This window comes from Biomphalaria glabrata, chromosome 6 (genome assembly GCF_947242115.1).
Source record: "Biomphalaria glabrata chromosome 6, xgBioGlab47.1, whole genome shotgun sequence".
In the NCBI taxonomy this organism is placed as follows: Eukaryota; Metazoa; Mollusca; class Gastropoda; family Planorbidae; genus Biomphalaria; species Biomphalaria glabrata.
The window spans coordinates 12,029,647-12,156,149 of record NC_074716.1 but is presented as its reverse complement, the minus strand read 5'-3'; the positions used below and the strand labels follow the sequence as shown (position 1 = coordinate 12,156,149).

Sequence of the window (126,503 nt, the reverse complement as noted above, 5' to 3'; positions counted from 1 at the left end):
TTTAAATGTTTTTTTTTCTTTCTTTCTTGGCAATGTTTTATCAGTTGCCAGATAATTCAGCATTTTTCTTACAAAACAATGTCTGCCTGGATTACTGTGACTGGTTTATCATTGTTGTTGACAATTTTTTCTCCAGCCAGTATTCTCATGCCGTTCAGGGCGTCCTCTTCTGTTGTACCATCCTTGACCTTTCGGACATCAGGAAGGGCAAAGAAAAGCTTCTCCCAGAACCAAGGATCTCCAAATTTCAAGTATGTTTTCGATTTGAGTTGGACCTAAGAGAAAGAAAAGATAAAGTAACTATAAATTCATGAAACATAAAAAGAGACCAAAACATTTTTTTTAGCAAGAGAGTTCAAGAAGTTCCAGGGTGAACATTTGCTCGTTCACCTTCACCACCTTCACCTATTCCTTACTCTGTTAAACTGTTGGGGCACCACACAAGATTTGTCCACCGTCTTTCTCCATTCCTCTCTGTCTTTTGCCTTGGACAGAACCTCTTTCATACTTTTATATTGTCTTCCCATCGCTTTCTCTGCCTCTTCTTCTTTTTCTTGGTACTGTTCCCTGAAGGAAGGTCTTTGGAAGCCCCGACACGTAATATGGCCATAGAGTTTTAGTTTCTGTTGTTTTTTTTTTTTTTTTTTTTTTTTTTTATAATAGCAGGTCATCGTGGGTACAACCCCCGTAGCAGCCCTGTCTCTAATCTCTTGGTTTGTGATGCGGGCTATAAATGTGATATCTAAGATCCTTCTGTAGCATCTCAGTTCCATTGCTAGGATCCACTGCTCTAGCTCTGCAGTCAGCGTCCAAGACTGGCAAGCATATAAGAATGTGGCCATGCCCAGGGAACATCAGTCTGATGTCGAGGGCTATGTCTTTGTTTTTCCAGATTGTTTTGAGTTTAATAAATACTCAGAAAGACACAAGGATAAAAGGCACATTTCTTGTTCCATATGCTAGGAAAAATTTGTACAAATACTCCTTCTTGCCTAGTGCTATTACATCATGAATGGGTTGCCTGTATCAGCCAAGAAAACCAACGAATTTTTCATTGATTAACATGCATGACAATATTGACCTATGGACACGAGATACTTTTCCCATTATTTCTATAGATACCATGATGAAAAATGTTATTTTGGGAAAATGATAATTAACAAATAAGTTTTTTTTGTAAAATTCGAATTATCTTGTTACATTAGAGTTTTGTTACGATTTGTTATAAAGGTGGAGGGGGTAAAAAAACGTGATTTTGGTTGTACGTAATAACCAATGTTTTCTAAGACTAGATCAATACAAACTGAAGAAAATGTTGGCTCGTAGTTTGCCCAATCTTTGTTTAATGAAGTCAATGTCGCTTTATTTCAGTTTTGTTCTCACCTTAAGATCCGGGTCCAGCTCATCGTCTGAGAGGTCATCTAACAGAATAAAAACCAGTCTGTGAGAACCTTCTTTCAATATATGGTAATGAGCAGTCTAGAAGGGAGTATACAATAAAAAACAACTAAGACTCAACAATGTTTTTATAGACATAATTTCACATTTCTGTCGTGAGAACATTTTTTTATCTGATACTCCATCAGTTTTCTCTTTACAAGTCATTGTGTTTTTACAAAGCTTATATCAACTCTGTGACGTCTGTCTGATACACATTTTGAACACGTTATTTCTCCCATCTCTCATTCTAAGATCAACACATGAATCAATTTTAAAAATAACCATATAGTTAATTAAATAGTGATAATTGATTAATTCTTTGATATATAAAAAGGAAAAAATCGTACAGTATTTAGAATATTAGATATATATGCGCAGAAACAAAATGTAGTTTAGCTTACTTGAGACAAGGAAAGAAAAGACAACTCTAGGCTTACTTGAAACTCAAAGCGACACCATTCACTCTCCACAAAGTGGCGTGACAGAAGCATGATTGTCCTGCTGCTCTCTTCTATGGCCCGGAAGATTGTATCCGTGATATTCTGGCCAACTGGGAAGTCCCTATAGTGAACACACAGTCGATACCTAAAGAGAAAATGAAACAAGGAAATTGCATTTCCGGTAAAAGTGTAAAACTAGGTCTACATTATTAATGAAAAGAATAGTTTCCATTGTAACCCTGTCTTTCTTGGCGTGGGGAAGCATGTAGAGAGAGGGGTACAAAATATAATGGCATGAATTTTTTTTGGAAGGGGAGGGGACTAAATGGAATGAACTGCTTGACTACCTAACAGAGATTTGAATTTTTTTAATAGGTTTCGGAAAGTTCTTTCAATGGGATGTCAACGACCATGCAAATGTGTAGTGCTAGCGTTGAGGGAATTTGTGTTTACTGGTTTACACACACTTGTATACAAATAAGATTGAACTATAACGCAATGAATATGCTATTAGCATTAGGAAGACGCGCTATTTAAAAAGCAATAATACTGTTAATTATTTGTTATTAATTTGAGAAACTCCCTTCTAAAAGCAGCTAATTTTTGCCTATGTTGTTATTGGTTTTGACGGCCTTTAGAAATAGGGACAGGGAATCTTCTGCGCCCTCGGTTGTTGTTTTATTGAAAACTTTATTGGTACTGGCTAGGTTGAACATATATACATTTAAATTAACAACGTGACCACACATAAGTTGTCTTATCTTCTCTTATAAAATACAGACTTTTCTAAATAAAAAGAAGACAACTACGTCCTACGCGTGTCCATGTGTCAATCTAGTCATGCATGTTACTGAAAAACTATGTTGGTTTTCCTGGCTGATTCAGGCAACCCATTTATGCTCTAATAGCACTAGGGAAGGAGGAGCATTTGTATAAGTGTGTCCTAGCATATGGAACGAGAAATGTGGCTTTTATCTTTGTGTCTTTCTGAGTATTTTATTAGGTTTTTCTTTTGTATTTGGATATTATGTTTTAGTGTTTTCTGTTTATAGGTACTTAACTTTTTAATCCTCTGTCCTGAATAGTCTCTACATTTAATAATTGTATTACTGCTGTTACCCTAATCAAATCCGAATATTCTTTTGTTATGAATCTCACTGCTCTATTTTGTGTCTATTCTAGTTTATTAATGATTTCTTAAGAGCTACATTTATTTGGATGTAACCAGCCATTGAATTTGTCTGGATTTGATGTTTTCACTCGCCTAATTGAGCTCTCGCTTAATGTCCTAGTTGTCCACTTGTCTTTCACTCCATGTGCAATAATATTAATACTGTCTTCGAGTCCTAAGATTACAGAAGAGTGCATGGTTTCATGTACCTACATAGACCCAGCTGTGACCTGAATTCAATGGCGTCGCTAGATTGGTTCCAAATTTTTAAAATCTCCCCGGGCCCCGACTTGAGGGGGCCCCCAAATGAGTGTCCGAAATTTGTTTTTGCATTTAATATTACCTTATTATTTTATTTCATGATGTCGAATGTCAATATGCAGGGGCCCCTAAAGAGGTCAAGCCCCCCTGACCCCAAATCCCTAGCTACGCTATGCCTAAATTGTTTATTGCATCTGGCGCAGTAACCTTAGAATGACCAGGCATTCAAGATTGAGAAACGTACCCCTTCTCGTCCAGTGCTGGAACCAGGACCTTGCTGACAAACTCGCTGTCCTTGTTGCTGTAAGAGATGAAGGCGTCGAAGTATTTATTTCCAGCATCGGTCTTGTCAATCACAGCCTGGTGACAATAAGAATGTGGAATAATAAGCCATACTACATTCAAGACGAACTCCTCATTAGATTATAAACACAGCAAATATACAGAGCTAGGGGAACTGGAAAAAATGTCTTGGCATTGACGCAGTGGGTGATAATTTAAACTAATATGGCATTGTTGTAAACATATTTATTATCATCTTGTATGTTGCCTGTGGGTTACAAGTTACTATGTAAAAAAAAAAATTTGAATAAATGATCCAATATTTTTTATCTTAAGTTCTATTTCATATTTTAAAGAACATAAGGCTCTACTTGATTAAACCGCTATCGACTTATTGACCAGTCATGACTCACACTTTCTTTTTTGTGTGACATGTTTCGGATGTTCCTTCAAAACTGAAGTCTAATACATCTTAGCCCTAGCCTCCAAAGGACTGCGGGGGGGGGGGGGGGGGGGGGGGGGCTAGAAGGAGGGCAGGGTTAAAACCCGGGATCTAACGAGACGACAGTCCAGAGCGCATTCCTTACGACCAGGTATATCAAGTACATTCTTACTTCAAGATGCTTTTTGGAACATTCTTGTTTTCTATTAAAAGTGAAATATTTTGTTGCATTATCTGGCCTACACAACACTTCTAAATTAAAATTTCTACATAAATATCTCTACAAAAACAACACTTCTAAATTAAAACATCTCTATAAATATCTATACAAAAACAACACTTCTAAATTAAAACATCTATATAAATATCTACACAAAGGAAGCTCCATCTCATCCATTCCACTACTGACCTTCTTATCGTAAACCCGCACTCCCAAGTTCACGTAGACCCAGGCTTGAACTTCCCGACCTTTGAAGATGATCACCAGAACCACGACGGCGATGAGCAGCAAAACGAACATGGCGACAACTAGGCAGACGAGGAGCGTCAGGGACTCAGCGGGGCTGCTGTGGGTGGCATAGCTCCCAGTCACGTTGTCTGCGCGTAAGACACACAAGTCCTCGTACGGGAATATCATTAGGTTGTAACAAGTTCTGTCGGAGAGCTCTGACAGTTTCGTCAAAAGCTGAACGGTAGCTGCGCTGACTTCATCCTCAGCTCTTGCAGTCCCGACATAGTAGCAGCACATGTTGCCTCTGTCAACAATGATGTCGTTGAGTGCGTGCAGCACCCGGAGGACATCGGTGCTGGTGTTACACTGACATTGCCAAGGATTTCCGGATAGAGTCAAGGACTTCAAAGAAGAGATTCCATAGACTGCATCCAACATGATTAATCGATTTTTGTCAAGGGTAATGATCTCTACAGAGTTCAGATTAGCAAATGCTTCTTTGGCTATAAAGTTAATTAAATTATCATTTAAATATAACGAACGTAACTCAATTAGTTTATCAAACAATGATTTTGAAATACTGCTAAGGTAATTATAATCAAGTCTCAAATGCAGGAGTGAAGTACAATTATCAAACAGACCATCTCCTAGATTTTCAATCTTGCTTCTATTCAGAAACAAAATCTCTACTTTGCTGAGATGTGCCAACTCGTATTGAGTCAATTTATTTAAACTATTACCGTCCAGATAGACACTTGTGGCACGAGACGGAATTTTCTGGGGGACTTTTTCTAACCCCTTATCATTGCAGTGTATGTGGAAGAATGTTTTCTTAAACCCACTGCCTGCCTGGTAGCACTTGCAAGATTCCGGACAGGTGAGCGCACAAGGACACTCTTCTAAAGGAGAATCACAGCACTGACAAAGAATGTCACAGAAGGTCTCGTTATACTGACAAGCAAAGTGACTTAAAGGCACATCGGCAATGGGCCTTTCCGTGTAGTTCTCGTAGGGAGTCAAACAGAACGTTGTATCAAGGCCCAGAAACTTGGGATAATAATCACTGAACACATTGTTAGAGTATCCGTCCTCAATGATCACCTTGAGGTAGGCCATGTCGCACGTACACCAGAAGGTGTTGTGACTGACTTCAAACACTGGTTTGGGCGAGTTCACCTTGAAAGTATTCACTGAGTATGAAGGCATCAAAAAAGCGAATTTGTTTCCCACCAAATTCACCGTAGTCAAATTCGGCAAGTTTTTAAAGCTGGTCGAAAAAAACTCTGTAATCACATTCTCGCCAAGCGTGATGGAAACAGTCGATACCGGAAACCAGTTGGGTCTGAGAGTTACTAGCTTGTTCCCGTCTATAAAGAGATATTTTAAGTTCAGCATGTTGATAAAGGGAGAGGCCGACTCGAAGTCAGTTATGGAGTTGTTGTCAAGTCTAATCATCTGGAGATTCGGGTGAAACCCAAAAGTTCCAACTTTGGAGATGAAGTTATTCTGGAGATTGAGCATGAGCAGGCTGGTACAATCACTCACCATGTGAGGCACTACAAATGTAAGCATGTTATTGCTGGCGTCGACAATTTCTAGCTGCTTAAGCATGCCCATTTCTCCATCCACGATCTGGGATATGTAATTGTAACTCACATTCAGTGTGTTTAGTTCGAGCATATGGTTTATTGTAGGCAATGCTAACAGTTTGTTTCCTTGAAGGTACATGAACCTCATAGAAACTAGGTCCCTGAAGACGTCCAGGTCTATGATGGATATCTCATTATAACTGAGGTCTAAATAAAACAACTGGGTGACGAAGCTAAATGTTTCTCTATCCAGACGCTTTATTTTGTTGTGATCGAGCATCAAAGCTTGGAGGTTGGGGTTTCCTTGAAAGATTTTCTTCGGCAGCACCGACACGTCATTGAATGACATGTTCAAGAGCAGAAGGCCGAGCTGCCGGTCGAAAGTTCCTTCCGCTATCTCTGCGATGTTGTTTTCGCCAAGCCGCATGACTCTCAGAGAAGGCAGCTGCCAGATGTGAACTGTTGTTAAGTTATTGTTGGTTAGGTCAAGTCTGGTGAGTTCGGTGGAATTGAGTTCGGACCATATAGAGTCTGTTATTCCGAATTCATTAAGCGAGAGTTCAACTAGGCGAGTGAAAACATCAAATCCAGACAAATTCAATGGCTGGTTACATCCAAATAAATGTAGCTCTTGCAACTGAGTGGCTGTTTCCAAACTAGATAAATTAGAAATAGTATTATTAAATCAATAGAAATAGAATACTTTGAATATTAATTTATCGAAACAATAAGTAAAATTGTAATAGTTTTGGACTTGAAAATCTTTGTAAATGATAATAAAAACTTCTTAAATAAACAAATAGTGATGGCAATAAAATAAAAAAAAAATATGGCAATTGTAATTTCTCCAATAGACCTCATTCACCAATCTTAAACAAACAACGGTTAACCACGTGATTTTATATATCTTCCATACAAATTATGTAATCCATAAAGGCTTTCACGTGATACGTATTTTTCAATGTTTTATCAATATTATGACGTGGTTAAATGTGTTTATTTACGATTGGTGATTGAGGTCCATTAAAACAAAATTTAGCGCGAAAATTGTTTTAGAATATTTGTACACTCTATTAACAATAATTGGCTGTCCATTTAGTCTGCCCGATTCTTAGGTTTGTCGAATTTAGTTTGTTTTGAGGGAAAAAAATAAGATTTAAGATTCAAACTCGCACTAAGAAAAAGCCTGGTGAATACAAGGAATGGTGGTAGCTAGACAGAAAGGATCAGACGATTTTTGCACAGTTTCGTATGGGACACTGTCAGATAGAAGCCTACTTCGCTAGGATCCGAGAGAATCACGATCCCTGATGTCGAAACAGTCACACGGAAGATGTGACAGTAGAACACATCCTCAATGTCTGCAGGGTGCTCAGGAAACACAATCGAAGATACGACTAGTCTTGAAACAGAACTGGTGTATGCGGGGGCCTTGCACAGTACGGAGGTAGGCTATTTTGTTAAGTATATATAAGAATACAATAAGGCAAATTAAAAAGAAGTTGTCATACGAAAAAAGTAACAAAATATTCTTCAAAATGGCTGCCTGGTCGTGTGGTTTGCGCGCTGGACTGTCGTTGGGATTTATCGACGGTCGATGGTTCAAACCTTGCCCGCTCCCATCCCCCGTCGTCCTGCGGGAGGTTTGGACTAGGAAGTAAACTATCTTCAACTCCAAAACATGTAAAACATTTTACAAAATTGCGTAATTTTTTGTTCCTTATTTCTATTTACGCTTTATATAGAATTCGGTCTTTTGGATAAGTCCAAATAGAAATAGACTCGAGACAAAAATACACCTTCTCAACACAATCGTCATTCCAACTGCAACATATGCATGTGAGACATGGAAGTCATCTGTCAAAATTGAGAAAAGACTAAATGTGGCTCAACAAAAATGGCTGAGACGGATTTTGGGAGACAGATCGGGTCTCAAACAAGGAAATCCTTTGCCGAACTGGGAGTCGAACACTTAGTGAGGTTGTGACAGAGCATCGAATGAGGTTTGCGGGACATATTCTACGTCAAAATGAATTACGCACACCAAGAGTTGCGATGACATGGAAGCCAATACGAGGAAAGAGCAAACAGGGACGTCCTCGTATTACTTGGCGACACACCTTCATGGAGGACCTCAGAACAGTGGACACCAGGTGGGAGGGGGCTTCAGACATTGCCAGTGACAGATCTTTATGGAGACAGCTTGCCGCCCAATGCGCCGAACGGCGCGGGAGGACCTAAGTCTAAGTAAGTCTTTTGGATAAATACCAAAAATTAAATACAAAGGTTTAATAGAAAACTTGCGTTATTTTTTTTTTGTTGTTGTTGTTGTTGTGGTTTTGCGAATTGCAGGGTCCAGGAATGCGAAACTGTCAAAACCTTGCCTTAGTGAGCACCCAAGGGGTAAAAGGAACATTTGTACGAAATTTCACGTGAATCCGAACGGCAGTTGATTAGAATTCTTGATTATTACATATAGGAAGTACACGGGAGTCAGTGGTGTTATGCGCTTTTAATATCGATTAGTGTATTTCTTTTATTGTTTTTGTTCTAACAAATATTCTTAATTAATAAATTCTTTGTATTTGGAAGTTCGATAAAGATCTACACACATCTCAATTTTGTAATGTATTGTATACATAATTTTTAAAAAATAGAATTTGTTTTTGCTGTTTGTGGAGATTTTTAAAAAATCTTTTGGTTCAGACGACTAATAGTGTTTGTTAGGAAGTTCTTCCGTATCACCTGACTGGCTGTAATCAGAGTTGGTTTGCATGTCATTCCTTTCTTCATTTGAATTAGTTGATTGTGAGACTAAGTAACATTGACTGATAGAAGGTGGTCAACTCAGTTGTCGCAAAAAAGATCCAGAAATAGAATGTTTTTTTTTAGCTTTGTTATACTTTAGACAGATGGTTTCAAAGGCGACGTCTAGATTACACAATTTATAAACTCAGTAAATAAAAGTTCTTGTTGAAACATATTCATGTACAATGTCTCCCTTAAAAGTACATTTGGTTGTAACAGTTTAATTGGCTGCTTTAACTGACCAGTCATGTATGTCATGGTATGTGAAGACTCCCTTACAGTAAAGTCCACTTACAGACCTTGCAGATGATATGTAGGTGTGGTGACTATTTGTTTATGTTTGTGTAACGTCGTGAACTCACAACATTGATTCAGTGTGCTACTGTCCAAGTCTCTTTCGTCCGTTCATGTGTCGTTCTAGTTGACTAAAGCCTTGTGTTAGGTTACTCTTCAGTGTTCCATTATTTATTACAATTTACTAATGGGGAGGTGGAGCCAAGTGGAGATGTTGTACGCCGTGACATGGTTGTGTGAGTATTCTAGTTGCCTTGCCTCTGCACAGGAGCACTGGAGAGTATTAGTAATTTTCTTGACGACCTGACTTAGTAAATGTCTCAAAACATGACTGCCGATACTTTCGAAACGTTGATTGGTACGAGATGTTTGTTACAAAATTACACGTATGTATAGATAGATATAAATTTGTGTGGCTCTAATGATTCTTTATTCTCCATGTGAAGATGATTTCAATTTTTTAACGACACATGACATCCATTAAAACATTGGGGGGGGGGGGGGGAAGAATGAAAAATACAATTAAAAATTGCATTAAAGTTATTCGTTGCTACATAAAACGAGTTTATCTGTGCATTAGGAATAAGATTTATTTTTTTAAGCCAGAACTTTCAGCAAAGATTGTAAAAATCTTATTGAGTAATATATCGTAATACAATGCTACTATATTAAGTACTAAATAATTTATCGTTTGGATGTAATATTATATACTGGAATGTGATTGACCGATCTATTTTCTATTCTATATGAACATATGTACAGTAAATAAACGAGGTTGACAACTTTGAATAAAGCTGAAAAAAAAATATTATTTTACCTAGACATTTCCACAGATTTCAAATGTGTGTTGTCAGCATGAAGAACGAGCATGTTCTTGAGATTCACGTCTTTAGGGAACGTGATCTCAGTCACAGAAGGAAGACCCTTCAAATAAATGCTTTCCAGGCTAGAACCACCTCGAATAACCTCCCATGGGAGAGAGGTGAAGTTGTTATAACTCAGATCTATCAAAGTCAAGCTAGAGCGGGAATCCGAGGAGCTCAGATTGGTGACAGTGGATGCCACTTCACGGAGATCATTGTGGGAAATGTTCAGATGCCTTAACGATGTCATATGAGAAATGTCTGGCAGTCTCGGCGTCTTGGTCTCTACGATAACGAGAACCTCTAGAGACACAAGGTGTTCGAACGTGTTGCTGGCCAGCTCGGGGACGATGCTGTTGAAGATCAACAACTCCTGCAGACCTGAAAGTCCCCGAAAGGAAGAGGAAGTCACCAATGAGATGTTGCACACCTCAATCGTCAGGGACTTCAGCGAAGTGAACCGACTGAAGACACCCGGGGACATGATGCTGGTTCTGGCGAAGTTGTCGCATACAAGAGCCAAGGCAGGAACGTCTTCCGGTATAGACTTCAAGGTCGTGTCGTAAGCAGAAATGGATGTGACGTAACATATGGGATAGTTAACATACTTAGGGTGCCTCAACGGGTAACAGTTGCTATAGTAGTTAGTCATGCAGAAGGGGAGGCAACACAGGAAACAATATGTAATTATTAACGCAAGGCCTGTCATGTTGGTCAATGGATAGTTCTGTAAAATTAAGGGGAAAAATATGAGTAGGCATTATGTCAAAAAATACATGAATTCATGCATACATACATATTGAAAATTACTTTTAAAAAAATAGTTCTTTTATTTACACTGCATAGTAGAATCTATTTTGAAACAAATACAAAACTATAGCGATGGCCACTACATAAGACATACGTCAGGACAGATGGAGTTATGTATTCGATGACAATAGGAAGTTAAATCTACTTGCAGACACAGACACACAGACACATGCAGACACATTGTCTTGGTTGTTTTTAACAACGCTTACCCTGCAGCGAGATGGCCCGAGATATACTGTTGACATACAAATACACAGAGGTCACATGATCAGTATTATGGAGTGTGTGTGTGTGTGTGAGAGAGAGAGAGAGAGAGAGAGTTTCTGATGTTACCATTAGAAAAGGGGCACCGAATGCATTTATTTGTATAGGTTGAAAAGATTCTGATGAAATCACGAGGTGGTCTGGTGTTACGTTAGATACTTGAATAGAAACAAACTTGAAATAAGAACACTTTCAGATCATAACAAATAACTTCAATCAGCCATCTTGGCTGCTAGAGTAGTGTCCCCTATGCATGAGCACCATATAACATTCCATCAACATCTGTCATAATTGGAGTGAATAAATACCTGTGTGAACGTTGAACAAGGGGAGAACAATAGTAAACGTGAGACAGAACAGACATGCGTTTGAAGTGAGTTCTCTGTCTTGTTTAAATTATCATTTCACATGCACCTTCTCTTAAGTCGAATCTTGTGTATTAAAGTTATAATGTTTTTTTTTTAAATATGCTGGTTTATGTTTACATTATGAATTGAAAACGCCTACATCGGTTTAGTTGTACTAACTATTTGAAGCTACAAACAAACGACCGGGCATTAACAATCAAGTTACAATGAGTTTGACATAAATATGTTCAATTGCCCTTAATTGAAACATAATAACTAAACACAATCTAGATCGCGATATGAACTTGTTTTTAGTTTTTATTGACACCCTCTACAGCAACGGTAGTACCCTCTATGTTAAATTCTGTGCAAGCCTGAGTGTTGGTTTTGCATGTATGACATAATGATGTACCCACAGTGCTCTCTCAAATCTCTAAGTGTTTCCGGACTTCAGAGAGTGCGCTAAAGAAAAACAAGAAAACACTTGAATGTGGTGTAATATTATACTTAACATACTCAGCCCCAAGGATCACAGTAAATGGACATTCCCTTAACGTGATAGACCACTTCACTTATCTGTGAAGCATAGTGTCTAATGGCGCATCGCTTTCAAGGCAAGTTGATAACTGTCTTGTCGAGGCCAATAGTGCTCTATGACGCCTCCAGGCGAGAGTTTGACGGAATAAATAGCTCAGCTTGCCCAATTTAAACCGGTGTCTACCAGGCAGTGATTCTCTCAACCCTTTCTTTATGGATGTGAGACATGGGTACTATACAGAAAGCAACGAAGACTTCTTGAGCGCTTTCACCAAAGATGTTTTCGCTGCTTCATGGACATACGGTAGCAGGACCTCACTACAAGCAGAGATGTCCTTGCGAACGCCGGTATGAACAAAATAGAGGGACTTCTTATAGCTGGGCAGGGCATGTATCATGTATGGGAAACGAACGTATGCCAAAAGCAGTTTTTTTTTTGAGAGCTGACGTAACAGAGGTGTCTCACGGAAACCAGGTTAGACGTCATCTTGCCTTAACTGACATAAAGGAAATCATGTGAATGTACACTACTTCGAAACGAGACAGCTGGAGATCACTTACAAGGGCCGCAAGATACACATTTGAGGTCACCGGGAAATGAAATTCCGATTACAAGCAGTACCGAGTGCTTTATATTTTTTTTTTTTTACCATTGAACAGTTTCTAGATTCTCATTTAAATACTTCCATATTCTCTCCCATTAGTATTTCGAAATAGTGATATCTAGACAACTGTTGTATTCTCTCCCTTGAATTATTTCTAGAGTCTCTCATTTACACAAGATTCTATATTCTCTCCTTTAAGTTATATCTAAATTGTCTCATTTAAACAACCACTATACGGAATTGTTTTACTTTAACTGTTTCTATTATTATTTAAACTTTCACATAATGAGTGTATAGACTTTCCAAATGCTGCTAATGTAAACATTGTGTCGGTCTGTCGGCCTGACCCCGAACACTATGTGCCTCCCATAAAGTTTACGTTGCCTTGCTGACTAGATTCCTAGGGTGCGACTTGTTTCATTTTTCAAGGAGCAGAACCCAGGCCATGACTAACAGAACATTGTAATCTTGTTTATACATGCAAGTGCAGGCCAGAGAACATGTACACACGAACTAACACGCACCCATGTGGGTGTGACTAGTGCAGGTGCTGCCTTCTAGCCTTTTGAGTATCGACATTGAAATAGAAACAGAGCACACTTTCATTGGTTATGTTCATAATTGACGCTAGTGTTACTTTTTACAAAGCTTTTATATTAACTCACTCTGTCTGGTACAAATTGTGAACACGTTATTTCTCCCACTTCCCATTCTTGAACCAAGATGAAACTTTGCACAATTATCCATTGTTCCTAACTAAAACAATCAAACTAATTTCCAATTATAAAATTACATAGTGGTAATTATATAATTTTGTTTCATATCGAAAAGAGAACTCGCACAGTATCAAAAGTTATTCCCCTTAGATAAGCTTTTTTTTTTATTTTGTTTTCATTCTATGGCCTCCTTCAGTCGCGAAGCGACTATGGATCATCTCATGGAAATACAGTTTGGGGTCAGCGGCGTCGCAAGTTCTGCCAGACTGTAGCACTGGGTGCCAGCTCCTGATTTTTCCTCAGGGTTGACTCCCGAAACTTTTCCCATGATTGGGTTTAGCTGCAAGGCAACAGAGGTTTGAATTCAAGAGTTTTCCTTCTCCTAGGTGGGTAGCCAGCCAATGCTAAAGAGCTCCTCCTGCCCGAAGCTTACTGGTTAAGGTGCCAGTTACTCGCCTTTGCCCCTTCTCCTGTTAGTGAGAACAGTTCCGCCGGACTCAATATTTGAGCCACACGTATTATTTGTGTTGCTAATAACAATAAAAAATTGTTTTAAATAAACTAAAGAGTGTATCAATAACAATCTCATTCATATCCTCGAAACTAAAAACATTTTTTTCGTCAAGTTTTCAACAAACTGGGTTTAAATAGTTTGTGCCCTGTGACTTAATGAATTGGGGCCATGCTAATACCCAGTCGATACTATCTTGCATGCGCGAAGATGCGTAACTTTGCAGCTGAATTTAATGCATTGATAAAAATCATTGAAAGATTAGTGCTGATGCTCAATGGGGTGGGCAGGGAGAGCAGCCCCACCCTTCCTCACCGGGGGTCAATGCGTAAGGACGTAAGGAGTGCCAAAATGAGTAAACAAAAACTATTTTAAATATGTAGATTTTTTTTTTCTGTCGCTCGTTCGTGAACTTCATGTCCACTTTACACTTTGTATGTTTTGTATGCTGGTGACTGATGCTAATATAGAATACGTGCACTATTGGGGGGAGGGGAGGCCTGAGAGGCATTAATGTCTCGGGCGCCTCCAGCCCTACGAACGCCATTGCTTGGAGCAGAAATGTAACTTGAACGAATGAACATAAAATTATGGGATGTTTTACAGTTTCCCTCTCTACTCTTTTAGAAAGTTGTAAGTCATTTTGTTTGCCGCTCCCATTCCTTTCACTATAATATATATGTCATGGCAAGAATTTACTTCAGTGGCAACCATGAAAAATAAAGGAAAAAAAAAGAATTAAAAAGTCAAAAAGTCCAATGGGGATTTAGCATTTGGAAGGTAGGTTCCATTGCCACGGCTTAGACTTCAGTACTTAATAAATAGTTTGATATTCTGTTTATTTAACAGCTTTTCGTTTTTTTTAAGTTATTTGTTTCTTTTTTTTTCAAATCGCATTCAAGAACAACATTTTAAACATACTTTTTTAAAAGAAACAACATATATTAAGTTTAATTATATCAATTAGTTTGGGTCAGTCTTTTAATTATGTGTATGGTTGAGCAAGATATAATAAATCTGGGCGATCAAAAATATTTTTACCAATTATTTTTATTTAGCTTTTGGCTATCACAATGCTATCATCCTATCAATTGTCTGGGCCGGTTATGAAAGGGGAAGGGAAGAAGGGGGTACCTTGTGAATGTTTACATGATCGTTGTTTTTTTTATGCATACAAAAATGTTCACTCCGAGCTCGAGTCATCAAGGGGACTGCTTCAACTTATGCCACCACATCTGTCAAGTATGATTTCTTTCCTTTGTTCAAGATACCAAACGAAAAAAATTAATTACTAATAGTTAATTAACTAATGAGTAAAATTTGTTTTATTAATTCTTGTTTTGTCAGGTAAAAGAAATAATTGTGCAAAATTTCAGCTCAATTGGGTGTGGAAGAAATAACGTGTTCGAACTTTTTACCAGACGGACAGAGAGACAGAGTGAGTTGCAATAAGCTTTGTAAAATAACCTCTTCCTCGCTTCTACACATACACACACACAAAACTTCTAAGTCTACAGTTTAAAATTAAATCGTATTTAATTATAAACGTTTTGGTTCAACGATAATCTTTTTTTAGCACAAGTATCTAATAACATTGAACTTACCAAAATAAAGTCACTCTCCGTCCTACTTGAATCAATAAACAAGGAGGTACAAGTTATAATGGAATTGCAAGAGCAGCTTTGATCTCAAGCTCTCTGAGAACACAAAAACTTCCTAACTTCCTGCATCTGGTGCATCTCATAGTTCGACCAGAAATAGGTAAATGCATAGATTTCGTATCAGGTCTACTTAGCTTTTCATCTTGCAGACGTGATGCATAGACTACACGCGTCACGCACGTTTTGATTTTGTAAGATATCTTGATACTATATTTTGAGACATTTTAATATTTTCCTATTTAGTCAAACTATATCACAATGTAGAGCTCTAGTTGTACTATTTGTATGCAACGATCAAGAAAAGATCACCGTGGTTTTAAATGCAAGTGACAGTTATCGTTCTTTTGATTATTTAGCAATCTTTTTATAGATGACTTTTTTCTTTTTCATCTCTCAATTTTTTTTTTATGTGACAGATGGCGGGAGATAATCCTTTTTATTCTGTATTCCTTTTTTTTAAACTGAGCAATACACTAAAACCGTTTTTAATATTTTTTATGTTTTTTTTTTAACTCACCAATGTATATGTTAATAATTAGCTATAAAGTAAATCTAAATATATTTAATTCTATAAAGTGTTTCCGCTTTCTTGCTAAGTGTGTTGATTTAAATAAATGTATTTTATTACCTGATAAACTAACACCATGACATTATTGTCCTTAGCGTGGGAGAGCTCATTGACTGCTCAGAAAGGAAGTTCTGCTCTGGATTAGATCTAGATCTCTTGGTGTAATAACGTTCGAAGTGTGTGTGTGTGTGAGGATTATATTTGTTTAAACGTATCAGCAAAACTTCTGAATGTCGGGTTTTACATTCAATTTTTGTTTATGAATGACAGTGGTACATGGAAGTGGCAGAATATTTCTCGCAAAAAATTGTGTTTGTGAGGGTTAAATATTGACCTTATGACAATTATGAGAGTGTTATATATAAGCGTATTAATAAATATAACATAAATATTAAGTAAATATAACATAAATATAAAATAAATATAACATAAATATAAAATAAATAAAAAATAAATATAAATAATTTCCAATGGCGGAGGGCATGATGACTGGGTGGAAAAGTTGTGGGGTATCGAGTTCGAATCTCGGTGAAAACTAAAATGTTGGATTACGGGATTATTAGGAAGACCCTAAGTCCATCCAACCTGACATTAGTTGAGGATGTAACGGTTTTAGGTCGTTGTGCTGGCCACATGACACCATCTTTCTGCCATGTTGTTTTCATGATCCTTAGAAGGCAAAGTTAATGAAAGGAATTTAATTGTCTCCCTTTTGTTTTGAATCGATAGTTCATGTCTCACTGCCGTACAGTAGTGTTCCAGTAGCACAGTAGTGTGCTCAGAACACTCCCCTTGAAGACTTGCTATTTGGTCATTGTATTCTAGTATTCCGAAACTCTTGGTCTGAGTCTAGCGAAGGTCAACGAAGCCTTCCCTATATATATATGTTTTGATCTCCTCTTCTAGAGACAGGACATCTTGAAGTGTGGATCCCAGGTAGCGGAATTCATGTAAGGCATCTAGCTTGTTTTCATCAAAGATGTTGGAGGCTGGTGCTGGAGCAGGTGATCCCATAAAGTTTGATGTCTTTGAGATAATATTTAGCCCATACTCTTTGCAGGCCTGGGGGAAGCCGGACATCAGTGACTGTTCTTGTGTGTATGCCATTACTGTTGCGTCTCTTTTGGAAATAGCATATCTCTGATTTTCGTTTTGGCCCTCAGTCTGGCAATATTAAAAAGTTTGCTACCAATTCTGGAATGGCTTAAAATAGTTTTGCACTATTTCAGAAGATCCGGGGGTGCTGTATGCTGTCCCAGCCAGTGTCTTTGCCAGAAGCCATCTTGTCAAAGGCTTATTAAGTTTTATATATAAGATGAAACTATAAATATAATTCTTGAAAACTAAATATGATTCGGGCGCAACGCTACTTCCAAATGCGCAGAGAAAAACTTATTTCATTTAAACGTCACGTCACTCGTAAAGATGATTAGATCTTCAGGTGTAATTGGTAAAGGGACAAGACTAAAATGTGATACATTTTTAAAAAAAAAATTCTCCTAATATTCCGGTGGCTGAAAGGAAAACTGAAAGTTGAAATCAAAGGAGAGAAATCAATCAGATATATGAGCGCTAAAACGAGAAAAATACTCACAGTTGTAGAGAAATGAATTTATGTCCAAACTATTTTCCGAATCAGGAAATATCGTCTAGGAAACATCTTATTAGCCTGTCAACTTTAGATCCTGTACATTGTATCACTGTACTTTATCTTTTAAAAACAATGAATGAAACACAACATCGGTTACTCCTCTTGACATCCCTTGGACGTGGTGACAAAGACTATGTCATCGCAAATGCATTATTGGGTGGACTTACATCTCAACGTGAAGTCTGTACAAGAACTGTTTTGAATTTTATCACGCATATTTGGTAACGTAACTAGATCTAAGTGTACAGTGCACTCTGTGTGCTAGTCAACAGGTCTACATCCTGTATCCCATCCATTAGAGCAGAAAAGGTGCGGTCTATTTTATTGTTTATCCGTCTGCTGCTGTAATGTCGCATGGTCATTGTAATCTAGTCCAGTAACGGAATGAACAGATTGTGTTTTACAGCCTCCAACGTCTTCAGTTGAAATGTCCCATTAAATCTCTAAGTGTGTTGACTTGGAACGTAGTGTGTACTGTTTACATGTGTTCTAGATCTACAAGGCAACATTTAGGTCACGGGGTCAGAACAAGGAGATGTACACGGGAAAAGTTTTCTTTTTTTTTGTTTTGTTTGAGTGTCTCCTTCTATCAGACACTTGTCAGTTGACTACAGAGGTTCTCAAAGGGGTACAGAAAGTAAAGATTCAATAACTGTCGAGTGCGAAAAAAAAAAGGATTTGAAAAAGTTTTAATATATATATTTATTTCACTGGCGGATCCAGGAGGGGGGGGGCGGTAGGGGCGATCGCCCCCCACCCACTAGGCCGACCCAACCCCGAAGGGGGGGGGCGGATAAATTTTAGTATAGACTTTACACAATTTGTATACGAATTTATTACTTATGTTAATAATATATACTAATTATATTTATATTTCATGCTATTTTTAGATTATTTCGCCCCCCCTTTCTAGTATGTTGGCCGATTTGGTGGGGTCGGGAGGGGGCGATGGTATCAATCCCGGGGGGGGGGGGCGAATACCTATACTGCCCTCCCCACCTAAACCCTTTGAGAGGGGGGCGGTCCGTTTTCATGGAGAAATCATAGTTTGTGAACAAAATTAGTTGAATTAACATATAAATTTTATATTATGTCGCTCCCCTTCTGGTATCTTGGTCGATTCGGTGGGGTGACCCATTTGTATATAATGTCATATCACACTCTAATCTCAAATTGTATCATTAGTAAATTTAAATGAAAAAGGGCTGTACGCACGTTTATGCATAGGGTTAGGGTTTATTGGGCGTTAGGGTTAGGGTTTGGAAAAAAATTGCCCCCCCCCCCACTTCAAATTTCTGGATCCGCTAGTGATATATTTAGTGTACAAGTTTTAAAAGACAATAAAGACCAAATATAACCTACTTTCACACACACACACCCATTTCTTATCATTAATATAAAAATAAAATATTTTGAAGTGTAAGCAGAACAATATATGTTTTTCCAATAAATGGCTATTCTATATGGTGATTCTTTTTTTTCTTCCTCGTTCCCAGTTTTATGTTGGAGCGTTCAGATGACTAGACCACTGGCGTCACTAGGGGGGTGAGGCGGGTGCGGTCCACACCGGGTGACACCCGTTAGGGGGTAACACCCAAGTAAAAAAAAATGCACTTTTGGCAGGGGCGGACTGGCTATATGGGCATTCGGGCTAATGCGCGGTGGGCCGGTACGCCATTGGGCCGGTATAGCCACCGAATTGACCGCATGAATTTTCTGACTTTATATTATCTTTAATAGCAATACTTTGAGACTCGTGATTTAAAAAAAAAACAGCATCTTATACACTTTAAAGTCTAAAACTAATCTAAAGCATTGCCGTAAATACCCTATAAATATATATAGTTCTTCTATACTAGACGATAAACACTAAATGTAATGCTTTTATTTCTCATAGAAAATGACGTTAGTTAGAATCTATTCGGATGAATCTATGAAGGAACCATCAACAACGTTGTCCTATAGATGACATGTCCAGTCATATGAATTCTTAATGGTTTGATGGAATTGGCCCCGCTACGAAGTCCTTCATAAAGCAAAAATTATTATGTTGAACATTGTAGCAATGCGTGTATTGGAATGTAAATTGTAAACGAATAGAATCAAAAAGGAACAGAAAGTCAGATAAAAAGCAACTTTTGATGAAATCCGGTGCGAAAAAAAATGTAAAATTATTTCCAGTTTTCTCACAAGCACAAGAGATTCACCAACATTATGACGACAGCATTTATGAATGAACAGGCTCAACGCCATAAGAGACGCTAATACCAAGACGACAAAGATATAGACTAAAGTCAAAATACATAAGAGGCTTTTTTTTTTTTTGCAAAAATATGAAATAATCTTGACAGCATTTGTTTTACTGAATGTAAGGATATTAAATTACCTTCAAATAAATATACTTTTTATTCTGTTGTGTTTGTAGTCAGTTCTAAGAAGCAGACAGTTAAAGTAGATTGACAGGTATATGACATTGTGAGTAAAGTTCCCCTTTCAGACCTTGCGTTCTTCAGGGCAAATGATGTTAAGGTCATATGTCTTTGGCCAACGTTTAACAAGCAGTGTGTCATGTGACCAGTACAACGACCAACCGCCTTTACTTTCCCCAACTAAAGTCAGGTACCCGTTAGAGTTGGGTGGACTTAGGGGCGCCCCGAAATTCACGAAATTCAAAATCCCAGTCATCATCAAGATCCAAACCCAAGACCCCAGGTTCGAAAGCCAACCGCGTCCTTGTGAGATGGGCAGTTCAATAATGTAAGAGTAAGAATTGTATTTGTAAATTGAAGTCCAAATGCATGAGATAATGGCAAAGAGTGAAACTGAATCATAAACAATATGTTCGTTGATGGAGGATCTTCAATTACATGTATATGTTAATGTATATCGCAGCAGGAATCTGTTCCCATTAAGAGATTCCCCATTCCAAGTGTTATACTTTATTCATTTAGTAATAACAATTATCCGATAGCTTTAAAAGCATCTAAAAAAAAACTATTCGTATAGCTAACTACTTTCGATACATTATAAAACTTTACACAATGCTCTTGAGGACTTGGATGCCCATTACGTCTCAGATAGTTTGTGGGCCGATTTTGACAGCCAGTCCGCCCCTGACTTTTGGAATAACTTAATAACTGACAATTTAAAAATAGAAAAGTAATAGAAAAGTAATTGTCATTTGCTAAATATTGAAACATGTTATTCACAATTGATAAATTGATCTATATATATATTTTAAAATATTTCGGCTAAACTTATTTTAATTTTTTAATGAAATTCTACAAATAGACCAAAACGTTACATCATACTTTATATTAAAAGCAGATGTGAAACCTTACTTTCAGCTGTATGTTGGCTGCATGTATATAAACGCTGCTTTGATTTTTAACAAGGTCTTTATCGAATCTGTTGAAATAGTAGCTAGTATCGTAATATCAGGATGCCAACCAAAATAGTCACCGTTTAACCAATGACGACATTCTCCAGGCATATGTAAATTTTGTAGAACAGAACATTAATTAAGCCACAATTGAGATTTGTGAAGATGATGATGTAATTTCAGAAGTTGAATGTAAAAGGAAATGTTACTATGAATCAGAGTAATGATATAGATTTAAATATTTTAGGAGATAGTTTCTTTTTGTCGTGTGCTAATTTCCATAAACTGCGCAGAAAATTATCCCGAGGAAAAGGAAAAATACACCAGTTGTTAAACTTACGGTTTTGATGCTTCCTGTTGAGGATGATGTAGTCACTTAATAGTAAGAAATTGTATGTTTTTTTGTTGTCAACTATTTTCAACTAATTCGATAGAAATGAAATACAAATTAGTTACATAATAAGTGGTGGATATAAAGTCCGAAATTGGAATATCAAAAGACGTATGAAGAAAAGTCATCAGGATTGGAAAATTGGAAAACAATGGCATCCGGGTACTGATACAATGGACAAGGAAGTTGTTGCTATGATTGATGTAAAGAAGAAAAACAATGGACGGATATATTGCACAGACTGTTTCTATACAATCAGAATATTTGACAATTTGTGACCATTTAAAGACGATTTTATAGAGAACAAAGCTGGTGAGATCTACTTAATATCTTTAAATGTCTAGAAAGGAGTGAGCTTGAATTTCTGATATGTCGAGAACAGGAATATAAACAATACAGCTTCAATGTATGGAGCCATAAAGGGGTACAGAAAATTTTAAGAACCAACAGAAAAGCTATTTAGTACATGTGTATAAAAGTTCCCCATTCAAACCTTGTAGTAAATAGGGCAGATGATGTAAAGGTCATCTGTGGCCTACGTGTTAACAAGGGTGTCAAGTGGCCAGCACAACGACCAACCGCCTTTACTTTTCCCTAACTAATGTCATATACCCATTAGAGCTGGGTGGACTCAGAGGGTCCAAAGTTCCCGAAATAAAAAATCCCAGTCTTCACCAGGATTCAAACCTGCCACCCAGGGTTCAGAAGCCAAGGGCTTTACCTCTCAACCGCCTCTCCTCCCATAGATGTGTATAACATTCACTCAGAAACTGCTTCTTTAATTTTACATGTCTTTGCTTTATTTTCTTTTGAGCTGAATATGTACTAGAAGGTCAAAGATACATAAGAGTAGGGGCCTACCTTTAAACTATGGACAAAGTGATGGCTAATTAAATTTTTCCTTTACCAAAAGCATAACACGTTCGACAAAGGAACAGACACTTTCATGACGGGTAAATTTATTAAAAATTTAATCTTTCAAGAAATTAATTTCCTGTGATTAATACGTTTTCAAGTTTGAAATCCAGAGAAGCAAAAAAATGTAATGTACTTAAGGTTGCATTGTTGCCCAACTGAACTATAGATAAATTGTAGCAACTGAATTATTTAATATAATTGACATTTTATAGCTGTTTAACAATCAATGAATGTAGTTAATTATAAATTATGTGTATTATGGCTAAACAAACAAACAAAAAAGCACACTTTTTTTCTTGGGGGAGGGGAGCGGAGGGGATGACACCCCGAGTGGACCGCACCAGGTGACACCCACCTTAATGACGCGACTGTACTAGACCAATTTATGAGATGAACTGCGCAGTGGTTTCCAAATCAGGGAGCTCTTCATATAGTTTTCTTTCTATGGGGTGTTTGGGGCCAGTGTCTTGTACGGGCCTATAGGTAAAGAGAACAGTTTTGAAGGACAAGGTCAGCATTATCTGGTGACACTCCACATGGGCAGATTTCACTGGTTCAAGTTTTGAGCTACCGGTACATATGTTGTCTCATTCTGTTGTGTCCGGTCCTGAGTCAAAAGATTAGACATTGATCTTGTCTGGATAGCTTATAATGAGCGTCACATTTCTTGTGATTCGGATGAGAGCTTATCCATTTCTCAATTATATATGGTGGATTAAAAACCAATAAGTTCGTTTTCTTTTGGTGCTAGTTTTGATATATTGGTAACAGGAGGAGCACAACTGCATCTAACATTCACTTTACAAACACAAAATAATTATCCTCAAAATAGAGACATCGTATCAAAGTAATCACCTGTTCAAAATAAACATCTTCTTGCATTAATCATCTTCTTCAAATAATCATCATCTAAAATTAATTATCTTCCCCCCCCCCCCCCCAAAAAAAAAAAATCCCTTAAAAAAAACATCTTGTGGTAATAATCCTTTTCTGAAAAAAAAATTTTCTTAAAATAATCACCTTCTCATAGTAATCATCTTCTCAAAAATCATCTTCTTAAAATAATCATAGTTACAAAAATACAGCGTTGCCAAGAACAGCATCCTATCCCCTAAGAATAAAACAGAAGTCCCTATGTCCTCAAAGATGTTTGTCTTGTGCCTTGTGGGGATCTAAATATATTTTCTATTGACTGATTCCTCCAACAGCGCTGGTCCTTATCTGGGGGTCACGTGCCTAATCCGGGTGAGATTAATAACTATTTTCTTTAACCAAAAAAACATTCAGTTATTGTCTGATAACAGGTTGGAGGTGAATGCTCTCAGACACGTACCACCATTGTTATATGGCTAAACTGGTTTGTTTTGTTTCTTTGATGAAGCTGAAATTTATTCTGACTTTTTAATAAGTACGTAGTAGTAGAAGGCGTCTCAAAGGAAAGTGTATTTTGTTTCGGTATATTTGTCTTTAAGTTGCATCTCGCTGAGCATACAATTATATATAGCTACAAGAGATGTCTCCTTTATACAAAAAAAGTTAAATGTAATATGTCAGAGATCTCATTATCGATAATAGGTTGTTCAGTTTGTTTTTAAGATAAAAAAAACAACGCCAAAGGATCTCTGAACTCGCTCTTCTAGCCTGTATTATTCTTTGTCTTGTTAAGTAGTATCATCTCCCCAAAGTAAATGACATACGTGAGTGGCTCGGTGGTTGAGTGGTAAAGCGCATGGCTTCCGAACAGACTGTCTCGGGTTCGAATCCTGGGAATTTTAATTTTGTGATCTTTAGTGCGTTTCTGAGTCCGCCCAGCTCTAATGACATTAGTTGTGAAAAAGTAAAGGCAGTTGGTCACTGTGCTGGCCACGTGACACCCTCGTTAACCGTGGGCCACAGAAACAGATGACCATTGCGTCAAACGCCCTATAGATCGCAACGTCTGAAAGAGGAACATAACTTTTACTATGTGACATTGACATCATTTCGATATGTTAAGGCAATAATTGGTATGCCCATTTATTTTTAGGATGATTGTAGGCATAGCATTGTGCGCAGTAATACAGTCTGGACAACAATCACAGAAACTACTTTCAGACGTCACACATAATAACTTAACTCCTCAATATAGAATACGAGGTTTATTTACATGAATATACAGTTAGATGAATAGTACAAGATCAATCCAATCACTATGAACATAAAAGATCAATCAATATGAACTTAAAAGATCAATCACTATGAACTTAAAAGATCAATCCAATCACTATGATTAGAAGATCCATCCAATCACTAAGAATAGCGTATAAAATATCAATCCAAACACTATGAACATAAAAGATCAATCCAATCACTAATCACTATGAACAAAAGATCAATCACTATGAACATAAAATATCAATGCAATCACTATGAACATACAATCCACACTGCCTTGAAATACACGATAAGAATATTAACTTAAATGTATATATCTATAATCACTTGGTACAGCTTTAAACCTAACTCCCTTACTGCTTAGGATTACCAGACGTCCGGTAAAAGGAGGCCATGTCCTCTTTATTGGGGTCATTATTCCCATCCTGCAGGCATCAGCCTAAAGTATAAAAATGTCCGGCTTTTTCACGACCATTTGATATTGTCCATCAATCGGTTTTACTCCTTCATATCTTCTGGATTAATTGCACAAACTCACAGCAAGTAAGGTGACAATTTGTTTCACATCCTCCTTCTTGAACAGATGTTCAATTGGCAAGGATGTTTCAAAAGAAACCAGTTACTCAAAATACATCAATCTGCTAGTGTTTAGTTAGCATTTCCTGGCGTAATGATGCAGTTAAAAAGGCGTTTTTGTTAATCAACATGCAGTGGACAAAAAGAGGGAAATACATCCACCAGTGAAATGCACTTTTCTCACAATGTACAATCTGCAAAACAAACACAAAAATATGCAAGGAGTTCCACATTTACGTTTATGGTAACGATGTACAAATGGGAAAGATGTGTCTGAGAAATACGAAACTAAATGTATATAAGTTCTATAATCTTTGATAGGGTGAAATGTTTCAGTAAAAACAGTGCAGCCCTAAATCTAGTTTTTAATATTTACTTTTTCTTTTTTTTTTCTGCGCTCCTTTCTAAGGCTCTGTCCTCCTTTTTGTCCTCCTCTGGTTGTGCTTGTGTACATCCGCTCATGTTCACAGACCATACCTTCTCTGTGTTAAAAAAAACTCACCTAAAAATAAGAATTTTAAATTACAGTCATGTAATTAAATGTGTGATAAATCAAGAGTGACTTCTAGACCAACAACAATAAATCTGTGCGATTTGAAATATTTTTACCAAATTTTTTTATCGCTATTTCATGCTTTTAGCTTTCTCAATAAACCATCCTCGTCGCTATGATCCTATCACTTATCTGGACCAGTTAGGAAAAAATTGTGCAAAATTTCAGCTTGATCCGAGATTGAGTGTGGGAGAAATAACGTGTACAAACGAGACAGACGGAGTGAGTTGATATAAGGTTTGTACAAAATAGGCCTGCGTGTCTTTCCAGCCTCACGTCTCTTGTTTCTTTTCTTCTTTAACTTCTACACCCTCTGTCTCTAAGTTGAACTATGACCTCGTGGTTTCATACGAAACGTTTCAGCATACACAGCTAAACCATCCGTCCACGTTTCCTCATGATTACATCAGAAACACACACACACACACACACACACACACCTTATAACAATGTAGTTCACATTCGAGTTCATGGAGACATCAATTGGAGCCACGACGTTATCCTCGGGAATGTGCAAGCAAATGCCACAATTGTTGAGATCCCATAAAGCAGGACATTCTGTTGGACAAAAGACATACTCTTATATTTAGATTAGAACGTCTGAGACTTCATTCATGGAGTCATGTATACTCTTATATTTAGATTAGAACGTCTGAGACTTCATTCATGGAGTCATTTATACTCTTATATTTAGATTAGAACGTCTGAGACTTCATTCATGGAGTCATTTATACTCTTATATTTAGATTAGAACGTCTGAGACTTCATTCATGGAGTCATTTATACTCTTATATTTAGATTAGAACGTCTGAGACTTCATTCATGGAGTCATTTATACTCTTATATTTAGATTAGAACGTCTGAGACTTCATTCATGGAGTCATTTATACTCTTATATTTAGATTAGAACGTCTGAGACTTCAATCATTGAGTCATGTATACTCTTATATTTAGATTAGAACGTCTGAGACTTCAATCATGGAGTCATGTATACTCTTATATTTAGATTAGAACGTCTGAGACTTCATTCATGGAGTCATGTATACTCTTATATTTAGATTAGAACGTCTGAGACTTCAATCATGGAGTCATGTAATTATTCTAAAAACAAAAACTTGAAGAATTTTTTATAGGCTGAGAAATAATAGCTGTAGAATGTTTCATGCACGTAATACTTATTTTTTTAAACAAAGACCTGATAAGATAATATACAAATACATAAATTCAATATGTATTTATATATACGAAATATAGCCTGCTGGCTTACGTAGGCCGTTGTACTAAGTAGGCCTACTCACATAAATCATAATATATTATTAACACTATTTTATGTTTGACACATTTTAGCAGATGCATCTGTAAATCTATAGCTTTATAATTTACATATCTATAATTAAGATTATTATTTTTATTATTATCTCTATCTCTCTGTCTGTCTGTTTGTCTCTCTCTCTCTCTCTCTCTCTATCTATCTATCTATCTATCTATCTAGCCTATCTATATTGATTTCAGTGTCCCATGGCCTTCCTTGTGGTGGCCATCAGAACCGTTACTTTGGGACGTCGCTTCGGAAGGGGGGGGGGGGGGCTCTTGGCGAATGTCTTGTATTTTTTTCTTCCTTTTCAAGTATTGCGTTTCTGGTCGAGTTCTACCACTGGCTTCCTGTCTCTTTATTTTAATGTGAGAACCCATAACAGTTTACAGACGTGATTTTGCTGTCTTCTTGATAGTCATTAAGCTCCACAGCTTTCGGCGCCACCTTTAACAATCTTCAGGTACCCGGTACTCATGCTTTGAGTTGTCATGAATGTCATCGTAGGCATAGGATGATAGGTCCCAGTAACAGGCTTTGACGCAGACTCAGCGTTGTCTTTATCTGACTGGCTGATTGGGGTACTCCTGGCAAGTACATCTGTAACGAAACCTTTGGTCAGATTATAGGTTTCTTCTTTTATTTCTTTGTCTTTTCCTTTCAAGTTGACACTTATTGTTCGTCTTCCTCAATCAGAGCTTGCCTGAAACATGCCATTAGAGTTTCCTTGTTCTTTTCGATAAATCTCAATCCTCGCCATCAGAGTTCTTGTTCCGTTATTTCAACTCAAGCTCGTCAAGCAGTTTCACGGATGCCATAGGAGATCATACCTCTTCTCTGTTGAATCGCCAAAAATCCCACTTCTGACACCAATATTGTAACTTAAGAAAGGCGACTCTACAATGATGGTTGGTGTTTATTAAAAAGACAACGCAAACACAGAATTACAATCCACACTTAATACAGATCCTTCTAAGCTTATTTACTTGGGCGAAACTCCTTTTCTCTGCTTTAAAAATCATTATAAGTCTAGTCTGGAATAGTGCACAAACTAACCCAGAGCGCACCTTCTGCACTGTGTAAATGGCGGTGTGCAGAGCAGATTATAAGAATATTTTCAAATGACTAAAATCGTGGAAATATTAAAACTGTTAAAGGATTAAAACTGTTAGATTGATTAAAACAGAAAAATCAAGCCTCCTAAAATTGAAACTTTACAAAAATGATTGAAGCCGTTGAAATAATAGAAGCTGTTAAAACGATTAAAGCTTAATGATTATTATTCGCGTTACAGTGATTTAAACTATCAGCAACGATTTAAACCGTTACAATAATTGAAGCTGCTAGAATCTAGTGCTAAATCATTTGTTTTTTGTTTAGTTCTCAAGATCATCTACCATTCTACCCAATTGAGCGGACAATCTAGAATTTATGAAATAGGCCTACAGATAAACAGGCCCATATCCACTGACTCTACCAAGAATAGTTGAGGACCGGAAATGTTGCAGAAGAGTTAGCATTAGTGCCTCATCGACCTACTATGTTGTTAATGAATATTAAAATGCTTTGATAGATGTGTATACGAACGTTTATGAGTGTCACGCTCAGTACATTCCCTATTTTTTCAGCGCACCCCCTTCTAGATTGTCGTAGATCTATTGTCATATAAAGATCTATACTAGATCAGTGTTTCCCAGACCATCTATATTTATAATTCTGTTCTTCTCTCAACGGTTTAAACGAGAAGAAGAAGTAAAGGAAAGATCACTCTCTTATTTCTGCGGATAGTCCACGAGAAGACAAGAGGAGGGGGAAGAGAACACGTGGGTATTCACACGTCGCTACGGATGGCTGCGCGCTGGACTGTCAAACCCTGCCCGCTCCCATCCCCCTTCGTCTTGCGTGAGGTTTGGACTAGGAAGTAAACTATCTTCAACTCTGAAGGAACATCCGAAACGTGTAAAACATTTCACAAACATTTCACAAACACTAAATAGCAGGGCCGGCGTTTCGCGGGGCCAATTTTGGGTAGCGAAACGGACAATAATTGAAATTTAAGAGTTTGTATTAGAAAGTAAATTCGTCTGTGCATTTTATTCATTCTTTACTACGTACAGAATTACTTGACGAGCCTGGCGTGTAGCAAAGTCATACAGTAGGCTATATATCATAATAATTCTGCAATTTCGGGAGATTTCCAGGAGCTCCTGGTAAATCGCCAGAAGGGCGCGTTATAAAATGGTTTAAGTTAATAATTTATACACATTGAATTAGCGCGGGTCCTATGAAAGTGCGGATCCTTTACAGTGGGGGCCCACTGCGGTCGCATAGGTTGCAGTGGCCTAAGACCGGCCATGCCAAATAGCGGAGTATGCTACGACACCGGTCGACTAGTTTGCTTTAGCGGAACACTTCGCACATAATGAGTATTTAGCGGAACACTTTGCTTATTTTTTTAGAGATCAATTCACGTGTTGGCCTACAAGTTAATCGTTCCAGTAGTTCGTGGTTTAACACCTATTCAGGACTCGCGGAACACAGTTTGGGAAACATTGATATACGAGCGATCCTTGCTATATTTATATAAACAAAGGGTCAAAGTTCATATAATCTTTTCATTGAAGTTTAGAAAAACCCTAATTGGAAGTCACATGACTTCACCGGAAGAGGCGAGAAACAAGGAAGTGGCTTTGATAACAGTGAGCAATAATATTATTAACCGGTACAAAAGTATATGTTTGATCGAATTTTATTATGTTGGGATCTTATCATTGCGTCTCTAATTAAAATTCCTTATCTGCGAATTAGAAATTTTAGTTATTCTTCTAACAAGCCTTCAAAATGCCATAATAGTGATATTTAAACCATCTGATGATCTGAGAGGCTCTACTTAAGTCTACTTCAACTTGTTCTAGTTCTGTTATCATTTTTAATGTTTACAAAACAGACATCATGATATTTAGATCTAGATCTTTTTAACTTCCTCATCAAAGTTTTTAATTACTATAATTGTTACTAGATGTAGATCTCTTGTAGTAAGACAAGTTGTAAATTTGATTAAATTTAGCCACAAGGCTATCAACTATTCAGATAATTATAAATTTAAAATTATGATTAAAAACATTGTAAAGAATATGATGAATGGTCACTATGACCTATGATTCAATGGTGTCTGGGGAACTCAAGAATCTGTATTTCTAGTGTTTACAAATTTTGTTTGAAAATTTAAAATGAAGGTAAAACAAATAAAACTAAGCAATGTATTAATTTTAATTCTAGTCTGACTAAACAATGTGGAAAGCTACAGCTGGTAGAGATATCAAGACAAATGCTCCTCCATCTAGTAAGGGAGAGGATGATGATTGGGAAACAGATGCAGATTTTGTTGTATGTAATGCATCTATGTTTTTAAGATCTATTTTTAATATCAAAATTACTGCTAGATTTAGTAAAGATCAAACTGTTTATAATTATATGTAGAATGTATGTTTATATGTATTATTAGTTTGATTATATATATATATATATAGCAGTCCAGGTACTGGACTTAGTTGTCAGAGGCTATTTGAGATGCATGCCATTAGGACTGATTAGGAGTATTTTATAGACAATGGGAGCTTAACCCCATTGACACCCCTGGCCATGACAACCTTTGAAACCATAAATTTGTTTGTATTTATGTTTGTAACGTAAAAAATACAAATATTTTGTTATTTCTCTCTAGAATGATGTGACAGAAGAAGAACAGAGATGGGGTGCAAAAACAGTTGAAGGATCAGGTCGACAAGAGTCATTAAAGTAATTTAGTTCAATTAATATAATTAATATTAGTAATTATAATTTATTGTTATTTTCACTACCTAGATGTGATGAGCTTATGTATCTGATGCTCTAATGTCTGAAGTCTGCCAGGTATATTTGTTTCTATTAGCCTAATTAGGGGAAGAACAGAATTTCTCTTGAACAGTTAAATTCCTTAAGTAGAAATCTAAAAAGAGATTGAACACACAATATAACTTAATTTGGATAATAAACAGGAAGTTTGAGGCTTATTAACTGAAATACACATGATATTTATAAGCTTGTCTCCCCTTTTATGGGATTTTGAATAGAACAGCATATATTTAAAAAAAAAAAAAATATTTACTCCCTTTTGAAAAAAAAATATTTTTAAATTTTTCTGAGTTTCATATCATGACTTGGTTTTTATACTTTTAAAATGGAAGCAATAGTAATATAAAATTTGTGTTCAATATTGACACCCTCGTAAACCATAGGCCTCAGAATCAGATGACCTTTACATCATCTGCTCTGTAGACCACAAGGTCTGTAAGGGGAACTTTACTTTTACTTTACTGGCACTGTGTGTTGATAATTCACCATAATTCTATCTTAGTTTAAAAAAGCTGAGAGAGCAAGTGTCTGTAGATGATAAAGAAAATAAACAGAAAGAGTATGAAAAAGGTCCCAAAGCATCTGAGGGTTATGGCGGTAAATTTGGTGTACAGAAAGATCGTATGGACAAGGTGGGTTTAGTTCTCTATTTAGTGTTACAAAATTAGAAATCATGTGTATTTAATCTACATTAGAAAAACTCCTGTAATCCTAAGTTTAAACATAATTTAACATTTTGTTCATTTTGCCTTTAGTCGGCTGTAGGTCATGAATACCATGAAGATCTAGCGAAGCATGCTAGTCAAGTTGATGTCAAGAAAGGATTTGGTGGCAAGTTTGGCGTGCAGTCAGACAGAGTAGACAAGGTGATGGCTACACTATTTAATTAAAGATTTACTTATTAAATTATTCTGATAACCTTTTTTGTTTTTTTTACACATTTTTTTGTTACAAAAAAAAAAAGTTAACAAAGAAATATTTCAATTTTTGTGCAGTCTGCTGTGGGTTACGACTACCAGGGAAAAGTTGATAAACATGAGTCACAGAAAGGTCTGTAGTACTTATAATATCCATATTTTGTAGCTTAGATCAAAAGAAGTGAAATTATTCATTGTCACAAAGCTAAATGCCATAAAGCATTAGTCACGCAATTCTCAGTTTATGTTTCAGGGACATTAGCTGTATAATTTGTCAGCTTTAAAATAAAACTTAAATTTCACACTAAGATAAAATGTAGAACTTTTTTATTTTTTAAATTTTAGATTACAGCAAAGGTTTTGGTGGAAAATTTGGCGTACAGACTGACAGAGTTGATAAATCCGCTGTGGGCTATGAGCACAAAGAGAATGTACCCAAACACGAGTCTCAAACAGGTTTGTTTAACCTTAAGCTTTTTTTTTCTTCCATATATAAGCTTATACTATTATAAATCAACATTTTTTTCTATTGCTTTTATATTTTAACAAACAACTCAGCGTATACTTTTCAAGCCTATAAAGCACATCAGCACCTCTATCATAAAACTAGTAAATATTTCTTTATTTGTGTATTTATTACAATTTGAGTTATCTGACATTTCTTTTTTTTTTAATTTTGACCAGTGTATGTTTTTTTTTTGTTGTTGTTTTTTGGTTGAAAAAAATGGCAAGGTTATTCATTATTTTTATTTTTGGGAAGGATTTTTCATTTATCATGGTGCTTTTTTTCCTCCCTAGAATATAGACTTTAACTTGTTTAGTTAATCCTAATAAGGCTGTGATTCATCAGTAAAAAGATTTCTAATAATTTGCTTTATAACTATTAATCCTTATTTTTGTTTTTATGAAACACTTTGGAGTTTGTTTTTATTGGGTTTCTGGAAAATAGTTTTTTTTTTAGAATTAAAAAATTAACGTTTCAAACTACATGATTTTTGTGTCTACTAATGGGTGACTTGTGCAATTGTATAGTCTAGATTTGTTTAATGTGGTACCGAAAGGATGATAGTAGTCATCCATAATTCCAATTTGAGAAAAAGACTGTTAATATCTGTCTTCTAAAACCTAAATCCATTTTTCATGAGTAATTTTGTGTCTGAAAAATTTCATTTTTGAGTATCCAGAAAGAGTTGAGGCAATACCTTTAGGACTGTTGTCTTGGAAATTCTCTCCGGTGGCCAGGAATGGAAGGTTGACTTTTCTCCAGCTTCACTGCTGGAATGGAAGAGAGTCCTCTTCAATTTTAATCTCATTTAATCATTGGGTCGTGACTCCTTGAACCTTACTGGAATCCTCTTCTGAAGCGAGGCTAAACTAGTAAAGGCTTAATTATTCCTGGGAGCATTTCTGTTCTTACAATCTAGGACTTCTAACCAAAGGTAGCTGAAAATTCGTCCAGTTAGGAATGGACATCTTTACCACATGTACTCAGTATTACTAGACTACTCTTGTCTATCTACTTCCTCTTAATGGGATTTGTCAACGTCATCATTGTCTGAAAATGTACAGCTTTGAAAAAAGTCAATTACAAACATCATCAGTTATTTATTTTAATAGTAGACATTTCACTTGGGATCTAAATTGTACTAGTTTCTGATATTTGATCTTACAACAATAATATTTCTACGTTTTATAAAATGATAACAGCTAATTAAGCCAGCAGAACAAATCTTTTCATTGTGAGACTTATTTAAAAGATTCTTAGAATTCTGTTATCTCATGAGAACAGCAAGTCTGTTAAATGCAAATAGAGTTCTAACTAGGATGAACTCGTGAATTCTGTTTCTCTTTATCTCTGATGGTAAGCTTCTGGTCAAGGATCCCTCCTCTATGCTTTTTTTTGCATGCTACTCTATCCACAGATTATTCCAAAGGCTTTGGTGGCAAATTTGGTGTTCAGAAAGACAGAGTGGATAAATCAGCTGTGGGTTATGATTATGAAGGGAAGACAGAGAAGCACGCCTCCCAGAAAGGTGTGGTAGCTCCATGAGCTTATTGTGTGATCCTCTCCAGAATGTTGTGGAAATAATTTTGTTGTTGTTTTTTTTTTAAGCTTCTTGACCATTTTGGCTTTTGTATTTGCTTACACAAATAGATTTCATGCATGTTGTTTTATCATAGCTTCACTGACATCACTTAATTAATTTGTCATAGTTCATTTTTTTTTGTGAGGTTTTTTAATTATTAAATTAATATCTTTAACAGTAACTATCTACCTTAAGCAAACTTCATATTAACAAATAAAAATAATCTAATTTTTTTGTTAACTTATTTTTAAAGTAAACAAAAATTTTGTTTTGTTTAGAAAAGTGAGCATGCTTAATGTAATCACATTTTATTTTTAGCTGCAATCTAAAAGTAGAGAGACAAAAAAAAACTTACTTTTGTTTTGCTTTCTCTATATTTGACCATGCTTACATTTCACTTAGCCTTGGTTTGCTATTATTGGGTAAAGAATTTCATTTTTATCATACATCTATTTCGAAGGAGACTTTCTACAGAAGTTATGTAACTTGATAAGCCTTGATGCTATAAATGTTACTAACAATCTATTTGTAAACTAGGCGTTCACGATGGCACCTTGCTAAGTATTGCCTAAAGACCATTTTGTCAAATGTGTGACTTATAAAGACTTAGTTGGATGTATCTTGTGTCTAACCCCATTTCATTTGCTTAATCCCCTTATTATATGCCCTCCACCTCTCAGATTTCAGCAAGGGTTTCGGAGGCAAGTTTGGTGTTCAAACCGACAGACAGGATAAGTCTGCAGTGGGTTACGATTACCAGGAAAAGTTACAGCTGCATGAATCTCAAAAAGGTTTCACCAATTGATTCTGTAGATTCTACTCACACCCTTAAATTATTACTAACACAACAAAACTTGGGTGCTACATTTATATTATTTGACAGAGATTTTCCTGAATTATTTTTTTCTTTATAAAATAAAGTAGGATTTTCGACAAGAAAACGTTTAAAAAATTGATTTCCAAATCGGGTTGTTTTTGTTTTTTTTTTTTTTTGCTTGTTTTTGAAGGAATATCATTTAATTAAAGTTTGATGTTGAGCTCAAATATGTTTTAGGAGACAATTACTTTTTTTTTTTTTTTTTGTTAAGATTTTAAAAGCTGTGTTATCTATTTATCTATTCAGCTAAGAGATGATTTATTCAAAATTATTTTTTTCCACATCACATCTAATTGAACATAAAATGTGTACTTTCTCAGACTTGAAACATCACTTAGTTTAAGGTATTTTATGTTTTAATTTAAAGGTCTTTTGAAGAGTTAATATTTTTAAGCCTTTTTTTGTCATTCAAATCCAAATCTTTTTCTTCTCTAATTTTTATCAGTAGCACCCATGTGTATTTCTGTTATAGATTATTTTCTCCTGTACATGGTAGATGGACTTGATTACTTTGTGTTTGTTTAAATCACCACTGTATTTGTTTTTGCATTATGTCAGATTTTAGCCAAGGCTTTGGAGGCAAATTTGGTGTTCAGACTGACAGACAAGATAAATCTGCCATGGGCTATGATTATCAGGAGAAACTGCAGCTGCATGAATCTCAAAAAGGTTGTGGCTTAGTTAGAGCTAACTGTTCTTTGAGTGTAGTCTCTTGTGTGTCTGATAGCACTAATGCCTTATTTAGGAAAGGATTTTTTTTTTCATTGTATTTAAATTTAAAAAGATAAGCAAATATTTGTAAAAATTTCAAATGAAATCCTCTTAATGTATGTAGTTATCTTTTGTAATCAGATGATGTTTTTCTCAGCCAAGTGGTTTAAACGCTACCAGCAGTTCATTTTTTAAACAAAGAAAATATCCTACACCACACCGAGAACATTCCTTTAGAAGTCCTGAACAATGACCTGCAACGTCACAAGCTGTAGGTAGTTTAGACCAACAGCTCGTCGTACAGACCTGTGACGCCAGGTCTGTGTTCAGGCCTTCTATAGCCATAGGTCTTCTTGACCACACTGGTTGCTGAATTTGAAAATCTGTATACATCAAGCATACAATTTTTAAGTAGCTTTTAAATCCTTAATGTTGCTGTTCTAACAAATTTTTGAATTCAAAGATTATAATTAAGCTAATACTGTGTGAACTTTGACCTCAGATTTTAGCAAAGGTTTCGGGGGAAAGTTTGGGGTTCAGTCTGACCATATGGATAAATCAGCAGTGGGATACGAACATCAGGAAAAACTGGAAAAGCATGAGTCCCAAAAAGGTCTGTACTAACACAGCATGTTTGTTTTTATTGTGGTAGTTTGTTAAAATGAATAATGTTTGCATTGGGAGGAGTTGCATTGCTCTTGAATGTTCATTAACTAAGGTGAATCTTGGTCTTTCAAAAAACTGTTTAGTTCAATTAGTATTGTGAATTGTATCTATAACTTTTCTTCATTATTTTTACAAAGCTTATATCAACTCTGTCTGTCTGGTAAAAGGCTTGTGCATGATATTTCTCAGACACCCAAACTGGTATCAAGCTGAAAATTTGCACTATTATTTCTTTTACCTGACAACACAAGAATCAATTGTAAAAAATTAACCAATTAGTTAATTAGCTATTGGTAATAAACTATTTTGTTTGGTATCTGGAACAAGGCAAAGAAATTGTACTTGACTGAAGTAGTGTAATGAGCTGATTTAGTCCCCTTTATAGGTCGTCTGAGTCTTAGTGAAATGGTTATAATAGTACTCTATCATTTGGTAATTTATACTTGATGTTAGGTTTATGTTATCTACTGTAGTTGTCAACTCATGTTGTTATGCTTTTGCTGCTTAGATTATACAAAAGGTTTTGGAGGCAAGTTTGGAGTTCAGACAGACAGGCAAGATAAGGTAAAAACTTATTTCTTTCTCACAGTCCCTACTTAGTGAGACATATTTTCTTACATTCATTTACTACAGAATTCCCATATCGATGAAATTATTTAAAAAATCAACCAAAGCATTAGGGTTTATTAAAAGACATTTTTACAAACCAAACAAGAATATAAAACTAAAATGCTATTTAACTTTAGTTAGACCAATATTAGAATATGCATCCTCTGTTTGGGATCCCTCAACTGAAGAAAACATTAAGAAACTAGAACAAATAGAGCAGTGAGATTTATAACAAATGAATATTCCAATTTGATTAGAGTGACACCATTAGTAAAATCACTTAACTTAGACACTTCAGGACAGAAGAATAAAAAAAAGGAGCTATACTACATAAAACACTAAACCATAATTTTCAAATAGAAAAAAAAACGTATGAAATACTCAGAAAGATAGGGGCAAAAGATTCTTATTCCATATGCTAGAACGAATTTGTACAAGTGCTCCTTCTACCCTAGTGCCGTTAGAGAATGGAATGGGTTGCCTGAATCTGCAAGGAAAAACCAAAGACTTAGCAGAGTTTAAGTCATTGATTAACATGCATGACTAGATTGACCCATGAAATGCATTTTATGTAATTATCTTCTTTTTTGAAGTAATGTCTGTAATATATATGACAAGAAGACCAAAAATATAATGTCCATTTCTGGATTAAAGTATTTATCACAGTTGACAGAAGGGCAATTTTTGTGAGTGTGCCTTTTAATGTGCTGTTAATTTGAATTATTTTCCTTCTGCTAAATATTTATGAAGCAATATATCTCAGTTAGTGTTCTTTTATATTTATTTTGTGCATAATTTATTTATTTTTTTAATCTTAAAAACTAAAGTTCATCATTTTCTATGACCTTTGTAATTATTTTGAATAAACTGTTGATACATTTGGCAACTTATTTCTTTTTTACTGTTTTTTTTTTGTTTCATTTAGTCTGCTAGGGGTTTTGAAGATATGGAGGGAGTCAAGTCAGGCTATCAGAAACCTCAGGCAGATAAAAGTAAGTAGCCTTTTTTTTTTTTATTTTCTTCAAACTAGATTTGTCCTAATGCTTTGCATATAGGACATGATATAACAAGCCTAGAGTAAGTCCATCGATTAGTGACATTTGAACATAAAGTTTTGATATTTTCTAATATATGTAGAAATATAATGAATATATTATATACATGCTCACAGAAGGCTTTAAATTGTTCCCAATCAGGTTCAGAAGGTGCCAAGAATTTGAAAGCCAGATTTGAACAAATGGCCAAAGGTGGAGAAGAGGAGTCTAAAAAGAGAGCACAAGAAGAGAGAGAAAGAAGAGAGGCCAGAGAGAAGAAGGAAAGAGAAGAGCAGGAAAAACAGAGACAGGTATACATTGGGATTGTGTTCTTGTCAATGAACGTTGATTGGTGTAATACTGGGTTCTTGCTCCCGAAGTACTCTAGACATGTGACAAGACAAACAGTACAAACTGACTGGCTCAAGTCCGTTCAGCAGACAACATGAAGTTTATTTTACTATAATAATAATATGCTGCACTCCTTGTTAGTGCTACATTAAGTCAAGAAATAATAACAATCCTATCCGCATAACAGCGGTATCAAAAGTATCAATCATGTCTGTCAGTCACAAATCACGTCCGCATCTCAGCGGGTAACAATAAGAACAATTACTACTAGTGACACTGGAGCTTCAACTATAGATATCCATTGAAATACGAATAATACCTTAATATTCAATAAGCACATAATGAAATCAACTCTCAAATATAATTAATCAACAATCATTAGTCCATCAACTTTCATGCTATATACATATATATACACCAGTCCAGGAAGCAATGTCCAACCTTCCCGGACCGGGAGCAAAACCTTACTGACTTGACTGACTGAACTCAAAGTCAACTTTTCATTCTACTTCCTGTTTTCTACATCAGGAATTCCACGTGTCTTTTAAACTCTTAACATGACGTGAACTTTAGATCATGCAATGTCAACTAAGACTGTGACAGTTCTGAGAGGGAACTTTAACCACTGCATTGATAAATTTATAGTGTTTTATGCATGGTGACAGCTATTCCACATTCTGCTGTGAAAAGCTATTCTATTGATTATTCCATTCTCCCTTCAGTGCGGTATGTGCTCTTGACTATCATTCAGTGGTATTGGTAGTTCCAGGCTAGAACCCTGCCTGGTGTCATCCCACGTCATCTGCAGGAGCTTTGGTGAAGGAACATTTAAAACATGTAAAACATTTTACAAACAGTGCTGCATTTAATCTTGTTTTTTTTTTAACAATGAGAATAAACATTACTCCTTAAGGCCTTTAAAATTTAATGTGATTAATAGAAGTATTTAATTTGTGCTAGTGAAAATAATCATTTTTATTTGCTTGTATGTATTGGGTACTGGTTAAGCGCTCGGCTTCTGAACTGAAAGATCTCATATTCTGGTGAAGACTGGGATTCTGAATTTCAGGATTTTTAGGAGACTCCCTGAGTGCACCCAATTCTAATGTGTACCTGACATACATTGGGAAAAAAATGTGGTTGGTTGTTGTGCTGGCCACAGGACACCCTTGTTAACCATCAGCCATAAAAACAGATGTCCATCTCTCCAATAAATTGCAAGGTCTACTTTTATTTTATTTTTACCTTTACTTTTTTTTTTGTCTGTGACAGGCGCGACTGGATAAAGAAAGGTGGGAAGAGGAACAGAGAAAGAAAGCCGAACCTGAAGCTGAGCCTGAGCAGGACACATCCCAACAGGATACATACTACCAACCTGAATGCCCGGAAGACACATACAATCAGGCAGACTCAGAACCACCTGTATATCATGAAGAGCCCAAGCCCTCCAGAGTCCAGCCAGAGCCAGAATATGAGCCTGACGTGTACAATAATCCCACTGATGATGATTACTATCAAGCGGAAGAGCCACAAGAAGCCCCAGCAGAGCCATCTCATCAGCAATCAGAGGGTCTTACTGCCATTGCTTTATATGACTATGCAGCTAGTAAGTCCATCTCTTTTTCAATGGTTTTTTTTTTCTATGTTTTAAACTGATGTACAAAATATTGGAGATTTTCATGTTAAAGATTATCTGCTCTGTGACACTTTGATTTTTTATTTGAATCTGCCTTATGTGATTTATCAATACTTCCATGTTCTGTAAACAAAAAAGCTTGCTATTTATAGATGTACCTCAATAAATAGTTAAAATTACTCTTTCCATTTGAGCGAGCACAGTTTTCAAATAAGAATTTTCCATTTGTCCATTGATGTAAATGAGGAGATTAAGAGAATTTTTTTTTTCTGAAATAACAAAAGATTTTTTCTCTAAGTTTTGTTTCTTCATTAATAGACTGCCACAGCAACCTCCTTGGTTGTCTCACAAATTTAAATGTGTGATTTTGATTTTTTTAAAATATGTTGTTGATCAATGCTGTGTAACTCCAATTGTCTTGTTTTATTTGTTTAGCTGACGAGGATGAGCTGACCTTTGACCCTGATGAAATCATTACAGATATTGAAATGGTGAGACATTTGTATCTGAGTAAACTGAAATGTAGCTTAATTTCAACTTCAATATAAATGTAGGGGGCTCATTGCAAAACTAAACTGTGACATCATTCAGATATTGATGTTCAAGGAGATGTGTGTTCCAAATATTTTTAGATATAGAAATGAATAAAAATCCCAATGGATCTTTAACATTAACATTAGCATCTATTTTTAATGCACATGCATTTTATGCATTTCCATTTCCACAATTTTTACTGACTGTTTAAGATTTTTTAAAAATGTTTACCTCATTTGCATGGACGTTTTGAAAAGAAGAATAGTATGCTATCTAATTACTGGACATGTGCAACTTTTGATAAATTATTAGTGGTGTTTTTTTTAGATAGTTTTGAAGAATAGTTTTCACTAGTTAAAATTTAGCTCTTTAATTATTTTTTTATCTCAACAAAACAAAATACTACTAAATATTGGGACACTACAAATAAACATTATACAAATTGTTCCATCACTGTCATATGTCAGCTTTGCTATAGAATTTTTCTCCAATTACATGCCATATATTCTCAATTATAAGCTGTGTCTAAATCTAAGTCTCACCATATTATGAGAGGGTACAGGACCCTCCAAAAATGTATGCATTTTTCTAAGCCACAGCCTTCTATTGCATGCTGTTAAGTTGTGAAGGGAAATGATGATTCCACTCCAAGAGAGAAATAGGACATGATAGCACGAGTAAATTCTTTTGTTATCCACACAATACCCTAATGAAAAATAGCTAAAGCTAGACATGTTTTCTGCATCATGGATTAAAGACATGGAAATGGAAAAGTGAAGAAAAAATGAATTCCACACTGCACAATTCAACCAGCAGGAATATTGCTGGTTGAAATTGAAGGCAAAAGGAAATAGCAACAGCAACATTGGATGTTCAGGAGTCCTGCATCTGGAGGTTGTAGAAACACAAAGGAGATTGATTCTAATTTTCTTTTCAATATCAGTTCAACTGATCTACATTATTTTAAGCATTGTCAAGCATCGAATAAACAGTACTAGGCATTTAAAGAAAGATGTTTTATTAAGGACAGTGGATGTGTCAGGTCGATTTAGTAACATTTTTGGTTTCAAGCTTCAAATGTAAGCCTTGGTCCAAACGTAAGCAGCACTGAATTTCTGGTCTTCGAAATTGCATAAGGGTAGGGCTTATATTTGAGAATGTATGTTATGCTTGGTTTTATTATTATGGGTAGGAGGGTAGTCATCACAGGGAAAAGGCAATCTGTTGTTGATTGCACTCAAAAAGCAAACTTTGCTTCAATTATTTTATTATTTGTTATAAACACTTATCATCATGAAAAATCTATATCCATACCCAATTTAAGCATGTAAAAGGGACGGAAAGATTTGTATGAAATGGGAGCTGTTGTTTTTTTTTCTTATGAAATATATTTTTGAATTTTTTAGAAATTTGAACAAGTATCCAGGGTTAAACTGGGTTAGCTTTTAACATAAGCTGATTAACAGAGATAATGTTGTTGTTGTTTTTTTACATTATACTTTAAGAAAGATAGTGTGGCAGTACTAAATACTGGTATTAATCAAGCTGAGATATAGACATTTGTTACTTTGACTAACTCTTTGTTTTCTCTTTGACAGGTGGATGAAGGCTGGTGGAGAGGTAAATGTCGTGGTGTCTCTGGTCTATTCCCTGCCAATTACGTTGAGCTCAGACAGAAGTAGTACGCCTTTCCTCTATATTACTCTTTTATCTCCTTATGACAGCTATTTAAACTCAGTCTGTTTCATTTGGTTTGGCTAGACGATTTCTTTGCAATAGAAGTCATTGTACACTTTACTGAATCATTTTAGTTCAAATTGTCAGATTGATAGAATTAGTTTATACAAGTGTCCTTAAGACTTATCAAAGTAAACTTAGTCTATAGATGACATAATTATAAACTCATTAAAAACAGTTGAAATACTGTTGTTGTAATTTATATCATGGACATTTTTAAATGCATTTTTGTTTTGTTTTATCATTAACATATGTATATTTTTTTTTATCTTGTCAAAGAAAAGCCGATTGAATGAGGTTTGTAATTCACAATTTCAATCTCGTATTTATTCTTCATTAATTGAAATAACAATGGTATGATTAAAGCATCAGGATACTGGGATCTTGTGATAAGCTGGGTTTACATAACCTTTTTGATTGATGTCACGCAATATTGATGTTCAAGATGTGTTGGCGTGAACACAGTATTAACTTATGAATCCTTCGTGCTTGGCTATGGCAAACCTTTGCACCGGATGTAATTTTAAATTTTCTTTATGGATATAATACAAAAAAAAAGAAGGCATTATAGTAAAGTTTATCTATTAGCTGCTTTAGTTTTTATGTAAACATTAAAAAAATGTATTTTCCTACACTACTAGGTAGCAGTAGTCCGAAATTTTATAGCTCCACTTCTAGGAGATGGTCATTTTTTTGATACTCAAACTTGTTGCTTCTTTACGCATTAAAAAAACATCATGGCGACACATACCAGGTATGCTAACCTATCATCATCACCCTATGCGGCATTAATAGTTGGCATAGTTGTGTTTATTTTTTTCCTGTTAGTTTTTTTTACATTAGAGAACAATTTGTGTTTCGACTGGTGCACAAATTTAATTGGTTTTTATCCCAACTAATGATGTTGAATTCATTTGTTATGAAATTATTTTATTGCACCTACGAAAGTCTGACTTTATTATCATGACCAATATGTGATGCAAAGTAGTGAATTTTATTAATTAGTTTTGTCATTAAAAACATTGGAAATATGTTAATGTCTTAGTGAGCTGTGTCTTATATATATTTTTTTTTTGTAACAACAAATTCATCAGGTGACTAACTTCATCATGTGCCTGATTCATGTTGCACCAATAGGCTCAGCCCCCTTGGAAAATAAAGTAAACTGTTATTTTGTTTGAAACCGTTTTGTTTTGTTTTCAGACAAAAGTTTGCAAGTTTTTGTTTTTCTGATTTGATTCAGCTTTTTTATTTATTATCCTTTTGGCTTAGAACTTTCTTCAATCACTATTTTTTTAATCTGATTTCAACATATCTCAAGACAGCATTCCACAAAAATGTGTCATCTTTTGATACATTCAAACTGGTTATCAAATGTTACATATTAAAACTTGCCCTCCCCAAAGATACAACTGTACTTGATTATTTTCAAAAGACTTTAGTTCCATAAAGAAAATAGACATTGATAAATTATCAATACATACATAATGAAAGAGACAATGAGAACTTATAATAGCATTAAGACCTATAATGGAAAGGAAAATCATGTTGAGTAAGCTCTGGCAATTCAGACCCTATGCTGTTTTCCTACATTCTTATGTATTGATATTTATGAGATGGTAGGAATGTTTTTAACTTTAGCCAGGTATCCACCGTTTAAAAACAATTACTCATCTAATTATAAAAATGTATCGTAGCTGTTAATATTTAAATTAGCACAAGACATCTTAGATCTAATTCCTAGCAATAGCTAGAAAACCTGCATTTTGGTTGGATTTGTTTTTTTAGAGAGCTCATTTTATTTTCAGATAACATCTCACTGCTCGATTGATTCTACATCAAAATTAAGATTAAAATTATTTTCCTTTTGCCTGCTATAACTTGAAGATCATGTTTCAAAGGTGTAAAATAGCTGCTGAAAACATTTCATGCTTCAATAACGTAACCAATGTACTCTTTGTTTTATTTTGAGATGTTTCTTTGCAATGAATGCTACAAGATTGAAGTGTGCTAGGTTTATCAGGAAGAAAATGGTATGAAGTTGAAGTTAAAACTATATTGTTTTTTTTCTATTGATTTGTTGTTTTATTTCAGTATGTACAATTGTGCATGAAGATTGTAAACTCAATTGTTGTTTTTATAAACTTGTTAAACTTCTCTAATATATTGAAACTGTAAACTTGCTATACAAATAAAATGATGGAATTCAAAATGTGTATGAAAGTTTCTTATGGCATATAAAAAAATGGTAATAAAAACAAAGAACATGCTAAGAGTTTTGGTTTTATTTACTATTGAAAGTAGTCAGATCATTCTATAAAAAAAAATATATGGTAAAGTAAATTTTTTAAAGGCATACAAGTATTTTCTATTTAAACATAATGTATCAATGCCAAAATAAATACCAAACAAATACTGGTAGGCCCATTTCAGCACTTTTGTAAAGTTTGCACCTTGCAAAATTATGAAATAAAATTAGATTTCAAAAAGATATACTGCAAAGATTGTTTAGTAGCCACTAAAATTGGTTAAAATTAAGGATTTATGGGCTGCAAGTGGGAAGGGGATGTTTAGATATCATTTGAAAGTAGATATTTACAGGTTAATCAAAGGCCAAACTAGAATGAATTTGTTGGGAATTCAGTACATTGCCCAAATGATATATCTGTAATAAATTTAATTTAAATCTGAATTAACTATGTAATAGAGAACACAGAAATAAATATGTTTTTACATGGCTGATGTAGCTGTAATATGGGTGCACACCTGCTACTAAAGCATTTTTGTAGAATGCTGTGTCTGCCTAGTATCTTGTCTCGCAAAACTCTGGCAGCCATCTCTTTGACTGGGAAATGTTGCTTTAACAATACTCCTCTGCCAGTATAAAATTTATGTTTTTAAGACATCATCAAAATATGGTAATGGAAGCCTCTAGTCAGTTCCCAGAATGCATCAAAACAAGCTTTACTTTGATCTATGTAACTTACAACTGCTGCATGGTTTACATGACTTTCTAAAATAAGGTAATATTTAATTACATTAGTTACACAAACAAAATATTGAATCTATCAGAAATGGATTTTAACTGTTCACATTATGTAGCTCATTTGGACTGATTAAATCAGGGGAATAAAAACAACAAACTAAAAGCTTATAAGGTAAGCAGCTTCATTCTTAATTTAGCATAAAACATGGCAGTAATTCACAAAAATTTATGACTTGTTAATTTTAACTATGGAGAATTGTTTACTTGAAAACACATCAACACTAATACAAAACCAATGTAATGACATAAAGAGCTACTTGTATCTATGATATACTAAAATATATTGGCAGATCTTGAGAGCTACTTGTATCTATAATAGACTGAAGGATATTGGCAGATCTTGAGAGCTACTTGTATCTATAGTGGACTAAAAGATATTGGCAGATCTTGATAGCTACTTGTATCTATAATAGACTAAAAGATATTGGCAGATCTTGATAGCTACTTGTATCTATAGTAGACTAAAAGATATTGGCAGATCTTGATAGCTACTTGTATCTACAATAGACTAAAAGATATTGGCAGATCTTGAGAGCTACTTGTATCTATAATAGACTAAAAGATATAGGCAGATCTTGATAACTACTTGTATCTATAGTAGACTAAAAGATATTGGCAGATCTTGATAGCTACTTGTATCTATAATAGACTAAAAGATATTGGCAGATCTTGAGAGCTACTTGTATCTATAATAGACTAAAAGATATTGGCAGATCTTGATAGCTACTTGTATCTATAATAGACTAAAAGATATTGGCAGATCTTGAGAGCTACTTGTATCTATAATAGACTAAAAGATATTGGCAGATCTTGATAGCTACTTGTATCTATAATAGACTAAAAGATATTGGCAGATCTTGAGAGCTACTTGTATCTATAATAGACTAAAAGATATTGGCAGATCTTGAGAGCTACTTGTATCTATAATAGACTAAAAGATATTGGCAGATCTTGAGAGCTACTTGGATCTATAGCAGACTAAAACGTTTGTGTTTATGCTGCACCATTAAACTGGGTGACCATGCCTTGATAAATACTTGTCAAGTGTGACACATCATTCACAATTAAACATCTCAGACAATGGATCTCTGTTTTCTCATTCATACTTGTCACTTGCATCAGATACCTAGAGACACCTGTGTTGTGACAGACATGCATCGTCTCTTTGATCAGTTGTCCATCGAGCTTGCCCAAGTAGCAGCCAAGAATCAAACGAGTCATCTCCCTAAGCAGGAGTCCATGACTGACAACCAGGATGTTGGGCACATCCAGGTCAGTGCCGACATCATCAGTGTCCAGCCGAACTGACTCAGTGATTGACAAATGTGGGGTCTGGTGTGATGTGTTGGCAAGATCTGTGTCTGAAGATTGAATGGAATCCTTGCCGCCTAAACCCAACAAACTTGTAAGGCTGGTCAAGCTAGGGATATCAGCCAAGTGCGGGGCAGATATAAGTGATGTCAGACTGTCAGTGGAGTGAACACTCGCATGTGAAATCATGCTTGCATTAGGAACTACAATTGTTGATGAGGATTGAAAATAACTTAAATCTGGCAGAGAAAAAAAACAACATATTTGACTTTCATATATCAATCTGAGTACTAAAAATATTTTGTTTTTTGTTTTGGCCCCCAAAAATATTGTAGGATTCAAAATCACCTCAACACAAGGTGTACACAAGAGTACAAAATGTGTATAAAGATTTTATTTTCCTGATACAACTCTGCAGTACAGATCCTCTAAAGGTGGAAATTCCATAAAGAGAAAACTGTTCAATTAAAAAAGTAACAAAAAAGTCATTATCAGAATTCCCAGGTTAATTGCATTTGTAAAGGATCATCTTATTATCTGGCCCTTGACTTTTGTTGTAGGGATGCTGTGACAGTTCAATTAACCAAATCCCTTCACTTCTCTCCGGTAGAAGCTGTTCTTAGCAGGATATCAAGAGAGAGGCTGGACTATTTTGATCAAGCCTTTTTGTTGGCGAGGTAAAAAAACAACATATATAAAAAATAGGGGCATGCAAGGTCTCATTCAAGATAAGCCTTTCAGAATGGCTGAAGAAAAGTCTACAGTGGCACCCCAGAATGAATGCAAGATTAATTGAGTATTAAATGCCAATAGTGGCACAGATACAAACAATTCTTACCATTATTACTCACTGTGAGAAAATCTTCTGTGTTTGATATAGGAGCCAAGGTGGCCATGTCAGTGTGACTTGTACTCATAATCTTAAAAAGATCCGCCAAGAAACTTTTAGCTCTGCTTATAACCTGTAACAAACAAACAAATTATAGATGCATCCATTTGTGATATATATGTTAGAATTATTTGACCAGTAAAGTAAGAATTTTTTTTCTTTTATAGAAAGCCTAGGCATATGTGTGGAGGGTGTTCTATAAAATCATTCTTGTTCAGGACTAGCATGAAACATCAGTTGAAAGAATGTATGAAGAACAGATATTCCAAGGAATAACATTTCTACCACCAGTCTTCTGGACAGCTTTGTTTTTTAAAATTACAAATGTCTTTTGTATTATTTTGTTTATTTTAAAGTGATGGGTAAATCATTCATACAATTTCTGTCCTATATTCTATTGAGTGAAAATGGAAGAAGAGAATGCATTGTATCAGGATATTCTATCATGGTTATACAAAGCACTTTTTGTTTGCGAGCCAATGCTGATGAAAATTGTCTTTCTTTTAACAAATCCATCAAAGAAACTGAGGTAAATGATGAGACCGAAACTTCTAGGACTATCAAGAACTTGATGACTTTAATAACTGCTAAAACATTTCAATAGAAGGATAAAAATAGCAAAAAATAGGTCACTTTATAAAGCCATGTTTTCTAACAACTTTTTAAAATATCAAAATATCTGAAGGCTTTGCAAAGCTACGAACCATGACCACCCCAATATCCACACCATGGCCTCACATGATATCAGCCAACTCTAAGGCTTTATGACAACAATGAAGTGGGTAATGTCCCATAGGTGTGTTACTGGCAACACCACCTACCGAGCAGCCTGTGTGTTTCCATCATGCTTTTTTTGAACAATCCAAAGGATAGAAATGGAAAAATGAACAAGTACCAAAAAGCCAGCTGAGTCTGGGAGAACCAGAGGCCCTCTGACATCGCTTCCCACGGTGAAGGTTGTAAAATGTTTTGTTTGTTTTACATGTTTCGGATGTTCCTTCAGAGTTGAAGATAGTTTACTTCCTAGTCCAAACCTCCCACAGGGGATGGGAGCGGGCAGGATTTGAACCCTCAACCATCGATAAATCCGAACGACAGTCCAGCGCGCAAACCGCACATCCAGGTTGCCCAGGCCTGAACAAGCTATTAAAGTGCAGTACTACATGGGTCACTTTACCATTGGTTCATATTTTTCATGATTCAGGGCAAACTTCAACTCATAGTGCCCATGCTGCCATGTCTCATATTCATATTCTTTTTGACTGCCCCAGACTAGCTTATCAAAAGATCTGTATGGTGACATATATGCATTATGCACAACAGCAGGGTTTTGTCCAAGGTATTTGCAACAGAGGATTAGAGCCACATAGGCTCTGACTCAAAATGAATTTTGAGGATGAACATCACAATATTTTATGCATTATCTATACCTTTTATAAAACAAAGAGTGATAGGCCCTATCATCTTAACCAAGTGCATAAAAGAAGGGAGAGTGGTGGCATCACAATTTAAACTCTGGATCACAAAATTTATCTCAGAAACTTAAAACAAACGACCAGCAGTGTTTAAAGTGAATATTTTATTTGAATAAACTATTTTGTTAACAATTAAGATGCTTACGCTATCCATGGATTCAGCCCCATTGCTTGAAAATGTTTCAAATGACATGCCTGATTTGCTGATTGTAGCTTTAAGATCATGAAGAGTTTTACCTTCCAAAACTCCAAAACTCTGAAAGAAATTATTTTTAAAAAACTTAAACATAAACAAGTTTTAATTTTTAAAAAAATAAGTTGGCAAATATTTAACGCTTTTGATGAGAAGAAAAAATGTTACAATCAGTGTAGAATTGTCTTCTTAGATGCTTTTTCTTCCCAAGAATTAAAGTTTTAAAATTTCAGGTAACATCCTTCTTTTTCATTCCATCCTCACCATATCTTATCATAGCAAGTTGAAAGCTATTGATGATTTATGAACCAACTTACTATTCAAGCAAAGGAAGATTTAAAAAAAAATCATTTGAACAAAAAAAAAAACTTATTATCATTATTATTATCATTATTATTTATTATTATGAGACTTAGTAGCAAACAAGTGAAGTATCTCCCAACTTGTTTAGTTGTATTCTAGTTGACATTACCTTCTTGTCATCTCAAACAGCTGGTATACAGGTATAGGATATATACATTTAATGTATACACAATTTTATGGTAATATTTATTCATGTAAAATCAAAACATGGATGAAATAAGATAAGGCCAGAGAGAGGTTGAATTTTCATTTGATCTTTTCACTTTAAAGATGCTTAGACTAAGACCAAGACTGCTTTATTGATCCTTATGGAAATTTGTTGTGCTTACAAGGACTCATATAAAAACAACACAACAGAAACATTCAAATAAATAGAACAGTGAAGAGCTGTTGGCTGTTTTTGATATATCCTATAGAAATAGATTCAAGCTGTTCTAAACAGTAACATAGAAATATACAGAGGACATAATCTTTTTTTTAAAGGCCTATTTGTAAATAAAAAGCTGAAGCTTATTAGGTTTGGTATTTTTGTACTCAATACTTCAAGAAAACAAAATAAAAAGCAATTATTTTTACTTGCATTGTAATGTTGATGGTTGGTCCAATTTTACTTATCCCCTTTAACATGAGCAGAATAGAGTTAACAATACAGCATCTTAATGTAAAATGTTGGATTCTCTAATAGCAATAAAAATAGTTTCAAGTATTAAAAAAAATGGAATATTTAACACTGCATAACTAACCCTTTCTCGTAATCTGCTGTCTAATACAAGTTGACATGAAGATGCAGCATTTGCTGCTGCGATCGCTGTAGCCGTTTCTGCAGCTCTGGCAAGATCACTAGAGAACATATGTGTGAATCTTATATCTCTGAGTCGCAGCCCAACTAATTTAGCTTGTTGTTTCCCTAGATCTGATAAATTAGTGTCTGTTTGACCTTTGAAGAAAATATATGTAAAAAATTTGCAATGGTCACATCTTTTAATTGTATTATTTATAAAGCAAGTATAGTTTCTCTTTGAAATTAAAATGATAATTGCAGTTTTTTTATTTCAGTACTCAAAAATTAATGGTGTTATTGTTGTCCGATGGTCACAAGTTCGAACTCCGCCATCCTCCAAAAGCTTTGAGCTAGAAAATAATGATCTTCATTCTGAAGGAATATCCAAAACATGAAAACTAAAGCAAACAAATGGCCAACTGCATTTACACTAATCCTAATTTTTTTTATTTTTTTTTATATTAAGTTATGGCATAACAAACTCCTCTCAAAAAGCACACTCTGCTTAGATTGGTCCTGAAGGATGTTCCTAGATATGTGTTATAATGTATTCCTCTCTCACCATTGGATATCTGTTGTAATAAAATAGAAGTTAATAAAAACTTGTTCACTTTTTTTCTCCTAACCTTGCAATATCCTGTCCCTGTTGGCCAACGTTTCACCGCTGTAAAGAAACAGAGTTAATAATGAGTACATTATGGCTTTTTTATAATTAGGTTGATTTTAAGATGTTATTTAAAAAAGAGACACTGATGGTTTAAAAAATTAGGACTCTTCATTAATAGCACTGATGAGCTGTGCCAATGATAATCAGCTACAGGTCAACCAAATATCAGTCCAGTAGCTAAAGATACAATAGTAGTAGGCCTATTACTAATATCTCATGAGTCCTGGCGAGTGCGGCGTTACTCTCAGCATGTAACTTGGAATACATTTGTTTCATTACATTGCAATGTTTAACTTTTTATTTCTTTATTTATTTTTATTTTCCGCAAGTGAGAGTGATTGTTCTTTGTTTTAGTCGGAAATTGGATGTGGGGTCAAGGACGTTTCTTCTTTTTTTTTTTAATTACAACATTGTGTTAGTGGTTCCACTTTTTTAGTTTATATCATGGGACCCAAAATATTTAAATAATAAAAAAAAAATTGTGCATTTTTTCATCTTTTACTAAATTTAAGGAGATAAATAGTGTTAAGGTTTGTAATTTCACAATATTTATGGATTAAATCTCTCAGTATATCGATTTTTTAATAAATTTTTAAAATATTTTATTGTTTTTTCCGCACTCAGTTTAAAGGTATTAAAAGAAATAGGCTGCCTGGTCGTGCAGTGTGTGTGCTGGAATGTCATTTAGACTTGTCGATGGTTCCAGGTTCATAACATTCCCGCTGTCATCTCCTGTCATCCTATGGGAGGTTTGGACAAGGAAGTAAATTATCTTCAATTCTGAAGGAACAGCAGAGACATATGGAAAACATTTTACAAACAAACAAACATTTTCTTAGTTAATTTATAACAGTAATCTATATATATATAACTCTCCTCTTCCCTCAAGAGTTTGGACGAGAAGAAGTAAAGGAAAGATCACTCTCTTATTTCTGGGGATAGTCACCCCACAAAAAAAACAAGAGAGGGGGGGGAGAACAAGTGAGTATTCACATGTCGATACGGATGGCTACGCACTGGACTGTCAAACCCTGCCCGCTCCCATCCCCCTTCGTCCTGCGGGAGGTTAGGACTAGGAAACATGTAAAACATTTTACAAGCAAACATTTTACAAATACTGAATAATAGCGGACTTAACCATTGTGGGGCCCTATGCGAAATGGATTTCGCGGGGCCAAGCTTGGGTAGGGTAGTGGACAACAAGTGAAATTTAAGAGTTTGTTTTAGAAAATAAATTTGTTTATGTATTTTATTCATTCTTTACTACGTACAGAATTACTTTACGAGCCTTGCGTGTAGCAAAGTCATACAGTATATATCATAATAATTCTGTTTCCGACATAGATCACATTCAATAGCATAAATTACCAAATGTTTCAATCTATCTTTGAGAATTGTAGACCTCAAGTAATTCTTCATTAGTTTGAGGCGCGAGAAGCTTCTTTTACCAGATTACACAATTACGGCTTATGCATAATGCTGGTTTTATTTATCGCGCGTTGGATTGGTGTTTTCCATATTGAGTGACACCCCAAAATGACAACTTTTGTCTATATATTTCCAGATATTTTAAGGACTTTTTCGTATATTTTGCAATTTCAGGAGATTTCCAGGAGCTCCTTATAAATCGACAGGAGGGCACGGAAACTCTGTTTTAAGTTATAAAATGGTTTCATTTAATAGTTTATACACCTTGAATTAGCGCGGGTCCTATGAAAGTGCGGATCCTTTGAAAGTGGGGGCCCACTGCGGTCGCATAGGTTGCAGTGGCCTAAGACCGGCCATGCAAAATAGTGGCGCATGCTATGCCGCCGGTCGACTAGTAATAAATATTTGATTAAATATTAGTAATAGTAATTTTTTTTAAATACATTAAATAGGATTAAAATAAACAGATGTAGATCTATTAGAATGAACCTCTATAAATTATAAAATAACAAGGTGGGATGCAGTAAGTGGCATAAGGATAATGTCAGATGCCTGGCACAGCAAGGCCCTTTGGCTTTGGTGCCCCTCCCAACCCAATAGTGTATTTAGTCTTTTTCAAACTTTTACTAGTGGCACATCCTTAGCTATAATAGTCTTTAGAATCTAGATCTAGCTTTACAGTTATAGACTAAAAAATAATAGAGTATAAATACTATAATAGACTATTAATTATTAAGTATTAAGGTCTCTATTATTATATATATCTACTCTAGACTAACTAACTAACTATATAGATTCTGAGTAGATCTAAACTAAAATCTAAAAAATAATTTAATTTTAATAATTACTGGCGGACTAAAGTAATAATAAATGTATTATTCATGTTGGATATGGAGAGTGACATATTTATTTAGATATATAATCTATATCGTATGGTCATGGATGTGGTAGATCTAGACAAGACTTCTCTAGACTCTAGACTCAGTCTAGATTAGATTAGATTAAAGTGAAAGTCCAATGAGTCAATGACCCAAACAGTACAGTTGAATCAATCAATGAATCATGGCCATGGACCAATGTCATTCATGATTCAGCTGCAATGTCCAAGGCTACCAGCCTTCAACTTTAATCTAGATCTAGAATCTAGTCTAGTCTAGAGCTCATGGTGTTAGATTATAGATCTAGATCTAGATCATAATATAGATCTAGATCTAGGGCTAGTCTTTCAGCTTGGGTCAGTTGGTGGATCCTGGAAACACCGAAAAAAGAAAACGAAAATAGAAATTTACTTTAAAAAAAAAAAGAATATCACTAAATCACTGAACTATATAATCTGTCTTCGCAAAGTGTATAGGTCGTGAAATACTGCACCTCTCGGACTCGAAGACAAGCTTCTTACAAACTCTATACTATAACTCTACCTGCCCGCCGGAGTGTTTTATGTAGCCCGCGGACACCTACAGAAATCAGGTGTGCTCACGGTTTATAGCTGCCTACATAAAAAAAATGCAAATATATTAAAGTAAATAATTGTAAATATACAGAAATTACTGAAACTTCTGATTCTTATCACATGATGAAAGGCTTAAAGAAACATTAATTGTCTCTATATGTCATTCTAAAAAGTTTTAAATAAACGAAGATTGCTCTTATTGGCAATATTTTGTCACATTCAGTAACAAGACACAAATTCAAAACACTATTTATTCAATGCTATGAAGAACTGTGTTGAAAGTGTTGAGTAGGCTTGGAACAAGATGGCAAGTGTGACAGCTGATGGAGCCCGTGCTTTGACTGAAAAAACATTTTTTAAAATAAAATAATGAACAATATCTAACCATAAACTATAAACGGGAAAGTTTGCACAAAGCTGCATTGAATATCAAACATATTAATGATCAGTAGTGTCAGTGATCAAATTTATCATAGCTATAGGGGTCTTGACCACAGGCAGTTCCGAGAAGTAATTAAAGATTTCGAAACAAAACATGTTCAGCACCACAGTAGTATCAACTGCCTTAGCATGTGCAAGATATTAAGAAGATATGGAAGCTCAAGGAAGAAAATGTTATGTCCCTTGAAGGACATTGACTGTGACTTTGTTAGAAATACTTCTAATGAAGAGTAGAAGACAGACTTTTAATATGTTTTTCATTGAAAAATATTGCAATGGGGTGTTTGCACTTGTAAGTACATGTTAAATCTTTTTATTTCTACAGGCAAGCAAGGATAGACAGTTTTTATCAGTTTTCTTTGCTGAAAGCTGAAACTATTTCTAGTGAAATGGTTTGAAAAGTTAAAAAAAAACTTATTTCGATTCCTCCATTGAGGAATTTGAAAGCAAATTTTAAGACGTCAAGAACTAATGGAACCATTTTTCAATGCCGTCAGTTCAGCATTTAATGAAGAAGCTGATTCAGCTCCAGCAGACATATCTCCAAACAAATAATGACCTGAAAGAGAAGTTCAAGTCAATTTTTTCCAGGGAGTTTTTTGGGTGCCAAAAGTTGCATTTCCACACTTTGAAAAACTTTTTCTTCTATTTTTTTTTTACATAATTTGGGTCCACATACATCTATGAACAAGTTTTTTTTTTCTTGAAAATAAAAAGTGTTAGAACAGGTCTGCTGACTGAAATTCGACATCGGTCTTAAGGATAACAACTAGTAAACTAGTTCCACAATTCCGCAACATTATGAACGAGTTTATACAGTTAAATATTTCACATTAAGTTGCAATTTTATATTTGTGGTGAATTGTTGTAATACAACGGACAATGATAAAATTAAAAAAAAACTATTCTTTAAAGTTTCAGAAATAGCTAACTCTAGTTATTCCTCAATTGGGAGTGTAACTAAAATGAAAAGTAAATGTATGATACGGCAACGGTGTAGATCTGAATTAAAAGACATTGAACAGCTATCTAGCACCCAGTGCTACACCCTGGCAGAATCTGCGATGCGGCTGACCCCAAGCTGTAACAGCACTGCCGTTCCTTTGGATACATCAGCTGCGTGGAGAGGGGGAAGCTGATGTGTGGTCGACATCGTTCCGACCACAGTTAATGCCCAGCTCATTTCCATGAGAGACCCATAGTCGCTGCACGACTGAAGGAGGCCATTGAATATATAATATATATATTTCCTCGATCTGTTATCTTATTATCTGTTTTCTCACAACTCTGCTTGTTCTATTTTCTGTTTTCTCCCAACTCTATCTGCTTGTTCTATTTTCTGTTTTCTCCCAACTCTATCTTATTGTTCTATTATCTGTTTTCTCCCAACTCTGATTGTTCTATTTTCTGTTTTCTCCCAACTCTATCTGCTTGTTCTATTATCTGTTTTCTCCCAACTCTATCTGATTGTTCTATTATCTGTTTTCTCCCAACTCTATCTGATTGTTCTATTATCTGTTTTCTCCCAACTCTATCTGATTGTTCTATTATCTGTTTTCTCCCAACTCTATCTGCTTGTTCTATTTTCTGTTTTCTCCCAAATCTATCTGCTTGTTCTATTTTCTCCCAACTCTATCTGCTTGTTCTATTATCTGTTTTCTCCAACTCTATCTGATTGTTCTATTTTTAAAAAAAGAATTAGGTCAAGATACTTTTGATTAACATTACTTAGATACATTACCGGTAACTATTTTCTGAACATAAGGCTTTTAGTACAGAAGGCCATGGAGATACCAAAGCTGATAGATATTGTCAATTTGGCCCTCCGACTTCATGATTTATTCAAAAGATTCATTCTTACTCAAACTGTAATGGCACGACATGGCCTAAATTGTGACGATGTGCCAAAAACTCAAATTGTAATGCAAGAAGAAAAAAAAACAGTTTGCAGGGCTAAAATAATTTAATTGAATGTGACTGTGATTAATTTGCCTCAATGTAGGCCATATATCATAACTCTTTTTTATTACTCTTTTGTACTAATTTTCATTCCAAATAGAACACATTTATTTTATTTCACAGTTAACCCTCATTAAATTCTGTTACCTGATAATCCTTTTTTTCCATTTTTTTTCCAGTCTTAGTTATATAACATGTTTATGTCAGTAAATGTGCAACTCGATAAAACTTTTTTTTCTGCATTTGATTTTTTCCTATTTTAGTGTCAGTTTATTTTCACTATTATATAAGAATATAGAAGAGTAGTTATTATTAATTTTTAGCCAATAGAAAGAAAAAAATAAACTGAACAGCTTTGACTTATTTAATAATCAAAACAAATTTATTTCCACATCATCATTTTAATGACCTGAACATAAATGAATAAAACTTACACTCTCATACTGATTTCACATTTGGTAAAGGGCAGTGAACACAATATTACAAGGTACACATGGTGTATGGGGTGCGGTGGCTGAGCGTTTAAGCGTTGGCTTCCCAACCTGGGGCCTTGGGTAATCTCAGTGAAGACTAGGAGTTTGAAATTCTGGATTTTTAGGGCACCCCTGAATCCACCCAGCTCTAAAAGGTACTTGACTTTAGTTGGGGAAAGTAAAGGTGGTTGGTCATTGTACTGGCCACATGAAACCCTGCTCGTTAACTGTTGGCCTAAGAAACAGATGACCTTAACATCATTTGCCCCATAGATCACATGTCTGAAAGGGGAAGTTTATTTTACACATGGTGTATTCTGACTCAGTGTCAAAGCTCAGCTTAAAAAAAAAAGGAAACATTAAATGCACTCTCAAAAAATTACTTACCAAAGACCACTGTAAACTTTTCTTCAATTTAATAAATTTTATATCACTACTAGAAATTTAAACAAACATTAGTAAAAGCCTATTGCAGATGAGGAAATCTCTAGAGCTTTTAATTAAAAAACAGAGCAGATGGAGATTCTAGGGCTTCAATATTAAAAATACAAATATTTTCTACCACTGTAGGTTTGGTTAAACTGTAACTATATCTGTCTATAGCCCAAGAAGCTTTAAGCATCTAGTCATAAAACTTATCATGTCTCAAACTTTTTTTACTCCTAGTTTGTCATTTAATCATTTTGTTTTCCACAATACCCTCAAATACATCTATGTTTGGAAACTATATCTTTAACACAATGGAATACATGTTTTAATGAACAAACATTTTGATTTAATTACTAACAATGACACCTAACACAAACCCAAAGGATTACAGGTAGTAGCTAAATAAATGTTGACTGCTTGTCTAAAAATAAAATGTGAGTTTAAAACATAATGTACAAGCCCTTTATTAAAATGATAAAATAATCATACAAAAAAAAAAACACTTTTTGCAATACATTTTACTATCTCCCCTGTCCATATCAATCTAAGTCTCTATCACACTGGCATACAGCATCCACACAGTCAGTATTACATGCTCACATAAAACATTCTCAATACCACTATCATAAGGTCATAAGTGATATCACATTCACAATCATTTTCTGATGATTTTATAGACCGCATTGTAAGTTTGTAATTCTGGATATTTGTTATATCAGTAAAAAAAAATTTAGATTTCAGAAATTGTGCAGTGACCATGAAAAAAAGTAGACTAATACACTATCTAATTGATAAATAAACACCCATATAGCCTGTATCATAATTAAAATTATTCATATGTGTAAAACAGTGTAAAAAGTTGTTTTTTTTTTTAAAAAAGGCCAAAAATTACAATACTTTAGACTGTCTTTTGAAAGCTTATTAAATCAGCCAATTTTTTTAGTGTAACTATTTCCATGCATATCAAAAATATAGTGATGACTTCGACTGGAGACCAAATGAAGCAGACCCACCCACCCAAGTTTTTTTATTATATGTACATATAGAGCTTCCAGTTCTACTTTTTACATTTAAGAAATTACAGCCAACATTATCGTCTAAAAAATGAAAAACTTTGTTTGCTGGGAAGCCTTCCATCTTTGCTAAGAACTGCTGTCTCCATATCCTCATAAGAAGGTAAACCAGAAAGACTTCCATATGCTGCAACAGAGAGTTTGCTCTTGATCATTCTAGAGGCCACGCGCTGAATGTCTCGCTCAGATATATTTCCTGTAAGAAAAAATAAACAAATTAATATTACTTCATAGCTCAAAAGAAATTGATTCAAAAGACAGAGAAAAGTATCACTTACCAATTTGATCATAATAGTACTGTGGTGTCCGCCTCACTGAACCAGCTAAAACCTGACGCCCTATATCTTCAAAAACAACAGGTCTGACTTCTAGATTCATCATCAACATAGACTGCAACTGGCGTTTAGCACGGTTTAATTCCTCCTAGTTTGAATAATTGAAAAGAAAACAAAAGTTTTAATACATTGACTAACATTAGTTGAAAGTTTTCCTATTTTAAAATTAATTAGAACCTAAAATACTAATTTTAAAATAAATTAATAAAACAGTTTTTAACATTTTTATTTAAAAAATATTTTTTTACATCATACACAGCCATTATCAATTTACTTTTGATACTATCATAACAAGAGCTATTTTTAAAACTTTTTTAACAATCGACAATGACACCAGTTGTTACGAATCTCACTATCCAGGCTCTCTGCAAACTGCACCATACACCACCAACTTAAAGAACTTGACAACTCAGGGCTCCAAAGTAACGTAACACTTTAATGGTTGAATAAATAACAGCCAATACTGTACAATTGGCAGCACGTAACACAAAACTGTACAAATATCTTTTCGATAACACCGTTCCGTCGTATCAACTCTTGCACTGGCCTCTCCGTCTCGTTCCGGGCTTGCACTGGGTTCAACAGTTCAGGACTGACTTCACACACTAGGCTCGTTGTGTCGGACTCGATCGCAGACCAAGATCAAGACGCCAGTCGTCTCAACTGTACTTGACAGTACTTGACAGTACTCCGCACTGAAACCGACGTAATGCTCCATACAGAACCACACCGTTGAACTGTGCTATAGTCGACCGTGTTCTGAGCCCTGTCGTAGACCTTCTGTCGTGAACCGTCTTGACTGCGACACCTCCGCTCTTTATATAGGGTCCCTACTGGCCTTCTCGAACCAGACAGAACGCCACTCGACGTTTCTAGGTGGTCAGGTGACTACAACTCTCGTGACGCTGCGATCCTTCCCGAACCGTCCTGTTGACACGACTCGGCTGACAGTCGTACCTCGTCACAGTTGACCGCTCGTCTAGCGCTGGCCTGGGGCGATTTGCGTCGGCTGACTACACACACACCACTACCCCTATTTGTGCCACCACCAGGTTTATAACAATATATATAAGCACAAGTTGAAACACAACTAGCAACTAAACCCTAACCCTAAGCAACTAAACTCTATGTGAATTATTCCTTTTGCTAAACATATTCAGAATGATTTTATTTAACAAGTATTTACGAAGTTTCAGTTCAGTTCAAATTTTTTACAGTTTGATCAGCAATCCGCCAAATCATTGCCAGCTAGCAGTGTGTTTATTAAATCTTGTTAGCCAAGTATGTCTGAGTTCTATGATCACAAACTTGATGGCAGGTACTACAATCATGTGTGCTTGTAAGGTGATAAAAATGTTTTATAGTTACCGGATAAACCATGCTTGTTGTGAAAACAATTTCTCTGATAATGACTTCCACCAATTCTCTCAGCTGAGGAAAATCATTATACAATTTCAGAAAATGTTTCAGTAAAAATACAAGAGAATAAATACTAACTGATGCAATATATAGTCACATTTTAAAAACTATAACACACAAATATGACTTACTTTCGAAGGATGAGCACTGGCATGTATACAAAACAATCCACTATCTTCATAAGCATGATTGTAAGCTGTAGCATTCTCAATCCAAACATGCCTAAGGCAAAAAATTATTTAAAAGATGATCTATTCCAATTTATAATTTATAGTCACAATCTAATTGATTAAAAGAAGTGTCCATCAACACTGTCAACAAAATAAATAAAATTAACATTAGATAAGGAACCTTTAAAAAAAAAAAAAACAGCCCTAGATATCTTGGAGTCACCTATGACCCGAGATTAACCTGGAAAAACCAAATAGATAAAACAGAGTAAAGGCATCCAGAGACTATCTCTGATGAAAAAATTAGCTGGCACATATTGGGGAGCTAATTACAACATCCTGAAAAAGACCTATACCAATTACGTAAGATCTGTTCTAGAATATGGTGCCACAGCATGGGACCCAGCAGCCCAAACCAACTGGAGAGCTCTCTGACAGCCACAGAGCAGAAAGGGCAGCACTAGAACTAGCTGCTACCATGCTAGCAAATCATCCAAGTTCCCCACTCACAATCAGAATTTCTTTCCAACCGATGCAAAAACAATCCTCCAAAGTTTGGAAAACAATGGTTCCTCCTATATAAAACATATAAAACGACTCAGGACAGCACTTATAAAGCTCAACAACAACAGCAAAAAAAATTATTCAATAGATACCAGCACATATAGAACTAGAAGGAAATGAGAAGGCTGACACACTCACCAAGAGTGGGAGAACAAACTCACAATTAAACATTACACTCTATCCAGAAGAAATGAAGAAACTAATAGTAAATAAAATAAATGAGAAATGAACAAGCTCTCATCCGAATCACAAGAAAGATGATGCTTACTATAAGTTATCCCGACAAGATCAACATCTAATCTTTTAACTCAGGACTGGACACGACAAAATGAGACAACATATGTCCTGGAAGCTCAAAATTGGAACCAGTGAAATCTGCCCATGTGGAGTGTCACCAGAGAATGCCAACCATGTCCTTCAAACTTGCTCTCTTTACCATGAGGCCCATATAAGACACTGACCCCAAAGCAGCCCAATAGGAAGAAAACTATATGGAGAGCTCCCAGAATTTGGAAACCACTGCGCAATTCATCTCATATATTGGTCTAGTCATCTGAACGCTCCAACATAAAAATGAGAACGAGGAAGAAAATCACTAATAACAAGCATTTTAAAGTTGTTTTTTTCAGGCAGATAATCCTAATTAGTCATTGAACTTGTTTCTAGCATAAAAGCTGGGCTATTGAGTCTGCTGTATAGCTGTTATAAGATAAAGCTATTTATTTGGGTTTCTGATGCTTGAAGTTGTTTTATAAAACAAACTGATGTGTTGAAGGAAGCCGCAAAGAATCAAGAATTTAATAATTTTTGTCCACGCAAACACACCCAGCCTTGAATGCCCCTGATTTCATTCCTTAAATTTAGGCCTTCATAAGTAATAGAACATTTCTAGTCACCATAACAGTAGCTTTCGATCTACCACAGAAAACATGTTCTGCAAATCAGGGAACATCAGTTTGATTCCCTTTAGGCCCTATCATGCTAAGAGAGAGATTAAGCTCAACCAATATTTCTTCTATTAAAACTTCTGCCTTTCTCACTATCATCTCAAAAGAACTCTCTCCTGAATTTGGAGGTTTACAAAAAATCGAATCTAGATGAAGATCAGAAATTTAATAACACAGTAGGACAACTTTTCCACAACTTAAATAAACCTAAATTTCATGCATATAAGCTTACTCTAATAAAACTATTATAACAAGTATTTATTGTAAAAAAAAGTTTTTCCAGTTCTCACCTATTCAAGACATTGAGGTAAAGTCGTGTGTACATTCCTTTTCCTGGTCCACCAGCAGAGAAAGAGCCACCTCCACCAAGCATCATGTTGAGAACACAGAAAGCAATGAAGTCTGGGTCCTTGTGGCTACAGCTCTCCAAACCAAACACCACATGAGCAAGTTCTGGCATTGGCGTAGGTCCCAGACTAACATTGGATAAATCTTTTTCAACCTAAGAAATACAAAGAAAAAGATCAATAAAAACAAACAAAAAAATAAATGATAAGACTTTAGTAAATGGAAATTTTCTTTTCATTGCCACAATTTACGTTTATTACAATTATTATTATTCTCCTACATCAGCATTCAACAAAGTTTGACTAATAGCTACCTCTTAGCATTCGTTCAAAACAATACAATAAGGTTTAGATACTCTTGATAAGAAAGTCACTTTTTTTATAACAATTGTATGAGCTGGTGTTAATATAATTTTATTAAATTACATGTGAATTTACATTTTTCAAAATCGAATGGGATACTCTTACAAATATAAGTCATTATGTAACATTTTGCTATACAGCTCAACAAATTTAAAAGTAGTGATCATTTCTGAAAAGTCTGTCAGATCTTTTTGACCAGAGCAGAGCAATCAGATTAACTGTAGTGTGGGTTAAAAGTACTACATACTTGATACTTGGATAGTTATTGTTGCACTTTTAACTTTAAATGTGATTATCAGAGTTGACAGATTGTCAATGCTTTTTAATTGTGTTCTTTCAATATTATTTCAAACTTAAAACATTTCAATGATACAATTTTGTTTCTCTCACCTGTAAAATCCCACCTGTGTATTGTGAGATACATTTCGTTTCTATCTCCTGCTTTCCCCACACTTCCCCATCAGGCAACCACACAGGAGTTTTCTGTTCAACAAAATACTTTTGAGCCAGACTGACAAGTTTTTCATGGTCAACTCCGACACCAGCAATGACAGCATTTTTAGGGTGGTGCCTGCCTTTCATGTAAGAGTATAATGTTTGCCTTGTAATTATATCTGTATTCTCCTCTGGACACACCCTTGGTAATCCCAATGTATTAGACCTGTATGCTGCCTAAGCAATAAAAAAAAATTTTGTAAAGATAAATCACACAAAAAGATGTTTTATCAGCATCATGATATAAACAATTTACAGTAATACACAAAATGCATTACAAGAAAGAGTCTATACACATTTTATTGAAAGGATCGTTCAGTCTGAGACAGTGTTGACTCTGCTTATAATTTCATTTTTTTTTTACAATTCTTTTTAAATCTTTTTTTTTAAATTTAACTCTTGACAAAAATAAATAAATTATTAAATAGAATAGTATTTATGAAAAAGTAATACACTATCCTCTGTTACTTGTGAAGTTATTGGAAGTGTGAAAGTAAAGTCTAATTCATGTTTTAAACAAAAATACTAAAAAACAAAAAATGATATACAAATACAAACAGGTCAGGGAAAAACTGATTTTTAGTAAAAAAAAAATTTTTTAAAATTAATTTAATATTGACACAAACTGAAGGGAAAAAAAAGGGGGGGGGGGAGAGAAAAAGCTTACTGCATGAATCATCTCTACTAATAACTGTTCTGGATTAGGATCCATGTGCATGGCTTCAATTTCAAACCTAATAGCTTGTCGAGCATCTTCTATCTGGTTACAAGAGAAAAAAAAAATTATGTGGTAATAAACTACATCTGTAATTACATATATTCAGTTTTCCGAATGATTTTAATTCGACAAATATGGATTTTAAACACAATTTTTATTACAAAATGTACTAGGAATCAAAGGAAAGAAATACCTGTTCATCTGGGTAAACTGGCCTCAAAACAACATCTGACAAAATGTTCATAACTGATTCAAGCCCATATGTTCTTGCAGAAGCTGCATATACTAAAGTATCTCTATAAAACATAAGTAAATAATATCAAGAAAAAATTAGTGTCCAATCTTTTGTCAATATGAGATTTAATATTATGCATCTGGAATGAAAGCAGGTCCATAAAAAAAAATTATTTCATCCCAACTGAACCACTGGAATTAAAAGTTTTATTACATTCAAAACCAAGAGGTCTCTTAGACAGGTTTAGGAGAGTTTTCACTTTTGTCTGTGCCAACATTTAATGTTAGTAACAGATAGCAAGCATAAAAAGCAAGTCTTCAATTTCATTTAACATTTTCAACACTCGAATAAGAATTCCTAATTATTGCAAATTACTAAAACTTTAATTGAATTTAAACTTAAGACTCTTGAAAACTAATCACAATGCTGGAGAGACGTTTTTGAACATATCAAAATTTGTTTTAAAAAATGTTCTTTTGCAAGAGAAATCAGCTAAAATATGCATAACAAGTTCATAGTTTGGGTTGTCAAGTACCTCGATCCTTGGCAATCACAAATACCACCAACTTTCTCAAGTTCTTGTAAAATTTTATCTTTGCTGCTCCACAATGGTGTTGGCTGAAGTTGAAAAAAAAAAAAAAGAAGTCAACTTTAGAGAGGGTAACATAGCATATATACTCTCTGACAACTCGTAAGTAAAAGTATTCAATATAGGCTAAATGATTTACTAAAACTATTATTGTAACTAACGTTTAATGTGTAATTACCCCAAATGACATTTTTTCCAAAAAATGTACAATGCCACTAGGATACAAGGCTTCAAACCTGGAGCCTGATTCCAACAAAACTGTTTTAAAAGAAAGAATGTATTTAAAATATTTTGATTTTTAAACAGAAGAAATTTACTGCTTAACAGTAATTAGTTATTAACCCACTAGAATTTTTGAAAGCCTGAGAAAGTAATTTTTCATATATTATATTTTGTGAAAATAAGACATTCATTTCTCCAATAGTGGGACAAGCATTACTTTTTAAATAATCAACTGCACTAGCCCTAGGAAAAAAAATTATTTTAAGTGAAATGAAACAAATATATACTAATGATAATGAATCTTACTTCCTACAGTACAAAATTGTCCAAATTTATTCTCTGAAGCAATTCTCAGCCCATTGTCTAGAGTTGTAATATGAGTATCATAAGACTGGCAAGTAGCTTTTGCATACTGTGGTGTTGGTAAGCCGGGCAATTTATCAGTAAGGGAAATCTTTGTGATGTCATTATCTTCAGCTTTGACACTACACAAACTGCGACTGTTGATGGGGGAAAAAAATTATTAAATTTCATTCTTTTTATACTAATTGAATTTTCAACAAACCTAATAAATAGGAGAATATTTAGATCCTTCTTTAGTCCAAAGAGAAGTGATTATGAAATTTCAATTGAGAGAGTTCACAACTTTAAATTTCCATTTCAAACCTTGCACATACACCCTTTTCCTATCTTTGACTATCCCCAATTAACAAATCTGAGTTCCCTTCTTTATAACTAAAACAAATGGTAGAAATAGGAATGAAGTTGGAGCATGTCTTTCCACCCCAAAAATGCCAATTATTTAAAGAGACAAAAAAATACAAATTAAAAAAAAAAAAAAACTATTAATTTTATTCACGGTAAACCAGTTACTCAGACTACAATTTCAAAACACAGAGTTGAGGTGAAAGTTATCATGGAGTCCCTATATTGATGAGATAATTAAGAAAATAAACAAAGCATTAGGATTTATTACAAGAAAGTTTTACAAATCAAACAGGAACATAAAACTAATGCTTTTTAGCCAGACCAATATTAGACTATTAGAATCAGAATATTCTATTTGGGATCCCTTAACTCAAAGCATAAAGACTTTAAAGAAACTAGTACAGGTGCAAAATAGGTCTGTGAAGTTTATAATAAATGAATATATTCACATTTGACAAAAGGTTCAAAATTACTTAGTAAAATCACTAAACTTACAGACACTTTAGGACAGAAGACTAAAACAGGGGGAAAAAAATCATAAACTAAACCACTAAAATGTGACATTGTAACACAGAATCATAATATATACATACAATAACCCAAACCTAATGAAAATACCCAGACACAAAAATAAATCTGATACTATTACATATTTCTTATTCCACTAACACACGCGAGGACAAGTACTTATGAGTGCTTATCTTACCTAGTGCTATAGTAGCTCTAGACTCCTAACTCTAGATCTAGACTAATTATACCAATTACTAGATCCATTTGTTTGTTTTGAATATTTCAAGTTCAAAATTGAAGCTTATTACATTTAATTACATACTAGCAAAAACCTTCCCAAAGACAGAAGGGAGTAGCGCGTGGGCACAGTTTGAAACCAGGACCTCAAGACGACCAATCAGCCATCCTACCACCCAAGCAGGCAGCCATCCTGGTTATGAATACTAAAGCATCTCTATTATAAAACATAAGTAAATAAATAATAATTCAAATATACTACTATATCTACTAGAAAGATCTATAGTCTATAGCAGTGATTCCCAAAGTGGTCCATATAGACCCCCAGGGGTCTACGAAGACTTCCAAGGGGTCTACGAAAGTTAAAAAGGGATTTGGGGGTCTATGAGATGTGCACGGGGGTCTACGATAGTTAATCTCAATTCAGCATGTTGTGACTTTAATTTTGACAATTATAATTTTTTCATACACACGTTTATGATTTGTACCTTAGAAAATCTTAAAAATTTTTACTCTGCTGATTGAATGAAAATTTTTTTATTTAAAAAGTGTAGTTTTGTCTAGTAATAACTTTAACAAAATGAAATGTAGACTGTGCAGCGTTAAGTATTTGAAATTCAACTTCATTACTTCCTTGTCAAACAAGCGAGTGTTAATGTGCCCTTTTTTATGATGCTATGAAACCAATGAAGCAGGTCGATCATTTGAAATGATGCCAACCTGACAAAAAGATAAAGGTTTGCAAAACTTTCAAACACTCAAAGGTAAAGTTCAGTATACACCCACAAAATCTCTCTTTGATCTGATATTGAGGAGAAGATGATTAGTGAGCGTTTTACTATATCTCTTTACTTATAGTAAAACACTGTAAACCTCATACATTAGGCAAATTATTGATATTACCAGCTGTTGAAAAAATTGTAAGAAAATCTTTCACAAAAATTTATTTCATTAAAAGAATTTCATGTTTGGGTTTTGTGGCCGGTGTCTTGTTTTGGGTCTCTTGATTTTGAAGAAATTGTCGGCATTCTCAGGTGGCACTCCGAAAGGGCAAATTTCAATGGTCCCAATGTTGAGCTTCCGGAACATATGTTTTCTCATTATGATGTGTACGGTTCTGATGTGAAAAATTAGAAGTTGTCCTATCGGGACAGTTTGTAGCAGGTGTCATCTTTTTTGTAAATCGAATGAGAGCTTGTCCATTTCTCGTTTTTACAATTCACTATTAGTTTCTTCATTCCTTCCTGATAGAGTGCGATGTTCAAGTGTGTATTTGTTTTCTCACATTTGGCAAGTGTGTCAGCCTTCTATTTCCAACTATTTCAACATTAGAGAACTGTATTCTTGCTATTGTTCTTTAGCTTGACAAGGTCACACAATTTGTTTTGTATAAAATCTTTTGGATATTCCTTCAGATTATGTGGATAATACATACTAGCCCAAATCTCCCGACGGGAGATACGAGCAGGCAAGGTGACCACCGAACGTCAATCCAGGCATCATGAGTTGTTTTATTTAGGAGGCATCAGAGTTTTTCAAGCTTTGAAGGAATATTTTTATATTGGTTACGAAAACAAAAATTGTTTGGTGAATTTGACTGATTCGCTAGCAAGGTAGCTGTTAGCTCCAGTGCTCCTATTTCTTCTCAGCGGTTGTCATAGAGCTCATTAGTTACAATGAACTTAATTTTTTAATTCTTTTTTTCTCCATGAGGCCATTCAATGAGTATTCCAGCTCCTCCGATTGTGGTGGCTTTCTGAGAACCATTCATACAAACTGAAGTTCTGTTGGAATGTAGTCAAATTTTTCTTTCTTCTTATGTAAGTCTTTGCAAGCGACATATTTCTGCAAACAACAAATTTCTCTATGCAGCTGAGTCAACCTTGTCTGGTAATGATGTATTTTTTTAATTCAAATTATTGTGGCTCAAGAATTCCACGAAAAACTGCTCTTTGTGAAAATTTTTACTATGATGCTTAAAAAGGCACATTAATATTTAATGTTTTCAAGAATTACTTCATAAAACAACAAATCCCTGTATGAAAAATAATCTCCGTAGCAACGGATGGTGAGCTTGCAAACCATTAAAATAAAAAGTTTCCAATGTGTTTAGTGATTGTATGCTACACGTATTAACTGTTATATAATAGTTTTAAATTTGAATTTTGAAAATAAATTTATTTAAAAAATAGATTCAACTTAAAATGTAGTTTTAAATTACCTTTTCACTCCTCGTGTCACTGGTTAGAAATTATTTTAAACAAAATGTGTAATTTGAAATTGCTGAATTTTTCAAAAATTCAATATAACTTACGCAAGGGGTCTACGAAAAACCAGAAAGCATGGAAAGGGGTCTACGTAACAAAAAAGTTTGGGAACCACTGGTCTATAGCAAGTCAATAGACTAAATACACTAACATGTCTAGTGACTTTTTTTTAGTCAGACAGTCAAACAGTGAGTGTATTAAATTAGATCTAGATCTCTCATCTAGTAGATGATTAGGATTAGTTTTTAGATTGACTAGAAAGTAGATTTTATTCTAGATCTATATCTAGACTAGACCATCTAATATAGTCAGTATAACTATAATCACATGACAGTGAGAGAGCTCTTACAAAGGTTGCAGGTCACTCATTGTCATTTGAGACCCAAAGAATGAAAGCCCATATTAGTAGCTAGATTAGAAATGTGACTAGTGTGAGTGACTGTGTGTGATGTGATCATGTGAAGATGTGTGTGTGAGTGTCTTGCCTAAGAGACTAAGTGTCTATTCACTACTACAGTTACAGTCTACTACACTACTCACTGAAGACGTGAAGAGTAGACAGTAGACGTGAGTAGAAACTCTATTATAACTTACTATAAGTAGTATAATTTAAAAGACACTAAAAAAAAAGTCAAGTCTAGCCAGTGAGTAGCCTAGGCCTTAGTTATTACCACTCATTCGGAGTCATACTCATACTACTACTCATAGTACTCATACTACTAATTATAGATCTATTAAATATTATTATTTATAGTAGATGTAAATACTCAAATACTGAGATAAAATACTTATACTAGTCATACTCACTCACTCGAGTCACTGGACTGAGTCTGACTGAGTGATACTGATAGGCCTACTCATCACAATAATTTAAATGTCATCATTAATATTATTATGATTATTCATATTATTATTATAATTATTATTAATTATAATATCATCTCATAGAGTTAGTCTTAGATGATAAATGATTAGATCTACTTTAGTACTTAATTATACTTTATAACTTATGTCCACTGATACTATTGACTATTGATACTACTCATTTAGAGTGATTAGTCAAATTAGTCTGATAGTGCCATTAGTGGTAGCCTAGCTCTACAGTACTCTACTCAACTCTCTACTGTCAGTAGTGTCAGTGAGTTAGATTATAAAATCTAGATTCTACTAATAAAATCACGATTAAGATAAAAAGTTAAGATCTTGATTTAAGACTTTCTGTTAACAATTCATACTTGGGATATTTGCAATTCCTTTGACCTTTTAGTCGTACAACACGACTCAGTAAGCGCGCCGCCATCTTGAACATAAACAGGAAATCTATCTGATGAAAGGTTATTCATAGGTTACTAATTCTGCCAACTACAAAATAGATAGATCTATATATAGATTCTATCACATGATAATGGTGAATTAAAATTGTTAAATTACGTCCTAGATTCTGAAAGAGACAGCTGGAGAGCGAAATAGCGAATGATCACTATCAAAACAAATAATAAGTAATAGGTTGTAATGGCAATGTCTTCGATTCCGAGGATTATGGATGAGTGAAGTGTTTTACATGGCTACGCAAACCCAGTTGCGACCTCAAACTTAATTCAGACAAAGCCGTTGTCCGCTGGTAGTCTATTAAAGTTATCTTTACGCCTTCTGCGTCTGTCCTCTACAAAGACTAGTCCCGCGGCCTTCGTGAGAGCTATCCAAATGTCTGTTTCAGATGCCATCTACTGCTAGCTACTGAAGATAGCCTTTTTTCTCTGGAGCCTGGATAGCAATGTTGAGTTTGGCACGAACAAGGTGGTGGTCTATATAGCAGTCCACACTTTGTATATCTCTTCATCAATAACAGAATAGAATCTAGTAGATGCCAGTGTTTAGTGCAAGTGTGCCTCCGTGTTGTTTGAAACGGTTTTTCTGATGGAAAATGGTATTGGTAACAAGTTTTAAAGTTTTAACAGTTCCAGTAATCTTTACGAGCCAACCCGCGGCGTAGCATATTTTAGTGATGGGTGAACACTTTCTGAAAGACACAGTTACGAAAACAGGAGCAATAAGACAGACCCGTTAGCAAAGCGAAGAAGGCTGACCAGAGAGGCGTACGGAGACAAAGATGGCAGCAATGAGAGACCTGTTAGCAAACCAAGACAGTTAGAGAGTCGGCGTGCGTGCGTGGTGTCCCGCATGGTTGGGCGACGTAGAGAATTATCTATACAGAAAAGAGAAGATTACTTATTCTTCCCCCTTTCTTTTTTTTTTAGACGTACTTTCTGTCGTCGCGAAAGTTACGTGGGGTAACTCTAGTCCGACTTGCAGAAATAAAAGTTTTCATGACTTTTTCATCGAGGGTTAGAGAGTCGGTGTGGTTGGGTGACGTAGAGAATTATTTATACAGATATTTAACCCATCTAGCTTAACAACGAAATTGTGTACAGAGGTTTCTCTTACCCCTTAAGCTCGTACCAGGGGCGGACTGGATGTCGAAATTGGTCCTGGCATTAACATAGATTAAGTATTAGTAGGGCCTATAATAAATACTTTCACTCTTGAAGAGAAAAAAAGAGCAAAGAGACGCACGATAAGGGACGTGAACCCTTGACCCTCAGATTAATAGTCTGATGCTCTACCGACAGAGCTAACCGGGCGAGCAATTAAAATTATGAATTTTTGTATGAAATTGTTCCTAGCTTTTTAGCTAGGAACAGGCCTCTATTTATCTAGGCATAGCCTACTTAGGGACTTACACTGCGAAGAAGGACCTCGATTTATATTTTGATTGCATTTTAATTATTATTAGGCCTATTATTATTTCTGATCTGTCACTGGCAATGTCTGAAGCCTCTTCCCAACTGGTGTCCACTGTTCTGAGGTCCTCCATGAAGGTGTGTCGCCAGGTAATACGAGGACGTCCCATTATGGAGACAGCTTGCCGCCCAATGCGCCGAACGGCGCGGGAGGACCTAAGTTTAAGTCAAGTAAGTCTATTATTATTTGGACATTCGTTGGATGAGAGTTGGTTAATACATTAGTTCAAATCGGAAAGCGAGGCTTTCTCGTGTGTTTTCGCAAATTTGTATTTTATTTAGCTATTCTTCGCATCCTCTGATATAAGCACAGAAACTCACACATCTATTGAAATAAATTGTTATAATTACTTTCATGTCAGGCAAGTGTTTCTGTATTCCATTTTTTTAAAGAAACCTGTTATCCAGCGTTTCATACAATCTGTGATTCTTTTCTCTGCATTTCTGTAATCTAATGAAAAAAAAATAATATCGATTCTGTTTCCAAGAACCACTCAATCTACAATCATATCCTTTTATACATTTGTCAAAAATAAATCTACATAAGATATTTTAAAAAGTACGTGTTACGCCCGATAAGGGACTTGAACCCTTGACCCTCAGATTAAAAGTCTGATGCTCTACCGACTGAGCTAACCGGGCATATGCATCGTCAAAGCTATAAACATTGCAAAGAAAAGCAAAAGAGAAATTTCGGGATGCTTTTGTCACTTCTAAAGTATATTGGAGCCGAATTCGTTTATAAATTTAGTGCAATTTCCATATGTAATGACACTGTTCACTGGAGAATACTTGACATGTCCTGAATGTCTTCTGATATTATCAATCAGATAATTCAGAAAATGATGTCTGCTTCTTTACCAATATTTAGCATTCAGCTTGTTGAATCCACAGACCAACTGAAGAGGTTTTGGGGTCAATCACAGAAATACTTGTTTTCTGTAATATATAATGCTTTAAAAAAAATGTATGCCAAATATGTACAGGAACTTATAATCCGTTATTTAGATATTAGCATTTTAATGTGGGTTTTAGGGTTCACAATTACTGGTGTACTTGAGATATATTCATAATGGTGAGTTTAAAGATTAGTTTCTATGCAACAGAACGTGATGTGCCAGTAATGGTTGACAAATTTTTGGAAAAGTAAAAGACCTCTTGGAAAAATATTTGTGGTGTCTCCACATATCGTACTCTTTTTATGATTTCTTTTCAATGTCAGTAACACAATTCTGAATCCATTGTTTGCAGTCATTCTGTTCTATTTGAGTGGTTTTTTTTTTCACGTTTACCTCTTCCATTTCCAACAATAGATTATATCTTTGCGAAACATAGTTTTTCTGCCTATTAGTTATCAGGTCTAAATACAGAAATAAACTTGATAGAGAAGATGTGAATTCCTAATTTAGTGAATTAAAAACAAGCTCAACCTTGCACTATAGTTTTGACGTGTTTGAAAATACTGTTGCAACAATTTTGTAGCAATGTAGTTTACTGTGTCAAAGACTATGTTTTTCATGCTTATTAGGCCTATAGCAATTTAATATGCCTACTTTTTAAATTGTCAGTTATGTATGCAAAATGAATAGGCTATTATAGACAGCAATAGAAATAGGTAAATAAATGAAAGTCATCAAAGTTGTTACTTAAGCGCAATTTTTTTTACACTAAATAAAGCTTTTCTAATGTCCAGTTTCTAACAATGGAATTAGCATCAAGGATATCATATACATTTTGATGACGATTTTATAACACTTGTTAAATCACATCTATCTAAGCCCATGAACGAAAAACATTTTATGGTTGGGGTCGCCGCCTAGTGGAAAATTGTATTAGGGGCGTGGAGCTTAAAAAATAGGTTGAGAACCGTTGAAATCTAACCGGTTTCCTTTTATAAAACTCAAGATCTCAAAACGTTTATTGTTTCAGAAGTGATCAGATGCTTCTGAAGAAAGGGCGACTAATCGTTGAAGCATCTTTCGCTCCAGGTAAAATTTGTTGTCCATGTCACTATAATATGAGCACTATCGAGATTGATTTCGATTTGAGGATTTAATAGTTAATGCTGTCGACAAAAATCTTACTTACCTACCATATCAGGATATTGATCTTATCAGGTGATTATTTTTAGAACTATCTCGTCCAAGTAAGAATACATTTCCATCCTTTGCTATTTCTTGTGTTTTAAAACAGACGCTTCAGTGGCTTCACCTTTTGCGCCTGGCATCCTTTTCTTGTGGTCAATACGTTTTTGAGGTTCTGCTAATCACCAGATAGTTCGGCAAAGGTAACACTGGCTTCACCGAGGTCGTCTCGGCTACTAGTTAAAATAATGTTTTTAATGTTTTCGGTTTAAGTGCGCAGTCTTGAGTTGACAAATCCTTGCTTTTGAAGGTTGACTTACGCGTCCTTTATTTCAGTTAATGTAGGTGGCAAAAACCCAGGGTAGGTAAGAAAATGAAAACTGCAGATGTAGTGGAAAAGTTTTCATTTGTACTAACCTACTAACCAATGTCTCTAGAGGTTCTAAAATTTAAAAAAAAAAAATTAATCCATAATCATCTTGACGGCTTCTCTTCTTGCGTCTCAGTGGGTTTAGTTCAGATTATTTTGTCAAGGACGCCCTATAGCGGTGTGCTAAAGTTAAGAAAAAGGTGTGTACCCGTTACTGTATAGGCCTCGAATCTATATAGGTCCAATATACCAAAAAATGATTGATTTCAGCTGCAGTAGTCCGAATTCCTGCCAAACTCAGAGAATGGTTTGAGCTGAAAATGCATTTTTATTATACATTCGACATTATTTACTTGACAACTAACCGAAACGAACTCCTACCCTAAAAATGAGACCTCAAACTGTAGTTCTTACCCACTCTCTCTCTCTCCCCCCCACACACTTTTTGTATTTATTATCGCCATAACAGATGCTGTAGTAACGTTATAAGACAGAACCACAAATACAGAAATTCGAAACAGGATCACAATGGCGATAGTGCCCCACTAAAAACTTCTGACCACAGTCGTCTCGAAGTCCAGGCCCGGGTTCAATCCCTCGAATCCGCTCTGGTTTGAGCGATTATGAATTCATAATTCTGATGGACTGAAACAAACAAACGTTGCTCTACCTATAGACCTAGACTGCACACTTCCTGATCTAGATCTGTAGGTCTAAATAACTCCATTATAAATTGAGATCTATCTCTCGAATCCTATCTATTTAACTAGATTCTATCTATCTTCAACTCTGAAGGAACATCCGAAATATGTAAAACAAACAAACAAACATAAAAGCCATTATAAAATTAAGCTTCTTCCCTAGTGTTATTAGAGCATGGAATGAGTTGCCTGGGCTAACCAGTGACTTAGCAGAATTTAAGTCATTGGTTAATATGCATGACTGAATGCTTGACGCGTAGGACGTAATCATCTTATTTTTTTTGAAGTAACGTCGGTATTATATAAGATAAGAAGATAAGCCATCGCATTAGAAATTTTGGATCGTAAAATTGTATGGAACCTTCGAGCTGTTCATGACAAACATCTTATAAAATCGATTACTTTTGATTACTTTATTTTCTTTTTATGTTTTTAAAGCAGAAAGTATTATAAGCGCTTTTTAAAGCACATATATTTAAAGCTTTGAAAAATAATGTAACGAATTTGTGAAATAAGTTACATTGATCTAGCCTAATTTCTAAAAAAGGTATTCTAAAATTTGTTTCAATACCAATATATAGTCGACATATGGACTAATATCAACGTAATCGATTTCTGACATCATTCCTGTTTTCACAACGTGATCCTGTCTGTCAGATTATCAGTGAATTTACCATGGTAACCTAGTTTATTCTTATTTATTATATTTACAAAATCCATTTTAGTCTTTTACGTTTTATTAGTATTAATGTGTGCATCCTCTGTTCTGACCGGCTTCGCTTGTACTATACTAAAATAATAAACTGAATGAAAACTAAATGAACGGCATAGTACAAAAATAACCTAATTTCGATAATATGGTAAATACACTACCTACAGTCTACACTCATTAACCCAGTAACAGTTACACTAGATTAGATCTAGATAGATCTAGACTCTAGTACATATACACAGTAATCTACTAGATGATAGTGATACATCTATTCGTTAGATGAAAATGACTATAGATCTAGAATCTAGAGTAGAGTAAAGTGCGAAGTTAAATTTTTATCAGCCCACTGGCATCAATTTTCACGTTTGGATTTTTATAGCACCGTATCATAGTGGTTTGACCTTTGAAAAAACTGATGGTATCTCTGAATTCCTCGTCCTTTTTTCTATGAAAATAGATTGGATTTAATGTATCACTAGGCTTAGTTAAAATTAAATATGAGGTTAAAGAGGTGTAGGGTGGGTATCGCCAAGCGTACTTTTCCTCAATAGGATTTTTCTCCAGTTAGTAAGCTCGATCGGGTTGATGGAAGGTTCGTGCAGATCAAAGAAAATATATCTAAAAACATGCTTTAATATTTAATTTTCACCATTAGATGAAGTCATTTTCGTTTTACCCCATCCATTGCACCATTTCCCACCCTCCACAACTTCAAATAGTCTCTTTAAGCTGATGAGCCATCAGACTTAAAAATAGACTTAAGCCCATGACCCATTTCCTTCACTACCGTGTAGTAAAAAAGAATAATTCCACACCTCTTGAGTTTGACCTCACCATAAACTTAGCTTTTTCAAGGAAAAGGAAATAGTATGTTTCGGAAGTGAAGAAAAAAGGTGCATGCGCTGTAGCAATATAGTAGTAATTTAGTAAACATTCAAATAAAAAAGTTTTAACAATAAAAAGTGAACCAATCGAACCTCTCGACAAATCGGGGCTGTTCGAACTTCGCACTTTACTCGTCATTTCGCTCTAATGAACAGCTCAACAGCCCCTGTTTTCTGTTAACAGAAATATAAAAAATTTGTTAAAGTGAGCCTTTCCTTTATTTTAATAGCTATGATTATGATGAAACAAGTCTAATTGTTTTTTTTTCATGCTCCATTTCTTTATACTTATCTACTTAATACTAATTTATAGTTCATTCAGACACATTTAGTCTCATTTACTCTGAAAAACAAAAACAAGGGTTTTACTTGGGCTTGGGTTCAAAGAGCACTGGTATGACGATGTCACTTTTTTCTTCTAGGACAGAAGGAGGATTGGTCCAGGGTTAAGGAGATTTTTTTTTTATTATTGTTTCTCCTTGGTGCCCTAATTATTGATCTACTATGTAGGCACTAAGCATGGTATTATCAACACAGTAAACACATGAAAAAACAAACAAAAGACATGGCGGGAGGGACAATCATTGATCGATCAGGTACTTAGGACTCAGGTATTTAGGACACAGTTACTGAGTGGAGTGAGCAGGCTAGACAAGAGTGGTCACACAGTTGTTTTTTTTTTTTGGGGTCAACTAGACCTAGGTAGGCTACAGTATAGGTAAAACTTGTTTCTAATGGCCTGGTTGTGGATTCTGATTATAACAGAGAAGGAAGCGATTGAGAGTTGGAAAAGTAACACTTACCTTTCTGTATGGAGTTGGTGTTGAAAGAAATTGATATTAAAAAAGAAAATTGAAGATAAATAATATTTTTTTAATACAACAACTATGAAGTGTTCGTTAGCTCACTGAGACTGTTTGCTAAGTTACAAAAAGCGGGGAATTGTGTTCGTTAATGTTAGCGCTGATTGACCTGACCCTCTTTGAAATCATATTCTATTTTAACTATGTGTAGCGCTGTAGGGTAACAAAATAACAATATCCATCTTTATTGACAACTGTATTTGGGACGACAGTGGGTTCCTGATTTCTTGGAACACAAAAAGATTTATTTAATGTTTACCTGAATTATTTGAAAAAGTCTAAAAAAAAATGTTTTCATCTCTTCTAAAGGTTTCCCTAAATCCAGTTCAGATTTTGAGGATGGGTGCAGAGGAGGAGAAGTCAGAGACTGCAAGAATGGTAAGCCATATCTCTGTTACAGCCTACACTTTTATACATTCAAATGTCTCAATTGTAATTAATTAGTAATTAATTCAAGTTGATACTAAATCATAAGTGTCATTGATTTACTAAGTTACACAATCAATATTTTGTTGTTTTTTATATAATTAATATTAATGACATTTAGGTAATAAACTTAAAACCTAAACCTTTCTTTTATATCTATCTGTACAATGTTTACAATTTAATGAGTTTGTCTCACTTAAAAAGCCTTTCTTGTCTTAATAAATAGAAAGAATACCTTATTTAAAAAAAACACTTTTGCAATGAGCCAATGTAAAGAGATAATATTGTACCATTAAATACAGGCAAGAACTATTGACTTTTAACAAACATTATCATATTAAAATAATTAGATTCTAATAATTTATTTTGAAATATATTTGCAGTCATCATTTGTTGGTGCCATAGCTATTGGTGACTTAGTGAAGAGTACATTAGGACCCAAAGGAATGGTAAATATTGAAACTTTAACTTTTGATATAAAATTTTTTTCTCCAGTAAGTTGCTTAATAAAACCATGTATGATAATCGGGTGATTTTTATTTTAGGACAAGATTTTACAAACCAGTTCCAATAATGAGACCATTCAAGTAACCAATGATGGGGCTACTATTTTAAAGTCAATTGGTGTTGATAACCCAGCAGCCAAAGTTTTGGTTGGTAAGTTCCTTAATTATTTAAGTCTTGCATTTGTTTCCCCCCCCCCCCCCCCCCCTCTCCCCCTTAAATAGTTTATTCATTTCTATCTGTTTTTTTTTAAATTTAGATATATCAAAGGTCCAAGATGATGAAGTCGGTGATGGCACAACATCAGTTGTTGTTCTCGCCTGTGAGTTACTGAAAGTAAGCTGAATCTTTGTAATTAGCTAAATAAAATTGTAAAATTGATGACCATCTGTTATTTTTTCTTTGTTAAAGTTAGTGACTGTTTACATTCTCATTATATAAGTATGAAGTACATACAATGTACCTTGGCTGCAAGTGTCACACTTTTATGAGAAAATATTTTTACTTGGAGGACCAGGGGGATAAAAATTTATTCATTTCACACCGTGCTATTATGGAATTGGCTGGATATATTGTTAATGGTTTCCCTTATTTGATTCAATGAACTCAACCTTTTGTATTCAATTGTAGGAGGCAGAAAATCTAGTGGCACAAAAAATCCACCCCCAGACAGTTATTGCTGGTTGGAGAAAAGCTGTGGATGCTGCCAGACAGGCACTTACAGATGCTGCCAGAGATAACGGGTAGGTATCTTTCAACAGATCATACAAGTTTTCATTGCAATGCATGCTAAGAAATAGTGATTTAAAATAGAAATTTCTTTGTATGTAAAAAAACATTATTTTCATCATTTGATTCTTTTAGTAAAGACCCTGTCAAGTTTCGTGAAGATTTAATGAACATAGCCAGAACAACGCTGAGCTCTAAAATTTTGACCCAACACAAAGACTTGTTTTCAAAATTAGCAGTTGACTCAGTTCTGAGGTTAAAGGTATGTTTTGGATCTTTCTCTTTGGAACGACACAATTTTTGAAACAGTTTTTTATGTTGTATTGACACTTTCATTAGTAGCATTGAAAACTCGTTTGATTATTTTTCATTATTTTCTAAATGTTTTTAATTGCTTCGGATGATATATGACTTAGTTTCATCATATTTGATTTATTATATTTTAAACAGGGAAGTGGAAATCTGGATGCCATTCAGCTGATCAAGAAGCTTGGAGGAAATCTTTCAGATTCTTACCTTGATGAAGGTATAATTTTATTTCAACAAAAAACTTTAAATTGCTGCCTTAGTCGTTGTATTAAGAAACTTGTAATCAAACTTTCTTTCCTCTTTGTGTCACTAAAATTGTCAAATGCCTTTTTTTTTTAAACAGGTTTCTTGTTAGATAAAAAAGTAGGTGTAAACCAACCTAAGAGAGTGGAGAATGCCAAAATTCTTATTGCTAATACTCCAATGGACACTGATAAAATCAAGGTACTTTTAAAAAAATATTTTAACCTACATTTTTTAATGTTAGTAGTAAACAGAAAACTCACTAAATTGCATAGAAACTATATTTCTAATTCATTCTGAAACAAAAAAAAAGACTATTATTATGTTTTTTTATCTCAGGTTTTTGGCTCCAGGGTTCGGGTAGATGCCATCTCTAAAGTAGCTCAACTGGAACTTGCTGAGAAAGAAAAGATGAAGTCAAAAGTGGAAAAAATCCTTAAGCATGGATGCAATGTTTTTATTAACAGGTGAATTACAGACCATTTTAAAGGAAACTATAATCATTCTAAGCATTATGTCCTAGATCTAGGATTGGTTTAACTGTCCGAGTAATCATCCCATGAAAATTGCAATACTATTGTGGAGGAGATTAAAAGTTAAGCTAAAATACTTAATTATATGATGATGAGTTCTATTAAATTAGTTATTAATTATTTTAATTCGGTTAGACTTTTCATACATTTTTCTGTTTTAGATTAATACTTATCCTTTTTTTTTATTCTCTAGACAACTTATCTACAATTACCCTGAGCAGTTGTTCTCTGATGCTGGTGTGATGGCCATTGAACATGCTGACTTCGAAGGGGTTGAGAGGCTGGCACTTGTTACAGGTAAATAAAAGTAGTGTGCAGTGTCATGTCTTTTTATTCTTGATTTATTGTATTGGCTCCACAATCATGACATACACAGATTTGGAGTTGCCTATAAATGTATTCCTACTTACTACTTGGATGCACTGAGTATATTTTTCTGGAGTTTAATACTTACAAACTCGGTTCAATAAAATAAGCAATCCAATGAGATATGAACAATAAACTATAAAACTTTTGTACCATGATGACTTGACTGACGTAGAGTATTGTAGTTGAACTAAAAACACAGTGAAGATACAGGCTATCAATGATAATCCATCCAAGAAAAAGCACACTGGACAATCTACTTGGAATCATATTTAACAACTGACCTCGATAATCTAGCTCTAGATTGTTTATGTCAATGTTAAGAAATTCTTCCAGTTTCTTAAAGCTCTACCTTGACCTTCTATCTAGTTTTAAAAGTTTCTATATTACATTTATACAGGTCATCTAGATTGTACAATTTAACAGTATAAAAAGTTTTTTTCTTTCTTTACCCTCGCACACACAGTGACCTAATAATGCGGACAGTTCATGTCCCCTGGTCTTTGCTGTCAGCCTCACACACAAGACACATACAGTGACCTAATAATATGGACAATTCATGTCCCCTGTGTGCTGTCAGCCTCAAGCGCATGACACACACAGAATTGAACATACCTGTAATGAAAAACACTTTTAAAGAAATACTTGACATATTTGTGCTATTATTTCAATGTTTGTTCTTTAGGTGGTGAGATAGTGTCAACTTTTGACTGCCCTGAGAAGGTGAAACTAGGAACCTGTGATCTGATTGAAGAGGTGATGATTGGTGAAGACAAGCTTCTGAAATTCTCTGGTAATGTACTATTTTAATTCATTCTCAATTGGACTTGCTACAGTCTGAAAGAAAGCCTGTAGCAGTGGACTCATCTTTTCATTTGTTCTATTTAGGTGTTGCATTGGGTGAAGCTTGTACGATTGTGTTGCGTGGAGCCACCCAACAAATTCTTGACGAGGCTGAGAGATCACTTCATGATGCCCTGTGTGTATTGTCTCAGACAGTGAAAGAAACTAGAACAGTATATGGTGGAGGTAATGATGACTTTGCTCACTAGTTGGTTGTAGTCCAGTACTTAAAAACTTAAGTAACCAATATTTCATTGAAAACATGAGATGAAATAAAGATTAAAAAATGTTAAGTAATCATAATTTGTCTTTTGTTTCAAGGTTGCTCTGAGATGCTGATGGCTGATGCAGTTAGTAAGCTGGCAGCCAAAACTCCTGGCAAGGAATCAGTTGCCATGGAAGCTTTTGCCAAATCTTTGAGACAGGTATAAAAAATTCAATTATTTAAATTGTATTAATTTAGTCCTATTACTCTGCTAAGTCTTTCTATCCTAAAATTTATTATTAAATTATTATGCAGTTTAAATTGGCCATGTTCTTATTGGCTTTTTAATTTTTGAGTTCTTAAATTTCAAAATTAATGTGTCCACTTTTAGCTGCCTACAATCATTGCTGACAATGGAGGCTATGACAGTGCTGATTTAATAGCACAAATGAGAGCAGCACATACTAATGGCAAACACACTATTGGATTAGGTGAGTACTTGAGTTTAATATCTTGTACACAATCTATGTCCGGCAGACTGTTAGTCTGTTACCTATGTTTCCTGTTATCATTAAAAACAATTTCATAACAGTTAAAAAAATCATAGAAAAGAATTATATATTTTTATGTTGTAATATATTAAACATATAGATTTGTTTGATTAAAACTGATTGATTTGCTTGTTAAGCAGTAACTAAATTTTTAGACTAATTAGCAATTTTTCTGAAAAAAAAAAATCTTTCTGAAATGCATACTGAAAGTACTGCAGGCTTCCAAAGGGGCCTGTACTGATTATTTTGGTTGGGCAAGTAGTGATTTGAAACTAGAATTGTCATTATGTTCAAGATATGAAGCCTGGTTTACCTGATCCTAATGGAAATGTCACATAATCATGTCTTGTTTCATTGATTCTTTTACTTTTTATATTAAAGAATTGTAGTCCTAAATGTGCAATTTTTTTTCTTCTTAGTTTCTATAATAATTGATGCACCTTTTTGTATGAATGTCATGACTAAATTTGTTGAAATGTCAAACATCCAAGCAAAAAAAATTGATTTGCTAGTGTTCCATTGCACCCTTGTTGAATTGTCTACCTTAATTAATTAGTTCTTTCATGTTAAATTCATTTTATTTTAATTGATAATATTTATGAAAATCAATGATTTTGTTTAGATATGGAGCGTGGCAGGATTGCAGATATGGCAGAGCTGGGTATAACCGAATCCTATCAGGTGAAGCGCCAGGTTCTCATGTCTGGTGCTGAGGCTGCGGAGATGATCATGAGGGTAGACAACATTATTAGAGCAGCACCACGTGCCAGAGCTCCTGATCATAGACATCACTAACTTTGAGACTCCTGCATCTAGTGTGAAAGGTTGGCTTGTAAGATGTATTTTTAACAGGGGAAATGTTCACTTTATTCTGTTCATACTGTCGTTTAGGTGAACATCAGTTATCAAAGATTTTGATTTCAACTGTTGCAATGATTGTCAGAATGAATATCTTTTAATCACAGTTTGAACAAATGATTTATAATTGTGTTTTCTTAATTTATTTAATTGCCTTATATAAACTGCAGATACTGGGTTAGATATAATTGTTGAAGATGAACAATGATACATATACACTATGAGGGAGTACAATAAAAATTGTAATTCAATAAGCAAGCTGAAGCAATTGAGTAAACATGCTACAGTAAACACAGTGATGTTCTAAGATCATTGTTATTAATGAGTGAATGTTTCATTCTGACAAGAGGTTTGGTGATGAATTAGAGAAAAAAAAATTTGCTTTTTTTTTAAAAACATTTGTCCATTTGTAAGTTTTGTATTAAATCATTTTCAACATTGCTAGCCTTTCTCGTTATTTTGTCTACATAAAACAAAAATATAATAGTTAAGAATTATTGACCTCCATACCTTGTACTGGCACACAGGATGTTTAAAGACTACACAATCTATCAGATAGAGACTCTTGTTGCTAGATCTAATAGTAAGGAGAATGGAGTAATGTTTCTCATTAATAAATTCTAAATATGCATTTATAACAAGTTAAATATAAAAAAAAATAATTAAAAATAAAAGCTTATGTTGAGTGAAACAACATAAATTATTTTGAATCAGCCATGTAATGTGAAATATTTTTATTTATTGTTTGTTTAGCATAACTTTCATGCTTGTAGCAAGCTCAATGCAGTATATTTCAATGTGTGGACCACTTATGGGATGGGGGTGGGGTGGAGGTGTATTTGGGAGGTTTCCAGGTATTTCCAGTATTGAATTCTATTTTTCCGTAGTTTTTAGCAATATTTTATCTATACTAGATTTATATAGAACGGCAAGTACTTAATGACACACCTGACAACTGTTACCGTATGTCTGTGCTGGGTGTTGTCAAATATCTAGATTGCAGCTGGGACATGAAATACTATACTTCTCATAATTTTTTGGACGCCAAGAAGAGCCTTATTACGGTTCATCAAGGTTTCTAATTGGGAATGAAAGGTTAATGTGTTTCATTGAGATGGTCTGAAGGGGTGTTATTTTTACTTCACTTAAGTATTATTTTGAAAAGAAAAATCCATCCCAGTGGTGCAGGCCCATGGAGGGCCTGCTTCAACACATCCTTCCATTTAGATCTCTTGAGCTTTTCTGCCTCTACATTGTCAATCCATCATATTCATGGTTTTGACAAGGAAAAGTCTCTCAGAAATTTTTGACAGTCACACTCCAGCCTTAATTAAAACTAATATATTAGTAAAGTAACCCTGTCAGATCTGCGATCTATAGGGAAGATGATTTCTATGGCTGATGGTTAAGAAGAATAATTAGGTACATTGATATTAGATACAGACAGTTTATATTATGGACTTCATTTAGTGAGCATTTAAACAAGTTTTTATTGGGACGGAATTAGAATTGAGTACAGCATATAATTTACAATATCAATAAACTAACCAAACAATGGAAACTAAATAACTTAGACATTACATTAATAATAATAAGGCTTGTCTTTGATCAATACTACTAGCTAATAATATCACATAATTTCTTTAATGTAGTGAATTTGAGACATTAGCTTTCCAAATAATGAAAATGTGCATTTGATAGTTAAAAAAAAAAAAAGAAGAAATAACTTCCTTCTTAACAATTGGGCATCAAATGCTTGGCTTGGCTAGCCAACAAAGGGCTCGAATCCCGACTTGAGCTTATTTGTGTTAGCTGAGTCCCTAAAAGCTGCACTGAAGCTTTCTCCCAGATATCCCCTTTTCCTCAATGGTCGATGAATGAGATTGGACCATGGCAAACTGAGAAGACTATACAACAGCAAAAAAAAAAATCTTGATCTCATACAGAGATCACACAGAATCATTTGTTAAAAAAATAGAAAGTTTCATGAAATCCATAAACCCATCATTTATTGGACTATACTTATCTTATACTTATTTACTCCAGTCTTTCCAAACAAAATTTCTGTGTAGCTGAACAATAAGACAAATAATTATTAACATTTATATACACTACACACAAAAAAACAAACAAAAAAACTTCACAATAATGAGGAAAGAAGTATACCCATGACTTCACAGAAATGAAGTGACTAGTAAAAAGCATTAAGTTATACATATTGTTTGATTTTGTATTTATAATATTTTGTAGAGAATACCTTATATTATAATATAGTTTACAAATTATCACAGATATACAAGTAATGAACTGTTATGTCAGTAGTGTAATATCTCTCAATGTAACACAACCAGCTGATGCAGCACAAGAAAATATTTTTTTATAGTTACATCCAAACAATATTTGAGAGTGATTTCACACAATAGTTTTTAACACCAGGTAAACTTAAAGGAACAAAGGTGAAATGATACAACTGTGAATTGGAATGCTATAGGAACATACCAGTATACAAATGAAAACAAGTGGGATTGAAATATAAACCATATGGATTTAATTTTCTATAATGCAGCAGACTTTGCTTTAAAAAAATAAAAGGTTATTATGACTAAGAAAAAAACCCATTATATTGAGCTACTAATTGGCATGTGCTCAGCCAGAACTTAGATGAGAAATGTAACCAATACAAATGCTAGACAATTTTAACGCAGTCTTAAAAAAAGGGTTAGTTTTTTTTAATAAAAAAAAGCTAATTTCAAGAAATAAAATTTGGTTTAATAATAATAATAATAACAAAAAGGTTTATAGAATATTCAAATTAACACATTTACAAATGAGCCATCCAACAGCAACATACATTTACAATGAGCCATCCAACAACATACATTTACAATGCGCCATACAACAACATACATTTACAATGAGCCATACAACAACATACATTTACAATGAGCCATACAACATCAACAAGGAGTAAGAATTATGTTGGAAGTTATGTAATTATTTGGTAGAAATCTTTTTCGGTATCTCTATAGATAGTCCAAACTGCTGAGCCACTTGCTTCAATTTGTCCTCTAACAAAACATTGTGCTGTAAGCTTTGTTTGTAGTTATATTTCAAGTCTTCAATTTCTTCAAAAAACTCTGGTCCAAAATTATTTAATTCTTTTTTTAACTGGAAAAACAAAATAAAACAATTTATACCTACTAAACAAAATGCCCTTAATCTTAAAAGTTCTATTTTATCCATACACGTAAGCCTATTCTTTAATATTGTTAACTTGGTGTATCAGAAAGAGAAATATTCATTACTTTGTCCACTTCTCTCCTCAGCTTCTCTTTGTCTAACTCCACTGACTTGAGTTGCATGTGGATTTCTATATTTTCTCTCATTATTTTATCGTAGTTGCTTGCTTTTGTCAGGACATCATCATTTATCTAAAAATAAACCAGTTGGAATTAACTTTGCAAAAGTGTAGGTAGTATAACATAAAATGAATATACAAATGAACTAGTTTAAAAAGACAAGTATCAGAATACCTGTGACGTGTCGGAGCCTGATTGGTTCTGTCTAGCTAATCGTAATTCATTCAACAATTCTTTCTTTTCATTTTCTAAACGATCAACACGAACTCTAAAATAAAAAGAAGAAGGTTGAGCAAAAAAAAAATAGCCCAAAGTAAAATATTGATATAGTGCTGATTCAAACTAACAATTTCTTATACAATTATTTAATATGAGCTAACAGGACAATGTGTCCAACCTGCTTTGTTGATAATCTTTCATCAAGTTACTATCCACAGCTCCACTGCCAGAAGGAAATCTTTCTAGAATTGCAATCTAAAGTAGAAAAAAAAATAATTTTTAAACACACAGTCTTAGAATGATAATTAAGTCTGTATATAACTTTGTTGAAGTTTTTCAAGCCTTTCTAAACATTTGCCACTTCTTTAAGGAGCTATTTCTTTTTTAAGTGCTTATAATTCTACATTTAAAAAAATGTTTAAAAATGGTCCAAAAAAAAAAAAAAACCTTTTGTAAGAAATCATCTTTTTCTCTGAGCAAAGCTTGTTCTCTCTCTGCTGCATCTCTCAATAAAACTTTGTTGTCTTGAAGCTGTTTACTCTAGAAAACAAAAGTTGTAAAAATATCAGCACGATTTTAGTCATACAGCTAAAGGTAAGGTGCTAAAATATCATGCAACTTTTACTGAAAGTAAAGAGATAACTTGCAGACGTATTGGATTGTATGATACATTGTTGAATATTTGTCAACAAAACAATAAAAAATTTGTATTTGAATATTTAAACTTACAAAAGTTGTAATGGAATGACAGACGGAGAAAAGCAGATAAAGACTAATTTGTATCAAATATATAAATTTAGATTTTGAGAAAAAAGTAGGAAAGAAACAATAATTTCCATGGTGAAAATCATGAACAAATTTAGAAATCTTAGGACAAATTTTGACTATGAAAATAATTATTAAAAGATGATATATAAAAAAACAAAACCTTTTTCTCCAAGTCTGCTTCCATTCCTTTGATTTTTTCTTCATACATTCTTGTTTGTACAGCAGACTTCCAGCCTTGAGAATCTAGAGTTGCCATACTTGGCTTTTTGACAGCCTCCACCTCCAGTTTAGTCTTGGTACTTCTCAGCTCTTTATCTTGGTGTTCAGCTTGAACTTCTAGAGATCTGATCTTCATTCTGAGCTTTTCATTGTCATCTTTCTCCTGAAGTATAAGGAATTCACATTTTATAGTATTAATGATTACAAATGAGACATTTAGCTAAGTCAATATATCTACAACAATAAGTTAAGATAAATTTTAAAGATCTTATTTATAACTTGAAGGTATCTATAATCTATGAGGGCAGATAATGTTAAGCTCATCTGTTGGTATGGCTGAAGATAAATGAAGGTCAGCACAATCACCAACCACTTTAACTTCCCCAAGATGTGTCAGGATGTCTGTAAAATTCCAAAACTTAAAATCCCATCTTTTACCATAACTTGAACCCTAGACCCCTCTGTTCAGAATCCAAGCACTTTACTACTTGGCCACTATACCCCATTCTTAGCGCTTTTGGTTTTAAGCAGAATAACTCATACTGTAAAAAATTAATAAAAAAAATCTTTATGTTTTATAAAATCAATGATTAAAATAAATTTCAAACTATACATGTATGTATGTAAGGCGACAATGACAACAATTTCTGTTCTAGAGAGAATGATGTTTGTTGTCACAAAAAGTTAAGACTAATAAAACATTCTTCCTGGAAATGATATTATTTGGCAAGATATTGTAAGAGATGTTGTACCAGTACGTAATTGAAACAATTCAGTTGTAACTGTTATTTAAAAACACAATTTTGTTTCAAATAGAAAGCACACATTCAGCTAGACAAAAACAAAAAAACTTCAATTATTGCACATGCCATTTGATAAATAAAATAATTTGGAACAAATAGCATACTTTAGAAGAGAAAGTTTTTAAGTGTTTAAGTTGTATTAATGATGTAGGAAACAATTGAAATGAGATCCATACCTTGGCTAGCTCTTTCCTTAACTTGTCAAAATCGTTCACCATCTTGGCCGTACCTTTCTGTTGTGCAGTGTATCTTTCACTTAGTTCAAGTCCCATTGTTTGACGTAGTTCTTCTAGTTGACTCTTTATCAGAAAAAAAAAATGTTTCATAAATTAACCCTAAAAAGTTTACAACTTAGTTCAGAAAAAAAACTATACCCACTATTTTAGATTATTAAGTTACCTTTAAACCATCATTTTCTCTCTTCAGTAAGTTCAACTGCTCCTGACTGACAACTCCTGGGGCTTTTTTCAGTGCTGTGTTCTCTGCTTGAACCCTTTCTACAACTTTCTTTAACAATGCAATTGTTTTCTCAAGTTCTCTCTGACTTTTGCCACTCTCACCAATCTGTGTAACAAAGCAAGACAGGAAGTACAATGTTCTGTACCACAAGTAAAATTTACTTAAACAAAGAATTAAAAGTAAAAGTTTCCCTTTCAGACTTTGTGGTCTATAGGGCTGATGATGTAAAGGTCATCTGTTTCTGTGGCTTATGGTTAACGAGGGTGTCCTGCACAATGACCAACCCCCTTTACTTTTCCCCAACTAGTGTCATTATAGCTGGGTGGACTCATAGACACCCAAAGATCCTGAAATTAAAATTTCCAGTCTTCACCAGGATTAAATCCCGGGACCCCAAGTTCGAAAGTCAAGCGCTTTACCGCTCAGCCACCAAAAAATATTTAAAACCTAATTTTATTATTTTTTTGTTTTGAATAAAATACTCACTCTTTTAATGCTAGACAGACTAGACCTAGCGGAGTCACCTGTCAGTTGGCCATTTTCAAATTTCAGAGCTTCAACATAACTCTGAAGGTCTTGAACTCTTTCCTATAACATTGAAACAAATGTTGAATAATTCTTTTGTAATGTCAAGTTATAGATGTCATCATTGTAATAATAAAAATATACAACAAGAGTTGCAGAAAAAAATGTATTCTTCTACCTTTAATCTTGGAATATCTTTCCGAGATGACTCAACTTCAAATCTCAGTTCTATATTTTCCTCATTCAGACGTAGTACGTCTCTCTGGAGCTCCTGGTTCTTCAAAAACAGTTTTTGATACTCTGCTGCAGAAACTCCAGAATCCTGAAACAAAATAGAAAAAGAAAATGAAAACATGAACTCGTGCATTTATCATTCAAACCTAATGAGAGAGAGAAAAACAAACTGTCTATATATTTATTATTCAAACCTAATGATTGAGAGAAAAACAAACTGTCTATATATTTATTATTCAAACCTAATGAGTGAGAGAAAAACAAACTGTCTATATATTTGTTATTCAAAGTGTAACAATATTGATGACAGACATACAAGGTGTTTGTATACTGTCTAACCTTAGGGGGGACCATTCATGACAGATTGACTGACTGGACTAATAGAGAGTTGTTGATTGCATAGTTGAGCATCTCATTGTTTATATTTAAAAGAGTAATATGTTCAGAACATGTGTCTAGAACTGTCTAGATAAAAAGGCTAGTACTTTATTAATAAAGTTAGTTGCTTAACACTGGAAAGAGTTTCGTCATTTCAGTTACTGTGTGGCATGGAGGATGAAAATAAAACACCATGAAGAAGACACTACTATCACATAAATCTTACTGAGGGCCTGGCAGCCATTGCCCTCTCCATCTGTTCTAGTTGTTCTCTTAAATGTTGATTTCTCATCTGTACTTCTTCCAGTGCTGCATCTTGGCTCATCAATGCCTGGTGTTTGAGAGTTCTTATCTGAAATCAACAAATTAAATTGTTCTTGTATACTCTTATCTGAAACCAACATATTGAATTGTTCTCGTATATTCTTATCTGAAACCAACAAATTAAATTGTTCTTGTATATTCTTATCTGATATCAACAAATTAAATTGTTCTTGTATATTCTTATCTGAAATCAACAAATTAAATTGTTCTTGTATATTCTTATCTGAAATCAACAAATTAAATTGTTCTTGTATATTCTTATCTGAAACCAAAAAATTAAATTGTTCTCGTATATTCTTATCTGAAACCAACAAATTAAATTGTTATTGTATATTCTTATCTGAAACCAACATATTGAATTGTTTTTGTATATTCTTAAGCAAGTATGAAACAGATAAAAATCCTAAGAACAACACCGAACAAACCTCATCTTGAAGCTTGTAAATAGTTGCCTTGAGATCCTCTCTCTCATGATCTAGTTTGCCCCCAGGAGCAGCACTCAGACTTACAGCTGATGTCTTCTGAATCAGAGGAGCCTGGATATCTTTCTCTCTGTTGGTTCTATACAAATATATTCAACAAAATATTATTGTGAAAGAATATATCCTCAATGGAAATGAAAGCTGACTTTGCATGTGGATATGAAGATGCAATAAGAAACATTCTATATTCAAAAGTATTTTTGTAAGATACATGCTCTGGAGGATCTGAGGCTATGATGATTGAACTGAAGATAGGTGTAAGTTTAAACATGGATTGTTACTGCATTCAGATGATCTGGTACAAAGCAGGAATAAAAAAAAGCTCATGAACAGACCAACAAAGACTAAGTAATAGTACCTTAATTAAACCTTGTTATATAGAACAAGTGGTTTGATGTTACAAGCTGAACTCCAGTCTGGATTAAAACATTTTTAAAAATCTGGATATTTAATCTAAGTGACTGATGTTTCCAATTTATGGTTGATAAATTGTTTTTTTCCAACTTCAAAATAAATATCTTTAATTGTATCCAATTCATAGATAATTTTAAAAAAATAAACAAACCTATTAGCAGGTTATTTAAAAAGACTTTGGTTTCTAAATGATAAGAGAATAGAGCTATTGTAACAAGCTAATTCACTGCTCTCCATGTGTTAATTTAATCAAAACACTGATTAATCAGACCAGTCTCTTATTCTGAATAAATCATACAGAAACAAAACCTATTATATGTTTGAATGTGGTTAATCAGACCAGCCAGTTCAAATAAAAATTATCATTTCCTGATATGGTCCAATTAACTGGACTCAACAGTATTGAGAAGCTTGAGCATGGTGCAAAAAAAATATAATTTAATACCATGTTAAGAGGCTGAATCAAAGGATGTCTTTATAAAATCAACTGGTAATATTCTCAAAATATAATGAACTTACAAGAATGCTACAAATAAAAAACAAAAATGTCTTTTTGATGATGGCCAACAAAAGTGAATGGAAGTCAATATAATTGATTTTTTTCTAGATACTCATCTAATAAGGATAAATAAAAGTTTGGGTCAGTGGTTTTAATTGGATTAAACTAGAATATTTGTATTTTCTCTGTACAATGTTCAAATGAACTATCTAGTTAGGAACAACAGAAAATCTATTTTATTATCAATATTTCACAAAGAATAATGCACAGTATTAAACAAAATCATTTTTGATTTTCATTATGACAACTTCATCAACCAAAAATTAAGCATAACTTTGACTCTCATTTATTTCGTCTTTGTGGTAATACCTAATCACCTCAGAATGTCACATGACTCAATGTATCTTATATGTCTTACATGCTACTGACTTCATTGGACATTTTAATATTACAAACCTTTGTCTCATTTTTTTCTTTTTTTTTAAATTGCTTTATTTAGCCCAACTTTCATGCCTATAGCATGCTCATAATGCTATGGCCCAATCTCATTTGTGGACCAGAGAAGGTTTTATGTGCTGCCATTAGGTGCTCAGTGAAAACAATTCTGCCTAAGTCGAGTATCAAACTCGTGCCCCCTTGATAGGTAGCCAAGTGGTTCAAGCCTCTGGGCCACACATCCTTTAATTTTTCCTGAGAAACATTTTTTGCTTTAAGAATGAAACACTGAACAAATTAGACACAATTCTTTTGTATAGAAAAAATGTTTTAAAAACATTTAAACTAAAATGTACAAGTTTTAAAAAACATTGAAGCAAATAAAGTCAATGAAAAAGACCTTACAGGAGTTACAGCTATAGGTAATGATCCTTCTAAGGAGTTCAACTCTCAGAAGAGTGGTGTGTTTCTATGAACAAAAACCAAATGCTCTCTCTACATTTCAAACAGTAAAGTCAAAACACATCAGAGGCCTAGTTAAGACAGCTGTAACCAAAAGGTGCAACTTGCCTAAACAAGTTAGTATGTTGACACACTGCACTGAAGAGTTCTAAACCTGACCTACAACCATGCACACAAAGCAATCAATAAAATCAATACAGCAGTGTGACACAAGGGCAAGAACTCTGTCATTAGAACTATTCACAATGCTCCAACATAACATTGAGAATAAGGAAGAGAAGAAGTACTATTCACAAAATGTCTGAGATATTTATGTTTCAAGAAAATAATTACAAACTCTGAAGGGTGATATTTTGAAATCTAAAGGATGAAATACAACTCGTTTACATTGATTTATCACTTTTCTACATCCTATAGAGAACACAATATAGTATTACAAGTCAAAATTGAAAATATATGTTTCTATTGGGGTTAGTTGAGGTCCAATACTGTAAAGTGACTACCCTAGTACATAAAATTAACATTGAATAATGATTTTTTTTTAGGAAATAATTTTATCTATTTTTTTCAACAATGAGTTAGATATTTGATGAAACTTTCCATTTATTTATTTAATTCTATAAATGTTTCATGTGTTTTTTATACAATGTACAGAATTAAGCAAAAAAAAAAAAAAAAAAAAAAGGTGTGAAGGAGAAGTGATTGATTTCAAAGATTTGATCCCGTTCAAGTTCAATGGTAAGCCAAAACAAGTATCAGAAAACTGACCTTTCCAGCAAGGCCTTCAGCCTGTTCACAGTCCCATTCAATGTCTCTATCTCCTTGTCTCTTTCTTTAATTTTAACTTTCATCTTTTCAATCGTCCTCTGCCATTTCTTGCTTTCCTCCCATCTGATGGTATCTTCTTGCTAACAATAAATAAACAAAGAAAATATATAGCAATCAATTGATGTAGTATTTCAACTTTAGGAAAACAGCATTAAGACCAAAAAGTCAAATTTTCATACTTTGGTTTTCTCTTCTTTTTGCTCATAAGGCTTCTCCGCTGCTAGTTGTCGACTCAGTTGATCCTCCAGGGCTCTACATTTTCTCCTCATGTCGTCTAGCTCTTGTTGCTTTTCAAACTCACCAGCTTTCTATACAAAAAAAAAATCAAATTCTTGGCATGAACAACAAAATCTTAAAGGACATTCTGATAAAAGCTCTAATTGTAAATGTACACTGTCACTTTTGAATACATGAGATCTAAAGAGTAAATGAAATAGAGATAATATTTTTAAAAGGGAGTTCTTACTAATATAGTGTCTTAGTTTTTTTACATCTTTAAATCTGATTTCATAAAATCCCCACTGATCCATTCTTACCAAACTTCTAGCAGCTGTTATTTTCTCCATTTTTTTCTCCAGCTCATCCACTTCAGATTCTAGTCGAGCCTTTGATGCTTTGAGCTTCTCAATTGTTCTTTCTTTCTTATCTGTTAAGATAAACAAGTTTTCAAACTTAGGTGCTTACAACTTACTGAGACTGGTGTGTGCATGACTGACAGTGTGACGGCAATGGGAGAGGTGTCTGTCAGTACGTCTTTGCCACTCACTCGATACACCCACCTAGAAAAAGCCACTTGACACCTACATAGGACGTAACAGGCTAGAAATCAGCAGATTGAAGATTGATGAGTGGCTTATTGTGGGTGGGTCACCAAGTGACAGGTTTTGAAAGTAATATCTTAACAAAAATAAAGAGAAGAGAGATTTAACATTTACTTAATTCTTCTTTGACATCTTCAAGTTCTGTTTGTAGTGCTCCTTCTTCATCCTTCTTTTTCTTCAGTTCTTTCTTCAATCTGTCAGCAAGAGTCTGTTGGTCCTCAAGTTGGTCCTAGTCGGAAATAAGCAAATGCTCAGATTAGCTAATGATCATTACAATTAAAAAGAGTAATGAAATCTTCCTTAAAAAATTCCCTTCCAAAGCAAACATCTAAAGCAGACATCTACAACTCACTGAAATCTGTTTAGTGTGTTCATTGATAATTTTCTGAATATTTTTCTCTTGCGATGCATCATTGGCCAACACCTGTGCCTGGCTGACCATATCCGCTCGTAGGTCAGTTAAAGCCTTGCTAAGAGCCTGTGCAGACAAAAATGTCATTACTTTTATTTGGTGTTAAAAAAAAAAGAATTGATTTTAGAAAAAATATTTACACTTTATTTAAACACATTTAAAAAATAAAGATTGAAAGTTTGACTAAGAATAATGAGCAAGAAAAAGTTTTTTTGTTTTCTAAAGGTAGAAATATGATGAGAGGTGGATCATAGGGTAAACAATATACTAAAAACTAAATGATAATCAAAATGTTTTGTTTAAAATAAAAATGCTTCATGAAAAATGCTGGTGCAATGCATTATGTTTCTATGTGTACAGTACAAAGTAAACAAGGAAGTACCTGGTGTTGTTTTTCTTTGAGTGCTAACTGATTCTTCAGTCTTTCAACCATATTTTTCATGGTGGCTGTTGGTCCTCGCTGATTCACATCTTTGAGGGCTGCCACCTCATCCTGTAACAGCTTGACTTCTTTTCTCAGATCTTCATTCTCTCTACTGACCATCTCAATCTCACTTTCTTTCTTTCCAACTATCTCCCCATGTTGTTCAGCCAATCTACAGGACAGGAAAATCTAAAGCTATCAAGTGACAAATGTGACTCTTAACTTTTAGAGATAAAATAATGCAATTATAGTTCTGTGGAAATATACTATGGTCTCATTAAGTCACAAAAGGGACTATGGATCATCTCATGGAAATGAGTTGAAAGGTTGGGCATTTGCTGTGGTCAGAATGATGTCACCCACACAGCAGTCCTCCCCCTCCACATGTCCAAAGGAACAGTTTGAGATCAGCTGTGTCCTAGGTTCTACCAGGTTGAAGCACTGTGTGGAGCATATTGCCTAAGGGTCACCAGCTTATGATTTTTCCTCAGTGTTGACTCCTGAAGCTTTTCCCATGTTTGGACACTGCAGAGGTTTAGATTCAGTGTTTTCTTTCTCCTATAAGGGTAGCCAGCCCCTACTGCCTGAAACTTACTGATTCTGGTAGACCCAATAACTGAGCCAAATGTGAAGGCCTGGATTTGGACAGGTTGTCAGAGGCTATTTGACACCCATGCCATCAGAAGTGTTTTATAGGTAGTGGTGCTTTTATCCCTAACCACTTCCGTCAATAACAACCTTACAGAAATATATTACATTAATATCAGCAAGAAAATTTAGGAATAAAAATAATAGAATAGCAAAAAACAAACTATCAGCAAGCTAGTCAACTGCCAATTTCCAGTAATAAAAGATGAATGTTAGTTTATGTAGTACTTTAAAATGTGGAAATTTGATTTCATTTCAAGTATGAGGTTTGAGCTAAGAAATAAAACTTTTCTAGAAAGAATTTCTGAAACTGAAATAGCAATACCTGGACCAAACTGTTAGATTTACAAAGTTATAAAGCATTTTATTTCAAGTTCCTAGCCAAGATTTATGAAAGAGTTTTTGTCTAGAGTATTTATCTGAATTAGAGCTCTACAGTTACCTTGTCTTAATTATAAAGAATCTAAAAAGTTTAATTTTGAAAAAATTAAAAAGCAATCCAGAATACAGCCTAAAGCCTGAAGAAAAGTATAACTCATGTTATCATAAGATGTTCTTTACACTAATGTCATTATAAGATGTTCTTTACACTAATGTCATTATAAGATGTTCTTTACACTAATGTCAACATAAGATGTTCTTTAAACTAATGTCAACATAAGATGTTCTTTACACTAATGTCAACATAAGATGTTCTTTACACTAATGTCAACATAAGATGTTCTTTACACTAATGTCAACATAAGATGTTCTTTACACTAATGTCAACATAAGATGTTCTTTAAACTAATGTCAACATAAGATGTTCTTTACACTAATGTCAACATAAGATGTTCTTTACACTAATGTCAACATAAGATGTTCTTTACACTAATGTCAACATAAGATGTTCTTTACACTAATGTCAACATAAGATGTTCTTTAAACTAATGTCAACATAAGATGTTCTTTACACTAATGTCAACAGTATGATGTTGTTTACACTAATGTCATTATAAGATTTTCTTTAAATTAATGTCATCACAAGAAGTGCTTTAGACTGACAACTGAGAGTACCTTGTTTGCTCTGACTTGAGATTCCTGTTAAATATTGAAAGACTGGCGTGTAACTTTAAGATCTCCTCTTCCTTCTGCTTGATCTTCTCATGAAGAGCTGAGATTGTATTTTCTTGTTCCGCCACAGTATCTTCTAGTTCATTCAGTCTGGACAACTAAAAGTAAAACATTTCTCAAGACTTTTAGTGTACTTCCATTATGGTCATATATTGTTCACTTCAAAAAAATAATTTTAGACTAAATGTTTGGTTTTAACTCTTTTATCATACGTGCATACTTTTCAATGATCAATGTATTTTTTAAGGAAATTATAGGGCCAAATATAATTACCTGACCTAGATAGTTGGATTCTAGAAATATTCAACTCTCTTTTCAAAAGTTCTTTACAGTGTTACTATTTAACTACCAAATTTCATTATGCGCTAATGATTAATTAAAGAAAGTATCACAAGTTATTAACTATTACAGCAGAGTAAACATACTTGGTCCTAACATGGTGACAATGAAGAGAATAAAAAAAGATATTGGAACATGAGTTTCAAATAGTACACAGAAAGTTCTAACAAAATATGACTAAAAAGCAACATCAACCTGCTGAGCAGTGACAGTCTTTGAGCTGGATTGTTTGTTGATCAATTCACGAGCAGCTTCTTTAAACTTGCTAAAAGCTAGGTCAGTGTTCATATGAATCTTGTGTTGCATGGCTCGTAGCTCTTCTTCATGGCGTTGGTTCATTTGCACCATGTCTTCCCGACCTTGTTTCAACAGGATCATGTATTTGGCGATTGTTTCATCTTTTTGGTTTATACGTTGCTGAAAAAAAAACAAAATGTACATTTTAAACTGTTTTGCAAGAAGATTATTTGCTAGCTACCTGTTTTGTTTTTCTCATGAAATGTCAAAATTAAAAAGTTAACTTATGCATTATTCTAAATATTTGTATATGACAGCCTGATTTTAAATAAAATTTAAAGAAAATATCTAAATACATCAAAGTATTCATTGTTAAAACATAAATCAATAATGTAATTCATTCCATCTAAGAATGCATTGCAATATAATGTTAGAAACGACTAAACTTCCAATTCTACTTCATTAGTTTCCCTATGTCATACAGGCAAACCATTCCACGCTAGAATGGCACTTATATACAAAGAATAATTCACCTGCAAACTGTGCACAGTACTTTGAGCTATCTTTAAAGCTTGCTGACTTTCATAGTCGATGCCACCTGTCTCAGCCTTCTTGATGGCCTGAGTTACTTTAGCTTGAGCCTGGATAATTATGTCATCCCTGTCAGCAGTTGCTGGCATGCGAAGTCTCAACTCAGAGATGAGTTTATCTCTCTCCAGAATGCCACGCTCTGAGTCACGCAGTAGCTTTTCCAGCTCTTGGTTTCTCTGAAATTAAAGGAAGATAATTAATTTTAACTGAGTTACTTCAAAACAATGCATATGGAAAGGGAAATGTAACGATCCAGATGAATATAATGGTACAATTTCAAAGAGGATCTAATCGATGTACTTACAGCTTTCAGAGACTTATTTTCTGCCTGTGTGTCCAGGATGACCTTGACATTTCCTTTAATAGTTGATATTGCTTGTTCAAGTTGATTGGCCACAGGAAGTTTGGCACTAGGCAATGAACCTACAGCTAGCTCAAACTGAAAGAGAATTAAATGGAATAAAATTAGTTCATCCCAATATATAATTTATTTGTAAATAAATATAAGAACTCCTTTGTTCTTCTGACAATTAAATCATCACATGCAATCCAACTTTTCTAATGTTTAACTTCACATGTTGGAGTGAAACTGGTATGAACATATAATTTGTTTATCATTATTATGCTTTTTTTAAATTTGTAAATCATAAATTGTAAGACAAAGTTACTCAAGGATAATAAAGATATTATTAGTGTCATTTACAAATATTTTACTTTAAGAATATTTTTTTTGGTTATTTAAGAATGTTATGTTTCAGGTCTAACTAAATCAAGCCAAAAGTTTGTACTTTCGATGCAGCTCCAGCTATTTCTGCTGTATGTTTCTCCATAGTGATGATTGTTCTCTCCAGCTCTGTCTCTCTCAGCTCCCACCTCATCTGTTTCTCTTCATAATCCTGGAATAGTGAAAATATCCACTGACTGCTAGTAGAACAATACAGAAATGAAACAAACTCTAAACTCGATGCAAGGATACCAATTTAAAAATAAAATGCAACACTTGTGTGGACCATATCTCAAGAAATAAAAGAAAACTAATCAATGATCTTTAGTGGTCAACATTTCCATTTTGTAGGTCAGTGCTACTTTATCTTCTAGAGGGACACATTTCTAAACAGCCTAGATCGGAGCTTTATTTAAAGACAGAGGAAATAAAAAGCTTTTGAAAATCCTACAACAGCTTAAGTGATTTCTTGTATAAAAAAGTGGGTTAAAAGAAAAAAAAAAGAACTCTTTAATTATGTGCAGGTACCATTTTAAGAACCCTTTTATTATTATATACTAGCACAATCATTTTAAGACATTTTCTAAATGACAAAAGTTTGGCACAATAAAAAAATGATTGCTGATGAATATTTCCGATGACTGGAACAAATATGTCTTTCAAAATGGCATGAAATTTATAGTCCAACAGTTACAGATTAGTTTAAAACACAATACACTGTTCAATCAGCTGATGTAAAAATGTTTTCAAAGTTTCTCACCTTCATCATTCTAACATTGTCAGCTTCCAATTCTGAGATTGTCACTTCATGAGATGTAATAATTTCTTCCAAATATCTCACCTGATAATGATAGTTATTATTTCAACAAAGATTCTAAACTACAATTGCTATTTTACCCTAAACAAAATTAATGGTGTACAGACATTGACCTAAAGTAAATTATATCTGAAAAAAAAATGCAAACAAAATATTTTCATTGTTTACTTTCTGCTGTAGCTTGGCACACATTCGTCTCTGTTTTAACTCATCCAGCCTTATACCATCAATTTTGGAATGCCACTCTGCTACTTTCTGAGCCCCTCTGCCATCTTTGAGAACCGCTATCAGTTCTTGTAAGCTGTTTTGTTGGAGAGACAAAGCTGCCAGCTTGTCTTCCATCTCATTCTTATGCTCACGTGTCTGTACAACAGAAATACATTTCATCATCTTTATTTCATATTCAAATATCTTTACTACTGAAATGCACACAGCAATAACCAAATACTTTTTGTAGTAGACTACTATTAACTTCAACATTTTGTTTAGCTTACCTCTTTCAAGTCTTTTTCAAGCTTAGCTTTATCTTGCTGTAACTGCATCATTGAACGAGAGAATTTCTCCTGTTTAGACAATGGCACTGCTCCAGCGAATTGTATACGGAGCTCCTATAAGATAACATGCAAAATGTTTTTAAAATCTTTTTTTTTTTTTTAAAAAAAAAGCTTATCTAAAGGGGAAGAACTCCACTTTTAAAACTATATCTATCAATAATGTACAAGCTATTTTCCTTATTTGACACCAAACAGAGTAATTAATTACCAATAATTAATTGACTAATTGTTTTTTTTTAAATTGATTTATGTTTTGCTATGTACAATAAATAATTGCTTAAAGTATCAACACGATCGGAGAATGTGTGAGGGAGAAATAGCGGTAACAGTTATTTAAGGGGTCTTAACCCAACAAATTTAGCCATACATGTGAATACTGAAGGATTAGTTTTCTTTGCTGGTATCAAACAACATAATTAATTACCAGTAATTAATTGACTCATTGTTTTTTTTTTTATTGATTCATGTCTTGCCAATGAATAATTGTGTGAAGTTTCAATTTGATCCAAGAATGGGTGTAAGGGAAATAACTGGAACTCTTGGATAAACTTTAGTTAGTTTAAATGTAATATAGAATTTAGCTTCCCCAAGTTTGATGAGTCAGTGTAATAAAAATGCATTTCTTAAAATAATTGAATGTGTTTAAATAAAAATCCCAAGTGAGCTCAGTCCTCTACTAATCTGTTCTATGCTTTTTATATCCCTAGCAATGACCTAGAAATCTTTAAAATTTTTTTGCATAATTTCAACATCCACAATTTGTTTTAGTTTTATACATATCTACTTGAGTTCAGCACTTAAGCTTCTGAATTGTGTAGCTTCACCTACTTTGCAAAGTTTATGACAACATTTGCGAGACAACTTTATTGATATATGTGCTCTCTTTCTGAATTGCATTCAAAAGAGGACCAAATAAGTCACTCATTTATACAGTAGCTTCTGAATAGAATTATTTGAATTTAGACTATTATTACACAAGATAAACTGTGTTCCACGAATTGGAGTCGCATAATGTGCAGTACAGCCTGAAGTATTTACAATTTAATTTATGGTTGATAAGTGAATTTGAAGCATGCAATGGTATGAATGTAGTTATGCATTCAATGAGCAGGGTTCCTCGAGTCATAGGTAATGATATACATATTTCTTTGATTAAGAAATTAATCTTATGTTAAAAATTCTGAACAGTCATTCATTTGGGTTACGATTTTGTGAAACTCTACAATCATCCTTCATTTTCAGAATTGTCATTAACTATTTTGTATCACTGAAGTGGATTTCTATCTAGTTACTCTGTGTTTACTATAACCACTTCATGTGGGCATAATTTGATGTGTAATTATTTAATATCTTAAACCTCACAGCAACATAACTCCCGTGTGGCAGGTATATTGAATTGGCTTATTACTTGTTTGCTATCTGCTTTTTTCTAACTTACTATAGTTTAGTATCTAGTTAAACCAGAAATTATTGGCAAGAAGATTGAGATATGGATTGAAAAGATCTGAGACATCCTGTCATAAATAAATCCTTAATCTAGTTACAAATATGGTTAACTTTTTGATATTAAGGAATAAAGAAATTTAATAACATCCTGACTTGTAAAGATTTCCTGAGGTATCTGGCCTTGCCCTGTGCTTCCTGCCTGGTGTGGTAGATAGTCTGGTCTTTTTCATCTACCCTCTGCTCCTGCCGTAACATTTGGGCCTCCAATTTGGTCACTTTCTTCTGGGCTTCCTCCAAGCGTTTTATTGCAGACCCTTCACTAACCTGAAGCTGGACAATGTGGCGATGAAGTTTACCTAACAGGAGAATAACAAAGTAAGAATAAACAATAGTACTATGAAATAAAGTAGATACCTTTAAATTAAAAACTAGAAAATTATTTTTTTTTGTGCAAAGGCAGACATTTTTATGAGTTTGTTTTAAAACTTTAGCTTGAAGAGAACAAAAAATAGAAAGAAATACGTGACAATGGAATAGAAGCCAGTGAAGTTTATTTCTAATCTAAGGTAAAATAATGTGATTAAATACTTCATGCTTTCTGTAGGATATCTTGACATATTTTATTTAAAATTTATATGGCTCTTAGACATTTGCATCTAAATGCTTACTTTCTTGAAATGCAAATATTAAAATAAAAAAAACAGAACCTTAATTAACTTTTCCTCATCTCAGTCTTTTTTTTTCCTTAACGTACTGCTAAGAGTTTACACTAGTGTAAAATTGCATACATTGTTTACTAATCATCAGTTTTTAGATTGGTTTTTAATAATTTAAAGGAAAAAAAAAAGAGATATGAAAACCCAATCAACATATTTTTCTAGACTTGGCTATCTATCATGGGACCATCATCTTGAGCTGCTAATTACAAATATCTAATGAGACACCCCTTTGTAAAATAGTTGTAACAAAGACAAAAATAACAACATGATGTATTTTTATGTTCTACTGGGAAAGCTAAGAAGCTGGGAAAAAATTCGGCTTCTAACCTATAATTGTCTTCTCATCACTCTGAACTTGAAAATCCAAGAGTTGCTGTCGCAGAGATTGATATTCTTTCTCTCTGGCAATATGCTGAGTTTCTAGAGTTCTAACTTGGGTGGAGGCTATCTCAGCCATTTCCTAGTGTCATAATAGAATGTATTCACAAGTTTAGGAATTGGCAAAGTCTAACCTTTCAAATTTGTATAATGAAATTGGCTTAATTAGAATTTCATAAAAATCTAAATCCTGTTGATTGTTCTCTTATTATACATTCAAGCAGTAGAAAAACATCATTGAACCAAGATGCCACTAGATTAACAAAATATAGGCTGCCACCATGTCAACAAAAAAAAACAACAAAAAGAAGTGCTATCTACTTTACAAGTTGTATGTGACTAGATTTTATACTTGTTTGGACACTAATGTTGCTTTGAAAATGAAGTGTGGTTGAATATGAAAGTATTAGGAAAAGTGTATAAATATAGTGGAGAATGAAATTTCAATCTTTTTTTTGTTAATATCTGCCTTGAAAATTTGTTTGGTCAATATATGCTTAGTCATAGTCACTTCTGTTAATTTAGAGTTAGGTTTACAGAGGTTTAAGGAAATCATTTAGAAAGCACATTAGAAAGTTAATGAATTATATGTACCAAAAAAAAACAACAAAAAACAAAATAAGAATTTTTGTTGTGACAGGTTGTAATTATTTGAGATACCTTCAATTTAGAGATTTCTTGTTTCAGGGTTAGCTCTGTTTCTTCTAGCACAGAAATTCTTTTTCTGTCTGCATCACTGATACTTTTTGTTACAGAGTCTTAGAGAAGAAAAACATATTATGCAAAAACAAAACAAAACAAAAACTTTAAAAAAAATTCTAACAAAATAAAAAATGAGAGCAATTTTTATTTTTCATTGTCATATTTATATTGATAACTAACTAGTTTTCTAATATCCAGTATTGCGTTTTAGTTTTTAGCATTTTAGTTTTTATATTTTATAGTTAAACAACTCACTGCTTAATTCATCTCTCATATCTCGTTCAATCTTTTGCATTTCAAGATTCATCTTGGTTACCTGTTGAATTGTGATGTGAAAATCATGAGTTCTGTTTTTGAAATGCAACTATTTTAAAGAAACATATCTATATGTGTCAGTTTCATACACTGTGTCACAGTAGGTTTTTAGTGCTGGTATTAAGGTAGGAAAGAGTTGCATCCTATTAGTGAGCATTCCCAAATTTCAATGGATAGCAGTATGCAGGGGATATGGAATGAATACTGATCAAGTCTGATTTTAAAGTAACTGAGAGATAACAAAACTATGTTTAACAATTAGTTCAAATCTGTAAGAAGTAACTTAAAAATTGGAAATGACTTGTTTGAATAATAATTTGAGAGCAAGGAATTTGTTTTATTTATTGTACAATTGGCTTTATTAGAGATTTTACTATGAGATTTTTCAAAGATAAGATAGGAGATATATGATTTTATGTTGACTTTACTATATAATATTTACGCTATCTTCTTTTCAAAAGGACTGGGTTTTATTTTTATATAATTTGCTGTAACCAAATCATAAATCTGTAAGAGTGAAATGGGAGCAAGGAAAGTATTCTGACAGTAAATAATAGACTTATGGCCTAAAGAAAACATTGACAGTTACCTCAGCAAATTTCTCCTCCAACTCTTTATTCCTGCTCTCCATCTCATGCAGGATCTGATGCTGCTGCTGGTACATGTGTGAGGCGTGCTCAGCTCTCTGACGTTCATTTAACTCCTTCATCTCAAGCATTGTGATCTTCTTGGAGATGGAGATAATGTCACCGTCTGTCACACTCACTTCAGAACCAGAGGCTACACCTACATACATAGCACAACAACTTTAGGCAATGTAGAACAGAAAGAACAATGAAATTTGAAATTCTTGAAGTAATGGAAAGAAACTCATAAAAATTTGTTGAACTATTGAATTCACTTCATTCGCTGATGCTGGCATTTCTATTATACACAGAGAAGAAAAAAGGATTATATCCAGGAGAAGAAAGAAACAAGATAGGTGGATGTTAATTTATTAATAAAATAATAATACAGGAACTACTGGTTCTAGGAAATAAAATCAGATCATGTTTCAATCAAAGATCTAAGATAGAGCTGTGGTATTTAAAATACCAAGTGCCACATAAAAGATTAAATAATGGAAATAGGAATAGACATTCTTATTTTACAGTTTTAACTCTTCCTCTCCGTAATAATTTTCCTCATTCCGATAGAATGATTCATTTTGCTCATTTGTATTTCACTATCCTGTTCATATTAAATTTCAATAACATTTTTTGTTTGTAATCAGAAAATGTTATATTAATTTGGTATCGAATTACAGGGGAATGCATGCTCTTTTTACATAACACAAATTAAAGTTTATAAGTCCAAAAATCAATTTAAATTAATGGGGTCAAATCAACGCTGGCATCGTCAATTAGGAGAGAAAGAGTTAAAGAGCAGCAGCAGAGGATTGAGATGTTGAAAAGTGATCAAAAAGTCTGCAGGACAATGGAATGAGATTGAAAGCAATGAGCTTATCATCACACACACAAAAAGGTAACTAATGAAATATTTTGTTGCTTCAACAACTCTTTGTTCAAGTCAGCACTAAGTTAGAAGTTATACCTCTTCTGTGGAGTTCTTCCATGGCTGCTTCTAATGCATGAAGTTTCTCCTTTTCCATCTCTAAAGTTTTCTTCAAGACTTCATTATCTGCAGTTAGCTGTTTGATTTCTCCCTTGAGATAGAAAACAATAGTTTGGTTAGGACAATCCCATTTATTCAAATAGGAATCTAATTCTTTCAAATTCAGTGAACAATTATTAGATATTTAGAGGACAGATTAACCAGTAACAAAGTTCTAAATATAAAAAAAAACTTCATATAAAGGGATTTTATTGTAAAAAAGGAACACTTTCTGAGATAATTGGGATATAAAGCTGGAAAATGGAGCATTAGTTTAAAAAAAAAGAATTTACTAATAATTTATAAGGTTATTTGGTTTCACTTTATGTCAATCTGATTATTTCCTAATAAGTTATGAGACTGTCTAAATTAATTATTGCTCATTTATATTGCTTTCTAGAAATATAATTTGTCTCCAAAAGGCTGAAGTGTTCCTGATATTTTAATGACCTGAATGATTAATATCACAGGCAAGTAATTAAATAGCTTTAAGGTTTCCACTAACTTCCAGTCCCTCCAAAGCCTCTGCTTTTGAGACAAGTGTGTTGCCTTTCTCCAGCATGTCTCTGTACTTCTCAGTCAGGTTGTGGTACTGTTTGTTGACCTTCTCAAGGTCAGCTGAGGGCACAGAGTCCTCCAGTGCCTTTTGTAGGGCAGCAATCTTGAAGGCAGCCATATCCTGAGTAGAGTTGATAATAATAACTTGAATATTTTTTTTTTCAAATTATGCCATTAAAAAGCAAGTAATTTAATTAAACTATTCTCTCTGTGGAATATTAAAATGAACAAAATGAAACATATTTACTTTATATCTCTGAAGGTAACCAATTCTTTCAGACACAGCTGCTTCCATTTGACCCATTTCATTGCGTTGACGTTCCACTTCCTATCAGTAAAACAAAATATTAAAATATGTTTGTTATTGTTAAGGATATTTTTCTAAACTTAAGAAAAAAAATTTACCTAAAATTTTGAAATAAAGAGTTAACACAGAAGAAGGAGAAATCAAAGGTGTTATTCTTATGCCAGGTCAAGTTCAAGAGAGTGAGAGCCATGCAATATAATTTAGATTTTCAAGTTGTTATACATTTCTAAATTTTCACAAACTTTTTTAAAACCACTGACTGCCTTTTAATGAAGGCACAGTGAGATAATGTAACACTGATCTCATCAGTAAGTAAGTTGTATTTTTTTCTGTGCATTATATATGACCAAATTATTACAACGCAGACTGAAATATTTATTTCTTGGTGCACTTCACTTGTCCTGTAGTCTTTAAGGCACCACTAGTTTTACCTTGGCCAGATCCCTTTATTATCACCTGATTACTGAGACCTTGAGGCCTCTGCTAGTTTGAGACCCATTCAAAACCATATAAGTTAGAAGGAAAATTTAGACTAATGGGAAATTAGAACATGAGATTTTGATTTAAATGTACATGCTACAATGTGTTTGAGAAATGTTTCACATTCTTGCCTCAATAAATAATCATGAATGTGACTCACCCTTCGCAACTGTGTTTCTATTTCTTCCATGATGGCATGCCTTCTAGTTAGAGCTTTCTCATTGACTCTCAGGACAGTGATCCTACGAGTCATCTCAGATAATCTTCTCCTGACTTCGACATCATCTGTGCTGAGAGTATCAACTAAACGCTAAAAAAAGAAGTAAGGAAATTTTCAACACAATTTTTTTATGTTTAAAATTTGTACTAACAATTTTGTTTAAATTAGATTGAGATTTTCAGTGTAAGCAAAGTGAGAACAGTGTAATTAAAATATTTTCTTTTTAAAAACATACATCAAATTCTTGAATGCGGACTAAATCTTCTTCTCTTTGACCCTGAAGTTCTTTCAATTGCTTAGAATATTTCTCCATATCTTCTTGCCAGACCTACAAAATATTAATTTGAACTTAGAACAGGATGAAATTAAAATGAAGTTATCTTAAGAATATATAGTTGAATAGATTATTTCAAAATAATCCTATAAGATAGAGAATCAATAAATCTTGTTTCCAAATTATTGTCTTAATCTTTGAAGTGATCAGAAATGTATAAAAATGTCACTTTGAACTCTTTTGGTTTAAAAAAGTAATTAAAACTTATGTATTATGTCATTCAATAATTTAAATTTAAATTAATTATTGATTTATTAAATTTAATTAATTAATTAATTAAATTTAATTAAAATGCATACACATTTTAGATACTAACAGTAACTTACAGATTTTTCTTTCAAATATTCCTGGTATAACATTCCTTGTTGGTGTCGAAGAACTGCATACTTTCTTTTGTAATTCTCAAAGGCAGCTTCTGTTTTCTTCATTACACCTTCTCTCTGAGACAGCTCCTAATAAAAAAAATTATCAGACTTGAAAAAAATTCTATTGAAAAACAAATCCATTATGCAGACATTGCATTCCTGACACTAAGTCTATTAAGTCATCAGTAATGGTATGTATAAAAAGATTGTCTTAAACATCAGTTAAGTTTATGTTAGTTAAGTTCAAGTTTAATGATATTACCTGAAGGGTTATGATTAGATGCTCATTAAGGTGAGCAATCACTTCTGAGCTCGACGGGGCCATACCTTCAGGGAGTTTCATAAACTGAAACATCCCTGGACCAGCTCCAGCCTCACTGAACATGAAGTGATCTTTTTCTAATTTTTCAATCTGTTAAAATGAATCAAATTAACATTTTATAAATCCAATCAACATCTTGATATATTTAGAAATAGTTTTGTGAAGGATATAAATATAGGATGAATAGGTTAATAGTTTTAGAAATGGAATGCAAATTTATAAAAAATAAAACAAAAATAAAACAAGAGGTATGCAAAAGAATCATTTACTAGAATTCTGACTCTCATTTGGTCCTAGGGCTAGCGTTGTGAGTTGTTTGCAGTCACCTAGCAAGTTCAAAATGTATTCTTTACATTTATTTTTATTTCATCTGCTGCATGTTTTTAAAAACATAATGCACATGTACAAGTATTTACATACCTTTATGAGCTGAGAATTGGAAACGTGGGAAATCTTAAGTCAATGTCTTCAGAACTAAATTTATCTTATCTGATAAAGAAATTATTTATAGTGTCTAATAAAGTACTTTGACTACGATACCTTCTCAAAAGCTTTATCTCTCTCCAAGGATGTTTTAGTGACCTCCACCCTGATCTCACGCAAAGTATTTCTCAGTTCCTCATTACGTCCCTTTAATATATCCATCTGTTCTTTTAAAAAGTAAGTAGTGTCATAGTTGCCCAGCACTTTCTTGGCTTCTATAGCCTGAAGAGTTCAGTATAAATTAATTACCATTTAACAAGAGCAACAATAATACTAATGATGATAATAATAATTTTATTTTTACAGTGTTATTAGCAGGCATGATGTTCCAGTAGTCTCAAGGTAATTTAGAGAAAAAAAAAACAAGCTAAAATGGCAAATTAAACTTTGAAAAAGTAAGTCTTAATGTTCTTAAATATAGTGAAGCATGTGATGTCTCTGAGCTTTATTGGAAATCAATGTACCAAAAGGGCCCTTGGGTCATAGATTTGTAGCACATCTAGTGTGGAACTTCTAAAAAGATTGTCTATTCAAGACATGATATTTAATGTTTAAAACATTTGAAATACATCTGGTGCCAATATCAATGTTTCTCTCAATAAACTTTGATTAGTGTTATTGCAGTAAATCAATACTAAACCTTGGTGAGACATTGAACCCAATGAGCAATACATTAACTCTATATATGCTATATAATATATCAACATATCATCATCACTGCACTTAACCCAATAAAACACTTTCATTGTGAGCAGATATTTTAGAACTGAGTTGGAACAAATTATTTATACTTACAGCCAACATTCTTTCAATAGCTGGGAACTGCATGACTGGAGCTGAACTATCAACATCACCTTTACATGAGACGAAACCAAAAATTGTATACAAAGCAGAAAAAATGAAGTGATTAATAATTTTTAAAAAGTTTCTCTAGTGATATGCTGTTCCTAAAAATTCTAAAAGTCAATAAAATTAATGTAGATAAATATACAGGTTGATTCTAATTGCATGACTTCAGCTGAATTCAATACTAGTTATACCTTGAACTATCTTGCTTAAAATTAAAAGAAAATAATAGTGAAACTGTGTTGAGAAATCAACTTTATATGTAGCAGCATTGTCTTACAACTGCTAAGTGGTGTGAGTTTTCTTTTTTAGTCATAGATTTGAAAAGGACACTAGCTAGTAGGGTAGTGAAATGATGATGATGTGCATTACACAATACAAGATTGAACTAAATACAGATTTGAGTTCAACATCTTATTTTTCCTCATCACACACTGAATGTGTACACATATGATGTGTATAGATAAAAAAAAAGTTAAACAGCTATTCCTACCTTGACTTTCTGTTGCTCCCTTCTGCAGAGCCTGCATGACCTCTTTAAACCCTGCTTCCAGATTTTCATTGTCTTTGTTCAACTGTTGGTTCTGAGCTCTCAGCTCTGCCACTTGGACCTCCAGCTTGTGAAGCTCAGCAACATTTTCTTTGTAATCTTTGTCCCATTCTTTACCCTAAGTATAAAACACCAAACACATTTCATTGCTTTTTTGTAAACTACATAAAATCATGGGAGTTCATTGAAAAAATATTTTAAAACATTTCATATTTAATTAACATAGAGAATGGCAAGAGAAAAGGGAAATCACCAGCTACTATGGTAATAAGAAGGGAAAAAAATGCTAGTGATGTCATGCGCTTTAGAATGAATGCAAGTGAGTAGAAAAAGAAAAGAATTTTTCATTGCAAGATAAATGTATATATATAAATGCAAAAATACAACTGACTGATTCATTGACTGATCTATCAAGAGAGTCTCTAAAACTACCTAATGGAATTGCATAAAATTTCATACACAGGTTCCTTTTACTTCTTAGGTGCTTGCTAAGAAACAGTTTTAATAGATTTGTATCTACTATTGGCTCGGCTTGGTAAACACTATAAAGAAGGATGCAATTTAGTAAAAAAAAATTAAGAGATTTGGTTTGTTTAATTAATCAAAATAGTTTAGGCCTAATTAAATAATTCTGTGATTCTAAATTATGATATGGGTTTGCAAACTTATTCATTTGGATTTATTGTTGAAAATGGCTATTCCTGGATTGTTCTGTGTTTATTCATTTTGAAGTCAAATTAATTTAAATGAGAACTTGGAACTACTGAATTTTATTATTACAAGTAAGAACATATTTAACGGTACAAAAATACACTAATTATGACAACAGTTTAACTATGGAAAATAAATGTATTGTTGAAATTATATAAAAAAATGGAAGGTTTGAAGCAGTTGTATGTTTAAATCTGTCATCCTGCTCTTTAGTCATTCATAGTAGTACAATAATGCAAAAACAATAAATATGGGCAGCAAAAATCACACATCGTTATGTTATCACCAAAGAAATAAAGAGGCTTACAGCAAAAATGTTGTTGCTTAAGGCAAAACTATTGACATCCAAATCTAAGAAAATTATAAAATAAAGTTAGTATCTCATATGTCTATAAGTGTTGGATGGACCTCATTATATCTGCTAGCAATGATTTTGAAATGGTAAAAGTACTTGTCACAGGATGGAGAAATCTCCTCACAAAAATGAACAATAAATTCAACGCTTTCTAATTTAAACATACATTCAAATATTTATAAGTTTTGATTCGTAAAATATTGAGCTTGAAACATAGATGTCACTGACCCTTATCATACTCTCTTCTTTCTGCACTTGTTGTCTAATGATAACTGCTGCTGACTGCTGCTCGTCTTGAACTTGCCTTTTAGCTTTGAGAGTTTCTGTGTAGTCCTGCACAGCCAACATATCCTCTGCAGTGAGACCAAGAGCCACAGCCCTGTTCAACAGTCACAGAATCAAATTCATCATAACGTCAAGAGTAATATTTCATCCAAATCTTTGTTTTTTCATTATTATTATCTTAAAACATCAATTTAAATATTCTGTATTAATCTTGTTCCAACCATTATCTTTTACTGATTCACAGACAAAATTCAATTTGCATTTAAGTACAAATAAAAATAAACGAAATAAAATAATTGAGCGCTCAAATTTTAGTACTATATCTATTCCTTATATATACATACATAATACAATTAATTTACATTTTCTTAAGTAGCAGAACTTCATTAAACAAAAACAAAAACTGTAAAGAAATAACCGATACAACAAATGAACAAATTTTCATAGAAAATAAAAAAATAAAATATTTCTTTGATCTCACTGATTTTCAGCTTCAAATCTGAAACTAACACAATAACTCAAAGTAGAATAGCAAGTTATGGATGTTAACATGCTCACATTTGGACTTTCATTTCCAGATTAAAAATTACAAATCTTACTTGTAAAAAAAACCTTTCAAAAGAATGAGTTACCTCTGACCAAGCTGTTGAGCTAGTTTTCGAATCTTCTTTTTATCTGCTACTCTTTCTTCTTCTAACATTTCAATCTGTGTGAGACAATGATATCAAAGTTGTTTCTCAATCCTCATTTACCAGCATACCATACTTTTTATCAGAAATAGCTGTTTATTAAGCTCCTACCCCTCCCCTTTTCCCCTTACTGAGATCTCAATTGTTTTAATTTTCTAGTTTTATCAATCCTAAGAATGAAGACACAATCCTTAATTTATTATATAACATGTTTTGATTAATCAGATTCTACAGTGATTCTGAACTCAAAACCTTGAAAGACATACAATTAACATGCATTGGTAAATATTACATTAACTCTTTCTTTCCGTTATTATTTGTCCATGTTTAGAAGAAATTCTACATTTTGCTCATTACTATCTCACTTACTATCTCCCTACCCTGTTATGATTAAGCTTCAATTGCTTTGTTGTTTGTTTTAAGAAAATGTTGTATTTGGTATAGAATTAAAAGAAAATGCATGCTCTTTTTATATAATACAAAGTCAAGTTTATAATATTAAACATTAATTTAATTGAATGAGGTCAAATCAATCATGGTATCGTTGATTAGGAGAGAAAGAGTTAATAGCTTGATGGTGTTTAACAGTATTGAGAACACATCCATATCAAAATAAAAGGTTCTAAAGAGACCAACCTCTCTCTGGAGAGTAAAGTTCAAGGCTTTCATTTCCTCCTGCCTGATTGCTTTGTTCTTTCTAAACTCTGTCAAGTCCATTGGAGCCTTGGGGTCCATGCCAAGTTTGTATCGGAGTTCTTCATTCTCATCCAGCAGTTCATTGATCTTCAGTTCAGCTTTGTTGATGTACTGAGTTAGCTCTTCAATCTCTCTGGCAAGTCAAATGAAGAAAGGACAATGAATACAAGTCAAATAGAAAATCAGCTTGAAAGTGTATGGAAGAAAAGACAAACAAATTATAACAGAAACAAGAGCCAAGTTCATTTGTTAACAGAAACAAGAGCCAAGTTCATTAGTTTACAGAAACAAGAGCCAAGTTCATTAGTTAACAGAAACAAGAGCCAAGTTCATTTGTTAACAGAAACAAGAGCCAAGTTCATTTGTTAACAGAAACAAGAGCCAAGTTCATTAGTTAACAGAAACAAGAGCCAAGTTCATTAGTTAACAGAAACAAGAGCCAAGTTCATTTGTTAACAGAAACAAGAGCCAAGTTCATTTGTTAACAGAAACAAGAGCCAAGTTCATTAGTTAACAGAAACAAAAAAATCATTTGGAATAGAAGCGATTGTAAAAAATGGCGATTTGCAATGAATCTTACAGCTAAATTGAATACATTGAAATAATAATATTTTTGTTACTAACGTTTTGTAACGCATTATGTAGTTCTGTCATTTTTAAGAATATTCAGTAGAAGTGTAAAAACAATACAGTGCTGAAGTTAAACAAAAAAACTTCTTTTAACCACATAACACACCTTTCTCTGATTTTGACTTGATTTTTTCCTTCTTTAATTTCATTCACAGCCTCTGCTAAACCATACTCTCCCTGGGCAAGAAAAAAAAATGAGTGTAAAATTATCTAGCAGAATGAGCGAAAGCATAGGAAAAAAACCTAACTTTTAGAGTTATCATGAAGTATTTATCATCTAAAAATATATTTGCGTAGAACTTACAGCCTCATACTGTCTCATTCTCTCTAACAGCTCACTCAGTTCTTTGTCTTTTACTCTGCAGTCTTGGTCAGCCTGTAAAATACATTGAATAACATTCATAATTAATAAAGATTAATTACAAGAGACTTTAATTCTATTGCTGTAAGTATAATCAATCAATACTTTTAAGTTCCAGCAATCAGGCAGAAAAAAAACAACCTTTTTATTCTCTGCTTCTGCCTGTTGGAGTCGCTCTCGTAAGAGTTTGTTTTCATTTTGGAACTCTCTGACTTTTGTTTGCATTCTGTCCCCTTGAGATGAGCCAGCTGGTGAGAAAAACAAAGTTCACTCATTCATTAAAGAGCTGAGGTTTGATAACAACAGGTTATTTTCTCACAAGACTAATTAACAATTTTGGCATAAAGAACTACTTAACTCATGAACAAAATAAAGTATTATAGATACAAAAAATGAAATAAATATAATGATAATAATAATAATCTTTATTATCCATTAGGAAATGTGTTTTACCATTTGTGCATTACACCAAAGAAAACATTATAACTACAGAAAACCAAAATAGACATTTACACCAGATACACTCAGGATTTACATGTGAAATGTTTATATCAGATAGTTGAATTGTATTTAATGATTTGATTGCCAGTGGAACATAAGAGTTTTTGTGACTGTTTGTCTTTGTTATCAATGTCTTGTATCTCCTTTGTGATGGCAAAATTATACAATATTATATGAATAATATAAAAACAGTTTTAGACACAGATAAAGAAGCAGAAAAGACCACAGACATGATCAATGTCAATACTGCAGCTGTTCTACATAAGATTTTTACTTCCTGTAAACTAAAATCTGTTAGTATTAAGTTGAACCATGTTTGCATTGTGTAAGAGACTTTGAAGAAGGATGAATATATTCCATGCCTAAACATGATGCCAAGGATCCCAAAAGTACTTAAAGTAAACAATAAACAAATTGGAGACATAGTACTGAATTCTCAGACAATAGACCAAGTAGAAAATTTTATATACCTTGGGAGTGTAGTCAGTATATCAGGTGGAACAGATGAAGACATTAAACGCCATATAAATCTAGCGCGTCAGACATTTACACAGCTAAAACCAACCTGGGAATCTCACATCTCAAACAAGACTAAACTAAGAATCTTTAACTCTAATGTCAAGGCTGTCCTATGGTATGGTTCTGAAACATGGAGAACAACTGAAGCCACAACAAAAAAAATACAGACCTTCATCAACAGATGCCTGAGAAATATCCTAAAAATACACTGGTATGACAAAGTAGAAAACACCAAACTGTGGGAGATGAGTGGACAGAAAAATATAGAAGTGCTGATCTTAGAGAGGAAGTGGAGATGGATTGGTCATACCGTTAGAAAAGATACCAGCAACAAAGCTAGGCAGGCCTTAGAGTGGAACCCCTAGGGAACAAGACACAGAGGAAGACCAAAAAGAACATGGCGATGCAGTGTACTTGAAGAAGCAGAGAAGACCGGGAAGAGCTGGGAAACCATAAAAACACTAGCAAGAGACAGTGGAGAGTGGCGTGTTTTTGTCGAGGCCCTATGTTCCATGAGGAACTCAAAGGAGTGATGATGATGAAGGATGATTGTAAAAGGAGGACACAATTAGACCAAAAGGGTAGCAAAACAAGACTCCCGTAGGGCTGCCTGAGTAGGTGCAAGAGGATGTTCATTGCATAGGTCAGGGTTGCTAAGCGAGCCCTTACAATCTTGCAATACGTTTTTGAAAAAATGGTGAGTCCAGCACGGTTATAGAGAGAAAATGTTGGACGTTGTTGCCAGTGTAATCAGTCTTTGGACTCCAGCCCTGTGCGTCTGGAGTTTCCAAGACACTGGAAATAGACACCTACTTGGATCTCCCCCAAACAGAACTCTATTGTTCAGACAGGGTGGAAGAGAGAGCTTTTGTTTGTTCCACTGGCCTAGAGTTTCAAGAGCCTTCTGCTCAACTCTTCCTGACAATGTCAAATAGATGCAGTTGAGCATTCAGTAGAAAAGAAATATGAAATGCAGATATAAAGAGAAAATACAAAATGCTATGATTAATGTGACATGCAGAAAACTTCACCATGGGAATTACTTTCATATTTTAAATTTTATGACTAATGGACTCAGGTGTCTTAAATCTATTGAAATTCTTGCCAGACAATGAAGAAAAACCCTGGTTTTTGTACAACCAACTACTCTCACACTCTGTCAACATATTTAATGCAGTAAAGAAGCACAGCCAATGCTTATGCATTTTTTTTCTCTTTTAATTTACTCTCTAAACATGATACATAAATGTGCAAATATAAAAAAAAGAATCTTTTAGGTTTTTATGATTCACAAACCTTTATGCAATTCATTGTTTAAGTCTTCAATCAATGCAGCATTCTTCTCCATCTCAATGGTGTATTGGTCCACTTTCTCTGTCAGCTCAGCTATTTGCTTATCTTTATCTTTCAATACCTTATTATTCAAAACAATAATGTTAAAAAGTGTTGGCGTAATAAGCAATAATATTCAATAATAATAAATCATCTTATAATAAAATAACTCCAATTGAAGTCTCATTTTCTAGGCTTCACTCAACAAGATTCATCTAACATTAAACAGTCTCATGTCTCACAGGACATTGTTTAAGTATGATGGACACACAATGGACATGACATTCTGACATGCAGAACATACACAGAAAATAAACAACTTGGCTGCACTAAAAATCAATTAAAAAAAGAAATCTCCAGAACTAAAACTGAAGTTTAGTGCAAGTCAAGATTTTACTTTCAACCAAAATTTACTCTTGTTTTTTTAATTATAAATTTCATTTTGTTAAGGAGACTGTTGAGTCAATTTTGTCAATAGTTGCTTTTAATACCAAGACATACTAGACTCATACAGTTCTAATGTGTGTTCATTGTTACCTCACTAAGCGCAGAGACGGAAGCTTTATCTGAGTCCATGTTCGCAGCTATCAGCTGACTTTTCAACTTGAAAATCTCATCTTGCAGGTTGACCATTTGAATATCTTTCTCTTGCATTATTTCCTAAAAACAATAAAATACTGATTTGTACAAAGAAATTTATGTTTATTTAGAAAAAGAGGGAAGAAAATAAAGCTGAATTAAGCTTTAAACAGATTTTTAGATGTTTTTGTTTTGTTTATTTTTAAAAGACTTTTTTATTTAAATTAATGTCTTGCACTAACCTGCCATTCATCTACTTTTTGATTCACTGCCACCATAATTGCATCATCAGCTTCACCTTTAGAACGAACTTGTTCTGAGAGATCTTGAACTTGGTTCTTAAGGAGTTCATTTTCTTCCCGCAGAGCATCTGTCACAGCATCACTTTGTTGTAGAACATTCTAGCAATGAAATACATGCCAAATAAATCTTTACAAACAATCCTTGCATTTCACTTACTTAATGTTATTATTGAAGGTCTGAATTCGGTCATAATATTTTATCATAAGTAATGTTTGAATATCTAACAAGCAAAAAATAAAAAATAATAAAAAAACAAAGTTTATATAAGGGAAAGAACTGCACATTATATATCAATATTCTGGATTTTTAAAAATTGATTCATGTATTATCTTCAACAATAAATAATCTTGCAATGTTTCAACTTGATCTAAGAATGGGAAGTGGGAGAATTAATGTGTACAATATTTGTATTAGTCAGAATGAGTTGATATAAGCTTTAAAATATATAATATCATAGGATTGGCTAGGTCACAATTAAATAATAAATAATTTTTATACAGTAGGGTGGTGAATTTGTGGATACTTTTCTAGGCATGTATAATGTTATGAGGCTGTATCATCAATATTGATGTGTTCTATCAAAATTTTCTATTAACTATTCTATTAGGTTATTTCTGACTCAGTTTTAGTCTCATCCTAAAATTCTCAAAGAAAATTTTTTTTTTTCTCTCTCACTTTTAGCTTAAGATAGTCTTCTGAAGTCCTGTCCATCTGTGTGATGGCTTCTTCCAAATTTCTTTGAAGGTCCTCACATCTTTTCTGAAGCAAGTCATTGGCATCTGTCATGTTCTGTCATAATAAAAACATAGAACACATTAAAATACAATTTAGATTATTAAATGTAATATATAAGATAAGATGAGATAACTTTTATTGATCCAATCAAATGGAAATTCAGTTTGACTACAATTGACAACCTCAGCGTAACTGCTGTACAATAACAATATAGATGCACAACATAGATGCACATACGAATGACATTCACACATGAAAAACACATACACACTCATAACCAGCACTTTATAAATAGTACTTCTTGATGACGACAGAATGTTAATTTTTAATGTTGGTCATCCGGGGTCTATTATTACTGAATGTTTTAATTTTCTTCTTTGGTACAATCATGTTTTCACAGAACTGGATGTACAAATTAACAGTTGTGGTAAGTTCATCTGTCTGGGCGGTCCTAATCTGTTAGCTCCAGACAACTTTGTAGCTGTAAAACAGCGTCATCAGACCATGACTGGATGGACTGTACTTTGGGTATTGTTGTTTTAAAAACCGGTTTGTACGTGGGTGTAAGATGGATCATTGTGTGGTTCGGCTCTCCGGACCATTCTGTAGTCTCTAATATTTATGTAATAAATCAGAAGGTCAATATTATATCCTACATACAGAACATTATGAAGCATTCAAATTGTAGAATATTTATGTAATAAATCAGAAGGTCAATATTATATCCTACATACAGAACATTATGAAGCATTCAAATTGTAGAATATTTATGTAATAAATCAGAAGGTCAATATTATATCCTACATACAGAACATTATGAAGCATTCAAATTGTAGAATCTGTACTAATTTTTTAACATACAGAATTACATTTTTTGTTTGACAACTTTTTATTAGAAGATTGGTTAAAGCTTATGCCTAATTATTGTAATTTACAAATACATTTCTATTTAAAAGTAATTTTACTCTATTTAGAAAATGTCTAAGAAATTAATAATATGTTTAGAAGTTTTTGGAAGTAACATTATCTCCAAGTTTTAAAACAAAGGTGCCAGTGACTATGTTGTCAATTTAGCTGGGTTGATAATTTATGTACGTTTAGTGGGAATCATTCATTACCTGTAACTCTTCCATTGTTTCTGCCAACTCTCTGTTCTTCTTGGCCAGTTTTTCTTTGAACTCAGCATCTTCCCCTCTTCTGGAAACAATGTTGTCTCTTTGAGATTGCATCTGCATCTTGTAGTCACTAATGTCTTGCCTCATCTGATCATTCTAAAAGTATTCAGAAGTCAAAGTTCATAAGTCTTCTGTATCTCAAAAAACAACACCAACACTATAAATGATAAAAACTATTTATACTCAATAAATAATAGATATTAACCATTGCTGAAATAAATGTTGAGTTGAGACTAACATATAGGATTTAGTAGAATCTTACAAATTCTGAATGAAAAAAACGAATCAAAAGTAAATAGTTACATCTTCTCTTGTCTCCTTTAGTTCTTTTTCCAGTTCATTGATTCTTTCACTATACTGTTACAATGAACAGAGAAATCAAAAGTTTCAACTTTCACAAAATAAAAATTCTAAAAATTGCAATAAATATTGATTTCAAAAAGTAGTAAAAAAAAAAAAAATAGAATAACTGTTTATTGATATGTATTTATGTAATAATAATTTAAAGACTTTTGATAAAAATAAAATATTAATGCATTAACTACATATCTACATAAATATAATTGTTTGTGCTACTGGTATCTAAAACCATTAAGAAAAATATTTTCTTTTCACTGCCTGCTATTGTCATCGGCAAAGGCTTTACTTTGGATCTCAAATGTTAATGTGTGTCCCATAACCTCTCTAGCTGCTCTTTCAGGGGCCATCTGCATTCCTCTATGCCATTAAGTCAAAATGGTATCTGAATTGATCTTTATAGCTCTTCCAGTCATCCCCCATACCATATATAAAGATATTGAACAAATGTCATTAGAACTAAACAAACTCTGAACCAACCTTTTCTGCAGCTCTCTTCTCACTATTCAAATCCCTGTTTAAATCTTTGATCTCCAGTTTTAGCTTGTCATTCATTTCTTCCAAATCCTGAAGCTGGCCTCTGAGATAGCGCGTGTCTTTGGAGCCACCTTCACTAGGGCCATGTTTCTGAACACAAACACACAAAGAGACATAATTTTTTTTTATATCAGGTGGCACAATATGAAAACTATAAGGTTTCTAAAGTGAGCACAAAGTTTTTAACAAACCTTCCATAACTAAAGTTTAAGAAAGATTGTATTGACCAACCTTGATTTCTTCTAACTCTTTTTTAGCTCGTTCAATTTCTTTCTTTAACTCTTGCTCTAAAAAATAAAAGTATATATTGTTCGTTACCATGTCTAATGTATTGAAAAAAAAAGAAAAAAAAAACATTACTACTTTAATGCAGAAGGGAGCTAAGAATGATATTCAGTAAACAGAAAATACAAAATAAAATGACATTTTAAATAATAAACCTAATTCAAAGTAAAAAGCCTTAAGTAACTACAATTAACAAAATCAAGATCAAGCGATGAACACAAGAAATTAGTTTTTAATTTCTATTCTCCAAAAAATTCTTTTAGATACTCATGCTCAAATCATGGATTGTATTTAGTAATATGAATTACAAAATAAGAAAACAAGGTTAAATAATTTAGAAATGTTACGCAATAGTATTTTTTTTGTGCTCATTGCATTTTTATTCTAATGCAGTTTTCATTCACTAAATAAATGACAGTGTTCAGTCTTGGCTCAATTTAAGTCTACTAATGTAACATAACTTCTGCTTTGAAAGAAAATTAATGTAACTAGATACCCTGGGGCACATTCTGGACCTTAGGTTAGGAATCAGGACCCAAGGTAGCTCTCTGAAACATGCCACAGTGATCCTAAGAAATGATATGTATACTATAATTGATAGTCTCAACATCTTCAGTGGTTCTCCTCCCCACCCCCCACCATATAAGTTCAACACACACACACCTGCTACACCCATGTGTGCTTGACTTCTGATTTTTTTATGAGTTATCACTTATTTATGAGTTATCCTTATCACTGCAAGACAGTTTGGGGGTTTCAAATAGTACCCCTGTCCTAGACAAAATACCTTACAATGTTGACAAGCCTGTAGCCTCTGATTTTAGAGGGGATAGTAGTTTAGCTGGGATTAGTGTCGAAGCCAAAAGAGCAGGCCATGTGCTGAACTAATTTGTCAAAGGTTATTTGAGATGTGTTCTATTTAGAAGTATTATAATGGTCTAGATGACACTTGACAACTAAAATATCTTTGAATTTTTTCCCAAATTTTGTTTTTAAATTTGATTGCTATTGATTAAGTTTTTGATTTGGTCAACAATCTACTATTTCTTACTCAGTGTATTTCTTGCTTACTAGCTCTTTGCTATTTTAATTCATTAAGATAATGTTTACTGAAAGACATCATTAGATTTTGTTGTACCTTTTTTCATGGCTTTTTTGGCTTCAAGTTCTGCTTCAGTCATGGCATCTTCTAACAATTGATTTCTGTTTACCATCACAGCTTGGCAAACTTCAAATAATTTTTTCAGCTTAACTGTGTCAAAGTCATCCCCAACTTTGCCCTAAAATAAAAACACATGTAAGTTGATATACATCTTTTTTTTTTCTTTTCTATTACATAATTGCATTATAAACAATTTTATTTACTTTGTTTTTATATAATGCACAATAAAACAAAAGAACTAGAGCTAATTATTTAAATATAATTTGTATATATAAGATTAGTTCATTGATATATAAATCTAAATTTAAGCTAAAAGTAGAATAGGACTCCTACATCTTTAAGTGTTCCAAACAGTTCATCAGCTTGCTCTTCTGACAGTGACTTGGCATTTACAGCTTCAATGGTTGGCCAATTTAATGGCGCCATTGCTTCAGGTAATTTCTGACAAATCAACTACCCAGTACAGAAATTCTATAAGAAAAAAAAAGGTGAATGTTTATAATTAAAAGCATCTAAACAAACTCTATGCACATATCAAAACATAATGTTAACATAGTAGGTCATTTAATAAGCCTGACAGCATTGGATAATTTATGGTCTACGATTATTATCCTGCATTACCATTGGAGATTTTCATACTAAATGTTAATCACAGTAATCTCCCCTTTGTTTAAAATTTGATTTTAACAATATCATTTACATTTTTAAGCAATAAAATTCAGTAAGAAATAAAAATAAAATAGGAAGGTAAAAAAAAATTAAGAAAAACATACGAAATGAAAAGAGAAAGATTGTGAGAGATTAGTGTGACGATGTCAGTTGTAACTAGATCTAGACAGTTAGACTCTAGTTATATTGATAATATTTCAATTTCCAAGAAAAATAGATCTAGAAACTAGATTTAGGTCTAGATCTAGATCTATTCATTTTGCAATTATTTTGCTTTTTTATGTAGATCTATCATCTTTACTTTATTTACTCATTATTGTATGTATGAAACTAAAAAAGTATGATTCTAGAATAAGAATAATCTAGACTAGATTCTAGATCTAGTGTAGAACTTCTAGAGAATATAGTCTCTTCTACTTCTAGAGACATTAACATTAGACATTAAGAAAAGATAGATCTAGTAGCATACTCAACTACTAAACTATATAGATCTAGCCTCTAGCAGTCTAAATAAAATAGAAAATTTTCAAGTTACAACACGAATTTTAATAATATTACAGAGCTAAAATAAGATTAGCAAAGACAATAATCTTATCTATTAATGATGAATGAATTTCGTAAGCAAGGGTTTTCAATAAAATTTAGATCTACGTTTTAAGTAATACATTTCACAATAAAACCAATCAGTTCCTTTGTTGTTTACATGTGTTAGATCAGCTCATAAAGTTAAGGTTTATCAAATTGCCTCCATCATTGCTATGTAAGGGATACTAAACCTATCTTTGGACATAAATGAGCTTAGGAACAGAAAGGCATAATCTATATAAATGTGTTTCGACTCAGCCCAAATAATAAACTTTTTTTTTTTTTTCTGAACTGACAAATACACCGTATTTCTGTATTTTTATCTTGATGGTTGTGTCCCATTAGATGTTAAGATATACATAGATCTAGTTCTTAATTTGAATCTAGATCTCTCTAGGTTTAATGCATCGCTTCAACTATTATCAAGCGTATAGTTAGTTTGTTTGTTTTGAACAAATTAATTAAAGCATATAGATTTTAAAACAAAATAATTCGAACTACTTAAAGCTATATATAGCTAATATATGTGGTAAACATAGAAGAAATATCTCTTTTTTTTAAAACTAGATCCTTAAAAAAACAAACAAACAGGAAACCAAACGTTTTGAAACTATAGCACTGATAGTATGAAATCATGGTCATTGCTATTGCTAGATCTATATATAGGCCTAACTACATTACTTTTGTAAGTGTAAATCTTATATTTCAGTTTATTTAGTTTTTAATAATTTACCATTGATAATCAGAAATTCAAGCTTTAAGTTTTTAAAGAGTTGACTGTTAGTTTTTCTATTTGAATGTAGGCCTTTTCAGTCTGGCTATTTTGCCATCGTTTGTATTTTTTAAATTTATATCTTTATTTAATTCTTTCAGAAACGTTACATTTCCAGGATTTAGCAAATATTGCAAGTTCATATTAAACATGTGTGACACCTAATCAAATTAAAAAATCTTTTTCCTTTTTTTTATAGGCCTAAATGTTAAATTGAGATTATGCAGAGAAAAATAAATAAATCCATTAATAAATACAAAATTCACCTAAACGCAAATGAATTCACACGTATTTTATTATGGTTTAAAAAAAAACACGTAAGTTCCACTTACTGGTTAATCTGGTTTATCGCATTATTCTTATCATTAATTTAATTCTAAATAACTCAGTGCCCTTTGTAAGTGAGGGATGTATTTAGGAGAAAGTGTCTATGCGCTTTCATGCATTTTCTTGTCTAATTTTGTATTCCAACTCAAGTCTACTTATGGTAGCCAAGTGGCAAACGCCTCTCAGACATACGTCCCATTAACAGGACTAAAAGTCCATCTGTCTAAAGGATACTGGATGAAAACTTGGAGGTGTATCTGTTACGAGGGAACTTTATATCTTATGATGTACACTAAGGAATGTTTTAGTCGCCGATTAACATGCATAACTAGATTGACACATGAAATCCATTTGTTTGTTTGTTTTATATGTTTCGGATGTTCCTTCAGAGTTGAAGATAATTACTTCCTAGTCCAAACCTCCCGCAGGACGACGGGGGATGGGAGCGGGTAGGGTTTGAACCCGGGACCATTGATGAATCTGAACGACAGTCAGCCATCCGTAGGACGTAATTGTCTTCTATTTTGAAGTAACATCTGTAATCTATAAGATAAGAAATCCAGATGTAGGCCCTATACAATCTTATCTTACTTATTGCGGGTTTTCCGTTCCAGGCCCAACCGAGAATGTTGGGACGTTATTATTATTAGTTACCGGTATACATAATTTAAAATCTGTATAAACAATCCCGACATTGTTTTATTATCTCTTTCGAATTCGCTTAATACCTTTCCCTAAACATTGCATGTAAAGTAACTTACTTCTATTAAAATGTTCACAGAAATGTTTGTTGTTCGTGTACATAAGAAAAGTTTTTTAAAAAATCTATTGTAGACCCCTATAGTTACAAGTTAAAATAATACTAGGTCTAATCTGAATGTACTTTAATTTGAACAACATAGATATAAAACAAAATTGTTGGCTATCACAAATCTTTCGTTTTTCAACTATGCACTGGTGATCATATTTTAAAGCAAGTTGTCTGTCAAGATTTATCTATTTTTTTTTTTTTAGACATTTCTGTTCAAAAAGTTCCTTTATTTTGAATCAATCCTAACTGCTGGTCTTGCGACGTTTACGGGTCTGCTATCTTGCTTGTTGACAAAGAGTCCCATTCGCGCTTTTGGGAGAAAGCACCGTTCAGTCACTGCCATATGCCTCATTATTGCAAGGCCGTATCTCCCGTTAGTTTAGTACATTTTTCATATAAAACAAAATTAATTAGTCAAGGCTAATCGATTGGTTGATTTTTATTGACTTATATGTTGTCATCTACAACGTTTCAACTTGAACCGAGAATGGGAGCTGGGACAAAGGAAGTGTAAAAGATTTTGTATTTTTCTACATCCAATGTGGTTATTATTGAAGATGTTACCATGACTGAATGACCACAAAGATAAGTTTAGCTGTGTCTGGAAATATTTATTCGATTTTTAAAGCTAGATTTAGTATTTATTTTTATTTGATTTTTTTTTCAATTCTATTCAGTTTAGGATGGACTAAAGTTTGTATTTAAATTTCAAATGAGATTAAAAGATAAATAACAAAGTATGATGTAGTTTGAAGTTTCCAACGAGCTTGGTGTAGACTTCGTGGCAAAGAGACATAAGCAACATTCTAGTCTATAGTGCCTTCTCACGTATTAAAAGATCATAAAATATATATTAAAATAATAGCCTTACACTAAGCCTACTTCCTGTCTTTCATTATAATAATATTTCTTGTCCGATTTTGAAGAAAAGAGAAAAAATGTTAAAAAAAAACAACAAAAACAAACAAACAAAAAAACTCAATTTCTTAACAGTTACAATAAGACAAGATCGAATATAAGGTGTCTATTCTTTTATTTCTTTTTTTTTTCTGTTTCGACATTACATCAAGATTTTTTTTTATTTTGTAGTTTAGAAATTATTTTCATTAAAAAAAAACGGTTTTATAAAAAATTTTAACATTGTATTAAACCACAAAGTCAGACTTTGAGAGAAAAGTCAACCAGAACCAAACAGAAACATGAAAACTTGCAATTTTGGCGGACTGTTAAAAAAAAAGAAGAGGAAAACACATACACCAATTGCACAAACTCCACAGACCAGAGACAGACTTAAGAGCTGCATAGGTCCTTACAAAAGAAATACAACAATTAATTAGAGGCAAATATCGGAAAGAAAACTGAAGATGACATAAAGTCAATATTTAACTTCAGTACAAAGATATAACATTGTCTAAATGTACATCATGAGACGAAATTCTTATTAGAAGGGAATTCTTCTCTTCCTTGACACTAGTCTAGATTGACTAGTTTGTGTTCTAAATGTTTGTTATAGATTCTACTGTACTGATTGTGTTCAAGATTGTGCTTTAAGTTACAGTTGTAATGGAAGACAACTTTAAATGTTTCACTTTATTTTTAGCTGGAATAAATAATATATATATTAAATATATCAGACCTACTATGCTTGTCAGATGAGCCATTCAGGTAAACCAGTGACTTGGCAGAATTTAAGTCATTGAGACTTAGAGAAACATGCATAACTAAATGCATGACGCGTGGGACGTAAGCATCTTCTTTTTTGAAGTAACGTCTGCATTATATAAGATAAGAAATCAGTGTACTGATGCGCGCGATTTGATGTCAGTTGCTATCTAAGAAAAATGCCTTTTTCTTGATCTAACCAACTATTCGTTAAACCAGTGTTTCCCAAAGTGGGGTACGCTTACCCCCAAAGGTACGGGAAACGCGTTGCATCTCATTAACTATGCTGATTTTTTAAAATACCCATTTATCATGTTCTGTTAATAAATTAAAGTGTGGTGGGGGGTGAGGAGTACTCAGCATTACAAAAGTTATAAAAGGGGTACACATAGGTCAAAAGTTTGGGAAACACTGCGTTAAACGACCGTTTCTGCTAATTATTATCTCGTGGAACCCAATTCCTAACAGGTTTCAGCAGGCCTACTGCCATTGAGCGCTCAGCAAACACAACTCAGTTCTAGTTAAATCTAGTCTACATCGAGATTCGAACCCAAGTTTAGTGTCCTCTGCTCCAATATCTTCATGAACATGTTGTAGACGTCGGTAGTCTGGGAGATGGTTTCAGTACTGCCTTTGAAGTCCAACAAACACAACTCAATTCTAGTTGAATCTCAAACATTTCTAATCTGAATCAAGATTTAAACTCGAGCCCTCTTGCTAGGTAACCAAGCGGCTTATGCTACACATATTAGCCTACTACATAAAGTTAATTTAAACTCTTTTTTTTAAAAATTATCATAATATTTGGACTCTTAGCGTAGTTACACAGATGTGTGACCAAAAGTCATTGGTTATTATGCATGACTGAATGCATGACCCGTAGGACGTAATCATCTTCTTTTTTGAAGTAACGTCTGTATTATATAAGAAAAGATAAGTATTTAAACAGGAAATAACAGCGTCGTCTCTTTCGTTACAATATGACAAGTGTAATAAATAATCAAACAGAAACAATTTCTAAGCACTGTGTGGTTCTTCTAAATGTGAGACACAATCGACACATAATCTCGCAGATCATCAACACTCTCTAACACCAACAGACACTTGGAGACAACACAAGTTATTGGCCCTGATGACTGCTCCGGTAGGCGGCTGCATGTTTGCTGTTGTACACATCATAGCTGCAATACTTGAGGAGCTCGGAGATGGTACAGGTGTGATAGCAGCACTCACACACGATGGAGCCCCGCGTCTCACGCTTTGTCAGATAGGACAGGGCTTCTTTTTTGTTCAGGAGAATGTGCTTAAGGTTCTCGTTTACTGATAGAAAGAGAAATGAAAAGCTCAATCAATTCACAGCATAACAGACACGAATTAATCAATGAATTTATCAAGTCATATAGTCACATCTTATTAACAGTTAATACTTTGTAGAACAATGAATCAACCTATGAAACAGTCACGTTCGAACAATATATTCAATCTATCTTCCACTTATCTATACATTCTTCAATCCATCATTTACAACACGACTGATAAACTGTTTTCAACAAATCATTG

The 126,503-nt window shown here is 33.7% G+C and overlaps 7 protein-coding genes and 2 non-coding genes across 15 annotated transcripts in view; 2 read left to right on the top strand and 7 right to left on the bottom strand.

Moving 5' to 3' along the window:
- Window positions 1-18,253, bottom strand: part of LOC106076721 (toll-like receptor Tollo) — an 18,960-nt gene extending 707 nt beyond the window's left edge. Inside the window, exons 1-7 of the mRNA XM_013237541.2 lie at window positions 17,655-18,253; window positions 9,996-10,768; window positions 4,446-6,732; window positions 3,557-3,672; window positions 1,878-2,025; window positions 1,384-1,479; window positions 1-275 (exon numbers count right to left, since the gene is read on the bottom strand). The exon at window positions 1-275 is cut by the window's left edge and continues 707 nt beyond it. Of these exons, the coding sequence (XP_013092995.2) occupies window positions 69-275; window positions 1,384-1,479; window positions 1,878-2,025; window positions 3,557-3,672; window positions 4,446-6,732; window positions 9,996-10,750 (3,609 nt within the window). The 5' untranslated portion in view covers window positions 10,751-10,768; window positions 17,655-18,253 and the 3' untranslated portion in view covers window positions 1-68. The remainder of the gene's footprint in view (window positions 276-1,383; window positions 1,480-1,877; window positions 2,026-3,556; window positions 3,673-4,445; window positions 6,733-9,995; window positions 10,769-17,654) is intronic.
- Window positions 18,254-29,620: 11,367 nt separating this feature from the next.
- Window positions 29,621-44,323, top strand: LOC106076713 (src substrate cortactin-like). 5 transcript variants are annotated; one of them, XM_013237525.2, is made up of 17 exons: window positions 29,621-29,696; window positions 30,277-30,384; window positions 30,722-30,795; window positions 31,394-31,523; window positions 31,647-31,757; window positions 31,887-31,941; window positions 32,154-32,264; window positions 33,731-33,841; window positions 34,576-34,686; window positions 35,331-35,441; window positions 35,986-36,096; window positions 36,658-36,713; window positions 37,684-37,750; window positions 37,955-38,103; window positions 39,416-39,749; window positions 40,215-40,270; window positions 41,912-44,323. In XM_013237525.2, exons 2-17 carry the CDS (start codon window positions 30,289-30,291, stop codon window positions 41,993-41,995), a joined length of 1,767 nt encoding a protein of 588 aa, XP_013092979.1. In that variant the 5' UTR covers window positions 29,621-29,696; window positions 30,277-30,288; the 3' UTR covers window positions 41,996-44,323. The 5 variants fall into 5 exon arrangements, with proteins under 5 accessions (XP_013092979.1, XP_013092978.1, XP_013092981.1 ...); XM_013237524.2 differs by having other exon boundaries at window positions 29,638-29,719; XM_013237527.2 differs by lacking the exon at window positions 33,731-33,841 and having other exon boundaries at window positions 29,638-29,719.
- LOC106076714 (fructose-2,6-bisphosphatase TIGAR B-like) lies at window positions 44,321-53,477 on the bottom strand. Of its 2 annotated transcripts, none has more exons than XM_013237533.2 (6): window positions 53,052-53,477; window positions 50,735-50,772; window positions 50,071-50,264; window positions 48,917-49,027; window positions 47,246-47,369; window positions 44,321-46,646 (listed from the first exon to the last, which is right to left on the bottom strand). In XM_013237533.2, exons 1-6 carry the CDS (start codon window positions 53,105-53,107, stop codon window positions 46,090-46,092), a joined length of 1,080 nt encoding a protein of 359 aa, XP_013092987.2. In that variant the 5' UTR covers window positions 53,108-53,477; the 3' UTR covers window positions 44,321-46,089. The 2 variants fall into 2 exon arrangements, with proteins under 2 accessions (XP_013092987.2, XP_055887439.1); XM_056031464.1 differs by lacking the exon at window positions 53,052-53,477 and adding an exon at window positions 52,468-52,933.
- Window positions 53,478-56,416: 2,939 nt separating this feature from the next.
- Window positions 56,417-69,494, bottom strand: LOC106076712 (mitochondrial-processing peptidase subunit alpha-like). Its single transcript, XM_013237522.2, has 12 exons — window positions 69,393-69,494; window positions 64,742-64,935; window positions 64,392-64,471; window positions 64,160-64,242; window positions 63,583-63,685; window positions 63,339-63,431; window positions 62,567-62,848; window positions 61,757-61,968; window positions 59,917-60,007; window positions 59,735-59,797; window positions 58,310-58,454; window positions 56,417-58,227 (listed from the first exon to the last, which is right to left on the bottom strand). Exons 1-12 carry the CDS (start codon window positions 69,464-69,466, stop codon window positions 58,049-58,051), a joined length of 1,599 nt encoding a protein of 532 aa, XP_013092976.1. The 5' UTR covers window positions 69,467-69,494; the 3' UTR covers window positions 56,417-58,048.
- Window positions 69,495-70,726: 1,232 nt separating this feature from the next.
- Trnan-auu (transfer RNA asparagine (anticodon AUU)) lies at window positions 70,727-70,799 on the bottom strand. The gene has a single exon. It is a non-coding gene; the product is annotated as a tRNA-Asn (tRNA).
- A 728-nt stretch (window positions 70,800-71,527) lies between these two features.
- Trnak-uuu (transfer RNA lysine (anticodon UUU)) lies at window positions 71,528-71,600 on the bottom strand. The gene has a single exon. It is a non-coding gene; the product is annotated as a tRNA-Lys (tRNA).
- Window positions 71,601-74,654: 3,054 nt separating this feature from the next.
- LOC106076711 (T-complex protein 1 subunit beta) lies at window positions 74,655-82,579 on the top strand. The gene is made up of 16 exons (XM_013237521.2): window positions 74,655-74,791; window positions 76,882-76,950; window positions 77,382-77,447; window positions 77,544-77,655; window positions 77,762-77,838; window positions 78,133-78,245; window positions 78,367-78,493; window positions 78,682-78,757; window positions 78,884-78,984; window positions 79,123-79,250; window positions 79,510-79,613; window positions 80,368-80,475; window positions 80,571-80,711; window positions 80,847-80,950; window positions 81,122-81,221; window positions 81,904-82,579. The coding sequence occupies exons 1-16, from the start codon at window positions 74,789-74,791 to the stop codon at window positions 82,074-82,076; spliced, it is 1,602 nt and encodes a 533-aa protein (XP_013092975.1). The 5' UTR covers window positions 74,655-74,788; the 3' UTR covers window positions 82,077-82,579.
- A 1,261-nt stretch (window positions 82,580-83,840) lies between these two features.
- Window positions 83,841-121,555, bottom strand: LOC106076710 (centrosomal protein of 290 kDa-like). Of its 2 annotated transcripts, none has more exons than XM_056032071.1 (58): window positions 121,490-121,555; window positions 120,451-120,588; window positions 120,094-120,235; window positions 118,902-118,957; window positions 118,614-118,760; window positions 118,080-118,133; window positions 117,720-117,872; window positions 116,542-116,655; window positions 115,806-115,964; window positions 115,522-115,644; window positions 114,949-115,066; window positions 112,774-112,880; window positions 112,576-112,647; window positions 112,378-112,448; window positions 111,582-111,774; window positions 110,889-110,962; window positions 110,200-110,350; window positions 108,849-109,023; window positions 108,305-108,363; window positions 107,567-107,731; window positions 106,967-107,116; window positions 106,666-106,791; window positions 106,241-106,333; window positions 105,946-106,095; window positions 105,246-105,326; window positions 104,946-105,119; window positions 104,381-104,492; window positions 103,377-103,573; window positions 102,728-102,788; window positions 102,431-102,528; window positions 101,720-101,852; window positions 100,827-101,029; window positions 99,168-99,281; window positions 98,842-99,036; window positions 98,617-98,697; window positions 97,921-98,028; window positions 97,437-97,571; window positions 97,075-97,308; window positions 96,500-96,721; window positions 95,909-96,063; window positions 94,163-94,376; window positions 93,721-93,846; window positions 93,483-93,597; window positions 93,084-93,193; window positions 92,727-92,855; window positions 92,488-92,627; window positions 89,853-89,988; window positions 89,330-89,455; window positions 88,670-88,813; window positions 88,453-88,554; window positions 87,907-88,071; window positions 87,684-87,806; window positions 86,646-86,867; window positions 86,165-86,257; window positions 85,896-85,972; window positions 85,673-85,766; window positions 85,445-85,570; window positions 83,841-85,307 (listed from the first exon to the last, which is right to left on the bottom strand). In XM_056032071.1, exons 2-58 carry the CDS (start codon window positions 120,541-120,543, stop codon window positions 85,134-85,136), a joined length of 7,464 nt encoding a protein of 2,487 aa, XP_055888046.1. In that variant the 5' UTR covers window positions 120,544-120,588; window positions 121,490-121,555; the 3' UTR covers window positions 83,841-85,133. The 2 variants fall into 2 exon arrangements, with proteins under 2 accessions (XP_055888046.1, XP_055888045.1); XM_056032070.1 differs by having other exon boundaries at window positions 121,452-121,544.
- Window positions 121,556-124,297: 2,742 nt separating this feature from the next.
- LOC106076723 (molluscan insulin-related peptide 3-like) overlaps window positions 124,298-126,503 on the bottom strand; it is a 19,081-nt gene continuing 16,875 nt past the window's right edge. Inside the window, exon 3 of the mRNA XM_013237543.2 lies at window positions 124,298-126,263. Within this exon, the coding sequence (XP_013092997.1) occupies window positions 126,064-126,263 (200 nt within the window). The 3' untranslated portion in view covers window positions 124,298-126,063. The remainder of the gene's footprint in view (window positions 126,264-126,503) is intronic.

Coding starts and splice junctions, on each gene's coding strand:
- LOC106076714 (XM_056031464.1), bottom strand. CDS start 52,577: ATGCGCCACTATTTTGCATGGCCGGTCTTAGGCCACTGCAACCTATGC. Junction 49,028..50,070: donor ACAGCAGATTACGAGAAAGG/GTTAGTTATGCA, acceptor AATTTCTTTCAG/AGTTTTGGAGTTTTGGAAGG. Junction 47,370..48,916: donor GGGCTGAATCCATGGATAGC/GTAAGCATCTTA, acceptor TGTTTGTTACAG/GTTATAAGCAGAGCTAAAAG.
- LOC106076710 (XM_056032071.1), bottom strand. CDS start 120,543: ATGGCGCCATTAAATTGGCCAACCATTGAAGCTGTAAATGCCAAGTCA. Junction 96,722..97,074: donor GTACTGTGCACAGTTTGCAG/GTGAATTATTCT, acceptor TTTTTTTTTCAG/CAACGTATAAACCAAAAAGA. Junction 94,377..95,908: donor CTCAAGTCAGAGCAAACAAG/GTACTCTCAGTT, acceptor CCTGTCCTGTAG/ATTGGCTGAACAACATGGGG.
- LOC106076711 (XM_013237521.2), top strand. Junction 78,758..78,883: donor AGATTCTTACCTTGATGAAG/GTATAATTTTAT, acceptor TTTTTTAAACAG/GTTTCTTGTTAGATAAAAAA. Junction 79,614..80,367: donor GAGGCTGGCACTTGTTACAG/GTAAATAAAAGT, acceptor TTTGTTCTTTAG/GTGGTGAGATAGTGTCAACT.
- LOC106076712 (XM_013237522.2), bottom strand. CDS start 69,466: ATGTTCAAGATGGCGGCGCGCTTACTGAGTCGTGTTGTACGACTAAAA. Junction 61,969..62,566: donor ACACAGGTGGGATTTTACAG/GTGAGAGAAACA, acceptor TGTATTTCTTAG/GTTGAAAAAGATTTATCCAA. Junction 58,228..58,309: donor GTACTATTATGATCAAATTG/GTAAGTGATACT, acceptor TTTTTCTTACAG/GAAATATATCTGAGCGAGAC.
- LOC106076713 (XM_013237525.2), top strand. CDS start 30,289: ATGTGGAAAGCTACAGCTGGTAGAGATATCAAGACAAATGCTCCTCCA. Junction 31,758..31,886: donor AGTCAGACAGAGTAGACAAG/GTGATGGCTACA, acceptor ATTTTTGTGCAG/TCTGCTGTGGGTTACGACTA. Junction 34,687..35,330: donor GCTGCATGAATCTCAAAAAG/GTTTCACCAATT, acceptor GCATTATGTCAG/ATTTTAGCCAAGGCTTTGGA.